Below are 144179 nucleotides of genomic sequence, written 5' to 3'. Positions count from 1 at the left end.
TGTTAACAAGCGCCCTGCGCAGCGGCAGTGTGCAGAGGACGTTATTCGATTGCAATATCTAGGATGTACTTATGCTAAAAATTTTAATAAGTAGCTGTTATTGTTATTATTTCATTGGGCAGATTTCCCCAGCAGAAGCTCCCCCAAGGCTTGGCAGCAAAAGAACAACCTGGAGCTCCCCAAGGAGTCCCTCTGCTGGACAGAACATGGGCTCCGATGCCCTTGTCCTCACCTTTCTGCCTTTGAGCCCTTGACCAAGCCTGGCAAGATAGGATGACTCATGGTGTAAAAACATGTCTTAGATTGCACAATAGGGACCCAATTCCGTGAATTCCAGTTGTGACTTTGTCACTAACTGGTCATGATCTTAGGCAGGCCTTTGCCCCTCTCAGGGACGTAAGATGGATACAGGCCAAATGGTCACTTCCATCCATAATGTTCTATGATCAGCTTGCCTGTAGAAATTCTTCCCCAGAGAATTAAGATTCTTTTTCTACCTATTCCAGGGTCCTGAAGGTGAACATCGGGTCCTACAGGGTAGAGAGTTTGAGAGTTGTGGATTTCCTGCCTTCTCTTCAGGGACATATATACTTCTGTTTTGCTAAAAAAATAAAATAAAAATAAATAAATACACGTGCCTTCCCCCTTTGCATTGTGTATTGACCAATGTCACCCCAATAAATTCAAATAAATAAATAAATAAATAAATAAATAAACATCATGTGTTTCAAGCTAAATGTGAGTGAAACAAAAGATAAATAACTAAGAAAGGAAACGTCTGTGCTCATTCCACCTTTTGCCCATCTTTAAGATGGCCCCAAACTTACCAACACTGGCCGTTGCCAAAGTCCATGGGTACAAAGAGAACTGAAATGCAAAGGGGTTATTTTGAGGGTGTCATTCAAAAGCTGAAGCTCTCCCCACCCCTGAATGGCGTACCCTGGATACACCTGTTCTTTTTCCCTTAAGTAATCCTTTCCTAATCCTTTTTCGAATTTCACCTGTCGCTGGAGCCCACTGCTGTTGTCATTTTTGAAGGACAAACCTGTTTTTCAAGTGGTAATTGCAGGGGCCATCTGTCTCCGTTAGCTGTCCCCCATCCCACCGTCTTTCTCCAAACCCCTGCATGAGTGGAATCGTAGTGCAATAAAAGACTCTGGTTTCAGCAGACGGCGTTCTGTCCATGTGTGTTTAATATCAGGACGGACCTGAGAGCAAACCAGGTAACAAAAGAAAAAGTCCTCTTTGCGTTTCCAGAAGTTTTCCTGCCACAGGGCTCAGAGCTGGAGAAACAGCCGACTGCCACCTCTGATGAAGAAACCATTTCATTAGTAGAGAGCCCCAGGAGGCTGTTGTGTTGCTTTTTTACAAGGGAACATAACCAGCTAACGCGCATGCTGACGGATATTCTGAGAACACACCTATTTTCATTAGGGCTTGAGATAAAGTCCTAACCCAAGCAGTCATGAACTCCTTCTGAAGTTGCCCAGGAAATCTCCAGGAAGCAGTTTAAAGACTATCCTTCAAAGGAAACTCCTTCTTTATTAATAATATTCAGAAATTTGTTTCTGATTTGGTTTTGGTAATTTGCTGTGCTGAGCAAAATATAATAGGAATTTAGACAGTTTTTCTGGGAATTAAGTCCAAAAGATTGGGGTAGGAGTTGCAGATAATTAATTTTGAGGGACGTTGTTAGCCGCCACTTGGAGTTTGCACATGGTACAGCAAGACCCAAGAGCTGGGCACCTTGGTGTTTTTCCGATAGCCACTCTGGGTATAAAACTGTCTTTGCCTCCCCACTTTGAACTAGCGAGATTTAACATCCTGTGATGGAGTTCATTTTACTGTGATAACAGATGTACCCAGAGATGATCCTTGCATAATTCAGGCCTCATTATCTCTCTGGAAAGGCGGGGCCCAAAATATCTCACGGAGATATTCTATTAGCAAAGAACCATGATCACTTAAAAATATTGGCGAGTTATGCTAAAAGTGGACATGATACCAAAATTCCAGTGGGTTTTGCAGGTAACAGCATGAAGGAAGCACTCTCACTTCCAGGAAGATGAAGTAGACACAGTTTTCTCTGTCCCTCCTACTAAGCACAACTAAGAACCTTGGACACCACATACAACACAAACCCACGAAGACTGTCAGAGGCGGAGAGAGGAAGACAGACCAGTTAGGGACCTCAGGACCCAGGGGACAACACAGTGGTGAGTTCTCTGGGTTTCAGGTTTGCCTCATTTATCCCAGACTTGGAGCTAGAGAAGCCAGCAACCTGAAAACGTTAAGCAGATAATAGCCACTCTGCTTCAGCCAAACACCACAGGAAAACTGTGACCCCACCCACGCTCACACCAGGCAAGGCCAAGTGGGGAGCCTTGACTTCCACCCTAGCGGGGCTGCAGCGAGGCTCCTCAGCATCCCCCACCCGAGTGGTGTCAGAGAAGGCAGAAGAGAGAGCCAGGACCTTGAACTCTGCCGGCCGGGAATGAGACACACCCGTCTGCAGTGTTGTGCAGATCACGCGGGGAATTCCCACCCTTGCACAGCTTAACAATCCTCAGGGGTCAATGGAGGCCAAGAGGGGAACCTGGATTTCTGTCCCCACCCAGCAGTAACAAGGCAGTGCTCCCCCTTTCCTGCCATAGTGGTCTCAGGGGAAGCCACATGAAACGGAAGGTTTAAAAAGGGTGCAGTCTTATAATATGAAAATGTCCATGTTTCAATAGACATTCATTCTTCATGTCAAGAACCAGGACAATCAAACTAAATGAAAAAGTACCATCAGTAGATTCCAACGCCTAGAACAAAGAACTATCCATAGAAAAATGTTTCAATGAACAATTAGAAAATATGCTTGAAAAAAATAAAAAATAGAAAAAAGTCTCAGCAAAGAAATCTAATATATAAAGAACTGAAAAGTACAATAACCAAAATAAAAGGCTCAGTGGATGGGCTCAATGGCAGAATGGAGGAGACAGAAGAAATAGTCCGTGAACTGGAAGCTGGAACAATAGAAATTACCCAGTCTGAACAACAGAGAAAATAGACTTGGGGAAAAAAAAAGTGAACCTCAGAGTCACGAGGGAAGAGAGCAAACCATCTAACATTCCTGTCGTCGAAATCCCAGAAGGAGAGGAGAGAACAAGGCTGAAAAAAGCCTTGAAGAAGTAATGATTAAAAACTACCCCAATTTTTTAAGAGATGTGAACTTCAGACTCAAGAAACTGAGTGAATCTTTTATAAATTTTGCATATTAACCTCTTATCAGATGTATCATTGGTGAATACGATCCCCCACTCACTGGGTTTCTTTTCATTTTGGTGACGGTTTCCTTTGCTGTGCAAAACTTTTTAGTTTGATGTAGTCTCATTTGTTTATCTTTTTCTTTTGTTTCCCTCACCCTAGGAGATATAGCAGAAAAAAAATATTGCTACGAGAAATGTCTAGGATTTTGCTGCCTATGGTTTCTTCTAGGATTTTTATGGTTTCAAGTCTAACATTTAAGTCTTTAATCCATCTTGAGGGTTTTTTTTTGTGTGTTTTATTTATTTTTTAAATCCTCACCTGAGGATATTTTTTTCCATTGCTTTTTTAGAGAGAGTAGAAGGGGGAGAGAGAGAGAGAGAGAGAGAGAGAAACATCGATCTGAGAGAGACACTTCAATTGGTTGCCTCCCAGGTGTGCCCCGACGGGGGCCGGGGATGGAGCCTGCAACCGAAGTAGGTGCCCATGGTCAGAGTTGAATCCAGGACCCTTCAGTCCGCAGGCCGATGCTCTAACCAATGAGCCAAACCGGCTAGGGCCATTTTGAGTTTATTCTCGTGTGTGGTTTAAGAAGGTGGTCTAGTTTCATTTATTTATTTATTTTTTGCACATATCTATCTAATTTATTTAAAACAACTTATAAAACTCAACACAAAAAAACCCCAAACAATCCAATTAAAAAATGGGCAAAGGACCTGAAAAGACACTTCTCTAAAAAGGACACACAGATGCCAATAGACACATGAAAAGATGCTCAATGTCACATGTCAGAGAAATGCAAATTAAAACGGTCAGAATGGCTATCATCAATAAATCAACAAACAACAGGTGTTGGCCAGGGTGTGGAGAAAAGGGAGCCCTCGGGCACTGCTGGTGGGAATGCAGGTTGGTGCAGCCACTGTGGAAAGTAGTGTGGAGTTTCCTCAGAAAAATAAAAATGGAACTGCCTCATGGATGACCCAGCAATCCCAGTTCTGGGGATATATCCAAAGAAACCCGAAACACTAGTTCAAAAGAGCATATGCACCTGTATGCTCATTGCAGCGTTACTTACAATAGCCAAGATTTGGGAACAGCCCAAGTGCCCATCAGTAGCTGAGTGGATTAAAAAGCTGTGGGACATTTACACAACGGGACACTATTTGGCTATAAAAAGGAAGGAAATCTTACCTTTTTGGACAGCATGGGTAGACTTGGAGAGAGTATTATGCTAAGTGAAATAAGCCCGTCACAGAAAGAGAAGTACCACATGATTTCACTTGTATGTGGAATCTAATGAACAAAATAAACTAAGAAACAAAATAGAAACAGATTCAGAGAACAGACTGACAACTGTCATAGGGGAGGGGGGTTGGGGGACTGGGTGGAAAAGGTGAGGGGATTAAGCAAAAAAAACAAAAACTTCATAGATACAGATAACAGTATGGTGATTACCAGAGGGAAAGGGGGATGGGGCAGGTAGAAGAGGGTAAGGGAGGGATGAGTGGTGATGGAAGGAGACTTGACTTGAGGTGGTAAACACACGGTACAATATTTATCATAGAACTGTACACCTGAAGCCTATATAATTTTATTAACCAATGTCACCCCAATAAATTCAATAAAAAACTTTTAAAAAAGAAATTGAGCGAATCCATTGGTGGCAACTAGGTAAAGGGTAGATAGGATCTACAATTATATAAACATAAAGCATTTAATTTTTAAAAAACAACTCAGGGGGGAAAATCAGAATTGCCCTTGGAAGTCACAACTGTGTTCCCCATTCACAAGTGTAGAGTTTAAGTAGGTCATAATTTACCTCATTCCATTTCGATATGAGTAACTTCTGGTCCTGAAAGAACTATAATTATCTTACTGTGATGTAAAACTTAAGAAAAAACTGCATTAGTGTTGCATAGAGCTTCTCTATCACAAATGTTTGGTACAATATGCTTATCACTGCTTTATGTTATATTTAAGTGATATTTTCATTAAACAATGATTGCAGCTCAACAAAACAGGCAGAAGCTCTCTCTTCTGAGTGTCAGCCCGGTCCTTGGGTGGGGGTTCTCTTTTGCCCGCCTTCTGCCTGGGGTTCCCACCCACGGCTTTCCTGCACAGCAGCAGTTTTGGTTTCGTTGGTTTTTTTGCCCTTCCCAGGCCTCACCAAAAATGAGGTGACTATGTGGCAGAGTCAGGCTAAGGAGATCCAGCGTCTGCCCAGAAACAATCTAGCACATGTCCACACGATCCACCTAAGGAGAACTGACTACAAAAAATGGCCTGGCAACTGGTGGCATGTGTCCCAGGAGCCCAGGTAAGGTCATGGGCATTGTCCCTGAGAGACTGTGGATGAAATTTCGAAGCCACTGGAGTTTGCTTTTCTCAACTCCCCTTCCCTTCCTACCTCGCTCCTAGCTCTCAGGGTCCTCCAGCCATATAGCTTGGGTTTCTTTTAGTCTTTTTAAAAATAACTTAAATTTTTTTAAATAAGTAAATAAACCATCACAGGAATACAGAGAAGACAATATAAGATAATAAACGTTATCCAAATCCCAGCTGCTACTGATAACATTTTGGTTGGTATATCCGTGGAAACGGATCTATTTTCACACTTCTGACCCTTAATTTGTACCACCCTCCCCTCTAGGGTAAAGTCAAAATATGTTAAGTGAAAAAGCTATGTCACCATAATGCAAAAGATACCGCATAAGGTCCTGTATTCCATGTGCCTGTAGCAAAGTCTTTCCTAAAAGAATGTTCTCCCTAGTTACTATATACACAGGGCTTCCCCCCAAAAGTATACACACTTTGAAGGCAATGTTCATTAAAACACATTTTATCTTCAAAATGTAATAGAATCTACAGCTATCAGCTGTTAAAGTGTGTATACATTTTTGGGGGCCACCCTGTATACACACACACACACACACACACATTTTTTTAAATAAAAATGAGAACATACCATACAGGCTGTTTTGTAACCACTTTTCCCCCACTCAATCATGAACATCTTTCCAGGTCAATAAATGTGCTTTTACAATATTATAATGGCTGCACAGTATTCCATTGTATGACTGGACCATGCCCAGTCTCCCAATGGTAGACATTTAAATTGTTTCCAAATACGTGTTGCTGCTGGAGACAATGGTACAATAAACATCCTGGAGCAAAATCTTCATGCACATTCTTACTTATTTCCTTAGGATATATTCCTGGAAGGGAATAGCTGGGTATATGTTTGCAATTTTTAAGGGTATACAAAGGTTTTGTCAAATTGTCCTGCAGTTAATTTGTTCTCATTTGTGTATGAAAATGTCTCGATCAGCCTGAAGAGGCAGGAATAGTGTCACAGAGAGAGGACACTTGAGATCAGTGTTGAAGGATGAGGGAGAATTCACAGGCAGCCCAAAGGGAAGAGAATCTGAGTCAGAGGGAACAGCCTTTGCAAGGACTCAGAGGTGTGAAGGAAGACGGTGTGTGTCTGAGGGAAGTCCTTGCGCGTGGAGGACTGCGTGGCTGGGCCAGGTGTGCGAAGGGGAGTCACTGCGGGGGGGGGGGGGGGGGGAGACTGGTGAGGTAGGTCAGGGAAAACTAGAAGGGCCCTGTTTTGGTTTCCCATTGCAGTTAGAACACATTACGACAAACTTGGTGGCTTAAAACAATGCAGATTTATTATCTTACAGATCTGAAGCTCAGACAACTAAAATGGATCTTACTAGGCTAAAATCAAGGTGCCCACAGGGCTATGTTTCTTCCGGGGGCATCTGTTTCCTTACCTCTTCCAGCTCCTAGAGGCTGCCTGCGTTCCTGGGCCAGTAGCCCCTGTCTCCGTCTTTAAAGCCAGTCCCCCTCCCCATTTTTCATATATAAGGACCCTCACGGTTATATTGGGCCCACCTGGATAATCCAGGCTACTATCATTATCTCAGGGCCCCTAACTTAATCACATCTGTGAAGTTCCTTCTGCCACGTCAGGTAACTTACAGGTTCCAGGGTTTAGGAGTGAACATTTGGGGATGGAGCCCTCATTCTGCCCAGTACTTGGTCCTGGCCAGGTGGATGGGGCCCTGTTGTGACAGGCGGTTTTGGAAAACTCATCTTGGTGATCAGCAGGGAGGGCGGGCCTGGGCCGGGGGGGTGGGGGTGGGGGGGCTGAAGATGGGAAACCCCTCAGGAGGCTGAGCCGTCAGCCCAGGGGAGAGGAGTGCATGGGCCGAACGAAGCAGGTGGTTTTGGAAACGGAACGAACATTGGGCTGGAGAGTAGATGTCCAGAGCTTTCCAGAAGTGCAGAGCAGGACAGAAAAGGAAGCTGAAGCTGGAGGAAGATGCTTATTTGCTTGCTGGTTGATTTTGTTCTATCTTTTATGAAAAAATGAGGTACTTATGTGTGACCTTTGACTGAGGGGACAAGACAATGAATGAAAAGGGAAATTGAGAGGAATTAAAGGTTGAACTAAATATACAATTTTTTAAGTCGAAACACTCATGTTTGAGGGTGTCTCTCAGCTGGACAACTTCTTTTATTTTCTTTTATTCTGCCCCAAACTTCTGACACTAAAATAAATATCCACTAGAGGGTATTTCTAAGGAACAGTCATTCAACGTCAGCCTCAGAACAGGCCAGTTTTTCCTGTATCTGGTATTTTAAGTCCTTTTGTATTGGGGGGTCTTCAAAAAATTGGAGCTAAAGGCAACTCAAGCCCTCTAGTCCCAGTGCGATTGCAACATCAGAGCCTGATGACCAGTTTCCTTTATGAAACCACCTCGGACTCACTCCCGGTCAGTGAGGAGAGCTCTGGAGTCAGAACTGAAGAGCCGGGTTCAACCTCCGCTCCTCACACACGCATGTGGCCTTGGACAGGTCACTCTTCCTCGTGGCCCTGGCTTCTTCTCTGTTAAGCGAGAATCATTAGGGCCCCTGCCTGCTCACTTCACGGTGCTGTCATGAGGGAGTCCGTTGAAATGGCCCACAAAGAGCTCTGTAGTTGCTAAAGCACCATACAATTATGGGGCACCATTATTATTTTTTTTCATGCCCAGACACTTATTCGGTTATTTTTCCTGAAGATCCTGGTCTATTCCATCTGTAAGTGGGGAAATGAACTTTGGGCAAAGCCGGGTAAGTCTCAACTGGCCAAGGGGGGGGTAGTTTTGGCAGTTGCTCTCCTTCCCCTTCCTCAGAAGCCCCACCCCAGCTCCCTGGCACCTGCAAGACTCTGCCCTCAGGGGCTCCCAGTCCAGTGGGGACAGGAGAAGTGAAGTGACAATGACCATGTGTGATGGTGAGTGTTGCAGAGGTCCCCTGAGTCTGTGGAGGGCAGATCCCTCCAGAAGAGGGAATCTGCCCGTGGGGGCTGGTGGTCAGGGCTGGCTTCTGGGGAGGGGACCAAATGATGCGTAAAAACAAACAGTTCAGCCAAGACGGGGGAAGGAAAGGGCGCTCCGAGTGGAAGGCACAGCGTGTGTCAGGCATGAGGTTTTCAGCAACATACTAGGTACCCGAGCCCTAGATGGGACAGCCAAGTCCACAGGGCTGTTGCCAGCTCACTTTCATCTTGTGGACTTTGCAAAGCCCACAGCCCATGTCAGTTTATTCTGAGCGGGCCTGGGGGTCCTGCAGGCTGCGTCCCTGTCGTGGGACCTGACTCCACACGGTTATGGTGCTTGAAGAGTTTCCCACTGAAGGCAATTTTCTTATTAGTGGGGGGGGAAGCTCCTGTCCCTCCAACTCCCTGACTTGAGTTCGTGTCATTAGTTTCTTGCTTTGGCAGTTTTATTATGGAAATGACATCCTGGAACATGAATGGGGCCGTGTACAGTATGATTACTAATACTGCATACTCATTTCCTCGTTTGTTGCTGCCGAGTCCCCATCGAGCCCTCTCGCCAGCCCCGTCCCAATCCTGCAGGCAGTTGGTTCTCGTCTCTTTTCTTCTGAGGGCCAGGCGGGACTGGGAGGGAAACACAGCCAGAGGAAGTACCTGCCTTCCCCAAGAAGAGCTATTTTTGTGACAATGCTGAGCTGTCCCGGCCTCTGAGGTCCAAGGGCTTCCCAGCTCTCCCTACACAAATAGTTCACAGACCGAGCCAGACACGGGAAGTCCCAGCCAGGGGAGCTTTCTAAAATATTAACTGCAACAAAACAAGTATTTGCAGCGGTGGTTGAGGCTGGACTATGCTGTCCTCCGGGGCCCGTTACTTGTCTTCCGTCAGCACCTTTCTCAGGAGAAGGAGGTCACGTAAGTTGGTTGACTTGACCACCTGCCAGAGCTGCACAGTCAGGCATTCAGTGCTGGGTGACCTGTCCTGTCTCCTTTGATGACCTTGGTTTCTGCCTCTCCCCTGGGGAGCTGTAAACACACGTCACTGTGAGGCAGGAATGGCTCAGAGAGTGGGCTCTGGGTTCTAATCTTGTCTCTGTCACTTAGCAGTTGTACCACTTTGGGCAAATTTGCTTAATCAATCCGTAACTCAATGTTCCCATCTATAACATAGGACTATCAGTAGTTGCCATATCAAAGAGATGCTATGAGGATTAAATGCCTTTCTGTGGATAAAGCATGTAGAACAGGACTATTGTGCTGTAGATTTATTGCACTCATAGTCTCAATTCATATCCTCTCTGTATATATCCCTTTGCAGTGTGGCTTTGCAGGAACCCCCGTCAGCAATTCAGTCTATTTCTTCACTTATTGAACCTGTGTCAGCTTGTTTCTTTGGCCAGCAGAAGTGATAGTGGGCCAGTTCTGAGCCTAGGCCACAAGAGGTCTTACTTCTGTTCTGTTGGATCCCTGGCTCTGCCATGAGAACAAGCCCAGGCTAGCCTGCTGAAATGATAACAGACTAAGTGAATCACCTTATTGTCCCAGCAGAGGCCCTAGACATGTGAGAAAGTCCAGCAATGATCAATGAACCAACCCCTAGGCAACTCACAGCTGACCACAGGAGCATGAGTGAGGCCACCCTAGACCAGAAGAACCACCTACCCAACCCGCAGCTCCAGAGATGAATACATGCTCATTATTTTAAGCCACTAAATTTTGGGGATGGTTTGTTATGCAGCAATAACTAACTGGTACATATAGTAAGCTATTAATGTACTTTTCCCCACCTCTAGTACTCACTATCTAAGTGTGTTGACCCATTGCTTATCTGCATTACAGCCCCCAGGGGCAGAGAGATAGCAAGGTATCAGGGCAAGAACATAGGCCCTGGAGTCAGACAGAGTTTAAGTCCCAGAGTTCAAATCTGATATGTACAGAGATAGGACCTTTAAAGAGTAATTCCTGTTCTATTACATGGAAATAATAACATCATACAAAGTTGTCATAGGAATTGAATAAAGTAATGGGTGGGGAAGAGTATGACACCCAAGTTCTTCTCTTTCCACAGGAAGCTCAACGTCTTGCACATAAAGTAACATTCAGTACATGGTGATTGAAATCACATTTTTCTTGACCAGGTTGAACTGATAAGCTCAATTACCTGATGCTCTAAAGAGGAGGCGTAGGCCATAGCTTCATGTGAAAGCACAAAGGATGTGTTTCTCCAACTAGCTAATGATGGTCACCCTAATCCCAATAACAACTGAGACCCATGGCATTTGCTTCGTGGTTGCGAAGCACGTTCACATAGACATTGCTGAGTTTCACAGTAACTTTGTGGAGCTCTTGAGGATCAGCACTGTCCCCACCGCACATCCTCCAAAGACACTGTTGAGGTCAGTGGTTTACCCCTTGATACACAGCTGGTAAGTGGTGGGACTGGGACTCCTGGGGCTAACGCTGCCCCCGATATAGCAGTTGCTACAGCGCTGAGGGCCCGTGCCCATGAGGAGTCCCACTAAGGGCACACGGACCTCTGCTTTTCCGTTTCTTGAATGCATAGAGCTTCAACCGAAGTGTTCTTCATCCCCTGGAAACCCGGCTCAGACCTCACCTTGGCTCAGCACTGAGGCCTTGGGCTTTTTCCACTCAGGAGCCTTTTTGTTGCGGTGGAGAACCTTTCCTTGCCCTCATCACTCCCTGCCAGGACATAAAAGGACCCCCGTCAAACTGACATGTGGGCAGCCAGCCTATGACACTGAGGGGCCTTCCTCCTGCACTCTCTGGAAGGGTGCTCCCCAACCGCCACCGGGCAACGTGTCCCCACAGCCAAATCCTTGAAGGATGAGGGCACTTGCTGAATAAAGATCATAAGCTCCCCTCTGGACTCCTTTCTAGTAGGAAGGTCAGGGCTCCCCCCTGCAGTGTCAGACACTCCCCTTGGGCGGGTTTCTGTCCTGGGTGAGTCAGGGGTTGAGAGGTGGACATGGAAGATGTGAAATGTCAATGAAACAGTCAAGTACAACTCCTGCCTTCCAGGAGCTCAAAATCCAAATTGGTCCTGGGAAATGCCCTTCTGGGGAGGCCATCTCCATCCAGGGAGTTGATCAAAAGTTAAAGAGCTATTTGTATAAACATATTTATAGCAGCATGATTCAGAGTGATGACAATCTGGAAATTGCCCAAATGCCCAACAAAAGCAGGCCGGTTAAGCAAACTTTGGTTTATCAAATTGAGGAAATATTACTTTGCCATTAAGGAGACTCATGGAGTTTAAGAAGGCCCATGGAAAAGGGCACGTGAAATGACAGAGGGCAGGTGAAGAATGCAGAGCCGTTCCCGAGCCTGGGTTACACGGTGTAGAATCTTTTTTTGTTTAGTGATAACAACAATAGGAAGACATCGCAAAGTCAACACCGCAGTTGTTTTAAGGTAACTGGGCACAATCATAATCGGAGATATGTGAGCTTCATATGCAGTTAAAAAAAATCTGGAAAGTAGCAAGAGAGACGCACGCCACCTGGCTTTCCAAACACGGAGCGAAACTCAATAGCGCAAAAGAGGAAAATAAACGCAGAGCAGGGAGGGGAATTAGAAAAAGTTGGGAGAATGAGGAAGAGGTGGCCTTGGAGTGGCTTAGTGCTGTGTGGCTGCTGAGCCGGCCCTCCTGGCGTCGGTTAGCCGGATGCAGACAAGGCGCAGCAGTAGCTGGGGTGGAGCTGCAGGCACAGGGCCGCCCGCGGGGCAGAGGTTGGAGTGTAGGGAGGTCTTCTTAAATCACATCGTAACTGGCTGCTCCCTCAGCCTGTGGAAGGCTGGTCTTCGACCTGCTTTCAAGTTTTTTGTGGGTTTGTGTGTTTTTTGTCTTCTGTTTTAATATAAATAGCACTATGCATTGATGAGAAAGAACAAAGATGAGCGGCGAGAAGGTGAGCTGTGCATCCAATTTGCTTAGAAGAAGCCAAGTTCTGTTGCCAGGATGTTTCACGTAAGATGTTTCTGGGGGTTCAAGGGAGGCCAGTGCATGCATCGCCTCTGAATTTCTTCTCCGGCCAGAAGTTAGTGTCCCAAACTAACTCTACCTGAGACTCTACCCATCTGTTCTCAGACTGAAGTCTGAGATGCACTTCGGATGCATAAATATGCAGATTCCAGGGCCTCGATGCCCGATTCTGATTCAGACAGCGAGCTCCTTGTCAACAAGGCTGCCAGAGGATGCTGAGGCATGTGGTCCTAGGACTGTGCTTTGAGAAGCATTGAGCCAAAAGACTTCCATTTATTTCAAAGTGAAAATCCTCACCCAGTCCTTACCATCCCATCTGCCTCCTTGAAGTTGCAGGGGCCATTTTCACATGGCAGTGAGGGACACAGGAGGGAGGAGAGCAGAGGGCACAGGGTGCTAAGGGAGAGAAGGCCAGTCCCTCTCCCCCAGCAGAGAGGCCAAGACCGGAAAGCCAAGGACTTTATACCCAGCTTGACTGATGTCATCTCGGCCACCATTGGCCAATGGTGCATGACATCTTCCATCTTGTTATGAATGGATTGGGGTGTGTATCCACGGGCAGTTGTGTATGAGTTTTGGGGCTCAGGCTGGAACAGGCACAAGAACAGAATGGGGGCCGTGGGTGCTTCTCTGATCCTTTAACTACCTCGAGGTATTCACAGTTAGAGACAAACAGACAGACTTAAATAAATTATTACAATACAATAATAAAGAATGCCCTGAGAGAGTAATACAAGTATTGTGGGAACCAGGGCAGAGGAGGGAGTGACTAATATCTCTGTGTGGGGGGAGGGGGAGGGCGGGGCCGGTCAAATGATTAGTTGATGACCTGTTAAGGGCCAGGTACGGTAAACAGTAATTTCACCCTCACAACAATTGCAGAAGGAGATATTATTTTGCATGGGTGAATGTGTATCTCAGAAAGATCGGTTGTGCTCCGGCATCATACAGCGGTGATCTGGGCGCACGCAGTTCTGTCTGACTCTGAACCAGGAGGTGTGATTTCCCCCTAGGACTCATCTGGCTGTGATGTTGGGTGAGTCATTTCCCTTCAGGTTTCTCATCTACAAAAGACAGGTTGGGCTCCCTGTGTGATGATAAGGTGCTCCCAGCTTAGAGCCTTTAGGAGCCTACCAAGAGCTCACGTGGGGGGTCGCTGGACCTGAAAGAAAGCCGAGATTCTGCTCTCCAAGAGGGATTCTTGCCTTCCAAAGAGAGTCATCATATGACAGGACAGCACGGCCACCTCCTCCCACCCCCACTGCCCACTCCCACCCCCCCACTAGGCGTTCAAGCCTCGGCTCCCAGACCTGGGCAGGAAGCGAGCGTGGACATTCCAAAGCCAAAAGTATTTCAACAGGTTGCAGCAAACCCACCAGGGAAACAGGATGAGAGGTTTTTTTTCTGGTTTCATATTTTGACTCCTGGTCTCCCATCTCTGTTAGAAAGTTTACTGATCCTCAATGCAGTGTGGGATAGAGGAAGTCTTCGTTGTTAGAAGTTTAAAAAAAATATTTTTGGCCACTGGTGGCCCAGCAGCCCACAGCGGCCACACAGACCGTGGGCTGAGGGAAAGGCAGCAAGGTGGGATACTCCCTGGGAAGCCCTGGGAGGACCACACATTAGGCTGTCCCTCCCCTAGCTCAATGCAAACAGAAGGAAAATCAGTCCTGGCTGTGCCAAGTCCCTGGCTCAAGGCTGTTAGGAAGAGAAAAGATTCCTTCTCTCCCCCTCCCCCAGCCTCCCAGGTCACCAGAAAACCTCTTGTGCTGCAAAACCACACCCATTCCTGCCTGACAAGCCTTCACGTGGGCCCCCAGAGTCTACTGCCACTAGCTCAGAGCAAAGAACAGGAGACCGACCATCCCTTTCCTGGGGTAGCAGCCATGAACAGAATCCAGGGTCACAAAGGTGCCCAAGGGTGGCTCCAGGAACCGCCCCAGGTGATATCAACTCAACTGCCTCACACTAGCAGCTGCTCAGGGTTGGGGACCTTGGCAAAGCCCCAACCCTTGGTCCAGAATTATTTGTCTACCCATGGACACACAGTGGCTCCAGTCTCACCAGCCAGCCCACAGGTTCTAGGGGACCCCGTGTGGTGCTTTGACACTTAAATGTTAGAGCAAATAGTTCTCAGCTGTGGAAACAGGCAGCCCAGCTGCGGCTGCTCCAACCAGGGGGAGCAAAGCTAGAGACACTTCCCATTGGTATCATTCCCCACTCAGCTCAAGGGTAGCTTTGGCTCCTACTGTTAGTAGCAGGGGCAAAGGCTTGCTAGACTTATGTGGGTTGTCTTATTGATTTCTCAGAGTAGCCAGGCAAAGTGGATACTACTTATTATTCATTTTTTACAATTTATTTTGCAGATGAACACACCGAGGCTTGGAGAGGTTAAGTGGTGGAGGGGAGATGAGCACCATGGCATCTGGCTCCAGAGCCTGGGCTCTCTCGGCCAGTACACCCCGGGGGAGGACCCTGGGTTCTCTCAGGGTTGCAAGAAATCCACAGTGGCCTCCATCCCCTGATGGCCAGTCAACAGGAAGTTTTCAGGGGCCCCTTTCCCTCCTGGGAAAGAGGAAGCAGTTACTGCAGAGATCCTGGGGCACACCAGTTAACTCCAAAGGGAGGGGCAGTGGGAGGGGATGGAGCGTGAGAGGTGGGGAGGGAGCATGTTTAGCTCCAAGAGGTCCCCTGGGATCGCTTTGGCTGGCCAGCTGCTGCAGGCCCTGGGATGCTGATTGCTGATCGCAGCACAGCCTGGGCCCCGGGGCCCTTCCCCGCAGCACCTTGCTCTCCTCCTGCAACACATTCTACAGCTAAGCTGTTCTCGTGGGCTATTGGCTGCCACTGTGTCACCTGTTCCCTCCTTTGGGTCAGAAACAGTTTTACAGGGTCCTTCTAGAAGTAACGGCGGGAAGTGTTGGGGGTTTGTGGCACCATGGGAGGTCTGAGGGGCCTTTTTCTCAAGTTGAGCCCTGGAGGTTGCCACCCAGTCTTAGGAGCCTCACAGTCAAAGGGCAAAAAAACAGCTTTGTGGGGATGAGGGAATTAAGTGGGGGCTGGCCAAGATATGGAAACAACCTAAATGCCAGCGACAGATGAGTGGATAAAGAACATGTGGTGTATTGTGTGTATGTTACATATATAAACATAATATATCATGTATATATTATGTGTGTATGTATATATATATTTTATATTTTTTTATATAGTTCATGTATAATATTATATATACCCATACACACACTAGAATATTATTCAGCCTTAGAAAAAAGGAAATCCTGTCATTTGAAACAACCTGGATAAACCTGGAGGATATTACGCTCATTGAAATAAGCCAGACACAGAAAGACAAATACCACATGATCTCACTTCTATGTGGAAACTAAAAAAGGAGTCGAACTCATAGTAACAGAGAGTAAAAGTGATGTTTAGGGTCTGTGGGTGGAGACCTAGTGGACAGCATGGTGAACAGTTAAAAATACCATATTGTTTAGTTGAAATTTTCTAACAAAGTAGCCCCTGAGTTAACTATGTGAGCCGGTGGATGTGTTAATTAGCTTGACTGTGGTAATCATTTCACAATGTACATGTATATCAAAACATGGGGTCTACACCTTAAATATATACAATTTATATTTGTCAATCATACCTCAGTAAAGCTGGAGGGTGGGGGGGATGTGGGGTGTGGCACCTGCCTGAAGGGCTGTCACAAAAAAGAGATTAGGAAGAGGGGCTTCTGGGGCAGAGTGGTGGGTACACAACCTAGGGAAGCAGATGTCAGCTTAACATAAGAAAGGCTGCCTCCTTTCTCTTGTTGGTATTGTCATTCTCACAGCTGCCACTGATTGAGGACAGTGTCAAGCATTATGCTAAGTACTTTTATCTACACTGTTTTAAGCAAACCTTCTGACCACCTGGGAAGTAGATGCCTGCGGTTAGTGTCCCCTAACATCACAGATGAGAAATTAAGCTCAGTGAAGTGAACTGGTTAAATGTGACTGAATTAGCACCTGGGGAGCTGAGGTCCCTAAGTGTGGACTCTTAACCGGTAAGTCTATCATCTCCCCCACCTTCTAGATGAGTAGTGAGTTCCCCACTCCCAGAGGTATTCAAGAGATGCTGTAACTTGCCTGATCATAGGAATCACCCCTGATGCTCTTCCACATCCAGCTCCCCAGGCCTCAGCCCAGAACCATGGCTGAATCTCTGGGGAGGGCCCCAGAGTCTGTTTTTGGCAAACGCCAAGCAAGACTGGGAAGCCTGGCTTTAGGGATCCTGCACGGAGGGGAAGCTGGACCAGTTGACTTCTCAGGGCTCCCAATTTCTGTGTGGCCTAAGATTTTGTCGTATTTTTAGGCAGGTCCTCCCTCAATCAACATGTCAGACTTTCTGGCACCTTTTGATGGCTCAGGGGCACCCGAGCTGTCTTCAGAGCCGCCCTGATGCCCCACAGATATGTGGAGCAGGGCTGGGAGGAGCCCTGGGAGCCAGGGTACAGGGGAGGGGAGGGGAGGGGAAAGGGAGTGGGGCGGCCTTTCCTGTCCAGCTCTGAGGGCGGTCCCTGATTCTCTCCACACCTGTCCTTGCTGCAAGGGCGCTCAAAGAGAACTTTTCCCTCATCAGAGAGCGTGGAGGGAGGGAAGGAAGGAAGTTTTCTCAGACCATTTTCTCAACTGCTTTGGAAGATTGGAGAAGGCTTGTGGGTAACGCGTGGAGGAGAGACAGCAGAGAGACGCGTGATGGGCGAGCTTGGGGAGCCCTCCCAAGTGCTCGCTTTGTGCGGGACACCATGCCGAACACCAGCACCCTCCCCCTCCGTGTAGTGAATCCTCATGAAAGTCTCCTAATAGCACGATGGCTCCCATTTTCCAGATGAGTTAATAGGCTGAGAGAGGTAAGGTGATGTGCCCCCAGCCCCACAGTACCGGGCAGAGCCTTTAGGTATCACCGTCCTCACCACCCCACTCCGCGCCTCAACTTCCTTTTGGGCCGTTGCTTCTGAAGATGTGCCAACAGCTGTTATTTTGTCCTAACAGCCAGTGATCAGTAATGCTGACCAAGGGCCAGGCGCTGGCTGAGGTGCCTCACATGTACTGACTCAATCCTACCAACAACCCTAAAGGGCGTTGTCACGATGCCCATTGAACAGGTGAGAAAACAGAGCCTGGGAGACGCGGAGTGCCGTGTGGGCCGTGGTAAACACACAGCCACGCTTCCAGCTCGGCGAGTTCCACCCCGAAGTCTGCACCACTGACCACCCTGCTGCTCAGGCAGGCCTTGCCCTGTTGCACGCCACTGAAGCATGCTTCACACATGTTACGAGTTTTTACAAATTGAAGGCAAGACCCCGTCCCCCCCAACAAAAAGGTATGACTCATTACGTTGTGACACTCAAGATAAATGTGGGGGTCTGGAACCACACCCACAGCATCTCCCACCTCACTCCAGAAGGGCACCCCCCAGCACACACACACAACACAGCTGTGCACTCAGTTTCAGGGGATTTAGGGCTCTCCTGAGGTCCTCTTTTGGGGTTCAGTTCTAGGTTAATGATACCTAAGAATTAATTTTAAAAAAACACACACCTGAAAACAAAGATTTGGCTTTACGCTTCCAGGAGACCATGGAGGAGGGAAGCAGAGCCTGGGGCGGGTGCCCTGGCTGCTCTGAAGCTCTCCTTTCCTCTTCACCAAGCCCAGAGGCTGGGGTCCACCCAAGGCCAGGGAAAAGGTCAGCTCTGGCCACGCCTTTCTGGTCGTTTGAAAAAAGACCATGCTGTTGGGCAGCTCCACCTCACACTTGCCCTTAAGTGACTGGGCCTCCATTTGCCTTTCTGCTGGGGTGCAGCTGGGGTCAGGTCCAGAAAGGTGAGTGGGAGTGGGCCAGGTAAAGGAAGGGCAACCGCTAGATGACAGGGGTCTTCGGTTTCAGTTTACACCTGCGTCACCCGTCCAAGAGCGCATTCCTGCGCCTCACCCCCAAGGACTCGAATGGAATCCGTCCGAGGTGTTTTCAATAAATGCCTCACCTGTTCCTAATGAGGCGGCCCGGCCCGTTCACCGAGAATCCGGCCGAGGTCAGAGTCCACACTCTGCTCCCTGCTGGCAGTGTGATCAAGGGGAGGACTCCTGGTGAATTCTGCTCTTGCCGGGGCAATGGCATAGGTGGGGGGCTGCGGTGGGGCGGGGCAGGCAGGAAAGGAGGTGGCTGTCCCTGGAACTCCCTCCTGCCTGCTGCCTTCCTGCTTCCCAACAGGTGGCCGCATGCTCAGCTGCCATCCTTCCTCCCGCACCTGCAACCCCTCGCTGGCCTTCCCCGAGCCTCCTGCTCTCTGCTCTGAGCTGTGAACGCTGCTGAGGGCCCACAAGACTGGATTTGATAGGACAAGACATAGTTCCTGGCCTCAAGGGACTCAGACTCAAGTTGAAAATGTGGACAAGTCAAGCGAGGAATGTCAGTGAAGCTGGGACGCTGAAGCAGGCACTGTGGGAGCCAGAGCCCGGCCCAGCGGGCAGGACAGCAGGACGGCAGTGTTGGGAGAGGCCGCCGCGAATGCTGGTTGGGGAATAGAGAGGAACCTGGGGAGAGGGGTGGCCAACCTACTGGGTTTCCCAGGGACGGAGGGGATCCCCCCTGATACAGGGCCTCCGGTGAAAGTCCCGGGCAGACCCTACATGGAAGGCAGGTGCGGTCACCTTCAGAAGGCCCTGAGTGCTCCCCCAAGGCACAGAAGGGCCCCTGAAATCTTATGACATTAAACTCTCCCTCCACCTGGGAGGAGCCGGAAGAAAGCTGGAAAGTCCAGAGGGTTGGGGACCTACTTCTGAATACTCCGGGCTCTTTTACAAACCTTGAAAGAGGCCTGGCCTAGATCACCTCAAGTTTTGAGTAAACAGAAGACTTACACTCCAAGCAGCAGCAGGAGTGGTGACTAAATCAGCTCTTAACTGACTCTTACCATGGGTCAGGACTGTGATAAACGTCTGGTGGAGACTGTCCCAGTTAATCCCCTTCGCTTCCCCATGAGGCCGATCAGCAGACAGATGAGAAGAGAGGCTCAGAGGGAGCAGGCCACCTGCCCGAAGTCACACAGCTCGTCAGTGGCTGAGCTGGGACTTCAACAAAACACTTTGAGGAATAAAGATCCACAGATGTTTACTCTAATTGGCCAGGATGCAACTCCCCAAAGTTCTAAACAATACTCACCTGTCACAGAATTGGCTCCAGAAGGAGGAAATGACTTAGTTCAAGGCACCACATGACAAAACCACTTCAATAGGCAGAGACACCTTAAAATGAGTCTTTGAATGGAAGTTGCATTCTGAGCATCTAAGTCGAACCGAGAAGCCGAAGCTTCCACAGACCCCGTTTCCCAGGGGAAAGGTGCTTTCTGGTCGGGGCTGAGCAGCGTTTGAGAAAAGAATGGAAGATCGGTTGCATTTCTGGAGCACGGTGATTAACAAAGGGGGCCTCTGTCGTTCTCTGGGTCCAGCAAGGTGACACTGCTAATCCTAAAATCTATCCCGCAATCACACTGCCAGGGAGAGGCCCCTGTCCCCAAAGCCCTCGCCAGACAGTCACCCAGGTTCAGGCGGCAGGTGGGGGTGACCCTTGCAGCAATTTCCCCTCTACTGGGGGAGAGGAGCAGTGTTCTTCAAACTTCCTGGCGACAAGTCACAGTAAGAAATACATTCAGTGTCGCAATCCAGCTCATACAGGCCTGTTTATGTGTCTCAGGAAAAATACCCATGTTAAATGCAGTGCACTGGTATTTTCTATTCTATCCAAATTCATTTGTCTTAAAGCTGGTTGATTTCACTCCCCACTAATGGTTTATGATCCCCAGTTTAAAAGCACCTACACTGTGAGCAGGGAAACTGAATAGGAGGTGTTCATGACAGGAATTTACATGGCAGCCATTCTCTCTACCCTCTGCTCCCATGCCTTTGAATAGTGTTTTGTGTTTACCCTACTTTCATCTAATCAGCATTTCTCAAACGTGTTCCATGGGTTACCTTTATTCCGGGACATCTGAGTAGATGTTTTCCTCCAAAATGGTTCTTTGGGAAATGATACATACTATAGCCACACCCGGCATGTCACAACGTATTGAGCATGTTCAAGGCTCTGAGAAGGTCTGCAGTGAAGGACCTGATTAACTGTTTACCCAGCCTTTCCCAGACGTTTTTTCCCCCCCACAGAGACACTTCCTCATGGGAACATTGGTGATCCCCAGAAGCCGGGGTCTGGCTGCTCCACATTTTCTATGATCCTCACGCTGTCCCCGTGAGGCCAGGGAGGCAGGTGTCAGGGGAGCACTGCTGAAACAGGTTCCCTTACTTGTCTGATCTCCCACATCAAGTCGGGGTCTGAGCTACGCCTCCTGACTTTCAATCAGATGGGGGAGCCCCTGCAGTCCCACGGCTCCTGAAGGGCCACTTTCCCAAAGGGCTGAGGAGACACCTCCACACTGAGCTGCATTCGGGGACCGGTGCTCAGTGTCCCAGGAGTTCAAAGCTCAGCCTGAAGAATCTTTAGTTCCTCAGCTTCCCTGGAGGCAAGACAGAGACGGGGGCCTTGTCTTCCTCTCCCCTCCCCTCCTGAACAGGGGTTAAGTAACTCACACAGCAATTACACCTACACAGCAGCCACCCACTCCCCTGACTTCTAGCTTCTGCTGTGGTGCAGGCCAACCTTGGCCAAGAAACCTGTGTTCAGATTTGTAAAACGGCTCTGCTGCTTTCCTGTAGGACTTTTTTTGAATACACCATTTATTTCTCTGCATACAAAAGAAACAGGAATATATAATAAAATTTCTTTTCCAAAAAAATAAGGACATTTCTTTCCTATCTCAGTTGTCAAATCACCCAGTTCCTCCCTCGGGTCAGCCAGTAGCATCAGTTTCTAGCATCTGTGCATCTACAAAAACAGATATATATTCCATACCCACCCTCCCATTCAGCATTAGACACAAATTAACATACTCTGCACACTGTTGGCACCTCACTTTTTAACTTAATGACGGGCTTTGGAGATTGTTACCTGTTCGTACACTGAGAGTCTTCTTACTCTTTCACTGCTGCATCCGTTATGGCCACCTGTGGACGCGTCATAGGGTATTTAACTAGCCTCCTTCTAGTGTTTTCTGTCGGAAGCGAGGCTGCGGTGGGCAATCGTGTGTCTGAGCTGTGTGCACCTCTGAGGGTGTGTGCAGGATAAAGTCCTGGGAGCGGACCCAGCAAAGTTGGGGGGGGGTAGGTCTGCCCTGTCTTACACCAGCCCAGCCGTGGGACCTCAGGTAAGGCACAAGCATGACTCCAGCCTTGCCTCGCCTTTGTAAAGTCAGGACGTGGGGACCCGCCGGCTCCTTCTTTCTTGTGACTTTGATATGTGCTCTCGGTGAGTCTTCCAGGGGTGGGAAGGGCAGCACTGAACTGTTCTTACTGCCCTGTCTCGTCTCCATTCTGGGACACTTCTCGTTTATGAAATCACCGGTTAGGGACAGGCCTTTGGGAGAAGCCAGCTGAGCTGTGTGATGCCTCTGTTACCTCCCTCCACAAAAGTAGGATCTCCACATGGCTGGGATTTGGTGGGTCTCACTCACTGCTGTGTCCCAGCGTGTGGAGCAGCCCCGTTTACTAAAAACATGAAGCGGTACAACAGCAAGGACGAACCATTGCACACCTACCGGAACGGCCCAGGTCTGGAGCGCAGGCCGCATGCAATGCTGGGGGACGGGAGCAGCGGGGACTCCCATTCATTGCTGGTGGCAACATCCTGCTCACGTTTAGAACAGGCCGTCCCGGGAGGGCCTTTGAGAAAGGGGAGCCTGCGGGCAGGGCCCAGTGGAGGCCTGGCGGAGTTAGGAGAGCGGGGCTCCGCCCAGCGCTGCACCCCATGTGCAGGGAGGGAGGAAAAAAATACGACTCATTGGGAGCTCACTTCGTCCGTCTAAGTCTCTACAAAGGACCCCTCACTTAATCTGCAAAGCCAGGTCCTGCGAGGAAGGCACCCTCAGCTGTATCTTTCCTACGGATGAAACGCCTGAAGCTCCCAGGGGTTGAGCGCCTGCAGCCTGGCAGCTGGGGGAGCCGGGCCTCGGCCAGCCTGTTTGCGCCATTCTGCTCTCTCCCCTCCCAGCTCGTTTCTCCACCCTGGGTGCACTCTCAGCGTCCCCGAGGTCAGACACAGCTTCAAACGCGTGGCAGCCAGAAAGGCCGGCAGAAAGGAGCGAGGTGCCTGGCGGGCAGGCGTCTGCAGTGGTTCTGGGTGAGATGTGGGCGGGGAGAGGGCAGGAGGGGCACAGGCAGAGGGAAAAGAAGTGGTTTATCGAGGAGGTGCCTTCGCACAGTTTACAAGCCCCGCTGCCGACCCAGTTCCTTCCTGCCACACGCCCGCCGGCCTTGTGTGTCCCAGAGCCTCCCCGCCCTCTCCAGAGAGCTGGGGCCCAGCAGGTTTTCCTTAGCACCTAAGCATGGGGAGTAGGTATCATTTCCCGCTGAGGAGACCAAGGCTCAGAGACGCTAATAACCTCTCAAATCACACAGCAAATCAGTCTCAAGGCTGAGGTTCCAACTACGCGTAGGACTCCCAGCCCGGTGCTTCCTCCTCTAGCACAGTGATTCTTAATCTGGGGCAGACTGTGGTCCCCTGGAGATTCTGATGGAAGCTGTCTTCCCCGTGTCGCGAGTGAACATCACACGTGAGTGTGCGTGTTGGGGGCTCACTCATGATGCTGTGATTTTAGGGTTAACATGCTCGGCTTTGCTCCTGGTTTGAGGGACCCCTCTCAGGAGCAGCAGGGGCACGAGAACCTATTAACACCCCCCAAAGAGGAAGGCAGGTTAAAAGGGTGACTCATCACAGAGATGGGTCCCTTCTTCAAAGGCCCAAGGGGGGGCCCCTGGAAACCATCAAAAGCTGAGGCTGGGAAACCCGGCTTCCTGCTTCTGGTCTCGATTCCCCACCACCATCACCACCGTGACCACTAAAAATAAGACCAAACCCAGCACACGCCCTCCCAAGTCATTCTCCTGTGATTTATCTCCCTGCTTCCTGTTGATCGCGAAGGTCGTTTTATTTCACAGCCTCCGACTTCTGTTCACAGCCCACTGGGCACCTCCCCAGCTCGAGAGGAAACGGCATTTTGACAAAGAAAAACCAAGAGAAAGTGGAAGGTGGGAAACAGGGGCTGAGGGGCAGCATCCTGCCTCTCTTCACCCACTTTGCTGGGGGGGTTGGGGACCCCCTCCCACCCAACAGGGGGGCTGCCCCAGGGAACTCTGGCCCAGACCCTGTTCAAACGCTGCCAGGACCAACCTGGCCGAATGCTCGGTTACTGGTTTTAATAAATGGGCCCCCTCTCCCACCTGTGGTTGTGGGGTATGGAAGGCGACATTGCTATCTGGAGTTTTTCACCAGCCCTGGGGGTGGCGAGCACAGGGTCACAGGACACAGGGCCTTTGGAGACAGTTGATGAGAAATGCACATTTGTCCCCTAGAAAACCAAGGGCCTTTGGCCCAGTTTTCTGGTTCTGCTCCCAAAATGCCTTCTTCCGGCTGTATTTTCAGATTCCATCCCCTCCAGGAGGTCTCCCCGGAGCACCAGTAAGACTCAGCTCCACCCTCTCCCCATCTGTTGGTCTCCTTCATAACACTTGTCTTTGTCTCCTGGATGGTGAGCCCTTGGGGGGGGGCACGGATGGCCTCTTAATCACTCTCTTTAGAAATTACACAACTGGTATATATCCACTGTGTGGAAATATCATAAAAATCAAAGAGCACCCCCTCGTCTAAAGAGAATAAAGTTTACCCACGATGCCCCAGGGGGACTGTAACGTGTTGGTGATCTTTCCGCTTTCCTGGGTGTGCACACACTCGCAGGCACCCACCCACGTTTACTCAAGAGAACGGAATCAAACACTATTTCATGGCCGTCACTCCTCTTGCGCCTGCTCAGTCATCTTAACACATTTTTGTATCAATATTTATGTCATTGAAAATCACTGTGGACTATTCTTTCGAACAGTCGCATCGCAATTGTCTCAACCAGTCTCCTGTGTTGGGCCTTTCAGTTGTATCCCGTTTTCTAACATAACAGCTTCACTGAGCTATAGTTCACGTACCATAAAGTTGACCCCAGGAGTGGAATTGCTGGATCCCAGAATAACTCTATGTTTAGCCCTCTGAAGAACTGCCAAGCTGTTGTCCAAAGCGGCCTCGCCATTTGACATCCGCACCAGCAGCTCACAGACTCATGCTTCTCCCCGCCCCTGCCAGCCCGCCCGTGCCCACCGCCTGGCGTTTGAGCCCACGCCCGTGCCCTGAACACAGCAGCCCCGAGTCCGCGCTTGCTGGGCTGAGCATGGGCTCCCCCTGGGCGGAACCCGCCAGCTTCCCTGAAACCCTCTGCACACCCCGCCCCTCAAACACTGAGCCAGGTCGGCCTCGGCCCTTGGAGCAGGGGGCTTCGGGGAGAGGAAGCATTTGAGCTGGGAAACCGTTGTAACAGAAGAGCACGAGTTTGGGAGCAGAGTCGACCACCGAGGCCTTGTCGCCTGTTCAGTGGCGGCTCATAATAGTGCCTATGTCATGCGATAATATATAAAATGCTCAGCGCAGTGCCTGGCACCCAGCGGCCCTCCCCCTTTGCCCTGGGGGGGTGGAGCGTCCCTGCAGAGGAGCTGGGGAAGGACAGCCAGGCGGGATGGAGCACCTGCAGTGACACAGTGGTGTGAGGGCAAGTGGCTGGAGGGAGCCGAGCGGAGGGAGTGTGAGAATAAAGCCAGGCAACAGCTGGGGCCAGGTCCCCAGTGAGCTCCGTGTATGTGGGGAGTTCGGGTCTCAGACACTGGGCAGGGAGCTGCGGGACCCCGATTTACACCTTTAGAGCTCCCCCTCCAGCACTGGGAGGCTGGGACTGGGAGCAGCAAGACCAGTAAGGGGCTGTTTAAATAAACTCAGGTAGAAGTGAGGAGCCTGGGCCACTGTGACAGTGGGGATAGAAAGGGGCCAAACGGGAGAGAGATTCATGAAACAGCATCGCGGGATATGGCGGCCACGTGGGCTTTGCTGTGGTTCGGTTCTCTACAGGCCTCACCTTGTCAAATCCTCACCGCAGCTCTGCAAGGCGGTACCCAGTTCCCCGCTTACAGGTTAGGAAACTAAGGCTTAAAGAAAGCAAGTGAGTTGCCCGAATTCGAAGCAGCAGGGCTATAATTCGAACCCAGTCTGCTTGCTCTGTCTTGGCGTCTCTCTGGGGAAGGACTTAGCTGCATGGCAAAGCCTGGGACAAGTGGGACAGAAAGCAGGGGCGGACACTCGCTCCCAGTGAGAGGTGACTTGGTGATGTCAGAGCTCAGGTGGGCTGAAGCGGGTGATCAGAGGCCACGACCCAGCCAGCCCGTTTGCAGTGAGAATGGTGCCCAGGTGGAGACCAGGCGGCTTCTTTCTCCTCAAAGCCCCTGGACCCTCTGGGTTCGGGCCATGCCAGGGACTCACAGGGCTGGTAGCTGAGGCCAGGCTCTGCCCAACAGCTGCCCCCAGCAGTGCTACAGAGACTCCAGCCCCTTGCAAGGAATGTGAACACGCCGTGCGGAGCGATCCCAGGCCTGCCGCACAGGAGCAGATGAGCTGAGGGCGTGTGGAGATAGCACAAGACCCTGTATGGAGTCAGGGCATGGAGGAGGGGACACCGCGAGGGAAGTGCCAAGCTGCCAGGCCTCACACAGAAGGGGGAACCCCTTGCTTCCTCTTTCCTCTGGGTTGGGGAGTGGGGGGGAACAGTCTGTAGTGTGTCCCCCCTCCCCCGCTCTAAGTGACCATGGCCATGGGCTCTTTTCAGTCAACTGTTTCTCCCAGACCATAACCAGCTCCTGGGGTAGAGGTCAGGGGTGAAGAGCCACTGGCAAGGTGCCCGTGAGTGAGGGGGTGGCTGCGTAGGTCAGAGGTATGGGGTGTGGTTGTCATGGGACACGTGTTCCCTGATTGACTTGGGGCCTGGCCTAGCTGACCTTTCTGGCTGGGGAAGTGTTCTAGGCCACCAACAGGTGTGTCCAGTGACCCCTCCCTGAGTGTCACTGGACACTCAGAGGCCTCAGTCACGAAGGCGGAAGGAGACAGGAATAGAAGGGGTGCAGTCAGGGTGGGGCCAGAGGCAGGCCCTTCAGGGACAACATCTGGATGCCTGGAGTGGGCCAGCTCCAGGGCCGGGCATTGACTCACAAGGGTTCATCCCCAACATCAATCCCATGGGGCCGACAGTCTCCTTGCCACCTTACAGCTCAGAAAACCAAGCTCAGGGAAGAAATCTGCCCCGGGCCACGCAGCTGGCCTGGGCAGAGCTCCTGCCTCCCCAGTTCCCATGCTCGCTTCCTTCTCAGCGCATCTCGGTCTCACCCTTCCCTCGCTCTGGGATAGAGCCCGTCTGTCAGCTGTGATCACAGGCCTGAGCACCCACCATCCAGCTCCTCACCTAGCTGGGCTCTGCCTTTTAAAGGGACACACACGGCCCCGTTTCAGGCCCCAGATCTGTTCTGGACAAGATCATATCACAGCAGGGACCACACGAGCAGCCCTAGCAGCTTCCCCAGGCCGGCTCGGATCCGCCCCGAGAAGCCCTGCTCAGAGGGTAGCCTGCCCCTGGACACGCCCCTCCAATCAGGGCAGACGGGTGCTGGGTTTTTCTACGTGAGCGAACAACTTGGTGGTGGCCCCCGCTGACCAGCTCTCAGTACGGTACCTCCTTCACTTAGAGGGGGCCGAGCAGGGAGAGGAGCCTGGAGGACCACGTGGGTGGGTGAGGCGGGAGCAGCCCTGGGCTCCGAACGCACAGGCCGCCCTCAGAGGGCCCTGCCGTTAACCGGATCTTCAGCTTTGGCAATAACTGATGCAAGAGGCCTCAGCGCCTTCCCTCCCCTCAAAGCTCATGGCACCCCATCCACAGGCGGTCGGAAGAGACTTCCTAAGGGGAATTCTGGAAGGTTCACGGCCTCGCCCTCTCTGTCGCCATCAGGATGGTTTTCAGTGCCCGAACGGGCTGGAGCCCTGGCCAGCAGCCCAGCTGACCGCCTCCCACTCCCGCCCTGCCTCTGACAACAGCACTGGCTCCTCAAACTTCCAACCCGAGGACATTCCCTGCGTGACAACAGGTGCCTGATGAGCTGAGGGGCCGGCGATTCTCCAGGCACGAGCTCTCAGCAGCGGGGACAGTGCTGACCAAAGAATCCACCAGAAAAGCCTGTTTCCTAAGAGGAACGGGGTGGCCAATGCTGAGAAGTGGGGGTTAGAGAGGTAGGAATTCACATGCTTTCTCCGCAGCCCCTGGCCAGTAAGCCCGGCACCCCAAAGAGCTGGTCCTGCCTGGACCAGCCCCCATATGGAAGCAGCACGGAAGCCGCCAGCCTCCCTCGGAGGCAAGTAGCCACGTGACGATAAACGGCCGGGAGGGCAGTGTTGGGAGAGATCTATCTTTGGAAGGGGATGCCGAGTGGGGTGGGTGGTTCCCTGGCCTTATCAGGCCCCCACAGTCCAGCGTGGCACGAGAGTTAAGCGGCTCTGTGAGAATTCATTCACCCTGGAGCACCGACTGCGTCTCCCCCTGGCCGCAGCACGGCGGGGGCTTGGACAGGTCCGGGCAGCAACAACGGGGACGCTCTCTGCTTCTCCTGAGGCGGGCGATGGCACACCTGTGCCTTCAGGCCAATGTGTATTTGCCAGGCCCCTCTCATACTTACTGGCTACATGACCTTGGACAAGTCACACATCTTAGGATCTCCTTTCCTCATCTGTAAAACTGAGAATAAGTGTTTCTGAAATTAAACACGGGTCCCTCCTAAAAATTTCCAGTTCTTATTGTCTTACCTTCTCATTTGACTACTGTGATATTGACTAATTCTGATTATTTATTATGCCCCTTGGTGCTTTTTCAATGACTGCAAATTCTTTGATGCTCCTCTCTTCAAAAAGTGGGAACGAACAGCCCTCTCCTTGCATAGTGGCTGGACTTGGCGACTGGCTTCTAATGAAGACCCCGTGGCAGAAGGGATGGCCTGTGACTTCCGAGGCAAGTCATAAAAGGCGCTGTGGTTTCTGCCTCGTTCCCTCTTGGATCTTTGCTCTTTGGGCCACCCTGTCATGAGGACACTCAAGTGGCCCATGGGGAGGCCCATGTGGGGAGGAACGCGTCTCTCCCACCAACAGCCGGCGCCAACGTGCCAGCCTTCTGGAAGCAGGGTCTCCAGCTGCGGTTGGGCCCTCAGATAACTGCAGCTCTGGCTGAGGTCTCAGCTGCAACCTCTTGAAAGACCCCGAGCCAGAATGTTCCTGAATTTCTGACCCAAAGGAACTCTAAGATATAATAAATGTATATTGTTGCTTCAAGTCGCTACATTTTAGAGTGACTTGTTACATAGCAATAGACAACATATATCCATTTATTCTAAAAAGGTTGGGAAACTGCATATAGGTGAAGGCACAGCTATAACTAGATGGACAGCCACAGGAACAAGGTTTGAAAGCTGAGAGTGAAGCAGTGAATGGGGTGGGTATAGCTGTTCCCTTAAACCAGAAAACCTGGTTGAAGACAAAACAGCTTTAGGCTTCTTGGAAGTCAAGGCAAACATGGAAACTCGATGGATCATATTAAAACTATTTTTTTCCTTTTGGCTCTGAATGAGGACATGGGTTTGACGTGTGGGCCTTTAGATAAATAGCACCAGGCGGTGTTGGAATCTTGCAGACATTCTACCTGGATCATGCTGAGCATATTTCAAATGGTGAACATAGATCGCTTACAATGATGCGTTTTCTGACCCTTTTCAGGGACTCCTGGCATTACAAAATTAGAAGAAGAAAAATACAAAGTGTATTTTTAAAACACTTTACATAGTTACTAGATCAAAAAACAAAGTATAAGAGGATTTGTAGCGAAAAGTCTCCCTTTCACCCCTGCCCCCCATAGGCCAGTTCCTCTTCCCATGATCAACTCTCTGTGACTGATTTCTGGTTTAATTTTCCAGAGATATTTTATACAAAGAATATGTGTTGTTTGTCCCCTTTAATGCATGAATGGCAGCATGGTATAGGCATTGTTCTGCACTACGCTTTTTATTACTCAATGTTGATATACAACTTAAAAATAACGTTTCCCCTACTATAACTTTCTATTTTTCTGAGTTTTTAATATCATCCACAATTTGGAAATATAAAAGAGAGTCACAAATATAAAAAGCACTTGTAATCCCACCACCAATGATCATCACTGTTAAATACCTGCTGTTTCGGAGTCTTCTTTCCTTTCCCCTGTGAACACGAAAATGTGTCACATGTTTACTTTTTCAAATCGTAGGGTCACCATTTACCCTCCCTATACCCTCATCTACCTGCCCCACCCTCTTGCTTAATTCTTATAACCCCCCTAAGAGGTTAGCACAATTATCGTACCCATTTTATAGAAAAGTAAAGAGCTAGAAATCAAACTCAGGTCTCTATGACTCCAGGGCATAAGCTCTTCATTACACAGTCCCTGTGTTCCCAGAGCTCATGATCTTTAGGGGAGACAGATATGTAATCAATAATGTTAACTTAAGTCCGGCTGATGTAAGTATGATCCTCAAGTGCTACTGGAGCTTCGTAAAGAAGAAAGTCGTTCGGAGGAGGGAAACACCCTCCAGCAGCGGGCCGGTGGAGGACACCCGGAGAGCCAGGCGGGCAGCCCCGAGGGGGGGCGCTCTGCGGCCCGAGGGCTAGAGGAGGGGCGGTAAGAGGCCGTCTGCCCGGCAGTAGGAACAGGAGTTCCTCGGGCAGCTGCTGGAGTGTTAGACGGAGTGATTCACACAGATGGTGGCCACAGATCGCAGCTCCTACAGGTAAGGGCCCAAGGAAGCCCGTCTCTCGGGCAGCAGGCTGAGGGGTGAACGGAGAGGTCATTGTTGGGGCAAGTGCGGTGAGACAAATCAGAGAGGCTCCTGGCTCCGGGGAAAAGCCTAGCAGCACAGCCAGAGGGTGACGGAGAATGTACCAGGGGGCACCGCTGCCCCGTCGCACCCTTACGTGGCCGTCTCCTGCCACACGGGGCTGCCCTTGTTGCAGAGGTCAGGTAAGGGCCCTTCCTGCCTGGGGCCCCCTGAGCCCTCACCTGGCTGTGGTCTCCAGCACTGGGCCCGACGAGGCAGGAGGGGCTAAGGCGGCTCCAGCTCCAGGCTCTGAAGCCACCCGTCTCCAGGCCGCTCACGACCCTGTGACTTGCTCCTGGGATTCTGAGCAGCATCACGTACCTCGGCTCTGATGACAAGCGCCCCACCTGTCATTCTCCTCACACCTGAGTTCTGGTCCTCAGGAACTACTCGCAGGCCCCCGGAGCCCCAGGCCCTCCCTCCATCTCGCCATTGCCCCACAGGAAGTGGAGGAAGCGCTGCTCTGGAAGCTGAGCGTGGGGCTGGGGCTGGGGCTGGGCTGGGGCTGGGCTGGGCTGGGCTGGGCTGGGGCTGGGCTGGGGCTGGGGCTGGGGCTGGGGCTGGGCTGGGCTGGGCTGGGGCTGGGGCTGGGCTGGGGCTGGGCTGGGCTGGGCTGGGCTGGGGCTGGGCTGGGGCTGGGCTGGGCTGGGCTGGGCTGGGGCTGGGCTGGGGCTGGGCTGGGGCTGGGGCTGGGCTGGGGCTGGGCTGGGCTGGGCTGGGGCTGGGCTGGGGCTGGGCTGGGCTGGGGCTGGGCTGGGGCTGGGCTGGGCTGGGCTGGGGCTGGGCTGGGCTGGGGCTGGGCTGGGCTGGGCTGGGGCTGGGCTGGGGCTGGGCTGGGCTGGGCTGGGCTGGGCTGGGGCTGGGCTGGGGCTGGGCTGGGCTGGGGCTGGGCTGGGGCTGGGCTGGGCTGGGGCTGGGCTGGGCTGGGGCTGGGCTGGGGCTGGGCTGGGCTGGGCTGGGGCTGGGCTGGGGCTGGGCTGGGGCTGGGCTGGGCTGGGCTGGGGCTGGGCTGGGGCTGGGCTGGGCTGGGCTGGGCTGGGGCTGGGGCTGGGCTGGGGCTGGGGCTGGGCTGGGGCTGGGCTGGGCTGGGCTGGGCTGGGCTGGGGCTGGGCTGGGGCTGGGGCTGGGGCTGGGGCTGGGGCTGGGCTGGGCTGGGGCTGGGGCTGGGGCTGGGGCTGGGGCTGGGGCTGGGGCTGGGCTGGGCTGGGGCTGGGCTGGGGCTGGGGCTGGGCTGGGGCTGGGCGGGGCTGGGGCTGGGCTGGGGCTGGGCGGGGCTGGGGCTGGGCTGGGCCGGGGCTGGGCTGGGCCGGGGCTGGGCTGGGCTGGGCTGGGCTGGGCCGGGGCCGGGGCTGGGCCGGGGCCGGGGCCGGGGCCGGGGCCGGGGCCGGGGCCGGGGCCGGGGCCGGGGCCGGGGCTGGGCTGGGCTGGGGCTGGGCTGGGGCTGGGGCTGGGGCTGGGGCTGGGGCTGGGCTGGGCTGGGGCTGGGCTGGGGCTGGGGCTTCTGCACAGGCCATCCACAGGGCTGCCTTCCTGCGCCGGTTCCCGGTGGGGACGCCACTTCCCTGACACAGACTGCTTTACCAGATTGCACTTTTGGTGCATTGCCACGTCTTCCAGATTCCATGTTCCACCTGCAGGGCTGGACTCCTATGAGCTGCTTCGGCTCCAGCTGCTCCCCGACGCCTGGCTTCGCCGGTGAGCGGGCAGAATTCCGGAGGCCGCCCCACCCAGTCTGCCTGCTCCTCTGCAGTGAGTTGAGCCACGCTCAGCTTGACTTTAGCAAGTGTCTGTGCGTGTCCTCTTGCTCAATATTAACCTAAAGGTCAAGATGGGGACACAAGACCAGACCAATACAGAATATTTCATATACGTGGCTCTAAAACATAACACTATTTAAAAGATATTTTGAAAATGAAACATCTCGCAATTACCACACAACATATTTTAAAAGGCTTAACACGCCCAAACATCCTGTGCTCGGGAGCCTCTCCCCTCCCTCTCCCCCTGTGGACCAGTAGATAATATTTCGAATGCATTTTTGGTTGTCTTAACAGCCTCAAATGACCTTTCTTTCAGCTGAAACAATTGAAGCCAAATATCCAAAATAGAAACCAGGTAGGAAGTAATGTTTAACCTTAACTTGTTAGTCAAGTAAACACCTTTGGGAGAGTCTGCCTGTGCCTGCCAGCAACTGGGCTATATCTCGGGTTCCCTCATAAAACTGTCAGGAGGTCATCTATTCCGAAGTCAAAGTCTATCAAGCCAGCCACCGCGGAAGGCCAGCTCCGAGCATTACTCAACAGGAAAGGGGTGAGCTGGAGAGCGCAACGACTTCCTCCATAGCTCCTGCTCAGTGAGAGTCATCACAAGCTGGTGCTTTCGGAAAAAGGAATTCATTTAAATCCTGCTTATGAAAGAAAATGCCCTCTGTTAAGTAAGGACAGACATTAGTCTGGCAAATCATTGAAGAGCCCAGGTCCGGGCTGGGACTGTCACTACCAACTTTTTTTTTTTTTTTTAAACCCAGAAAAGATCATTTAAGTCAAGAGTACCAGTGGGAAATCCACAGAACAGTCTCCCTCTTAACTCCTGCGTTTTATAAGCACACCACTTCCTCATTGCCAACCCCATCTACTAGGATATTACAGCTCTGGGAAATCCAAGTGTTTTCTTGGAAAATCTAGAGTCTAAACATCAACCGGCTAGGACATTGTTTGGTTGAAAACGTCCAATTAGTTAATACCCCAAATTGGTCTTTCCACAGGGCTCACATATGTACTGGCTTTGGGGGGGGGGAGGGGGGAGCCTGATATAAGTAGACAAACAATGAGGAAAAATCTTGACAAGATTCTGTACTACATATTTGTTCTTATTTGTCATTTCAAAAGCACATTCAAAATTTTTAGAATTTCTTAGAAATTTAATATTCTTCTGTGCAAATCCAAATTAGATTAATAAAATCAATACTACTGATGATAAGGTATGGAGTTTAGCAAGGAACTATTATTTTGTCTAGAGACAAGAGTTACCCGGACTGAAAACGTGGGATTTAAAAACACACACACACAACACATTATAAGGTAGGTCAAGGCTGGCCCTGGGGAAAGACAAAACCTAAAGTAGTTTATGTGGGAAAACAGAAGCTAGCGTAACAACCTTGACCACGCTTTGGTCAAGAAATTACATAGGCCTTAAAAATAATTGTGGACTGGATATATATCCTCTACTTTTCTGTTAAATAAAACATATATATATATTTTTGCTATGGACGGAACACCCTAAGGAACCAGTATGTCACCTGAGGTATAACAACAGCATTTAAAATACAGGCTGTGGCCGTAAAGAACTCGGCGCCACCGTTAACTTGAGAAAGCGCACAGAGACTTTCACAGAGCATTGAGGCGGCTTGAAATGTTAGGAAGAACAGTTCTTGCTAAATAAGAACCAGGCTTCGTCCTGCAACACGTCCCTCTGCGTTACTCCCACAATAAAGTTCTAAGCATTAGCTTGCAGAGAACTTTAGAAAAGTGTGTTGATCTATCTGTTTATCCACTGTGTTGACCAGGTCACCACCCCACGGGCTTCCAAGGGGGACCCTGCTAGAGCGGAAAAGCCGGGGTGCGGGGCGCGTCCTGGCTCAGCCCCCGAGCTGTGCGGCGAGGCACGCACTTGGCAGGACCGCAGCGCCTCCCTAAGTCAGAGCAAGAAAACGGGGCTGCGGGGAACGAAGGAGAAACGCGGTCCCCGCGACGCCCCAGCCTCGGCTGCGCCTGGGCTGAGAGCGTAACCAGAGGGAAGGCCAGGCTCAGAGCCATTCTGAAGGAAGCGCCCTCAATTCACTAAAACTAGACAGGCCCCGGGTCGCCCCCTAATGGTCACCTCGGAAACGAGCTCGATCTGAAACCACTGAATTCACCGATTATTTTCTCTACCAAAAGTTCCCAGAGGCTGGTCTCTGTTCTCAGCGCCGGCACGGCCGCGAGGTTTTTCTCCCAGAGACGATCTCCAAGTATATTCATGTAAATAACGCTGTAAGTAGATACAGTGTATTTCTCATCTTTAAAACGGCTTCTTTACACTGAACAGTCTTTCAGGTTTTTAAAGTAACACTTGCCCTAGAACGTCTCTCCCTGGCCCCAGCGTTGGGGAAAAATAAAGGGCTTCTGCCGGAGTCTCTTGGCGCCTGGGCCGTGCCGAAGGCTCGGGGCTGGTTCTCGCCGCCACCGTCACCCCCGCGCCCAGGCACCCACCCATTTCTTCCTCCTTGGGGTCATTTGTTGGGGGGGGGGGGTGTTAGTCTCCCAAATCGAAAGTTCATGTCCTGTGCCCAGCCTGTCCCCGTATCTTGTATCAAAACCCGACGCCACCACGGCTGGACTTGCAGCCCAAACTACGGAGCCGGGCTCTTCCTAGAAACTCCACAGGAGCGCACCCTGGAGCCCCGCAGGGCGGCCCCCCAGGGCACCGGGCATTTAGAAACCCGCATCCCTGCGGGCGGGATACCCGCACCTCCTTTTTATTTTCGGCAAGGCCCTGGTCTCGTTATCTGCAAAGCTGGGGTGTCTCCCACTTGGCTGGGACCTGGGGAGGCTAACGGGGTGGAGCCTGAGAAGCACGGAGCCTCGAGGGGCAGCTGTTCTCAGCACCCCCTCGCTCCAACAGGCGAGTATCTTAGAAGAGGCTTTGCGCTGCCCCTCGGGGGCGCCAGGCTCCCCAGAGGGGCACTTTCCACCGTGGCCCCTTTCTGAGGCCACCCCTCCACATTCTTCCGTGTGTTTGCGCTCCACAGACACCGGAGCCCCGCTGGCGGGGCTGGCGTTGGCGGCTGGGGACAAGACGTTGGAAGCTGTCCGCGAGGGCTGTGAGAAGCAACAAAGGGGGCGCCAGGTCCCGTCCGGGGTCTCCCAGGGTGAGCGCGTCCGTGACTGGACGGGCGGTGCCGAGACTGCGGACCCTCCGGATTGTTGGGGCTCTTGCGCCCCCTAGTGGCCGCGAACAAGACTTTTTAAAAACCCGCTTTAGCCAACGCGGCAGCTCGACGTGTTTTCTGTTTTCTGCGTCAGGAACAGTCGGTGTTGAGAGACCAGCGCGAGTTGGACGCAGCCGGTTCTATTCCCGGCCGAGTGAAGATAAAGCCCGCAGAGGACAAGGGACAGGCGGCGTCACCTCCCTGCCACTGGCTCGCGAGCGCTCAAGACAACTGCCTTTGCTGCTGTGTGGACGGGACCTTTGAGCATCTCTCTAAACAGCAATTTTTCGCCACAGGGTTATTTACAAGCCAAGGTAATAATTAAATATGCCCAAGACTATGAATCTATTCTTCTCTGCCCAAACCCTTCATTTTTATAATGGGTAATGATAGTAAAAACTTCAATTAACCAGAACCCTTAATTAGCATGATTTCCCCTCTTTCACTCCATTTTTAATACAAAGGGGGGGGGGAACGGGGGGGGGGGGACACCGAACAGGAGCTGGAAAGGAATAAAAACTTTTTCGACAATTTTTTTTTACTGTGGTGGAATTGTAACCTTTTTCTATTCTTTCTGCTTTCTTCTTTATTGTTATATTGTTACATAAAAATCAAAGAGAAGGGTAATATATAGAAACTGGGAACATATTCTGTAACAGTTTCTATTCTACATCCATAGATCTGAAGAGCAGAATTCAGACTGAGCTTCCTAAATCCGTCAAAGATCCTAGATCTCCGAGGTACAGTGGAGGTCACCATACTCTATCAAGACAAAAAACAGGTCACTTGGAGTATATTTCTTTCCATATAAGCTGAAACCAGGGTTTTATATAGTTAACTTTAAACTGATTTGAAAATAAATTTACCAGAACATTGCTTATTCAGAAGCACCAATCTTACGCAAAATCTTGCTGCAGTATAAAACGCAGCCCACAGAGTAACTCAGGCTAAGTAACCACCGTGAGTTGAAAGCTCATGACACCAAGTCCATCTATTTAAAATACTGTTTATTTGTGATTTCACATTAATTAGCATTACATCTAAGAGCAATATCAGATATCATTTATACATTTTCCACAGGACACAGAAGTTCATTGGCTCATTCTTTATGCCAAAGCAAGTAAATAGAGGCATTAGCAAAAGGTGCAAATAGTTCACTGTTGTAGTTTAAAAAATATTAATGCACACTGCATTCATTTAAGATATATATATTTTTAAAAAGTTATGGAAAAGCATAGTTCACAGGTTACTGTTTCTACATACATTGTAATACAACATAAATGATGTAGAACATAAAAAAACAAAACCCTCAAATACAGAATTAAGTTGAAAGTATCCACTAAGAGATTAAAACACTGATTCCAGTAGTTGGTGAGATCTAGAATGAAATTTTCGGCTCTGTTTCAACTTTGCATCACCATACACGTACAAACAGAACCCGCCCAGAACACACTGTGATCAATGTAACGTTTTACATGCCAGCTCACCCTCCAGAAACACTTTGGATTTTTTTTTACCCACTGACCACTTTGGATCATTGATTTTACATTGATTTGTGACATCACTTGGGTGAAGGGGGAAAAACTATATTAAGCCTAGGTTTAAATCTGTATTTACATTAGAAAGTTAACTGAAAAGATTAAAAATTTTTGTAAAAATCAAGAGGTGGTAGTTTTCTCACTGGGGGAGGGAGGTTAGACCTACCAATTTCTTCTAGTGCTGCCTTCTAAAGATACGTCAGTTAAAAGGATCTGACCCTTTACAACTGAACTATCAACCAAGAAATACAATGGTTTTGGTAGAGAAGCAGAATTTTAGAAATTTGGAACTTGTTTTGAATAAATTACACTTCAAATCCTATCGTGACTGAGTCAGTGTCAAACCAGAACTCTCTTCACGACCCCTCTGATTCCAGTAGGGAATCACTGCTCACTCTTTCCTCTGTCCTTTCATTTGGTCACCAGATGCGAGCTGCTTCATTCACCCGCGATACTGAGAAATACGCTGTAAGGTTCAAGTATGAACCTAGTTATACCTTTAAACCCTCTAACCCCGTGTGATACCAAGTCCCTGGATTCTTGAATTATATTTGAGTATACTTAGTACCAAGCAGCCTCAAATCTGCTCTGTTGTTAAATGATTGGCTAATATGCTTATGACATTTTATACTGAATGGTATACAAACATCTCAACATACAAAAATTGTTTTTTGCCAGAGTTAAACTAAATAACCCATGTTACATGTACAAAATCCCCTTTGTTGAAAAATAAGGGGCTTTCTAAACGAATAAAAAAAGGAAGTTTTCAAAAATTATATTTTACTAAAATGACCTTTTTTTGGCAAACAAAGTTACTTCAGGTGAGGAAATTTTACACTATGAATAAAATTCCAAATGAATCCTTTATTTTTTTTTTAAAAAATTATGTGCCAGTGTATACTAATGCTATAGATTCTTATCTTAGAAGCTTTTTAAAGCATTCTGTTAATGCCCATTGAAACAATGGGAACCAAAAAGGTACAGTCAATAATCAAGGATAAAAAATTAAAATCTGATTACCAAGTAAAGCAGGTGTAGAGAAATAAAAATTCTCTCCCTCGTTCACTGGTAATTTCTTTCCAACAGATACTACAGAGAAGGCCTGAAGTAATTCAGACAGATACCTGTTTGTGGTGAATTCTAACACTTCGTGAGGGTAAAGCTAATCAAAACTTGCAATTGTTTAAAACTTCAAAGCCTTTTTTTGACATATAAAATGAGAGATGAATTTGAAAGCTTTTCTCCATAATGTTTTTCTTCAGTAAAACCCATTTCCAGTTCTCAGAGTCCAGTTTGCCACATGCCCCCATCTGTCCTACCACCGTGTACTAACAATCACCTTCAATGTGGTACTTAAATGTGCAACGTCACATCGTAATAGCAACATGAAAAGGCCTCAGGCTTCGACTCTCTCCTTTTTTTTGTTCTTTTTCAGAAAAGAAGGAGTGCGGAACTTCTTCTTTTTCTTGGACGGTGATTTTGAAGGTGAGCCTTCAGGGGACAGGACTTCTTCAGTTTTCTCTGGAGACTTAATGGTGATCTCGATGTTTTCTACGGTCGTGCTCGTAGTTAACCGACTCACTCGCTTGGCCAGCTCGCCTTCTACATCGTGCATGTCACCCTGGCCGTTCACGACCATGACGGGCACTTCCATGGAGGTGAAGCTCTTGGAAAATAGCTCATGGTTTTCTACAAAAGGGGAGGGTTTGGGGTTATTTTATATAGTTAATATCTATGTTTCATTTTACAAAACTGAAATGTTTTGGCAAAATACTAAGGCATTATTTAATTCCAATAAAGATAGGTCATTGTTTTAATGGACTATAGATCTATTAGCATGAGGCAATTTTTCTTAAATAGGATAAAGGGGAAAGTTGTTAGACCAAAAAAATGAAGGCTGGGTAAGTACAGTTTGATGACTTGACAGTTTCACTGTACATCAAGTCAATATAAATGAAGAAGACAACATATATTTTTCTTTAATTTTGGGGTCATTTGGGAATCAAAATTGAAAAGATTTCATGCTTCTGATTCAAAGACATATGACAAACCAATTTTAATTTCACAAATTCTTAAGAACTATGAGTTACCAAAATCCAGATTAATATAAGTCAATATAAATGCTGAACAAAATAAAAATATAAAATAATTGGGAGCTTTAAGTAAAATCCACGGCAAACTTACTGCACTCAGGTGTTTGATTTCCTTACAGAAACACAAATGACAGAGGAACAAACTCTTTAGATTAACTCAGTGAATACTTTGGGAAATTACATTGAATACCTTCTAATTTCTCAGGGATATTTTGCGGTGACTGAGTTTGAGACTGAATTTGTGAAACAGATGAAGCGTCATCTGAGAGTAACTCCTGCTCAGCATCTGTTGGATAAGAGTTTAGTTAAAAGCCATGCAAAACAAAGCAGCATAAGATTTTAGGAGGTTAGTGCACACGTCAAATGCCTGCATACAGAGATGAGGAACCCTTCAGCAATGAGCTGCGCATGCTACGGTCACCCCGCATCTCAATAACTTGTGCATTATGGGGAAGTTAATGTGTTAGAACTTCTGGCTGCGAACAGACATATACATGCTTACTAAGGAAGCATGGCTACTGGCAGCCCAGGCAGATAATATGTACTCATTTAGCTTTTCCTAGAGTGTTAGAAAACTAAAATATATTGAGCAGCCAGAGGAAAGAATTATGAGGCCTCACCAATGATGCTACATTGATGAGGCACAATGCTTCTCTGAACTTTTGAACAATATCCAATTAGTGATTCCTGTCAGAGGATGTTAGTGAGCTAACGCAGAAGGTCATAATGAATGTGGAAGAAACTATAAAGTTGTATGTAAAAAGTGATGGTTCTAGAGTATAATATTTGTTACCTGGCATCTTTAGGCTTTCAAAAAATAAGAGATTAAAGAGGGACATTTTACAAAATACAGAAACAGAGAAAGTCCCCATCCTTATGTTAGAATAAGCAAATGCAACAGTACCACTTAGAGCATGTAGGATAATTACATTAATGAGTCAGAATGACTCTCTTTTGACAAAGACACTAACATGATGATGAAAACTGTTCCCTGGACGATCCAAGTGTCATTAGTTCTTCCTACTTGATACCTAACACGGACAAAAATTGTTCAACTACTGGTTAAAGAATTGCATTGGGTAAAAATTTTAACTGTATGTTGTGGATGCTCTAAAGCAGAGGCTCATACTCTCTTTGGGGATCACAAACTTCTTGTCCCCCAACCTTGAACCCCTTCCCAAATATCAGACACAATTAAGCATATATTTTTAAGATGGCTCATGGACTATCTGAAGTTTATACAAAGACCCAAGATTGAGAGCCCCTGCTTTAAAGAATCTCTTATTCTTTTTAAAAAATATATAACTTTATTGATTTCAGACAGAGGAAGGGAGAGGGAGAGGGACAGAGAGAAACATCAATGATGAGAGAGTCATTGATCGGCTGCCTCCTGCAAGCCCCCAACTGGGGATCGAGCCTGCACCGACTGGGAATCAAACTGCGATCTCCTGGATCCTAGGTAGATGCTCAACTGCTGAGCCACGCCCGACCAGGCAAGAATCTCTTATTCTTGAGAAAACAGGACCTCATATTCTAGCTGGGTGTTTTCATTAACAATTGTAAAATATAATCCTTAGGGTTCTGAAGTCAGGAGAACTCAAACTAGAGGGTCCATGTGCTTAAGGAAAGTCACATCAAAATTCTAGCAGTTTGCTTTATATTTTGATTTTGAAATTACAATGTTGGTACCTTGAGACACACAGGAACAACAGAAATCTTACAAAGCTTTAAAGCCACATACTTGAGAATCTATAATTATGTCAAAGTATAAAGTTTTTGAAAAGCCACAAACTCTGAAATGTTTAAATCTATTAACATATCTACATTCACTTTAGCTAGGAATTCTTTACTCATCTGGGGATTTCACATTACTTTAGAAGACCTTTTGTTACCAATCAGATTCCTTTCTGAGGAAAACAGTTTTCACCACATGTTAACATACATGGTCTGTGGCAGCTTGTTTAAGTTCAGCTTCATCTATACTCAGGGTTAGGAGAGATGACATAGAACCATCGATTGTGAAAGAAACATTTCAAGAAAACACTGACTGCCTTCTATCCTTCAACTCAGGTGCTCTGTTGTTAACAGAGTGGTTATCCTAGGCTTAATCTAAAAATGAACTCACCTTCCAGGCCTTGCTGTTTACGTTCGATTGTCTTCTTATACTCTTCAAGTTCTCCTTCTGTGAGATGGCTGAAGGGGTTGGGAGGAGCTGGTGGGGCAAGATCGTCATCTTCAAATTGCATGGTCTTGCAAAGAAAAGTATCGACCAGTTACCAAGAGCTTTACTTATATTGATTTATAATGTATATTTACATATATATATGTAAATATATATATGTAAATATATATATGTAAATATACACATATATGTATATGTATATATATGTAAATACACACACACACACACATATATATATATATATATATACACTTCAAACACACACATAAATGTCTATATGATGTTTGTGACACCTTATAACAATAAGAAATGACAGAGCAACATGCTTTGTTTAAAATATTCCTATTAGGGCTTTGTTTAAAATACTCCAGATTAGTGCTTTTAGACTACTGATCCAATGGGCTAAAACTGCCAGTGATGTTTCTGCAATAAGCCTGCATAAGTCAATTTTAATAACTCTTTCTTAAAAATATAAAACTAAGCCCAAGTTCTAATAAGTTTAACATAACTGAAAAGTATCTTTAAAAGAACTACATTTCCAAAAGCCTTTGTGAAAACGTATTAGAAAAATGAAACGGTACCCGAAGGACGTCTTTAAATGTGCTATGAAAATAAACTCGTGTTTGCTCTAGGAAAGGAGTTAATGAGATTTTACCTGGAAGACTAGACCCATGCATTTTTTTTAAAAAGATTTTTTTTACTGATTTTTAGAGAGAGAAGACGGGAGGGGAAGAGAGAGAAACATCAATGTGAGACTGAAATATCGTTCAGCTGCCTCTTGCATGCCCCCTACCATGAAATGAACTGCAACCTGGGCATGTGACCCACCCAGGAATCGAACTGGCAATGTTTCAGGGCACAGGGCGACGCTTAACCAACTGAGCCACCCGGGCCAGGGAGAAACCATGCATTAAAAAAAGTTCCCAAAACCCCACTAAAATGATAGTAAAGGAACACCATCAAACATGGCATAAACTTTTAAGGAGAAGAGAATGGGAGAGGAGACAGCAGAGGATGAGAAAGGCTGTCGCACTCCGGAGCTGGAAAGGAGGCGGGTGGAGGAGTGGGTGGCAGTGCTGAGGACATGGAACCTGAGCCCTGCAAAGAAGGACGCAGATAAGAAGCATGCTCAGTGCCCTGTAGAAAGGCTCAGAAACTAGAGGCCTCAGGTCCCACAGAAGGTGGTAGTGAAGAGAAGCGAGAAGGGAAAAGTAAGAATCTGAATAAGGAGCAGAGTCTCGGGTCTCCTTCCCTGCTGTCTACGGCCATACATTTACCCCTCCTGCCTCCGTAGGAGATCAGAGGCTTCTTCTGAGCAGCTGATTAGGGGACATAAAGTACAGCCGAGGGATCCCAGAACGCTGGTGGGAGGCTGGCAGGGGACTAGAGAATTCTCCAGATAAACTAATGGGCCCAGATAAAAGAATGACAGATATTAAGATCTGGGAATTCCCCAGAAAAACCACCTGATCCACACCCAACGTCCCTGCAGCGAAGCTCACCCATCCCCAAGCCCTGCACATGCCCAGAGGTTCTGACTGGCTCTCAGGGCGTCATCCTTACGGATAAACAGACACCACAGATCGCCAGACAGCTGAGGAAAGCTTCCAACACGGGAGAGAGGGGCCAGAATAAACAAGAAAACGGGAACTCAGAAGAAACAAAGAAAACAAAGGCAGCTGAAGAAGGTTTCAAACTGATTCCCCAGAGCAATAAGAGGAAATCATGTAACCGTAAAAGACCAGGGTGTTATTAAAAAAAAAAAAAAGAAAACATTCAGGGAATAAGAAGTTTTAAAAATTAAAAAACACACACCAAAATAGAAAATTAAATAGGAGAGTTAGAAAATAAAGTCCAAAACATTCTCCTAGGGAGTAGGATAAAAAGATAGAGAGACAGCAAGTAGGAAAACCAGAGGCTCAGTCAAAGAAGAGGAAAGAATCAGGAAGGAAAAACTATTGAAGAAATACTTAAAAAAAAAAAGTCCCAGAACTGAAGGGTATGACTCTGCAGATTGAAAAGGTTACTAAAAGACTAAACTGAAATCTACTACAAAGCATACCAGCATAAAACTTCAGAAAAGCAGTGATGTAAAAAAGATTCAAAAATGGATCATAACACTCCCCCACTTCTCCATAACATGGCGTGAGGGGACAATAGAGTGGTACTTCTCATATTTGGAGGGGAAATTATTTCTAAACTAAAACTCTATATCCATGACATGCACATTTGAAGGCAGAACACAGGATTTCAGATGGTTGCCGTTTATGTGTCCTTTTTGAGAAAGCTATGACGTGATGTGTGCGGTGATAAAGGAGCAAGAAAGCAGAAGCAGGAAACGGGACACTATGCAGGCGAGCAGCACGGGAACCCTCCCCATGAGCCTGTGCCGCTGGCCCAAAGAGCCACCCGTCCAGATCCGGACCAGAATGACAGGCTGGAGCTGAGAGGTTACCTGCTACCTCTGAACCCATGGAAAGTAATATAAAGAGGAACTCTATAATTCTGTTGAAAAGTTTGGGAAGAACTAAGCCACTGTACTCGAAATACTAAGCCAATGAGTAAAGAAGGTAATGATTAACTCCAGGGGGAGGAAAGTTGTATAAGAAAGGAAATGTGTTCATAGGATACTGTCTGAATCAGCAGTAAACATTAATAATATAAACAACAAAAGCTGATTTAACAAAAAAACTATGATATAACCTCACTGGGAGAATGAAAAAGGAAAGCATTGTATAGTTAAAATCCTCATCTTCCATAAAAGAAGTCACTACCATCTTTCATTGATTCTAAGATGCACATTTCCCCAACAATGGGATTCATCTTATAATTGATGGTTTCCTAATGTTATAATTGTGATGACTGTTTCTTTTTTAGTGATGCATAAAATAATGGTACTTCTTATAGTCAATGACATATATTTGATGAAATACAGGTGATGTCTAAAATTGACAAATTAAGAAAAAGCAGAATACAGTTGCTCTTTAGAAACATGAAAGTAGTAAATCCTAGAAGAAAGTCCTTGCCCCCTAGAAATTGGAAATCGAAGGTGTCATTTAAGTCTTATGGATTACTTGACTTTTTAACTTGTGCTTATATTAACTTTAGTGAAAATAAATATTCACATTTAAAACGCAAAGACATTAATGTGGTAGAAGAAAAACAAAGTTCATACTGCTTTGTGGACTTACAGAAGGAGGCTTATCTATAACAATTCCAGCAAGCAACTGAGATTGTGGTCCTGCTGTTTTCAGGTCATACCGGTTTTGTTCTCGAATCTGAATTGAAAAAAAAACAGCAACAAGTTCTTGGGGGCAACTATGCAGATGATCTTTACTACCTGACCACACAAAGAAAGGGCCTCTTTGCTCCCACCTCCATAAAGCCCTCCTTACCACCCTAACAAGGCACATTACTCCTCCACCCTTCCTGACGTGATTCCCTGCTGTCTTCTGTTGTTAGAGAAATACACTTTTCACTGAGACCATGGCTCTTAGCAACAGAAATAGGTTTAATACGTCTTTCCCACGTGGCCCACTCACCAGTGACTAACACAGAGCTGAAGGATTCAATACAAGCCAAAATTATACTGAATGACATTTCAAATTCTTCTGGATTCCAACCCCTGAGCTTAGTATTAATCAGATCCAATCATTGACAATTTAAACATAAAACAGCATAAAAATGTACCCCCCTGGGCACAGAAGACCATGTCTTACCTTATTTCTCTTTTCTAGCACCTCATTTGGGTTTGTGTTTAAAGGAACAAACTGATTTGGATCTTCAATTTTGATAGGTGTTCCACTGCTCACTTTAGAAGAGTCCTCTGCTTTCATCCACTAAAGAATCAAAAATTTTCTAGCATGAAGCTTTGTGTTAAGGAAATATGGTAGGTTTTATTCATTGACACAAGGAGGGGGCACATATACTTCCAATATTCTAAAGAATTTCACTAAGCTGTATTTAGCGGTCAATTAGGGTATATCTCACACTAGTTAGAAAAAGGCTCACAATCAGCATTCAATTAAAAAAACAAATACTGTTAAATATTCATATGAATACACAATTTTGCTGCTATGTAAATTTCCTCCTTTTGGCATTTTAAATATGATGATGAAAATATTTCAAGCATAGACATAGAACTTCATCTCACATTAACTCACATTCAGAGTTGTCACTTGCACTGAATTTTCAACTGATGATGGCTGAGAAATCATCCAAAAGGACTCAAGGAACCTCTTAAGATTTCGTTTTCTAGACTTCATTTTTTATTTTTGGCTGATAGAAAATGCCAAGGCCCTGACCAGCATTTTACAAAGGGGATAATTTGGTAGTAACTTACGGTATAATAGAACCACAGGGATTGAAGAGCCTTATATAGTTCTTCTCGTTTACCCCACATTATATCCCTTAAAAAGGCTAATATTCATCAAGATTAATGATGGAGGATCATCAGTCTCTGTCAATAAAGTTAATTCTGAGAAATGTATGAGTTTAATTATGTTCTTTAACTAGGAGATAAATCTTATAGACTAGGAAAAACACTTTGATGCCTAGGCATTTCCATATTAAATGTTACTGATGTGTATGATAGGATGAACTAATTTTGAGTATCTAGGGACTATTTGGTAATAAGTACTCTAAAACTAAACCAAATCTAAAGCAAAATGCTGAAAAAGATAAGAGAACCCACTTCTCTGTCTCTGAGATGTTGCATAAGGGTAGCTATGTGCAGTAACTCCTGAAACTTTGGCATGTTGGTAACTCATATAGTTCTGATTCACTGCTACAACAGACACCACAGAGTGGTCCCATGTAGTGGGTAAGAGCTGAGATCGAGTCAGACTATCTTCAAATCATTTACAAATGATTAGTTAACCTTCTGTGATGCAGTTTCCTCATCTATAAAACACGGGAGGAAAGCAGCATCCTCTCCATAGGAGAATGAAATGAGATAACTCATGTAAGGAAAGTGCCTTGGACAAAGTTAATGCCTGATAAATGACAGGGATAAAATTATTGTTAATATTACATTCTACTTTCCCAATATTTTTTATGTAGAACATTCCGTTCATGAGTAACTAGGTAAACCATTTACTAAAGGCGAACCATGTAAAACGGGGGCATACTGTGATTTTGGTCCTGGGACTGGTTTCCCCATTCCGAGACTCCTCAGGCACATTCACTTTCATGTAAGTATTTGGTGAGTTCAGCCATCTGGTTTTCTCACGCTGCTGTTTCTGTGCCATGTATTTGAGAGGAGAGAGTGGCACTGTATCGTCTTCAAAGGAAAAAGCAGTCACAGTTGCTGGGATTTCCACATCACTCTTGTGCCTAGGCTTCTCCCGAATGAGAGGATGCCTGTACGCATAGCCTGTTCTATACCCCTGAGGAGGGAAAAAACACATTTGAAGCAACCAAACCTGTACAAAACACAGCATCTGAATTCTAATTCTTTAAACAAATGATTTAAAAAGACTCCTTTGTTGAAAAACAAATAAAGGGGAAAACATCCTTCCAAACCCCACAGCACACCAGAGTTGAAATTAAGCAAATTTCAAGATCTGGTCAAAACAGATTCCAGCTGACAATGCAATTTCCACTCACACAACTGTTCCTGACAAAGGTAATTTCAAAACTGCTGACCAGAACATTTTTCTAGCTATAAACTGGTTTTCTGGAGGCCAAATCACAGTGCTCATTTAAGTCTATGTTCCAGGGTCTGAAGGCAATCTGCCTCTGATCCTTAGTAGAAGAGGGAAAAATCTAAGATGACATTAGCAGGTTTCACTGTTTGACTTTAAAAATGTGGTAATATTACATTTAAATGCCATCCCAGGGTCAAACTCAGCTCCCGGAGGAGTAAGGAGCACATTCCAAAACCAAAGCGAAATGGAAGCATCTGCTCCTGAATCTGAAGGTATGAAATCCAAGTTTATGTTCACTTTTTCACCTACCAAATTGTCCAGAGTCCTCATCAGCCCTTCAAACTCAAGTTCGCCAACCTTCCATTTTTGATGGGAACCCATATTCACGCCTCCTCCTCCAGACACTGCGACGGCGTGAGTGACAGGCTTAAACTTCTGAAGATCCAGTACAAGCAGATTGTCTACTCCGCCTGCCCCTGCTAATGCCCGCACCTATAACCAATGCAAAACACACACATGCACAGACTGTGAAGACTACAAGGAATATTTCACTTTTAAAAAGGCACAATTTGGATCCAGCAAATATCTAATTCTTGTTCAGGCTATTAACATAAAAAAAAAGGCAATACACTTATGAAATTAGGCAGCTGAAGTATCTTTTTCCATCTATCTCAAAAAGATCCCTGACAGAACTCTGACTCTCCCTGATAAATACATACCTCTTAACACATTTCAAGAAACTGAATTCTCTTGACAAATTTTAAAGTTCTTTTCTTGCAGTTTTCCCATGGCTATCCAGTTAATACTTTTGCTGAAAGTTCTAATTTTAAAGGAATATAGACACTGTATTTTGAATTTAAGGATATTTAGGCAGCTGAAGTCAGCTTATTATCTTAATTTATTTAAGTACTTCATAGCGTCATTTGAGAAGAGGAAGAGGGACCATTAAAGCAAAAAAAAAAAAAAAAAAAAGAATTGGTAAAGACAAGTTAGACTTGGTAGAAAAAGTGTTTCCCCCATTTTTTATGGTTCGTTCAATAAATTAAGATTATTACCACTTGCTTCAAGAGAACCTGCTTGACTTTCTTCAAGAGAGAAATTAGAGCCATTAAATACATCCTCTGAGGAAAAAAGTGGTTAACAAATATTCAACCTATTATTACAATAATGAGGCTGAGGCTGAGGCTGTGGAACAGTTGGAAATTGCTTGAGTTCTTAAAACTTCTGCCTCTGCTCTTACATTCTTTACAGAAGTGGCCACAACACATCTGAAATTTGATGACTGGTGGCTGCCTTTGTGTCTCAATTAGCACCATACCACTAGAGGGTGAAAACAGAGAAATGTGCAATTATACTATCTTAAAAAGTGGAATTATAAGGAAAATAATCTTTATGTGGCACTTAGATTTGTGTGTATGCGTATATGTGAATTTTAATTTTCTTTTCTCCTATTTTTAACTCAAGAGGTAACTGAGTCGACCCTTTTTACTCAAGTAAAACAGAATTTCTCTTAAAAAACAAAACAAAAGTCACCAACCAATAAGACTTCGGAAATAAGTAAACATGAAACCCAACTCAGCAAGCAAATCAACAAAGCAAAAAAATAAAGGGGAGGGGGTTGAATAATTATTCCTACCTGAATCTCACAGGCTATCTGGAGACTAAAAATATAATGAAAGGCCTCCTCAACTGTTTCTCCAAGTACCACCACACCATGATTTCTGAGCACCAGCACCTAAAATAGAATTCCAGAGCAATCACTTCAAATAACTGGCATAGTGCACACTGCTTTCAACAGCAACAGCAACAAAAATAGCTCCTTAGATAGAAACTCTACTACACACCTTACAACTTGGCCCCAGAACTTTCTGCAGTTGAATTCTCTCCTCCTGTTCATCAAGTGACCCTTGGTAGTCATAATAGGCAACATCTCCCAGGATCAGGGACTCCTGGGAAATGGGAAGGATTCCGCACTTCATGGAGGATACCTAGAAGATTGGGTCCAAGGCCAGATAACACATTCAGTCACGAACACACTTTCATAGGAACCTGATTCAGTGTGTTCACCGTTCTACCCTACCTCCCACTTCAGTTTTTCGTTTCTCCCAGAAAAAAAATGGACTTAGGGGATACAACACAATTTAAATGCTCTGCCAAATACTATGCAAGAAGCTTTGCTGCAAAGAACTCAATGACCCAATTATTAAGCTTAATAGTTCAAAAATGTAAATGGTCTCTCTCTAGTTGTTTCCTAGAATGGTAGCATTTAGACCAAAGGGGCCTTTTGCTTTCTGGGTATGCAGAGGGTCAATATTTCAAATATAATTTTAAATGGTGGAGTCTGAAAGAATGCAGATAATAGAGTACCATGCAAGGAAAGCTATGAAAATAATACACTTCCCAGAGCCCTTGTTGGTTTTGGCCCTTCAGTGACTTACAGCGGCTGTTGCAAGGGTATGGATGTGAATCACACACTTAACGTCAGGACGTGTTGAATAGATTGCAGCATGGGGACTGAATCCTGCGTGGTCAATTTTCAAATTAGTACTTCCCTGATCAACCACTTCTCCTATTATATTGACTTTCACCTGGAAAAATCAGAAAGTAGCTGAATTGGTACACATGTATCAAAGTTTGCCTGTGCTCCACAAGTTAAACCATGGAGGCGGCAAACTATTTTGTCAAAGGTCAGATAGTAAATATTTTAGACTTTGTGAGCCTATGTTACGACTCTGCCTCGATAGTACAAAAGCAGCCATGAATAGCGATAAAAGGATGGGTGTGGCTTTCTTCCCATGAAACTTTACAGAACAGGTAGTGTGCATCAAAACTTAGTATTTAGCAAGAGGCAGAATTCCTAAGAAACTGAATAACTTAAGCTCTTCACCAAAGGTCTGCACAAGTCTGGCATTCACTGAACTGGCTGGAAAATTTCCATCTGTTAGCACTGCAGCATCTACAACCAATGTGGTTCCTGTTGCTCTAGAGGCTGAAGGCAGCAGCTAGAACAATCATGGAAAACTCGGAAACGCGAGGTCAGACCCTGTTCTCACACCAACTGAACTTTGTTTAAATCTATCTATGAAATACAAATTGACTGGGTGTATGTGTATTTTTTAAAACAAAATACGCATTGTGCACAGAGTGGACAAAAACTGAAAAGATTCCCTTCAAAACATGGACAGATTGGCCGATGGGACCAATTCATTCTTAGACCCCTCCACTACCCTGCTGTTGCTTTTTGAACCCTAATGCTTTTCTCAAGTCAATGTAACTTCCCAGACTTTTCTCTGTTCCCTAGCAAATGTTTTTTACACCCATACCTTCTATTGTTCCATCCTGTATTAAAAGCTAAAAAACTGTCAGAAAAGAACAAGGCAGTAGAGAAAGAATAACAGAAGAATGAAACTTATACCAAATTGGAGGCTGTGGCTTCAGAAAAAGACAGGCCTCTGGGGATTAGTATGACGTGGTCCCGCTCCTTACTTACTCGTACCTGGGAGGAAGCAGAAGGGGGGTTACTGTGAGGTGTTCACATTTGCAGTATAAACATGACTAGCAGTAAGTGTAAGCGGTCTGGGGGAGAAAAAAAAATAAAGCAGAGATTAAAGATGTGCAACATGAAACTTTCTCTGAAAGGTTTTCTTTCCTCAAACCTCAAGTACTTGCTAAAAAAGTCTGGCATTAGTTTCTCATCTACTGAATTCACCTAAAGTGTTACTTTGGGGGTTCTAAGGTTGCTTAGGGTCAGCTACATTCATGCAAAACAAGTACCAATATTATTCACTGAAGGTGGTAATGACTAAACTCTCAATTTACAACGTGGAATTAAAGTAAAATGGGCAAAGGAAAGAGAATAGAGTCTCTTCCTAGGAAGGAATTAAGGTGGAGATGGAAAGGGCAACAGAAATGGCTGGGAGAAAGGGAGTTGTAGGAAGACTGCACGTCGCATCTGTGCTATTTCCATCATGCAATATTTTCACATTTTTTTGCTTCCAAATATTGTCTTGCTACCAACTGTGACAACATGAAAACAAGATAATCATGAATGGGAAAAATATATTTAAAAAATAAAGACCAGGGAGGACACTTCCCTGATCACCTCTATTTTCCCTGCCCCAAATACTTTAATGTAACTGATGCTCAGATATAATTAACATGGAGAGAGAAAATTTGGCCAGAAGGATTCCTTCCTGTATAGACTCTACAACTGCTCGGAATTAAAAGATCTCCCCAGACAGTAAATGGAGAGGCTGGGGTTACTGCAGCCTCTCAGAGGTAAGGTTTAAATCGCGGTCAGGCTGTGATCCAGCATGCTGGGTTTAGAGAATAAGGTCTGAAAACTGGACTTCTGAGTACAGGTGAGAAAAGTATAGTTGCCTTCAAGTTAGGATTAAAAAAAAAAAAAAAAAGGAATCGAAAGCCCAGGAACTCACTGAGATGTATGTGTTTGCCAGGTGTGCCCATCCAAACAAGTCGGCAAGTCTGTACAGGCTGGCAAGTTTACAACGAGTAAGTTTCTCTCCCTTCACGTAGGAGGATGTATCTGCCCCAGGAAGGTCATTGATAGGTGTGACCATGCCGAGACCTAGGAGAGGAAAGGTTGTGGAGAGAGATTCAGGTCAAGTAATCCCTTACCTGGGAGTCAGTTGCCAGGAAGCAGCCTGAGTCTCAGAGTGTCCGGCCTTGTGCATAATGATCTGAAACTTCTCAGCCCACACAATGTTTCATTAGCTTATCTTCCTTCAGAGAAATTCACTGAGAGTAAACACATGCACTAGCTATCTTTGCTGTTTCATCAAGCACATGTTGGGGAGTGACTGGTTGGGGAGTTAGGCTCACACTACCGGGGAAAAATGGTCTCATGACCCCACTGGTGAAAGTGTTGTTAGTACTGAGGTTATTGCTAATTTTATGATGAGAAGATCAAAACGGAAAGCTACTTTTAAAATATCTCCTTTCACTTTTATTCAACCAAAAAATATGTAAGATGGAAAAGAATACATTTAAACAGTTGTCTGGCTCCTGTCCTCACCAAACAAAAACTAGTTTTGGTCTCTAATGACTTGGTTGCTAGGCTCAGCTTCTGCCCAGGCCCCACTCCCTTCCGGATCTTCGCCACGCCTGCACGCTCCCGTCTGGAGTCCGTTCTGTTCTCGCGCCTTCGCCTGCTTCTTCGGTCTGTCAGCAAGTTCTCTTCCCTTCCCCAACCCGCCCCAACTATGGCTCGTCTCCCAAAGCTCTGTCCTCCATCGTGTTCCTTTCCTGTTTCCCTTCTCCCCATGAAAACGTTACATACTTTTAAGCTTCTGTGTGGGTGACACTGATTTTCACCTCTGCCCAGGCCCTCCCGCCCCTTCCATCAGCCTCCCGCTTCCAACTGCCTGCAACAGAACAGCACGGAACTTAAAAGGGATTAGAGTGATTTTATTTCCTCTGGTTTGTATCTTCTCTCCTCTCTTCCCTTCTCTTTTGATATGATGGTATTACAATTCCTGCAGGCTCAAACACTGAGGAACCCGTACCTCTTACCCTCCAAGCACCACAGGCCACTTCCCACCGCATCCCGTCCCTCTCATTCACACGGCCCCTCACCTCCAGACTGGAGCTCAGGCCTGGCGCGCACGGAACCCTCGACGTGGCTCTCTTCTCCTTGTCCTCGCCATGACCCCTCTCTTTGCAAACCCATCTGCATCAAGCCACCAGACTGAATTTCCCAAAGCACAGCCTTTAACCTCACTATTCTCCTGTTCAAAGTCCTGCAGGACCCCCAAACTTGAAGGCCTACAGGGGCCAGGAAATCCGCGTAAGTGCATAAACTGGGCCTGGTGCAGCCTGTAGGCTACGAGAACACATGCCTGCTTGAAGGGGCAGCTACAACTCACCAGGCAGGTGCTACCCTGGAAGAATCTGAGTCCAGGGCTATCAGAACGTTTAAAGGGAAGCTCCAAGTCAACACTCTAATGTGAGATATTCTTATTCTGAAATGTTATGAACTAATTCAAAGAAAGTGTAAGCCACACTAAACAGTATAATTTCTCACAAAATTTCAAAGTCAGCCATTAACCTATTTACTACTCACCCTGTCTTTCCAACTTTAACTTCCACTTTTCACAGCACAACATACATATCCCAGCCAAAGTGGTTGACGTCTACTCCATGACCTATGCACACTGGGACACAGCTTTCCTGCCGGCCAGCACCCTTTCCTGCCGTATCTAGGACACTCACAGGACTGCATTTCCAGCCGCTGCAGTCTTGGCAACTCTCGAGGCAACCTGACATGCCTAAAGTTGAACTTCCTCCTTTCCCCCAAGCCAAACTAGATCCCCAACTTTGGACATTCCCATTTTTGTCTAATAACATTGTGGAACCTCCCAGTTAATTCTTTATACAGAATCTAGTGGTCTTTCTACATTACCCTCCTGCTCAAGATGGCTTTCCAAAGTTGGAATAAAATCCAAACTTCCAACCCTGGCTGTGAAGCCCTGTAAAATTTAGCCTCTCCCTGTGTTTCTGACCTCATTTTGATCTACTTGTCCCCTCAAAGATAAGCTCTAGACCACAATTTTTATTTTTGTTCCCTCAAAAGGTGGCCAAACTCATTCTCACATTCTCATCTGACACTTGTACTTTGTTCCTTCTACCTGGAAGGGTTTGTCTCCATCTTGGTATGGACTACTCCTTCTTGCACTTCAGATTTCAGTTTAAACGTCACCTCAGGGAGGTTCTCTCTGATCACCCAATCTAAAGAAGTCACCTAGTTACTCCTACAAATCACCATATGTTAATTCTCTGCATAGCACTTCCCATTATCTGACCCTTTTCTTTATTTACTTAGGCACTTTCCTGTCTCCACAAGCACAAGAATCTTGTTTGTCTTGTTTCTCACTGTATCCTCTATCCCTAAGAGGGTGCTTGACATAGAACAGGTACTCAATATTACAGAAAGAACAAACCAAACCAGCCCAACCGTAGGATTTTTCAGTTTCTTCTGGCAGAATGTCTCCCTGAGCTAGAAGAGCAGGTGAATTTGGAAGTCATTATTTTTCCCAGGACCCGTCCCACCACGTCAAACCTGCTGCTGAGTCTTCTACTCGCCCCTGGTGATGCCTTTCTCACTGATCCCTTCCTTTTTGTACCACAATCACTACTTTAGTTCAAGCACTTACACCTCACACTGGGACTCTTTATAAAGTCTTTAACCAGTAGGCTTGTGCCAACATACTTGTCCACTGGAGTTCCACAAGCATACCCACACCTTGCATGTTTCCGCCCTCATGGCTCCCTTTATGCCACTCCTCTATGTGGAAAGTACCCCAAATCACTGAACTCCTACTTATAAATCTTTAATGAAAAAGAAAAAAAGGAAGGAAAAACAAAGAAAGAGAAGAATTTTTTTTTTAAAAAAAAGGAAAGAAAAAGAGGAAAAGAAAATCCCTGGGCTCTGAAATGAAGGCTCGGCTCACCCACTGACACTGATGTGAAGCCGTCCCTGACAGTCCCTCTGGCACTCTGTGCAGCTGCCTTGGTGCAGTGAGTTCCACACACATCTCCCTGAGATGTAAAGTGCTCGAACTTAATGCCTTATGATTCTTGATATCCTGAACAGTGTTCAGCTCATCAACGTGGTGCTCTCACTGAGAGCTGTTAATAACACAGTGTCCTAACCCCTCTGACACCAAGTTCTAACCACTCCACCGGAGTAGTTTGGGCCTCTCTTCTTCCCTAAAGTTTTCTCATTCCACTTCAGCCAATAATCAATTTCAGCTCTGAGTTCATAGCATGATGGTTTGTTAAGGGTCACTGGACAACTGCTTATGAACTGCTTTGTAACTTTTCCTCTATAGTTATCTTGCCGTTTTAATCGTCTGTGCATTCACAGTATGTGTCCTCAACTAAAACATATATTTATCTAGGGCAGAGACCACATCTTGTAACTATTTTGTAAGCCTCATAAAGTCTAGTGAATGCCTGGTTGATATGAAAAAGTGAGAGATTCTAACACTATGTTACTCTAAGTATTAGGTGTTTAAGCTTAAGGACTGAACCAGAGCAGAATATGCTGCTAGAGATGCACAGTGTTCAAAGTAGAGATAAAATTATCGTTTTTTTAAACTTTCCAAAACTGACATACTGAGGGGAGGTGAAGTAAAGCCGGAAAAAGAACTGGCCATGATGTAATCTGCAATCTGCTGTAATGCTAGTAATCCAGTTGGGTTGTGGCCTTTCTTCATCTGTTCTTGAATAAGGCATTCCAGGTCTTCCCGAAAGGCCTGTAACACACAAAAATAACCACTGAGCACACACATCTCTCTTGGAGCAGAACAACCCAAACATAACTTGCTGTGATATAATCAACCTTTTCTCCCCTCTTTTGAATGGGCTTCATCTACACTCTTTTATAACAAATATAAAATACAAAATAAGTATGGAAGAAGCAAGAAGCTTGCTTTCAGGGGAGAAAAAAATCATTAGGCATTCTTAACCTCAAAGAAAATTAGCTACTATAACATCTACAATAGACAAGTATAGGTATAGTAAAAGGAACTCTGTTAATAACTTGCAACGAGAGCTCCAAGTATGGACTGATAACTAAGAGACGGGTTCCTTGCCAGCAGCCTCATTATCCAGGGTAGAATAGAATCGCTATTTGAATGGGGCACGACTCTTGACTACAGAGGTCTCACATAGCAAGTCTTTGCTAAGTCGCTGTCACACTAAGCCATGAACTCTGAAAGCAAACTGATAAGAGTTGAGAGCTGATTACTCCCCTTCCGTAACACTGGTAAAGAAATAATTTTTCCCCCAACTTTGGGTACTGGATGTTCCGTTCTGGATTCTGCTGTATCTTTTCTTTCCTTTTTTTTTTGTGGGGGGGCGGGTTACAGGGAGAGGTGTCTGTGGCAGATTTTTATAAATAAAAATCCTGAACATTAAGAGCAAACCTCTATTCTAGTAACCCTCGAGTTGCTAATATGACTGATCATTTGAAACTTCTCCCAATCTTTCAATTAGTCAAAATGGCTGGTTTCGTTATTTCTATCACAACCCCAAAACCACTTATTTTATTAAATTTATCATTTGTTCTCTTGCTCATGTCTACTTTCATTCATTTTAAACATGAAGGCTCTTGCAATATAAATCATCTAAACCATGCTCTTCCATTTGAGATTGGTTACATGTGTAGCAGAATGCCCTGCCAGAAACTGAATTCAATCCCTGCCCCTTCCCCGCTCCCTCCCCCTCCACAATTCACCTAAGAGGGAGAAGCAGACAATTGCTTTGGAATCACTACTTCTGAGAGGGGTAGATATGAAGACCCTGGAGATCACTGGGGAAATATTCCTTAGAAGGGTCAATCTCCTCTGAGTCAATGATAGTAGCCTTCCTCATTGAGCTGGGAATCAGATCCTCTGGAGTCCCTACTTAGATGTAGCCTTGCTTAGAGTATGGCCTAATAACTTAGAAGTTTTCAGAAAGAATGACTTTCCTCCCTCCCTCCCTCCCTTCCCCTCCCTCCCTTCCTTTAAATAATGGCATAAGAGCCCGTAGTGGGAAGGGAAAATGTTCTGAGGCTATGAGGTGGTAGAAATTAGGGCCAGTCCTGAAGCAATGCTTGTGTTGATTTTTGAACAGCTGAGAGGCATCTGTGACATCAACTGAAAAAGAGTGTGCTAATAGCTGTAATCTTGGGAACACAATCATGGGCATCCTGGAACACCCTAACTGAGCTTAGTACAGCAGAGGGACAGGGAGGTCATCCTTCCCTGATGCACCATGGTGGCCTGCACAGGCATCTGGGTCAACAGTGAACCTGCATCTTCTGTTGGACGGGTAAGGCTAGTTTTCAACACCACCACCACGTGGCAGGGAGGGGCAGCGGCGGACTCAACAGATTCTAGTGTGACTCGCATTTGCAGACAGATGTGCATGCCACATCTTGGATATGGAGGCCACCGATGAACCCTTTTGGACTATGTAAGCCACTGAAGTTCTTGGGACAATTTAGGGGAAAATAGAAATTCCAAGAGGAAGATGCTGTACTTTCCACTAATACGGCAGGTGGATGCTTGAGTGATTAATCTAAAAAATACTAGCTGTGGCCATATTTGAATTCTGACTTCATGAAGCAGTGTACACCAGTTAAATATGGTTTTTCTTTACAAATTCAGGGCTTGTCAGATGAAAATCATTAACACAATTATAAAAATTCTAAACATCTAATTCCATTGTCTGTACATAGTTCATTTAAATACATAATTTAAACCAAAGAAACTGTCCTATAAAATCTCTTCCACAAAAACACATTACATTTATCGGAAAACTCCACTAAAACATTTCTATGACCTTATGAACACAAAGCAGTTGTGAGCTATATATAAGATGGATGTCTTCATACAGATGAGTAACATGAGTATTTTACCATGTTTAAGGCTGAAAAGAATCTTCTAGATACACTCATTTATCTTTATATAAACCACAGAAAACTCTGGACACCTGGCAATAGGCCAATCTGTTCTTCTGAAACTTTATCTTCTCCTTAAAACCAAATTCTATTTAAACTTTTCTCTGTTCAAAGCAGCTATAACCAATGTTCTTTGATTCAGTAAGAAAAAAAAAATTAAGGATACCTACTATATCACTCACTATGCACATTACAATAGCTCTGAGAAATAGGCATTATTTATTTTATTGAATGTTGTTCCAGGAAGAACAGAAGGCAGATTCCATAGATGAAAGTGATACAAAAATAAATTAAATGTATGTTAGAAAAGTCAAGCTAATGAGAAATAAGTATAAGGAGGCGAAACAGAGCCAGGAATGAGGTTAAGCTACAAAGCGCATGCTATAAAATTGTATGCATGAGCTAGAGATGAGTCAAATTTTATCTAAACTCTCTAGCAGTCAACATGAATCAAGACAATCTGCTCCGTGTGCTGATTTACAATGGCTTTAAAGTTAAAATTAACCAGTTGCTCAAGAGAATCACAACTATTTGTGAAACTGATGAGAAATTTCTGCTGGGTCAGATGAGAAAGCTAAATAAGAAAGGTTGAAAAATTTGTCCAAGGTCACACAGCTGTCAAGTGCCAGAGGAACGACTCAGGTCAAATGGATTTCTCATAAGTGAAAATGCTTTTTTCACTACTATATATCGCACAGTATAGTGAGCACCATCCTATAGCTTTATGATCCATGGTGTCATACAGGGGAATGGATAAGCCCTTCTGTAATCAATTAAGAGAAAAATATGATCTCCTCTTTAAGGCTAGTGAATAGCTTCTATAAAGCTTAAGAAAAGGAAAATTTCCAAGTAAATAAAATTTCCTCAGCCTTTTTATATAGTTGACAATGCTTCGACAGAGAAGAATTCTTCTATTCCAAACAATTTAATATTTCGTCATAACGTTCATAATTCAGTTTAAATGTTTCAGATATTTTTGAAATATTATTCAGATAATTATCTAAGTCAAAAAAGTTAGTGTAAAAATTACTAATGATATAAAACTGTTTCAGCTGTTTTTCAAAACTTATCAATAAAATTATTAAACTTTCATTGAAACATTAAAAAATAAAAATTTTACTTATCTTTATGATGGATAATTAATCATATTCCTACTAAAATCCAATGTTAACAAAATAATCCTTTATAGTGATTCATTTGAATCTCACAACAAAGTCCTGAGACAGACAATGATTTTGCTCAAGGTCGCACAGCTAGTACATAATGAAACAAAGATTCCAATCTGGACTCTAGTTGGGCAGCACATGATTTTTTCCTAATTTTATCAGAGATTGGTTGTATCACTGAAACCAAAAACAACTCATAAGGCATCAGGTATGTTATGATCAGAAATACTGAGTGGTTTACTTAGGCTAGATTAGAACATTAGGTTGAAATGACAGAGCAAAAAACTACATGGCAGCAGATGATGATGACCCTGGAGTACTTGCCCTCTTCAACTAGGATTCTCCCATGAAAGCAGAATGAGAAACTAACTTAGAGCAGGGCAGCAAGGTTGCATGCTGGGCTTCTGAAGTCAGGGTAAAAGATCAAACAACACATACACAAAACCACAGCACAGACTGTGGCTTTTCCGTCTCAGATACAGAAGAGCAGAGAGGAGAAAACAGTGGGGGCTGTTACACCTTGAATCCACAGATACATGAATGCGAATACCCCAGAGTGCCATCACGGTGAGAGACTCTTTGAGACCTTCAAAAACCAAAATGCAGTTTAAGGAATTATGATTATTATCTTCAAATTGTTGCCAAAACAATCACTGTATGCATATATGTATGTATAAAAAAAATTATATGAACAGATTAAAACTGGAAATGAAGAGAAAATGGGCTGACCCCTAATTTAGACTAAAATAGTCTGGTATTACTCCAGGACCTCTATAACCTGTTCCGTAATTTTTTGTCTTATCTACCTTGTGCTCTGGTCTAGCCTATGAGGTTCGCTCAAGCATTGTCTAATCACAACTTGTAATTTTCTGCCCCTGCTCACTATATTCCACCAAATGAAAATGCTGGTTTCTACTGTTCCTCTACCTAATGAACTACCCTTCATTCAAATTCATCTTAAATGCCACTTTCTTCTTGAAGTCTTTCCTTTAACCACCCGTCAGGAAATATCCCCATATCTCTTCTTTCCATCCCATTCCAAATTCTTTTAACATTTGCCTATACTACACTTAGGGTACCTACCATATGATTTATTCTGCCTACTCTACTATACCACAATATCTGATGGCTGGGACTTCCATATTCCTAGAGACTCCCCGAGTGTCTAGTTCAGCGCTCAATTAATAAAATAGTAAGTTAGAGTTTTCTTCTTATTTTTTTAGATATAAGAAAGAAAAAAAAGAATCGGATCTCCATCTTGACTGACTTAATGATAGCAAAGATCCATTCCATAGGTTATTAGAACCAGAAACCGAAGCTCTAGAAAGCAATTTCATCAGTTTATCGCTTGAATGAGAAATTCTTCCTGTGTAATTAAGCCAGTCCATGATCTGATGGGAGAAAGTCATCTTTTTTTTTTTTTTTTTAAGAAATTAATCTTCACTGAATGTTATAAATTTTTAAGAAGTCATTTAATTCTGCAACTCAAATAAAATCATACTTGAAAACTGGTTTGTCCCTAGAGTATTATAGTGTGAGCAGCTCCCTCATCAAACAGATGTCTAAAAAAGTATGATAAAAAAAATCACTAGGGGAAAAACAAAATGTTTAAGTTAGATAGAGGGTGCCTTAAAAGCCTAATCTGAATCTCATAACTTTTTATTTTATACATCTTCTGTCAATGTTGAGGGAGTGATCCTATAAACTTTGAATTGAAAAGGTATGTATAAAAATAATGTATAAAAATATGAAAGATTCAGAGATTTGAAATTCATGTAGGGTAAGAGTATACTCTGAAGTACATACATATTCATTTTTACTATAAACCAAAAGTAGAATTAACTTGAAATGTCAGAGCTGAAGGATTCTGCATATAAGATCAGAACTTTCAGGAGAAAGTAGCAATACATGAAAGATTTTTTTAAATCACAAAAAAGAGGACCACTTTGACAAAAGAAACTGACCTGATACAATTATTTCCGTTAAAGCTGAAAAAAAATCATATAGACTAATTTATACATAATATCGAACAATACTGATAAATATCAGGAGATGGATTTAAAATAGCCACATGTGGATGTTCTACCTCATAATAATTACTAGAAAGAAAACTTGGAGCAAAAAGAAAAAAAGATTACAGACTTGCTGCTCCCAAGGCACCCTGCAATTATGTTATTAGATCTCTCCTAAAGAGGGATTAGGAGCATAACAAACTTACTTAGAAATTCTCCATTAAGAAATGTATTCATTTGGAAATAGATTATCACTGGTCCTGTTGAAAGGAGAAAAAACAAATAAACCAAGTTTTCTTCTGGATGGTCCTTCTCCTGTAGCTAAGTCTTAATTAATTAATATGAAGCTAAATGTTAGAATAATCTCTTTTCTTGAAGTTGGTATATAATAAAAATGCAAAGTTAATAAAGATTACTTGCATCTGAAACTTCAGAAGTGCCAAGATAAATCATGGTGATTTCAACCAACTATTTTAATTAAGGTGCTATTAAATTTTAGGCCTTAATTATTACAGCGGTATTCTAAATGCATATGACTTTGAAGTTTCTCCATTCTTCTAATAAGCTTATAGCATCATACATCGCCCTGTGATAAGAAATGCTAGTGTGTCATGTGCCTGAACTCTCACCACCTACACTCCTGTTGTGTGCTGTCTTTCGGAATAACATTGCTGTCAACCAGTCTAAATTGCTTCCTGTAAGTGGTGAGGTATAAGAACTTCCATTCCCTTTCTGAAACCCACCAATTGTTTTCCATATTAAGCAACCAAGTTCTGTAGGAGCTTGTTGGAGAACATTCAAGTGTTTAATGACTCAAAGCGCACTCAGCTATTCATATATCCATTTATCATTGTATTCAGAATTTACTAAATATCTACTATGCACAAAGTGCTGTTAGTTTTTCAACTTACACACTTCTTTAACTTTGATGAGGTACCATTTAATTCCAGTGGTTTGCCATGAACACATCATTCTGAGACAAGGGAGTAAATGACAATCTAGGGTCTCCATAGACATATAAATGAGAAGTATATTGGTCAAAGAAAACTTGTGGCTGCTCTCTACTGTGTTAACAAAATCTCTAGCTTAACCAGTTTACTCACCAGCATTTAATTTCTAAGGCAAATACTTTCTTAAATTAAAAAAAAATTATGACACAAGGCCATGAAATTCCTAGAAAGAAGTAGTACTTGGAGTCTGGATGAGAGAAATTCTATGCTCTTCTCTTATTTTCTCAGCTCAAGACAACAATGTGCTACATTTGTCATTCAAATTTACAGACACCAAAATGTCTTCTGACTGGAAACTCTTCTTGAGTTGGGTGAAATTAAGTTGAGCAAGAAAATTTGAAGATGAGTGAAACAATATATGGGTGAAATTATTTCAATGTTATTGAATGCTTTAAATGGTACAGCTTAGTGGTCAAGGCTGTAAACTTTGGAGTTTAAATTCAGACCCCATCTTTAAACTGGTAAAAACTTCAGCAAGTCATTTAATGTCTCTATGTTTCGGTTTATTCATCTGTAAACTAGGGATATTAATACTTCTTTGACTGAGTTTTTGAGGATTAAACAGGATTTGATACATAATAGGTGCCTGGCACATAGTAGTGCTCAATAAAAAAAAGTAGTATTATACTTCACGTTCATTCATTTCTCTCCTGATTTCTTTTCTTCCCAAATGTACTCACCATTTTAAATAGAAGGCTTACAAATTTGTTTCTTACAAACACAAATTAGAAATATCTTTGATTTTTATCTTATTGGTGATGAGTTTTGTCTAACAGGAACCCCAATATTTATACGAGACCCACAAATTTTAAGAGAGTTCTGTTGGCAGAAACAATGCAAGCTTGGGCTTAAAGGAACAGACAGTACAAAAAGAAAAGGAGTCTTTGAACACCAAAACCTCTACAAGAAAGAAGCAGGTTGAGAAAACACAGTTGCAAACACAGGCTACCTTTCAAGGAAAAGGGATGATGCTTCAGAGGAAGGACCCAGAGTCCAGAAGGCTGAGTCAAGACCTAAGGAGACTCACCTCTGTTAAGCAGAAGGACTGAGTCCTCATCAGGGAAACTTCCAAACATTTGCCCAGATGGATTTCAGAATGGTTATGGGTGAATTATGCCTCTGTAACCCAACTTTTCCCTTTTTTGAACAGGAGGAATGTTATGGTGGTTATCTTTGCCTGCCCCACCACTTGTCTCTTTAGTTCTTAGGTCAACAGATTGAGAGGAGGAGCTATACTTAAGGAATTATACCTGAGGACCAGAATTATATAAATGGACCAGATTTAGATGAGATTCTGAGTTCAGGCTAATATGGTACTGGAATGAGACTTTTGTAGGGGCGTTAGGTAAAGGTGAGTGTATTTTGCAGGGGGGAGGAAGGTAAATAGACTGTGGCAAACCGTAGTGTTTTAAAATTGTGATCAGAGCCCGACCGGACGTGGCTCAGCAGTTGAGCATCAACCTGGAATCCAGGTGATCGGGGTTCGATTCCTGGTCAGGGCACATGCCTGGGTTGCGGGTTCGATCCCCAATTGGGAGCATGCAGGAGGCAGCCAATCAATGACTCTCTCATCATTGATGTTCCTCTCTCTCTCTCTCTCCCCGCCCCTCCTTTCCTCTCTCTGAAATCAATAAAGATATATTTAAAAATAAAATAAAATATAATTGTGATCAGAGAGTCAACAATCCTCTCCTCAAAAGGTGGAGCTTAATCCTCTCCTCTTGAGTATGAGCTGACTTGGTGACTCACTTTTAACTAATAAATATGGTAAAAATGATAGTATTTAAATGTCATAAAAGGCACTGGAGGCTCCTCTTTGCTCTCTCTCAGATACTTAGTCTGGCAGAGGACACTCAAACAGCCTCAGGTAAAGGTCATGTGGCAAGGTACTATGGCTTCTTGTCAATACCCATGTAAGTGACCCTCTGGACCATTCAAGCCCTCAGGTGACAGCAGCCCTGGCTGATGTCTTGACTGCAACTTCACGACAGACCTTTAGCCAGAACCACTCATCTAAGCTGCCCTAAATTCCTGACCCGCAGAAACGATGAGATAATTAAAGCTTGTTGTTTTAAGATGCTAAGTTTTGGGGTAATTAGTTATTTAGCAATAGGTAACTAATACAGGCCACTATGTATAATTTCCTTTGGTGAAAAGTTTATTGTGTTAAACATGGCAGGAAGACAAAATTTTACACTTTCACAACAAGACTTTCAATTCACTAGCAAAAATCTAGGGGGAAAAATGATCACTCCACAATTCTTTTAAACCTTCTTTGTTACTCTCTGGGTTGAAGATTATCACTCTTGCTACATGAATATGAAAATAACAATCTATATATCTGCTCTTTCTCATTATTTTATTAAGTTCCCCTAGGCATAAGTAAAATTGATACTTTAAAGCCAAGTTACAAATGAAAATACATAAGATTTAAAAATTAGATAATCTATTCAAAGTTATGCTGTTTTTAGTTTAATGAGGAAATTATAAAACAAAAAACCTCACATGGAAATGTAGTTTAGTCTTTCTTCCTTATAAACTTTACAGTTAGAATTCAATGGTCCTCTTTCAATCACTTCCCAAAGAAACCTCACTATCTACAAACACTGAACAAAATCTGAACTTCATCTCGTCCTTTCAGTTACTTTATACAATATGTTATATAATTATTTAGCTAATAAGTTAGATCTTAAAATTGGGGTTCCTTTAGAAGACGAAATATATTTATTTTTGATCCAAAAAATTAACATGCCCTTCAAGTATTTCTAAACACAGAAACTCAGGTTTGCATAAAGGAAGGCACATAACATTTATTCCCTCATGATGAAGCCTGGTTAATCTCCTTTCCACTGGGAAAGGGTTCCTTTAAGGGTTTATTTAAAGGATAGCTTTAAATTTAAGCTATACTTAAATTCCTCAAAGCTTGCACTGCTTTTATAACTTGTACTTGCTTTTATCTAGGCCACTGGTATAGGAGAATTACTCAGAGTGGAATTCCCCTTTGGCTTTGGACTAACCTCTGTGATTAAATTCACAAGGGCACAACAAAAATGATTTACCAGGGCCACCCCAGGCAGTTCTATGCCTTGGTGCTTATTTTAGTACTTCAGTTGGAAACCTAATATAACCCTAACCTGGGCATCATGAGTCTATGTGTGCTGAACTCTGTCCGCCTTAAGGGGACCATGACCTTCATTATGCATAAAGTTATGAGTTAATTTTGCATCTTAAATTAAACTGTTCTCTCATTTTCTATCACTTATATGCGACCTTTGCAATTCCATTAAGGGTAAGAAAACTAACAAATCACCTGAATATAATTTGCAAAGTCTGGATACTACTGTGAAGATAGAATTTTCATCTTGAGTTTATATTATAATCCACTTTTAATCTAGTTAGTTTGGTGTGTATGCATATATGAGTGCCTACATTAGGGGTCTGTAACATGCGGCTACCAAATCACAGACCTCAAAACCTTAGGTCTTCCTATGCTGATCTGTCAAGTGACCCAAGGGAAGAAGAAAACATGCGTATGAGATGTACCTAACTTCTTTCTTGGTTTTTAACACTTCCGTCCTGCCTTCCATTTCTTCACAGATATTCGGTCTGAAATGGGTGTCCTTGAGCTCAGAAGCATCTTTTTTCCTCCTTAATGAAGCATTACATTCAGAAATAACCCAAAGAGAACTGACACCACCAAGACAATACCAGTTTGCTATTAAAGCTCTGTAAGTTAAATGTATAGATTAGGTGTGCATTTTGCCTCTGCAAGATTGGGAGCAACTAGTCACTGTTCTTCACCCCTCTTCTAAGCTGAGGGTTACGATACCTCCTACCTCATTATATCAAGGTTTCCAAAGAAGAAGAAAAAGTACAGCCTTTGAACTATTTCAACTCACAGGACTTTGCAAGATCTGAGTAACTCGTTTTCTCTGTTCCATCATATTGAAGTCTTGCCGTAGATCAGGAGACATGTTCCTCTCCCTGATGTATTCTGGGTCATTTTCATTGATGCGGTCAAAATACCTCTCCTTGTGAGGCATACTGGGAGGAGGAGGAGTAGTGATCACGCCTTGGCTGGCATCTGAACTCATGCTTCAAGCCTGCCGATTCCCCTTATCTGTATTAATAAACACAAAGGAGGGCATTAATGGTAAATTCATTATAAAATTAAAAATCTTACATGGGTCAAGAAGAACTCCCCTACCCCCAGAGTAAGTGGGTAGCTCTCTTTAAAAAGCAGCTTTTCAAAAAATATTAGAACAATTTTTTTATTAAGGTAAAAATGTCTTAGATTATAACGCTAAATTGGAAATTGATATTTTCAGAGCTAATGGAAACTCGTGGTTCAATTATAATAATGTCACCAAATGCGATTAAATTTTTAAAGGAAGCAATGATCAATTACACAAACCATATCTAAGATGGCAAGTTTCCCAATTAGTGAGTACTGTCAGTAGAGCTCTTTTCTCTCTTACTCATGATTTTATATTAGACCAAATTTCGGCCAGATTTAAGAGCCACTACATTTTGTAGTGAAGATAATTTACTAACATGAGAGAAACACAGCTTTAAGATTTTTAAATGATTCAACAACTTCCCAGGGAGAATGTAGGAATTGCTAAGGTTGCTAGACTACAAAACTTCAGCAAGACAGTACTTCAAAACCAAGTAAGAAACAATGAAAAGCTATTCAGGAAACACATGAACAGCTAATTCACTTAATTATCATGATTATCACTGATACTTAGGGTTATCCTTGATTTTATGCTAGGGAAACAAATTCATTTGGGCTTTGCTACAACTGAGCACCTAACCAACTATAGCTAGATCAACAGGACAGTCATTTAATATTCCTCCCTCAGCTCCGCCTGGAATATCTGTGTTAGAAATTGAAATCATCTAGCTCGGTGCCTTTCAAGTTGTCTATGGTCACCTTTTCCAATTTGCTGTGTGCCAATATTTTTGTAAAGTACAAAATTAGGCATTCAGATGTCTTGGCAATTTCAAACTGCAAGAAATTTCTAACCACATACTATCAGAGTCTGTACTTGTCACAGACAGCCCAGTCTGCAGACTGGCACTAGATCCCGAGTCACTCTTAGAGGAGTAATGAATGGCCTAGCAGAGAGTAAGTCACTGCCAATTGCAGGAATGCTTCCTTCAACTTTTAGAAGTGATATGGCAGTAAGCCTAAATCAAGAGAAAGGGAGACCAGTGATGGCATATTCCTTTCCCTAGTGTTCTTTTGAACTAAGTATAAAAAAATAAAAAAATGTGCACCAAGGTAGAAGAAAAAAAAAAACACAAAAAAAGAAATTGTAAAAATGGTTTTGCTTAACATAATTTTCTCTATAGGTGGTGACTTCCATTCATGCAACCTGTTCAAAATAAATGACTGGGTAACAGAAAAACCATTCTGTCTAATTACAAAGTGGTATTTTTTAAGTGATTATTTGTCTGGTGGGAAGAATCACTTCATAATAAAGGGAATTAAATGTAAAACATCCAAGAATTCTTTTTCCATTTAAGTTGAAAACTAACGGGAGAGAAGTTTCTGTGGACCCTTAACTCTGTAAATTCTTCACAACTTTGAAGTCCCAGAAGAACACTTTTCTAGATAGATGCAGAAGAGGGAAGGCAAAAGGGTCACACTCATCTTGGGGATTGAATCCCTGATAAAGACCAGAGACATCTGGTCTCACCTTTTAAACACAGTAACAACCAATTTGTCTCTAACAATAGTCTGCTGTGATAGACTTCATCTCTAAAGCTGCCTTGACCCAACTTAGCCCACATGAACTTATGATATTAAAAATTCTTGCATTAATTCTGGTCCTAGAAGTGTAAACTCATTCTGTTAAAAATATTTTTTGCAAAACACATTAAAACTGTTTCCTTCTTCTTGCCAATGTTAATTTCATATGCAACATTCTGTACGTTATCTAAGTTACTTTAGTGTACTACACAAAAAATTCAGGAAATATGGCTTAAAACATTTTATATCATACTGCTTTAATGAAATTCTGACTTTGTGACTAGAAAGCAACTAATCAGTGAAAACAATGAGCTTTTACATAATTGAACCTTCCACATCCTAAGTCATTATTCTAAAAATTGAAAGAAAACACAACTAAAGAATGAGTGTTTGATGATTAAATGTGTTCTTCACAGGTTGTTTTGTCCCCCCCCCCCCCTTTTTATACAACATTCACTACTAATGGAATGACTCTGGCCATATTATATTCTTTAAAAGTTTGGTTTTTCTGTACTGTTATTAGTTTGGCTTACCAACCTATGGTCTTTACCATTATCTTGCTATATCCAAAAATGTGGTACACAGAGCACCAACTTTAAAAAACTTCCCTGTTTTCATACCCAGCTGGGTTATCAGAATTCTAGAGGCCTAACCAATCTTTGGAAACGTATCATCTTAGAAGCTCTTTATAACGTCATGCTAACTTTTAAATGGCCAAGTAGAGACTATGCGAGTACTCAATAACTGGGATATCACTTAACAAAGATCAATTCTATTTTAGTTTGCCACAGTAGGCCACTGGCTTAAGCCATTTTTAAAAAGACAGTCCGCAAATATTGCTTTCAGTTGGATTCTACCTATTCCTCAATTCCAAAAGCACTACTTAGTTTAACGGAGAAGAGAGTCAGGTAACAAGCTTGTGTCTAACTTAATTTCTGATGTTTATAAAATAATTTTATGAAAACTCAGCAAAAAATAAAGAACTGTAGTAGTAGATTCATTTTATTGTCTCAGCATTGGTTTAAGAAGCTGATCAGTGAAACATTGATAAGTAAAATCTTACAGTTTGAAGAACTCTTGATGATGAACACAGTTTTCAATGACTAAGGTAAAGAGAAAGATACATCTAACCACCTATTTTAATAATAAAAGAACATGCTATATGTGTATAATGCTTTGCAGTGTATACCATCTCTTATACCTTTCTATCTGATTTTAACCTTGCAGCTATAAATGCAGGTTGATACTTAAGAGGTTCATGGGTTTAACATCCTGCTCCAATTCATACTGCTTACGTCTTAGGCAATATTCCAAGTCACAGTTTTCTGTCTCCTAGTTCACTTTACAATGACACATACTATTTCACATATCATAAAACATAAGAGGACTACAAAATTTTGAAATGTTTAGTTTACATTCTGTCCTGAATATTTGATAATTGGAGCTTATGGAATTTGTCAAAAAATGAGGAAATGACACCAAAAAAGGGAAATAAGATTAGAAATAATTCAAAACACTGTGACCTTTTTAAAACTTCAAAAGCTCATTATTTAATGGCTTTTTAATAGAAGTTTCATAGTTTTATGTACAAGGAATAAGAATTGGGAATTTATATAAAGGATACAGAATAAAGAATAAAAATGGTAACTTCTCATTTAAGTGTTCTTTTATACATAAGAACTTTTACATAGATTTTAAGTCAATCGTAAGCACAACTTATTATCTGCAATCTTGTACACTAAGTACCACAGAATGAACTATATTTTAAGCCTTGAAAAAATTTAGGATCCATAAGATTATCTGAACATAAACAACTCAGGAAAATATGGGAGAAGCTTGCGGCATTATTTACAATAGCCAAGATAATGGAAAAACCTAAGTGTTGATGAATGAGCGGATTTTTAAAAATGTGGTATATATACACAAGGAATATTATTCATCCATAAAGAGAAGGAAATCCTGCCACTTTCAACAACACAGATAGACCTCAAGGGCATTATGTTGTGAGGTAAGTCAAACAGAAAAGACCTGGTACATGACCTGTTCATAGCTGCACTATTCACAATAGCCAAAAGGTGGAACCAATGCAGATCCCACCAACTGACAAATGGATAAACAACCAATGCAGTATTAGCCACATAATGGAATATTATTCAGGGAAGGAGGGTGGGGGGGGCTGCTTAATGGGCACGAGATTTCTGTGTGGGGTGATGAGAAAGTTCTCAATCTAGAGAGTATGATGGCTGCACAGCACTGTGAATATACTTAATGCCACTAAACTGTACATTTTAAAAATGGTTAAAATAGTAAGTTTTATGTTATATGTATTTTACCACAATAAAAAATGAACTCAAAATGAATCACAGACATAAGTGTAAAACTATAAAACTTTTAGAAAAAAAATAAGCAAGAACTGGTATGTATGATACACAACAAACTCTCGAAACTCACCAGTTAAAAAAAACACTACTCAGTTAGGAGATGGAAAAAATCATTCATAGACAAGGTAAATAAACACACAAAAAGATGTTTAACATCATTAGTCATCAGGGAAATGCAAATTAAAACCACAAGATACCACTAAACAAGTAGCAGAATGACTAAAAAAATGACAACCCCAAATGCTGGAGAAGATGAAGAGAAACTGGATTCCTTATACACTGCTAGTGGGAAAGTAAAATGATATAGCAACTCTGGAAAACAGCTCTGCATTTTCTTAAAAAATTAAACATGCAACTAGCATATCACCCGGCAATTACTCTCCTGGTCATTTAACCCAGAAAAAGGAAAACATATGTTTTCATATCAAAACACAAAAATCTATACTGATACACAATAGCAGCCTGAATAAATCTCCAGTGAATTATACTGAGTAAAAAAAAAAAAAAGGCCAATCACAAAATGTTACATAGACCATGATTCTATTTATATAATACAGCAGGTTCCAAATAATGTTTTGTTATAATGCTGATGAGATGCTGTAGGAACTTAACTCTTGTTTATATAAATTACCTTATGGTAAAATTGGTTTTGTGATACATCATTTTGCTTAAAGTTGCAGAACCTATTGACGATGACATTAAGTGAGGACTTTCTGTGTTCTTCAAATGAGAAAATTACAAAAATGGGGAACAGATTAATGGTTACTAGGAATCAAAGAGGAATATGCCCAAGAGGAGGAGAGGTGTATTCAGGAGGGAGGGAGGTGGGTGAAGTGATAAAAGGGCAACAAAATGAAATACTGTAAAAAAGGCATTTAATGGATACTGCTGAGATTTCAGTATTAGTCTTTACAAGCCAGGAGACACGGCAAGTGGAAATATTCACTCAACTGTTGGACTCAAGTCTTTGCATTTCCACCGTTTTGTGACATAAGAATAGCCACGGAATATTCATTCAACAAGTGTCTGAGCATCTACTATGTGCCAAGGTCCTGCTATATGGGGACACAATGGCAAATAAGACACAGTTCTTCCTGTAAAGCAGGCAATTACATCATACGGGTGCTGTGGTCAACAGTGAAACAGGACTGTCTCAAAAGGCCCTTCAGGCTTCCTGAGTTCCTACACCCGGTAACTCTGCTGGTGTCCTCTGACCTATCCCCACAGAGACAGAGAAAACCCTTGGTATGGGTTAGTATTCGTAACAGCTAGTGATTTTCTAACAAAAACTAGGTACTTCTTACTTTAGTGATGGGTTATCACAGCATTTAAGAACAATAGTTATTGGGCCCTTACTATGTGCTAGCCACAGGGCTTTCCACACATTAGCTCATTTACTCCTTAAAATCCTACCATGTAGGTGCTACTATCTCCATTCTACAGGAGGAAATAAAGTCACTGAGAAGTAACTTGTCTCAGGTCAAAGAACTGCTAAGCGGTGGAGCAGGGATTTAAATCTAGTCTGTAGACCTCTAAAGCCCATGATCTTTTTTTTTTAACCCTCACCCAAGGATAGTGTTTCTGTTGCTTTTTCAGAGAGAGTGGAAGGAAGCGAGAGAGAAACCTCATGTGACAGAGACACATCGACTGGCTGCTTCCCACATGTGCCCCACCTGGCTGACTGGCCAGGGATCTAGCCTGCAACGGAAAGGGAATCAAACCTGGGACCCCTCAGTCTGCAGGCCAACGCTCTAACCATTGAGCAAAACGGGCCAGGGCTAAAGCCCCTGATCTTCATCACAATCCAGACCCAGGGGTAGCTAGTAATTTCTTTTCAAATGCCAATTCCAGCTATAGTAATTCTTAGTGGTTTACCCAGGCTCAGGTGCGGGTGGTGGGGGTGGGGGTGAGGGGTGGGGGGAGGAGTAACAGAATTGCCAAGGCTTGGAAGGGAGTCATACATCTTCACTTAACTGCCTTACAGGAAGGACGTTTTAAGTGAAGTAAATAGTAGATTCTAGTTCCTCATAATCCTGAACAACAAAACCTAACATAAATATTTCTGTTTCCAGGTGACAGGTGAAACAATTCAGTTCACGGCTGCTTCTCTTTAAAATTAACTTACCCTATTTTTAATACCACACTACTACGATACACAGTCAGGCTTTCTAGAACTTCAGAGCAATATAAACCAGTGCAAACCAGCATGAACTCCACTAAAGGGGAAAAAAATTAGTCTTTTAACAGTGTTCTTTGAATTGAAAATGAGGTGGGAAACGGATTTTTTTTTTTAAAGTGATGTTATAAAACTTGTCAGCACTATGGGTTTTCCTCTAGCCATGCAGATTAGAAATAAGATAGCAAACATAAACAAAATCCTGGTTTTAAAAATCCTATCCAAATATTTATGCAGTAACTATTCAACATGTGTTTAAAGAACATTAGGTTCAAGACACAAATAGATGAAACACGCTGGAATGGTAGCTTTCAAACTTTTTAAAAACGGCAATCAACAATAAGACATATACTTTATGTTATAATCATACAAATACATGAGATATATAACTGAAATAAATTCATGACATGATACTTTCCCTTGCTATGTGGTATACTCTAATATTTTCATTTAAAAAAAAATTTGGGTCAAATTGATTCACAATCTACTAATGAGTTATCACCCACAGTTTGAAAAACACTATCCTAGAAATTCAAGTGATGGCCAGATGGGAAACAGAAAAAGGAAAAGAGGTGTGTGTGTGTGTGGGGGGATGAGTACGTGCTAGAGAGACAGAAGAAAATAAGAAATGATTCATTGACATATATATTTGAAATGTTTATGGCAGGTTATAGAAATAAGGTCTTAGTGATTGGTGGGATAATTAATTTATCCTCCACTTGGGCACTTAGAAAGTGCCATCTATATAACTTAATGTCAGATTTTTGTTTTCATTTTTTCTGACTCTTATCTACTTCTAGTTCAATTAATCGTCCTGATCTCTTTGCTCATGTTTGCAGTCCCCATAATGGCAGAGTGCTCCATAAATGGTGGCTGAATTGAATTATTTTACTATATCACAGCTCCTTCTAAATAAAACTGGTTTATATTATTCCTAGGCTGGGAATGGTAAAAACAATTATATGAAAAGTTACTACTTATAAAAAGTCTTTCCAAATTTAAAATTCTTGGCAGTTTTAGCAGCTTTCTCTAGAATATAATTAATGAGATGGCTCTACTTTCAAGTACCAGGCCTAAAGTTCCATATTTAAAACAATAATCAAAGATATGCCAAGACTTCAAAGCAGGACATTTGGTAACAATAACAACAGCTTGTTTACTGAGAATTTTTCTTGATGAAAGTTACTATAAAATTGTGAAGGTATTTAAAATTCTAGAAAACAAATTGGACTCAGCACAAACTATGACAAGTCACATCCTCATATTGACCAGTGAAATTTTATTGACTTTAAATTCTAAAAGAAATGAACTATTTTCAACTGCTAGCCAAATTTTTATATAAAACTGACAGAAAATCAATAGATTTGACAAAGTGGATTAAAGAAAGTCAAGGAAAATGAAAAACCAAACAAACTGGCATTGAGTAGAACCGAGCAATACAGATGACACTTTCTAAGTGCCCAATGGAAGAAGATTTAATCATTCCATGAAGCACTTATTGCTATAATAGCTATTGATTCTATGACAGCTGTCTTGGAATATTTCAGACTAGATTCAAGGATCACATTTTACAGATGAGAGGAAACTATACTCAGAGATGTTGAGTGATTTTTCTAAAGCTACAATGCTCAAGTATCAGATGACTACTATGTCTTAATTAGAGGTTATCAAAATGACATTGATTGTGCTCTGGGTAACAATAAATGATGTTCATGTTTACACTTTTACCACTCAAGTTAATTTGGCATCATTCTGAAATAGCTGAGGGCCTTTAACTATTTATAATGAAACAAATCAACCCTCAGAAAAAGATTATGTTGTCAGTATCCCCACTTCATAAATTAAAAAATGAGGTTTAATAATTTGCCTCAGATAACCAAATGTTCTTCAAATAAGGAATTATTCACGGTTACAGATATTAATAGGTGTGGAAGAGTGGACCAAAAAAGATGGGATGGCTCAAAGGATGTCATTTCCCAATGGTATACATAGCTATTACAACCTTGATTGTGGCCTTTATTGTGGTGCCTGGAAATATAGGATCACAATATTCAGCACAAAAACAGAAATGGTAAATGTCCTCAAAGTAGTAAAATTAAAAGCCTTGTAGGGCTATAAAATAGGCATAAAGTGAAACTTAACTAAGGCCTACTGCCAGAATCTTAAGATTGATCCAAATCATTCTTAAATTTCTGAATCCTTTTTTGTTGTTGTTTTGAAATGACTTCTGTTAAGTATATGTTTAAAATAAAAGTATACATTCTAAACTTTAAAAGTCTAGGAAACAATGAATCTACAGTTGATTAGTAAAAGATACTATTAATCTGAGCCTTTGTTAAAAATCCAATTTAAAGGAAAAAAATTACCAACAATAACAAAATAAACGAGTAACAGTAGCAACAACCCATTACATTACTAAGTGCCCTATACTTAACGGAAGTTGACAGATGGATTAAAAAAACAGAGAAGCCCGGCTGGTGTGGCTCAGTTGGTTGAGCATCATCCCATGAACCAGGAAGTTGCAGTTCCTGGTCAGGGCACATGCCCAGGTTTCCAGCTTGATCCCCAGTAGAGGGCATGCAGGAGGCAGCTGATCAATGTTGCTATCTCTCACTCTCCCTTCCTCTCTCTGAAATCAATAAGAAAAAAAAAAATTAAAAAACAAACAAACAGAGTAAAGAAAACTCAATTGGAGGGCACATCTATGAGAGTATTTTGGTTTGGTTTTGGTTCTTTGTTTTATAAATAAAAATAACACTGCTAATTAAGATAAACTTTTTTAGCAAACATGAAAAATACATCCTGTACCTGTATAGCTGGAAAATATAGTAGTTACATGCAATCATAATATACATTGTTCAAAATGTAAGCACAGAGCAAAACGTTCCAGTAGATGCTTGCTAGGTCAACATTCGGTAGGGTAATCCAAAGACCACAGGGCATTCACTGCTGCACAAAGCAGAGGATGAATCTAACCTCTTTCTCACTAAAGTACCAATGATTAATGAAGAATAGTTTATTCGTCAGCATAACCTGTTGCAAAGGACAGTGAGCTGGACTTCTGTATTTGAAGAGTAGGGGTTGGGGAGAAGAGAGGCAGTTACTTGCTCAGACATTGGTAGGAGTGGAAATAACATTCACTGAATTTGAAAAAAAATATTTTGTTACAAATTTACCAATGATAGTGGTCATGCAAAGGACAGAGTTATAAACTCAAAACAGTGTACAAAAAGTTCAGAGGAAATGTATTTTCTAAAGTCGAGGTTCAATCATTATCCAGACTTAGCTCAAATTGTTCCTAACATGAATCATTTGAAAAAGCAAATATGAAACTGATCTTTCAATAAACTAACATATAGTCTTGTAAAACAATGAGTAAAACAATTAACCATAGAGAGGCAATCCTTCACATATCTGGCGGAATCCAGAAACATATGCGCCTCGATTCCTTTACCCTCCTTTCTTCAAAATATGATGAAGGCCTTGTATATATCCTCAGTCATCATTTGTCTATAACATGGAGTTTTTGGAAATGGTTGGGGGGGAAAAAAACAAAAGAAGAATTTTTTCCCCCCCGAGAGAAGTTGACAAAGACAAGTGGATTGATGACTGAAATGTGCCTCTCAGACATTTAGTTTCTATTACTAAGTCCCCTGGTATCAGTGAAATTTTAAAAATTGAGATCCAGGAAACTATCCAGAACTCAACAGCTCATGATAAATGAGAAGTTTCAAAAATGGAATCACTGGAGATTATGATTTTTAAAGAAAGATTCATTGGGCTCAATTTCTGGAGATACCTTAAGTCTTTGGTTCTTTACTATTTGGTACGTAGTCCTTCTGGGCAAAAAGCTTTTTCTTTTTTTTAAAGAAACATCAACCTTCACATATTTCATGAACTAAAGTCTACTTAATTATTTGTCCAGCACTGAACCTGAAAATTTAAAGCCTTTGTTTTTGACATTTTCTTGAGAATAATGTTTGAGGTGAAATTCACTCTTACCCATTACTGCATATCTACTCTAGAAACCTGGGAAACTTTCCAAAGTGAGTATCAGAATACAAGTAATATAGAAAACTTAACTCCCTGAAATTCGGATCTTATATCTACCTATTTTCCAAGGATTTTTGAACTCAAGAAATTCTGGTCACTAAGTTTGAAGAAATGCAAACAATCTTTCAAAGCTCATTATTAAAAATGAGATGAGTTTTGCAAAATCAAACATTCACCCAAAAGGCTAACCTAGAAAATTGATTTGTTACTGTGTACAATACTTCTAATAAGTCCATCCCTAATGTGGGCATTGTGACCAGTGAGTGACAGGAGGGAGGCTGGAAGGGCACAAAAAATATGAAGCAAAGTTCCTTATTTTAAAAACTATACAAATATATACCAATAAAATGTTAAAGAACACAGGGTATGAGTAAGTCCCAAGAGTTCATCTTGATCTCCTATTTCAGGTATTCCAGCTAAAGATTTTTGGCTTTTATGGCTGTAACTTATAAAATACAGCTATAAAAGTCAATCTAAAAGCTGTAGGTAACTCAATACATCATTACTGCAAAGAAGTCTGATGTAAAGGGCTTCCTACCTTCAGATTTTGACTAGTAGGGAGGATTTCAAGATCACCACAACCTCATCTGTGCCTCCTCCCACCCCCCGCATCTCCCCATGGAAAGTCTAATATTGAGCCACGAAAATGCAACTTATTAAACACAGATAATAGTGCTTGGAAATCACTTTAAAAAATACTTGGTCATAATATGTCATTTTAGAAATCTGATAACAGTTTTAAGTGGAAGTCCATGAAAAGAGATATTTATTAACCTTGGAAATCTGTTTTTGTAAAAGCAAGCAAATAAACCATTTGTGTGCAATTAGATTTTTCAAATGAATCATCTTTAGATCTGAAGTTCAACATTACATACTGTACTGAGTTTAATAGTATCCCTTAAAATTTATGTCATTATCTCAGAATGTGATCTTTTTGAAAATAGTCTTAATTTGTCATCAAATTAAGATGAGGTCATACTGGATTAGGACACAATGACTAGTGTCTTTATAAGAGAAAAATGAGAAAGATGTGATACAGAGACACAGAGGAGACACAGAGGGAGAAGAGCTGTGTGATGATGGATGCAGAGACTGAACTGATGCATCTGTAAGCCTAGGTACACCAAGGATTGCTGGCAGCTACCAGAAGCTAGGAGAGAGGCAGAGAACAACTTTTCCCTCAGAGACCCCAGAAGAAACCAACCCTGCTGACACCCTGAATTTTTACTTCTGGCCTCAAGAACTGTAAGAGAGTAAGTTTCTGTTGTTTTCAGCCACTCACTTTGTGGTACTTTGCTATGATAGCCCTAGGGAACTAATATACATACTGTGCCAATGGAATTTCCATCCTAATAATACCTATTTTAGGAGGCATTTTACCATCATAACAATGTGGACAGATAACGCACCTATGCGGAATCAAAATCAGCTCTTCAGAAATAAATACTGCCTTCCCTAATATTACCTAATTAGCACCAAAAGAGAAATAGCACCTTTAGAATTTAAAGGTGTTGGAGAATAATAGGATAGAAGATATTATTACATCCAGTCCTAATCCCTTGTTTCTCCAAATGAAGAAACAGGTTCCAAAAGAAAATGTGACTTGCCTAAGGCCCTCAATTTATCTTACTCGGGGCTTTTCCCATTACCTAGAGTGCATGTAATACATAGAATGTAGATCGTATGATCTGTCATTGTAAAAGAAGATTTAAAACATACACTGCATTAAAAAATTCCTTTAACGGTTTTGGCAGTAAACTAACTTCAGAAGCTACAGTACATTAAATAAAATGTTAACTTTTATGAGAAAGAAAGGCACCTAATGACTCAAGCTCCAATTTCTTGATTTTAAGGGATTTGTAGGTATGCATTCAAGGTTAACAAGAAACAAAACAGATTTTTAAAAAAATGTGTTTCCATAAGAATTTAGGTCCATTTGTACCATTTTTAAATAATGAGAATGCTTCTCTTCCAAGCTTTCGTGGTAATTCACTAGAGAGTAAACTATATGACTCAGCTTTTTGTGCCCACTCACACATGCCTGAAGGGTCCACTTAAAATTGCTTGCTATATTTTAAACTCAAGCTTGCACGAGGAGTCCTGTTTTTCTGAGGCTCACAAAGACTAGACTCATAGCTTAGTTCTACAGTGCTTATTTAGCTGGACTTAAAGCCCACATCAAGCACTTTATTGTCAAATAAAAAGCAGTCTTCTGGAGCTTCGTAACTGATGTAGCTCTCCAGAGTTTGGTAAATATTTTGTGTCTACTTTTGATCTCTATTGTCAGGAAAAGGTGCTACAGAGTTGTAAAGTGGTGGAAAGTGTTATTTCAAAAGTCTAAAATGTAGTATGGATACGAAAAGCCTTGAGGTTCAATGGTTACAACTGAGAAGCATAAAGCTACCTACTGTACTTTACCACAATATCATTTTCTTAGTTCCTCCCTCATGGGAAAAAGAAAAAGCATCCTAGAGTCCCATCTTTACAAAAATACTTAGGAATCAGCCTGACAGTTTCTAAAATTCAGGCTCTAGAAACAGGATGAAAAAGCCATTTCTCCAATTGAGGCTTTGCTCACCTCATTTCTCACACAGTTGAACTGTTTTCCCCTCTCATCTTCATCCATCCAAATCTTAACCCACGTTTGGAGGCCTTAATTCAAAAGCATGCCCTTCCATTATGGCTTCCCCAATCTCCTCCATCAGAATTAGCCTTTGTCTCCCCTTGGTGTTCCCAAAGCACTTTGCCATAGTTTGTGTTGCTTTTAAATTATTTGAGTATGTCTGTCTGCTCCAGTATCATCTTTTCCCTTTATTTACTGTCCACTTAAAGTTACTCAATAAAGGTTTATTAAATTGACTCATAATACCCCATTCTCTACTTGTCCTCGAATAAACTAGAGCAGACCTTGAAAACTGGGCTAATCATGGTTTGATCAGAATGACCAGGTATCCAAGATGGTTGAGTATATTGTGATCTGCATATAAAATGTCTTAAGCTAACTGAAAAGAAATTTTTTAAAAAGTATAAAGAGCAATTTAAAAAAATCTATATTTACTGCTGTGTTTTGAGACCAGATACAAATAATGCTACAAAAATGTCATCTTAAAATAACCCCAAAATACTACTGATTCAAACACCAAACAGCAAACGTGAAGGGTATAAAGAAATATATGGCACAGGTCTAGGCCCTGCCCTTAAAGACTTTCCAGTTTAATCAAAGAGAGAACTAAAACATGACCACATGGAAAGATAACTGACAGTAAAACCAGTTTATAACAACTACCAAAAAAGATAAATATGAGATTTCTAAGAGCTGCTGATAATAAACAGAATCTTAGATTAAGATAGTAAAGGAAGATTTCAATGGACAGGTAAGGTCTGCAGTTCTTCATGTAGGAAGTGAGGTGGTTTGACCCAATGACCTCTAGGTTTACCTTCCAGCTCTGAAATTTTATTGTACTTTTTAAAATATATATATATTTTTTATTGATTTCAAGAGAGGAAGGGAGAAGGAGACAGAAACATCAGTGATGAGAGAGTCATTGATCGGCTGCCTCCTGCACGCCCCCTACTGCAGATAGAGCCCAAAGCTCGGGCATGTGCCCTGACCGGGAATAGAACCTCGATCTCCTGGATCCTAGGTCAATGCTCAACCGCTGAGCCATGCCGGCCGGGCTGTACTCTTATCACATAATTATAGTAGTGACTTCATATTAACTGACTACCCCTTAAATGGAGTTTTCTTCCTAATCATTATGAAAATTAACAGCTTTTAAAAAGCTGTCAGTCCCCAAATAAGCAGTAGTATCAAATTATTTTTAGTATAAATATCCAAAACTGAATGAGATATATCCCATAAGAGGGTTTGCAATTTCATAAGAAAAAAACTTGAGTTGGAGGCTTTTTTTCTTTATGCCAGTTTCTTGCTGTGGCTTCCAAAGCTCAAAACAGACTTTTAAATGGACATTCTTCATATCTAACGGATGTATTTGAAATTATTAAATTTATACTTGTCTCTCTGTGGACAGGAAGAGTGTAGAGTAAGCTTGCAAAAGTTCATCACTATTATTAAAGCTCTTTTTCTTCTTTGTTCTTTTTAACGGTCATGGCTTTTATGTCCAGCAGTCACTGATGGTCAAGGGTACAAAATATATTCTGAAGCCCAGCCAAAGTTTTTTGTTGTTTTTTTACATGTAACACTCAAAACAAAGCAAATATTGGCTGTTATGACACTTGTTGTTCTAATACATTAATAGCCTATTGTTCACTGTCGTTGTCTCAACAAGATAATACATTGAAAAACAGCGTTTCCTGACAGGAAGTGAGCTCCCACTGTGTGTCACGGGGGACCCTAGCCAAGAGCTGGGTGGGCTCCATCAGTCCCTTCTGGGATTGCATAACAGACCAGAGTAACGATTGAAGTTTTTCTTCTCTCTCTCTCCCTCTCCCTCTCCCTCCCCCCCGTTTAAAATGGCTTTCTGCTTCAACTCAAACTACAATCTATTTGACTAATTTTGCTATCATAGGACTGTTTTTCTAAAATGATTTAAAATGTTTTAGACAGTTTGTTCAACATCCTGTAGACAGCAGTATCCTGTATATTTCTAACTACAGTGAATTTCCTTAGTCATAAATATCACAATGGATGGGGTAACTTGACAAAGAAGGTATCAGGATGTGTCATCAAGACATAGTGTGACCACTTTCAAGGTTAATTTCATACAAGCAATTGTTTAAGTCATTAGACTATCTGAGGCACAATAACTGCAACAGGTTTTTATAACTCAGATACATTTTAGTAGGCTAAAATTGAGGCTCAATTAGTCCAAGCATCACAACTTTATTTCATTTCAAATTTAATTAGTGAGAAACTGATTTACCAGTAGACTCACATACTGAAGAATGTGCCTGCACAGTAACTGACAGTGCCCTAGCAAGACACAAAGACCCTCTTTTTAAAAACTGCAAATATGCTTTGTTTTCATCTATTTTCACAGACTCAGATTTGAAGAACTTTTTCTGTCCAGTTCCACTTACCAGTGGACATTAGAAAACTCCATCAATGAAAGAAATAGGAACAATTGTCACTTCAGTAGACTCCAGTGAGATTGTGTCTGTCATCTCGGTAGTCCCACCATTTAATGCAGTGCTTGGGTCCTAGAAGGTCCTCAATACATTTTGATAAAGTGAACCACTTATCAAATAATTTATATGAAAATTAACATGGAATACCAGTAGTATAATTATATAACATTACTTGGATAATAAATAATATCTCATGTTTTAGAAAAGTATATTTATTCAAAGTATGCCAAGCCTCCTGCCAAGAAGCTAGGGTAACCAGCATCAAATACACACAGATCCCCTACCTCCAGGCCAAGAAAATGCCTTTTTTATGTTCCTGTTGTAATTACACAAATCAAACATTGAAGTTCTTATACCATTTTGCTTTCAGGACAGCTGTCATTTGACAGAATTACAAGAATCAAATTGTGAAACAGGCAATGCTAAATAACCCATGTGTGATGCAGCAAAGATTCCCGCTTCTGTCACTTTATAACTTCGCTGTGTAACTTGATAACTTTGCTGGCAAGGACGACGGTACACAGTTCACCTCTAAGGCTGCTTCCTCAGCACCAAATCAGAAAACTTTATGTCAAGCAATATCAATTTTAGCATTTAGTGAAACAAGGAGATGGATTAGAGGGCTAGAGTGTGAAAACAATTTAAACAAGGGGGCTGAAGCCAAGTTTCAAAGGCCTTAGGATTAGCTTTGAATGGTTAGATTCACTGAAAATTACAAGGGTCCATTTTAAAAACAAACATCACCTCACTCGGAATCTTCTCAAGTATTCAAGCTTGATAAAAGGATTTGCTTTTACTTCTGGAATGGGTTTTATGCTTTGAAAATTGACATTTTACAAAGGAGAGTTTATATAAAATATAGTATAGTATTCAACTTCCCTTTTTTTACACCCTTAAATTTTCCAATGGCTTAGGTCATATAGCAAGTCAAATAAATTACAGACCACACAATATATACAAAAGATGTTTTCAATTAAATAATAGAAGCTTCATATAATTTAGGTTATATAGCTTAAATCGATATTCCAACAAAAATACTAGGTAAATATTAACAGTTGGAAGGGACACTAGAACTCATCTATCCCAGCCTCTCATTTTATAGATGGTAAACAAGGAGGTTAGGTCATCTGCCCATAATCTCACACTCAAGTCACTGAGCTCTGAACCCAACATTACCTATTACTCTGCTGAAAAAGGACTCCAAGGGCAGTGCTTACCTATGTGTGAATGGCTGGGACAGTGGGGCCTACCTTTGGCGTTCTAGCCAGAGGAGGGGAAGTTGGTGAGGGGTTTCTCCACTTCCACACAGTACTATCACCCCTTTCCTGTAGCACCTGGGTTCTGGGTTCTGTCCCAAAATGGAAGTGGGAGAGAAGACTAACAGCATAAAGATACCTGATAGGGGAGAAAGGCAAAAACTTGGAAATAATCCAGGTATCAAAATATGTATGAATTATAGTATATCCAGCCATACACTGAAGTACTACACAGCCATTAAAAAGGATAAGGCAGATACATGATGGTATGCATAGTATAACTCTATTTGGATTAAAAAAAAGATGTCCACTCACATTCATAGGGATTTTCTGGGAAAATAAAGAAACTGCTCCCCAGACCCTGGAAGTATGGCTCAGGAATTAGGGTAGGGAAGAGACATTTTGTCATATGCCTTTTGTATTGTTTCACCTTTTTACCATGCGCATTTTGTAAGTTATAAATTAATAGTCTTTCGAAGGCTATTAAAGCAGAGAAGGGAACTTGTGAGAGCCCTGGAGAAACTCTGGTGAGGCGGGTAAAGGTGGGGACTGTTGGGGAGTCTGAAACTCGATACCTACCCTACATGACACATTGTATCTAACTCTCTAGGAAAGACTTCCCAGCTCCTTTCATGTAGTGGAATGTGTCTTAGTTTTCACTCACACAGTCTGCATAAATAGGACGAAATGTGGACAGCATACTAGGAGGGGACTTAGGAGCAGCTCTACAGGGCTTGGAGAGTAAAATTCACTCCATTTTCTTTATATTAAACAATTATTATAAGGAAAATATGAGAGTATTAGTGGGGATATTAACTGTTGACTTTCTTCAAAAGTTACAAAAAAATCTTTTAGGAAATCTTCTAATTTCAATATTTAACAGCACACTGGTTGGTAAACTTTGCTCCGGAGCAGCTTCAAAAGTCTAAGAGTAACTGTATTCTCCTAGAGTTCAAAGGGCCAGTAAAAATCTAGCTCAGTAGATGGAAACCAACATTTTAAAAAAGGAAATAGAGCAGAAAATAGCAGTGTTTTCTGTGCTGTAAGAGAAATTTATTCCAGAGATTAAGTGGTGTGTATGTATTGGGTCATCATGCAAAACACATTTAAAGAAAAGTTTTAAAGCCTCTTATCCAAGGTGAAACAACCAATAATTGTACACGGAGTACAGACAATGTTTAATGAAATGTCTACACACACTTGTGACATGAGGTTCACCTAGTTTCAACTTGAAAATTATTTTCTTGTTGGGGAAATGATTTATATAGCTAATTTTATTGCTCTGGTATTAAAAGGTAAATTTCCAAATTTTCTGATACGTGTATATACACAATTTACTTAAAGCAAAGCTTTGGTTTTCATGTCACTTATAAGAATGATTCTGGGTTAGTATCTAAACATTTCTTCTCAATTCTAATACATTCCTTTTAGTATTTCTGGAATAGGAATGTGTCTTTACAAAGAATATTAGGGTATTCTAAGCTGGAAAAGATCTTAGAGAGCTAACCCAAATTCCTAATATTACAAGGTAAAGAAACTAGTGTCCAAAGAAATAGCCTCTTGATTCCCAAGTTAGTGCTTTTTTCTGTGATATGATGATTTTACTTTATTTTCACATCCTTATGATGTTAGAAAACTGCTAAACACAATTACTACCAAGTTACACAGAGGAAACTGAAGCAAGGAAATGCTAAGAAGTCCAAGTCCAAGAAGGATGACACAATCTCACCCCTGCAAGCTTTACTGAAATCTACTAATTTCAACATTCGGCTCTGATTTTATCTGGGGCAAGTGGTTCAACTTGCTCATACGGAATGGGTGTGTCTAGCCCACAAGGGTACACAATGAACAGGCACAGGAGGAAGAAAACAGTCAGTTTAGACACTGTGAAGCACATCCTCTCCCAACATGTCCCCTTTGGTCAGTGCATAATTAAATACCCCGCAGGCATTTAAAAACCAGCCAGAAAGAGAACCCCTATACCTGAGGGGGGGAAAGTCAGATTCCCCATTTGAAAAGAAAAAAATGCTGAACGTGAACCTCGCTGAATAACAATAATTCTCCTGTAGTTCAACTTACCGTTCACGTCACAAACTCTAGAAAGAACACAGAGGCACAGACAAGGCATGGAACAGAACTTTGGGCTGCAGCCTTCCCCAACTCTTCTGACAAATACCCAACAGCAACAGGACAAAGCATCATTATGACAGAAATAAAGGCTCTTTAGATGCTGCTTTTTTTTAATTCAATAAACCCCTCTTACACACAAAGTTCATGCCATGATGTCTCAAAATACAGTGCTGACAGATTGTGCTAATGCATCCAATAAATTCAGTGCAAAACACTACTTCATGTATTTTTATGTTAAATAATTAGCACATTTAGGAGACTACTAGTATTTTCCTTAAATAGTCAGAGTCATTCCAAAACAAACACAATTCAGTAAATTGCTTAAGAAAAACAGAGCAGGCAAGTGAATAGGAAAAAATTTAGTTGAGCGATAAAGCTACAGGCTCCTCCCCAAGAAGAATATTGCACTTTACTAACAGCTGGCACAGAATTAACCAACTATATTATCTATGCTTCCCTCTAAGCTGTGCGAGATCAGTATTACAATAGACAATCCATTACTTACAAAAAAAATTGAAGCTGCTGCTCATTTCTTCAGCTGGTTTTTGTGTGGCAATTCTGATGCAATGCTGCCCTAAAAATGAACTTTGTTTTAAACAGCGAGATATCCACACTTGGTGTGGTTAGAGCAGGGTGGAGCCCACTCTGGGGGAAACAACACACCCAGGCAGACTTCAGTGAGAGCAAACTGCACGTTAATATTGCCGTAACATTTTTCAGGGCCTCAGAGTCAAAATTAATTGGTTAATTCTCCTCAAAGAAACAGAGGCAAAGTTCATGTTTGTAGATCAGCTTTCCTGCTATGAAATGAAATACAGACTCATTTCTTTTTCTTGAAGAAAGTAAAGATAAAATGCAAGGTAGATCACACAGCTCAACCAACAAAACAGAATGTTAGGTGGAAGTGAATTACTACAAAGGAAGTCCAACCATGCCAACTTCTAAGTTTAGCAACAGCAGCTTCAACAGATCTCAAGGTGTCAGCAACACTGCTCACTCTAGAACTGTACTTTGGCCCATTTGGCCAAAACAGGGGACTTGAACATGAACATAAGCATTACTTACCCTTCTCTACCAATACCCTACCTCTCCTGGCAATTGGAAACAAAAACATTTTCTTATCAACTAACTAGTAAGTACTGCCTTAAAAAATAAGGGATCTGATTTATTGACTTCCTTTGGTAGAATACTAAAATGAACACCAAAGTTATTTTGATGAAAAACACTAATATGCATGCTATACTCTGAAAAATTTTGTAATCACCCACTTTTAAAATTAATTTCATGAGTTTTGATTTAAAATTTTATTTATTTATTTCCAAATAAGATATTCAGTAGGATATATATGTCTAAAAATCTTTAATGGTGTCTAAAATAATTTATCAGTTATTGAAACTGTCAAACGTCTATTATTATTCAAAGTGATTTTAATCAATACTACTTTCTGAATATGCACATTCAGAAAACACAACCAACATTTAATTTGAACTGAACTCTGTAACTCATGAAATAAAAAATGTTTCTCGGTGAAATACCCAAGCATGTAAAAAATATGATATATAATAATTACATAGAATTTAAAACAAACAATAGAAAAGGCTTTGGGGGAAAAACCAGGAAAATGTTATTTTTAATGATATATGTCACATTACCCTCACCAACAGCTACTCCCTGACATTAGAACGATACATCAGTTTGGAGTATTGACCATTTCAATATTTTGAGAGATGGCCTAGAACACCCTCTTTTAGGATCCTAGAGAGGGGGTGCTGACTGATCTAGCCTTTTGAATTATGACATCACTCTTACCATAAGATAAATTGGCCCATTCCAAAGTACTCCTTTCATAGTTTGAATGCCTGATTTAATTACTTTTTCAACCATACTACGTAATTATAAATCATGTTTGTCTTCCCCAAACCCAGCAACTCAAAGGCAGCAGAGTTAGATATTACATCTGAAGAACCCCGTCTTGATACTTTTTGGATCTGCACTGCTGGAAATGTCTGTTTTCAAGTCAAACTTCACTTTCGCAGCTGCAAAGGAAATGACAAGAGAAGAAAAACACAGCCAATATATATCAGCAATTAATTCCATCCACAACTGCCCAGCTGTTTGTGCACGGAAGAATCGGTCTGTTTCCTTTTGGGTCTTTCACCACTGAAAACTGATACTGCACATTCAGAGACACAGGCTGTTTGTAACATGTCAGGAATGTGCACAAGATCACACAGAGTTGAGGAGACAAAATGAAATCCAGATCTAGTTTTCTTGGGACTTGCCAGTAATATTTCATAGCTTAAAAAAGAAAAAAAAGTACATAAAAACACCCCAATCACAGAAAGAGCAAAATACATGAAAAAATACTCTCCCTTCTGAGTATCACCCATCTAATAAAGAGGAAAAACTGCCAATGATATCAGATTTAGTATTAAGAATAGACACTCTGATTTATTGGCATAGACAAGGTGCGACATTCTTAGGAATCCACATGCCCCCAGTACGGTAAGTCCAGCCAATACTTTTTGCACTACATAGTGGCTTGCCCAATATGTAGTTAGTCCCTTAAAACAATCCTTGTAAATGTGAAAGTTGTTGGTTACCAATGCTTTCACCACAGTCATGCAGAAAAGCAAGTTTTTCTTGGTTAGTTCTGACATTATTTGGCACTCACATACACCTGCCTTTTTCAGGGATTCATGTAAATTTACAGATCCAATCTTTTAGGGTAACTCTCAAGCAATCAAAATTCTCCTCCTCTCTCCCCATCAGTTTTGTGGATTTTAAATAAAAATATGCCTTTCCTGAGTGCTAGAGGCTTAACATAAATAATAGCATGGCTCATGTGCAACTCAAGAAGTATACTATTCCCCTCTTCCTGCCCTCCGAGTCCAATTTTATTTCAAATACTTATTTAAATCTTGTAAAATGCCATTTTGTTGTTGTATTTTGAAACATACAATATGTAACTTGTTTTCAGTATGTAAAATGACTTGTGATTAATTATTGTGAAAATTAGAGAAAAATGACATTTTTAGAACAAAATAATTCAAAACATTTTAGCTATGTTACTGTGGTTTTTTTATATACAACTAAGTATCCCCATGGTTGAATTCATCATTCTAACGTAATTCACTGCTCTCCCGTTTTGCCATACAAGGTTTCACGCACTCGTAATGGTCTTACAGTCTCAAACTCAAGTTGGATGAGACTCATTCTGGGTACCACTAGGGGCTGGGGCTTAACCAATGAAGGAAAGGAAAACTGTTTGCTCCAAGTACAAGAGTGGCGTTCCACAAGCTTCAGAATGAAGCTGCTCTCAAGTACCAGAACTCAAACCAGCACAATGAGAAGTTGTCTGCAACTAAAGTGCTGTGAAAGCATCAAGTGTGGTTTGTTAAAGAAATACAAGGCATCTCAAACATGTGACAGACTAAAAACAAAGCACAAAACAAAAAAAAAAGGGGCTATTTCCTTAACATCATCTGATCAAGGGAGAGCAGAGGAAAAGTTTAATCTTTGGCTGATGGTGACACTAACTTCTAGAAACATAACTATCAATGACTCTAACAGCCACAGGAATGAGCTTTGCTTGGCAAGCTTCAGCTCTGAGGGACATTCAAACTAGCTTGAAATGTCTAAGGGAAGGAACCTCTCAACCTACAGGTTGGCTAAAGAAAGAAAAGATCTCTCTGAGCTGTTTAAATTAGGTCACTTACACTCATGATAGTCTAACTAGAGCCTGTGGTAGCATTAACAAAGACCTTTCAAGGAAGAGAAGGCTGCTGATATGAAATTGTCGATTCAGTTGAAAAGTGATTTTCTCTCCAACAATTTATTATAATAATATTTAAAATTTTATATATGTATTTATGTTATTACAAATTTCAAATATACCACAAATTTGAAAGAATTTTACAGTGAGAACCATTACGCACTACCTAGATGCTACCATTAACCTAGTACAATGTTAATGTACTATGCATATTTTATCACATATCTCTTCATCTAGCCATCCCTCTATCCATCCATTAATCTATCTTATTTTTAGTGAATTTAAAAATAAATTACAAACACCAGTATACTTCCCCCCCAAATACTTCAGCATGCATATTATTATCTAGAGTTCAATATTTGTTTATGGCTTTTTTCTTTAGATGTAAAATTTAAATACAATGCAGAAATGTAAGTGTACATTTATATAACCCAAACTCCTATCAAGATATAGAACATCACCTTCACCCCAGAAAGTTCCCTCTTGCCTTCTCCCAGGCAACCTGTTCTCCCACTTCCCCAGAGGCAATCACTATTTTGATTTAAAAGTGATTTAAAACACCTCCAAATAGTCATGTTTTTGCAACCTGTGCATTAGAACATTCTCCACTACATCACATAACTTATACTTGGTTGCACAAAATAGATGAGGGAGCCTAAGAAAAAAATAAAGTTAAAAGGAAGTGTAGCCTCATCTGCTCCAATTACTCCACTTCTTAGGTGAAGAAAATACAACTTAGAAAGTTTGGCTGCCTGTTCCAGTCATCCAACAGGTCAGTGATTTATCGGCTAGGCCTAGTCTAAGGCTCTTAGGCAGCAGCTCTGCAGTTCATTTTAGGATAAAAAGAACTGAAGCTTTGGAGATAATGCTGGCTCCAAGGAAGAGCTCTCCCACTTACAGGCTATGCATCTTAAACAAGTCTTTTTTTGTTTTGGTTTTTAAAACGCCTTTGACTCTTGGTGTTCTCATCTGGAAAAAAAAAAAAGGAAAATCTTAACTCAGAAAGCTGTGTGGATTAAAAGAGATAACCACTGCAAAGTGCCTGGCATGTAGAAAGTGATCAAAGGAAAGAAACACAGGAAGTGGAGGAAAAACTGATAGTACGAGGCCCAGTTCAAGAACATGTGCACTCACATGTTGCTTCTAAGCTCCTGTGCTAGCCTCACTCACTTTGTACACGTGAAGAGAGTAACAGCAAAAGCAAATGAAGCTGAACTCTTTATTCACTGAGACAAGCAGTCTTTTACATTGAAAAAAAGGGCTACTATGCCTTCCACTATGACAGAACTGGGGTGGTAGGGGAGGAAAGCAGAGACTAGACTTTGAAGACTACCTAAACCGTATATAGTTTGTATTTATACCTGTCTTTTCATAAACAAGGGAGAAAAGCACAGACTTTTGACTTCATAGAGACTACTTATACTTTATACTTGTATCTTCACCTGTCTCTTTATAAACAGCTCCTGTTGCCTAGCAAGATCTTCCTTTTATCCACCAAGTAAGAATTCAACGACCAGTTAAAAATCTAACCTACTTTTCTGATCTACTTCGAAAAAAGTTAAAGCTCCTTTCATCTGTGTCTCCATAATGCTTTCAACAATAGCATTCTGGAACCCCTCATACCAGCTGGTTGTTTCCATGGGTTCGCCTACTTGAATGGGAGCACCTCTGTATCCGAGGCCTAGTATACTGAAACCACCCACGTCTGCTGAATGGACATGCCTGGGTAATGGGTATTCAGTTACAATCAAAGTAGCAAAAACCCCTATGGCTGAACACTCACCAGAAAGGGAAGCAAAGAGCCAGAAAAACGGGGCAGGGAGATGATCACAGGGCATATTAAAAGGCATAAAATTAAGAAAAGATTAAAAGCCAACTGTGTGAAGACTTTTGTGTTTCAGAGAAGGGACTGCTGCTAAGCAGTTGAGGTGTCACTGGAATAAGGCAGACCTCTGTGTGTTTTATATACTTATCCCCTGTACCGCCCATGACAACTCTCTCTCGCAGCACTGTTACGCTCCTTTCACAGATGAGAATGCTGACTCATCTATGAGCAGATAGGTCACACGATTCATACCAATAGAGAAAAAGGCAGAGAAGTGATTTTCATATAGGCTAATTTTACACCGTTGGAGAGGCTCTGGGTTAAAGAAAAACCAGATAGTAGTGGGACAACCAAACAGTACAAAAGATGCAGCTGAGGGAGCAACTCCCAAGAGGAGAAAAAAGGCCTGGACCAAAAACAAACCAAAGCTGAGGTGATAAGAGGTGAGTGTGAGTTCTACGAAGGAGTAATCTTCACGGAACAGCCTGCCATCCTGGAGTTAAAAAACCTCAGTCAGAGATGGCCCCAAAAGCTTTGGAGAGCTAAAGAGCAGCTCTTATTCTTTCATAGCTTTCCCCCCACCAAAATTATTGCTCTTGGAAGTGATAATACAACATGGATAACTCCATGATAAAAATGCTGCCTGCGGTGTTCATGCTTCAGATGAGAGCCTCGTCAAGCTGGTGAAATGAAACTTGTCTGCGGGCATCTCTGGCTACATTCTGTAATTTCCCATTTAGGAGCACCTTGGTTTTGCCTCCCTTGCAAAGATGGATTTGTGAAGGAAAGCCTCCACCTTGAAGTTTAAAGCCTCAAATCCCACAGCCCTCTGGCTTACCTCCAACAGAGCACTCAGGACACACTGACTCACGATCGCCTGTTCTGGTATAGCTCTTACACGTGCTGTGAGCAACTGGAGGACAGGGCCCCTCAGGACCTAGTACAGGGCAAGTTCAAAAAATATTATGGATGGTAAATGAATACTGTCCTTTGCCTAGTTAATATTTGATAGGTGGTTATTTGTTAAAAGAGGTAATCCAGGACTTAAAGAGGGAGCAATTATAGAAAAGCTTGCAAGGCTGGGGATAAGTGAAATATGGTTAGTGTTTAATAGGTTTTCTTTTGGACTAAAAAAAAGTAAAAAAACATAACCTACAATGATTGACAAATTAAGCCCAATAAAGCTGAGGTCGAAAATTCAGTAAATCATTAGGTCTGAAGATTAGGCATGATCCCCATTTAAAACAAAAATTAACCAAACTAGTGAGCTTGTATTGTATCTGAAAGTTGCCAAACTTGAAGTGAAAAAACAATATGTGGCTTTGACCCTACCATGGCATAATACTTCCCAAAACAACCTGTTTTATTAACTACCTGTTTTAAAGACTACATGAAAAAACAAAATAAGACAAAACAAAAAACAATTGAAAATGAAGAATAATATATATCTGCTATTAAAAAAACCTGGATTCAGCCTGGTAGGCGTGGCTCAGCGGTTGAGACTGGACCTAGGATCCAGGAGATCGAAGTTCGATTCCTGGTCAGGGCACATGCCCGGGTTGCGGGCTCGATCCCCAATAGGGGGCATGCAGGAGGCAGCTGATCAGTGACTCTCATCATTGATTTTTCTCTCTCTCTCCCCCTCCCCCCCTTCCTCTCTCTGAAATCAACAAAAATATATATTTAAAACAAACAAACAAACAAAACCTGGATTCATAAATAATTTCTGCTTTGAGGAGAAATCCAAAAACAGAACAGAAAACAAGTAAAAATAAAATGTAATATGAATATACAACATGAAAATATTCATGACAGATTTGCAATCTTTTGTTAAAAATACTACTTTTGTGATCTTGTCCGTCAAGATGGCTGCATACGTAAATGTAGTATAGGAATCCTCCCACAACCACATCAAAATTACAACTAAACTACAAAACAATCATTATTCAGAACACCTGAAATCTAGCTGAACAGAATTCCTAAAACTAAAGATATAAAGAAGAACCTACATGGAGACTGGTAGGAGGGGCAAAGGCAAGAAGCAGGCTGATTAAGATTGGGAGGAATATATTGGCTTTAGATGTCCCCCTAAGGACCAAGAAGTCCCAGTCTTACACCAGACCCCCCCGCCCAGGGTTCCAGTGCCAGGAAGAGAAGTATTCATAACTCCTGGCTGCAAAAACCAGCAGGGTATAGGACTATGCATGCATTTTTAAATTGTTGCTTTTTCTAAACATGAGACAAAAGCTCTTTAGTTCAAAAAATATGTTTCACATTTCAAATAATTTACCCAGTAAAAAAAAGCCATAACAAAATTTTTTAAATCTTGGAAAATTTAAGTATTCTCATCCAAAAAATTCAAGTACGTAGATTCAAACACTGCTATAAAATAGGTAGGTGCCAAGCTGAAACATCAAGCTCTAGAACATGGGCTGCCCCTGCATGACAAGAACCACATTCCATCCTGTAAAATTAAAGCCCTGAGTCCCCAAGCACTCTCCTAAGCTCTTTGCAAGGTGGGGCACAGACAGGTTTAGAAATTTTCTCCCCATCTTCACTTCTGTTCCTCAACACTTCCAGTTCTACCTGTCCTCAGTGCAATTAGTTTTGGATAGTTTGTATCATCCTGAGGCATGATACGAGGTTTAATTAAAATGAAAACAAAAAACAGAACTGGCCTACAAACACATCTCTTCTTTGCATTTAGGGGCAGTTCAGTTTACTGTATCACACTTTCTGCCCCAAGTATTAGTCAAGTTGGAGAATAGCTTGTTCTGTGCCAGATCTATGGCTGTACTAATTTTAATCTACTCTGATTTTAGATTTTAAAATTTTATCTTTAAATCTAAGTTGGTAAGTCAATTCATCAACAAATCTTTCTACTATCTGCTTAAATTCATTTATTCTTTTAGCAACAATTCAATACGTATTATGTGCTACAACTGAGGGAGCAGTATAATGGAGAATGCAAAAAATGAATGAGACATTATCCCTGATCCTAAGCTAACAGCAACTTAGTCGGTTGGGGGAGAAGGGAGAGACAGCTTCTTAAACAATTATATAGCACACACAGTGTTCCTGTGTTATAACAGATGTATTACAGACTCAGAGAAAGGAGCCAATTTGAAAGGTTCCAGGGAAGTTATAATTAGAACTTGGTATTTGTTCTAATTTGGGGGAGAGGGTGGTATGTACAACCCTGGCAGAAAGATATGCAAAGACAACATACTTCTTAATAAACTGGTACTATGACACATGGCTTTACTTTAAATGAAAGGATCACACACTGCAACTAACACAAAAGGGAAACTGAGATTGTCACTAGTTAATAGCTTATAGTGGTTTGTATAATTTAAGCTATAGGAACCTATAATCTACTAGCAAACCATACAGTTTGGTGTCATGTGCTTTTGTTTTCACTCTAATTTTTTGACTTGTATTCTAAGAAAAGAAACTCAAAAGCCATTTATTTCCTTTTCGGAACAATGCTTGTTTGCACTGCAGTTACCAATGACTTAGAAATAATTAAGACCAATTATCTTGAAGCCATTCAAACTGTAATCTGCCACCACATCATCATGGAAGGAATATAAGAACATTCTAGGTTAATACCAAGGTCAAAAAACAAAGACACGGTCAACCTTTAACACTGGTACCATACCCTATGGACTCAAATCCTTAAAAGTCTGATCATGGTAGGTTTAATGGAAGGGGCTGGAAAGAAAAACAACACACACAACTAGTCACCAAGCACTGTGTTTGAAAGATACCTAAATTCTCAAGCTCACTGGCCCAGGAAGATGCCGACACATAGAAAAGTTACTTTTGTGGACTGGAAAACAGGGCTAATCTGTTGGAAGGTGAAAAGGATGCCATGTTAAATTGCTGAGAACAGATAACCCATTTTGATTAAGTTACTATTGATGTGAAAATGCCAGAGGTTAACATTTAAGGTGTGTTTTCACATCCAAGTACACATAAATAGCAAATTCTCTGTCATAGAGTATGTTATGAAAACCATCATCTACAACAACCTATGTAACAACCTGAACAGAAAAAAAACTTCTAAAACAGAGAAAGTATGGTAGTATTATTTATATTGTGAATTTTTACTCTAAAGATTCCTTGCCAAGTTCTTTCAAATGTAATCTCCCCCACATTTAATATAAGATACTGTCAACTTTTTAGAGCACATATTTATACAAAGGAAGGGCCATCTGTACTATATATTCATGAATTCATGACTATAATGCCTAATCTCTGACAAAAAAGAAAGAGAAAAAAACCCTGTAAAATGTTCAAATTGAGGGGGTTAATCCTCACGTAAGAATTCCTGTGAAACATGTCAATCTTCAGACAGTGTCTCAGTCTCTTCCTCAGAATATTTAAAGAAAAGGAAGAGAGAAAAACAGCTCCTCAGCACTGCTCCTGATCCTCTGAGAAGGGAGGAGGAGACTGGGGCAGTAGAAAGCTGGAGGGAAGAGAGAAAAGGTGGGGCTGAGAAAGCAGAAGAAGAGACAACTACGGAGCCCAGCGTGGCTGAGATAAGGGGGATCGAGTAACTGGGCAGCAGCCTGAGGCCGGACACACCCATGGGGAGCTATGTGGCTTATTTCAAGGGGGTGGAAACTGGGAGCAAGTGAACAGTTTTGGTTTTGTTAACTGAAAGGCTGTGCAATCCTACGAATGGGAGAAGGAAACAGAAAGGATGTTTTTATTAATGTAGGAAAAGTTAGGATGTAATAAATGGTTATCAATTTAAAAATATTAAAACAAAAAAAAGTAAATATTTTATGTATGAAAATGAAAAATTGAGAACTTTGAGGAAAATCACTATAAAGTCCATGTAAACCCCAAGCAGCTTTATTTACTGATTGTCATGAAAAGCTTTTTATCCTGTGGACTCTACAATCCTCCAAACAACAAGATCCCCATAAAGCATAATGGCAAGAATATGGGGGGGGTGTGGATCAGTGTGAAGTTTTTCTTCACTCCAACTTTCAATTTGGCAGCTTACAGAAACAATTCTCAATGGCTAAGTTTTTAAAACTTACTTCCAGATAAGCAGGACTGTGACTCCAGTAGGCTATTTCCAAGTTGCCAAGACATTAATCTAAAACAGCTCTCAATCTCTTTAAACTGATCCCTGCTGGTCCAATATAATAAATGATATGATGTTTTAAATAAAAAGAGGACTGGGAGGAGAGAAAGAAGGCCCAAACTAGTACCTTTGGAGTTGCTATTAAGTTAGAAAACAAAACAAAACTGGAAGTGAGAAGCAATAAGATAATACACATTTTTCAATCGTGTGGCTAAAAATTATAGAAAGCATTTTGGAAAGGCCTTCTGCCAGAAGCAAATTATTTTCTTCAATTTCAAGTTTAACAGCTCTTTATTACCTTTGCTAAACCCCCAGAAATGAAAGCAGGAAAAAAAATATTTCAATCTTTTTGCAGATGATTTATTACATTAATCAAATCTGTTCATTCTTCTAAGCATTCATTAGTACCTTCCCACAAAACTGGAAAAAGGACACTGAACATTCAACAAGTGCTGGCCTTTGCCATGAGACAAATGTCAAGATGTACCTGATAAACCAGTAAGCAATCAGTGCCTCTAGACCAGTGTTTTTAGAAATCAGAACAGTGCAACCAGCAGCAGCACTACGATTCTCACTCATCAGTTTGAAAACAAAATTTGTAGCTAGGGCTCAAAAGAGAAATCTAAACATGCAAACCTCTCTCAATATAAAGTCATTATATAGAATGTATCATTAAAAGATACTCAAAAAATACTCTTTTACTTGAGTAATTTCAAAAAAGGCCCCGCCTGGCTGGGCGTGGCTCAGTGGTTGAGCATCAACCTAGAATCCAGGAGATAGCAGTTGGATTCCAGGTCTGGGCACATACTCAGGGTTGCGGGCTTGGTCCCCAGCTGGGGGCATGCAGCAGGCGGCCGATCAGTAACTCTCTCATCACTGATGTTTCTGTCTCTCTCCCTCTCCCTTCCTCTCTCTGAAGTCAATAGAGATATATATATATATTTTTTAAAAAAAGCCCCTGAAAACCCTAGACATTTAATTGCATCACAAAGAATATATAAACAGCTTAAAACTTATGAAAGAAAGAATCATAGTCAATTTACCAGAGTGAGTAGGATCAGAGGTAAAAAATGAAAGTTGCCTGGTCTTCTGATGAGCTCAATGTTATGAAAAAAAAAACAACAAAACTGCTACAACAGAACAGGTTTTCTTCAAGACACCAGTTATAGGGGTATATAGAAAGAGTTCTTTCTATAAGATAGGGAGTTGTTATAGACCCCCAACACACACAGTTGGAGTCCTGGAAAGGTAATACTCTCAGTTAAAAGGCAGACAAAAAGAAAGAAATAAATCCGTCCGCTAACAGATGAAATTTTTTTTAAAAAAGAACAAACCATAAAACCTTTTATATCTTTTCCAAAACGCTGAGTGGGAAAAGAGAGTGTCCCTGGAGAATTTGTAACAACAGGCCAACCCTCCCAAGAATTTTGAATTTGAATTTACACACCAGCATGGTCCAGCAAACTCCAAGTTGAGAGAATAAAGTGGTCTTAGGTTGGTAGCACCCCCCCCACCTGACACCTGGCAAAAAGGAAACATAAATTCTGTCTCGATAAAGGTGCTCTCAAAACAGGCCACCTAAGGATTCCCACAGATAAATCCTGCCAACTTCAAAATTCAGAATTACAAAGCACGAGTAAACAAACCACATTAAACAAAAGTCAGTAGAAACAACAGAGAACAGAATCTGACACCTTCCCCCCCTTGTCTCCCAGAACTGCAGATAACAGAATATTGACACACAGAATACAAAATAAGTATTTTTACAATGTTCAAAATCCTTAAAGATAGAACTGGAAGCATGAAAAAGAAACAAGATGTTATAAAGGAAGGCCAGTAAATTTGAATAACTACTGACTATAATAATTGAAAAATGAATAGATTAAACAGGAGACTAACCCCTGGAAAGTGGAAAGAGAATAAATTGGAATATAGATTTGAAAAAATTAGCCAGACTGAAGCAGAGAGAAAAAGAAAAAAAGAGAAAAGAAATATATAAAAAAGAGAGGCTAAGAGACAGAGTAAAGAAGGTTCAACATACCTGAGGTTCCTAAAAGAGAGATAATGGGGGAAAGGTCATATTTGAGGAGATCATGGCTAGGAATTTTCTAGACCTTTCAGAGATGAATCACCTATAAAGGATTGACAATTAAATTTGCAGTAGACTTCCTAAGGGAAAATAAAAATAATATTTTCAAAGTACTGTTAGCCTAGAATTGTATATCAAACAAAACTCTTTCGAAAGTAAAATAAAACATTTCCTCACTAAAGAGTTCTATAAGCACATTAAAGGAACTTTCAAAGGATGAATTTCAGAAAGCAATTGAAAGGAAGAACTGAGATGGAAGAGTGAGCAAAGATACTGGTAAATGAGTAGTTTTTAAAATATTACATAAAACTTTAATAGCAATAATAAATATAGGGAGTAAAAAGGTGGAACTAAGATCCTGGTCTGCAGTATCATATAAGGTGGGAATACAGAATAAGAGTTAAAGTGTTCTAAAGACCCTTGTATTGTTCAAAAGGGGAGAGAGAGCTATTAACTTTAAACTGTTAAAACTTTAATCTGACAAAAGATTATCCAGAATATATTGTAAAAACCACTAAAATAAATAATTAAAACAAGACAACCTAATTTTGCCTATCAGTAAAGATCTGAACAGGCACATTGTAAAAGAGAACATCCAAACAACCAACAGATACATGAAGTGCCCATCATCAGTTATTAGGGAAATACAAATTAAAACCACATTTGCCCTAGCCAGTTTTGCTCAGCAGTTAGAGTGTCAGCCCTCGGACTGAAGGGCCTCTGGTTCGACTCTGGCCAACAGCACATATCCCGGTTATAGGCTCCATCCCCAGCCCCAGCTGGGTGCAAGCAGGAGGCACCCAATCAATGCATCTCTCTCACATTAATGTCTCTCTCTCCCTCCCTTCCGGTCTCTCTGAAAAGCAACGGAAAAAATATCCTTGGGTGAGAGTTAAAAAAAAAAATAAATTAAAACCACACTGAGATACTGCTATCTACCCAGCAAAATGAAAACAAAAATAAAAAATTTAATACCAAGTATTGGCAAGGATGCAGAGCATCTGGAACTCTTAAAACACTGCAAATCCTTGTGTCAATTAGTACAAATACTTTGGAAAACTGTTTGACATTATCTACAAACACCAGACATACCCATGCCCTGTAATGTGGCGGCTCCTCTCCCAGGAATACATCCAACAGGAATGCATATATGTGAACACCAAAAAAATAAACCAATGTTCATGGTAGAATTACTTTTAATACACTAAAACTGGAAACAATCTGAATGCCCATCAATCTGAATGTTCATAAAATGGATTACACACAATAATGAAAAGAACTATTGTTACATGCAACAACACAGATGCATTTCATGGATAAAAGAGCAAAGGAAGCCAGATACAAAAGAGTGGATATTGGGTGATTACTTTTATATAAAACTCAGAAGGCCACACCAACCTATGTCAGGATTATGGCTACCTGGCTGGAAGGTGTAATGCCTGAGAGGATACATCAGGCTGTTTCCGGTGTTCACTTCTTGATCTAGGGGAGACACAGGGCGCTCACTTTATATGTATTTATCAAACTGTACTTCATGATTTCTGCACTTTTCTATATGTATGTTAAACTCACATTTAAAGGTTTATCCAAAAAAATTAAATTAAGATTAATTTAAAAGAGAAAAAAGCCTCCCTCTTTCTGTGGTAAGAGCTTTTAACTTGATGCCATCTTTTCCGTTGCTAGTTTACCTCTCCAGAAACACTGTAAATCCTTTCTCACAAAATCAAAGCATTTTCCTAATCTAAACTCCTGTAAGAAAAAATGTACACTCTCTACATATTAAATTATGTATTTCCTATAAAAACAAGAGTAAAGCATGTAACAGTTTTAACTACTCAGCATGGAGGCATAATAAATTAAGAGATTCTCAAACAGAGAATTTAGGTCTCAAATCAGCATCCTACATTCTCCCTATCAATAATACAATGAATGGACTGAATTGTACAGTGTAACTTAAGTGATCACAATGTTCAATCACTGTGGCCAACAGCAATATTAAAATATTAATATGTTCCATTGTCTCAATGTATTCAACAGCTTCTTCCCTCTTCAGATCCTAATATCATTTCTCAATGATTAGAAACATTCCCAACATGTTCACGAAACATTTAAAGATAAATTAGACCTCATAGTCATTAAAAAATTAAGACATTTTTGAAACTAAGTAATTTATAAAACATATAAAATGAAAACAAAAAACTGCATGTAATCACTAACGCACAGCAAATAATAAGGGATTCTCCTTTTCCCTTTATCACATTCTCTGATGAATTGTGACCAAAATTTCTGTTCAAAACCAACATAGATCAGTGTTACACAATCTTACCCTGTCATAAGAGAATGTTCTGGATTCTCACTGTACAGAAACTTTACATCCATGTTATCCTACTTTTGCCGAACACTGTTTTATATCACAGTCCAAGCATCTGCTAGAGAATGTAATATGAACATATATCTATTGGCAGAATGCTACTTTCAGAGGTTGTTAAAGAGCAAAGGCGGGGGGAGGGTTCCTAGGGGGAGAAAAGGCAAGTTTAGTCTCATTCACTAACTTACTAAAATTGCTTACCATTTTGGAAATTTTTGTGAGTTAACTTCATACTTTCAAGGTTTTATTCTCAATAGTAAAAATCTAGGAGTAACCAGAATTGGGTTCTAGTTCCAATTCTAACTCATAGCATGATTTTGGCCAAGTCACTACTCTCTTTCAGCTTCAATTTCTCAACTGCAAATGAGGCGAAAGAAGTAGACTCCCTCAAAGATTTCATACAATGCTGAGTATACTGAAGAATGTATGACAGACTAGAAATTTACATGGATTATGCTACCCAGATAAAAATAACACAGCAACACAAAATAAAAAGAAATAGTTAATCCTTCTTCAGCCAGTGCATTTGTTATGGTAATTCTCCATGCAAATGGATATTTGTTATTCCTCTATAAGCACCTAGATTTTTTAAAATATTTTTTTATTGATTTTTAGAGAGAGAGAGTAAAGGAGAAGGAGAGAGAAACACGGATGTGGGAGTGAAACATGGCTCAGCTGCCTCCTATATGTCCCATACCAGGGATCGAGCCCACAACTGGGCATGTGCCCAGACCCAAAATTGAATTGGCAACCTTTCAGTGCATGGGAAAACACCCAGTCAACTGAGCCACACTGGCCAGGGCTATAAGCACCTAGATTTCATCTACGTATTTCAGCTTTTATGTGCACTGTAGGAAGAGCTTACCCTTTGTGAAATACAGCGCCAATTTGCTTTACTCCTTGCAGAAGTACTTAAAGATGCTCTCACTGTGTGTTCCCAAAAGAAGGCATGACTACAATCAATCCTCTTAGGCTTCCCTAAGACCAAGTAGCTGTAAGGGGAAAAAAATCCTTTTCTAGGCTGTGCTGTACCAATAAAAGTGAGTGCCATTGAATAAATCAATCCATAAGCTCCAGTCCACTACCTACACTGTCAGGCCATCAGTGTTACTTGTGCTACTTCTGCTGTAGTCTGTGTCCTGCTGTGTGAGCCTCACCATTTGGAACACTGAGGCTTCATCCTTCTAAATCAAACAGTTCAAACCTTCTTTCCACTGTTCATATTATATAGTGGGTTTGGGAGTAGCTGACACTAATATAATGAGACAACTGCGTTTTGTCCAAGCAGAGAGCTCAGGCTCCGTGAATGTCAAATACAGCTGAAAGGACCTTAAAGGTCATGTAGTCCAATTTCTTCATTTGTGAGAATTCAGAGGTACCTAAGGCTGTTACCTAAGGTCATACAGAAAACTTATCTCTTGATTTCAGGCCAATACTTTTTCCACTCTATCAAAGTTAAACTTGCAACTCAGGAAAGAATGCTAAAATTGTAATGCCCTCCCCTATGGAATATTAATTGTCATTCCTCTGTATTATCAATGAAACATCCCACATCAACTGGGATAATGAAAAACATCTCCAAGCTATCTCTTCAATGTCAAGAAATGAACATGCGCTGATGTGAGCAACCTACTATTTTGTATTACTCTTAAAGAGACATCTGAGTATAAAACGGGGAGGGGAGGAGGAGGGGGAGAGAAAGGGAGGGGAAAGGAGAGGAGGGGGAGAGAAAGGGAGGGGAAAGGAGAGGAGGGGGAGAGAAAGGGAGGGGAAAGGAGGGGGGGAGAGAAAGGGAGGGGAAAGGAAGGGGAGGGGAGGGGGAGAGGAAGGGAGGGGAGGGAGGAAGGAATGAATTCTGGGTAATTAATACTGTTCCAGCAGCAATCAAAGATGTTTAGGATAAGATGGTACACATTAGAAATAACATCCTAAGTTTGTTCTAAATCTTCGAGAGAAAATAAAATGGTGGAATCCAGAGCAAGTGTGTGGTTCTTTGTAAAGGAATTGTGTGGCTTATAGAAGAAACAGAACTGTTTCAATTATAGCACTAGTCTAAAACATCCAAATGCTCCTCTTGGGACCTTCTTTTAAAAATTTATTTGGAAGGGGTTTCTCCTTGTCATTCAGTTTTTACAGCACACATACCCCATATTTAATTCTCTCTGCCTATACCCTAGTATTTAACCATTGTTCATATCCTCACCTGGGCATATATCCAACCTCTTGCTCCATGAAACACTGGAATAAACTCTTATTAGGAAATTAGAAAAAGTAAATGAACAGGAGGGAAAGCAAATACATTTTCACACAAAGTACAGGATACAGCTGTGATCTGTCAAGCTTTCAGGACTATCTCCTTAGCTATCAGGACTCCCTTTTGCTGAACAGGAAGTAGCAATTTAAAAAAATACAACTGTTCCCAAGCCCCAGTTCTATTCCCTTCACATTTCCAGCACACACTCACCCTTTAACCAGGTCTGTGTAATATACCCAATCAAACAGCCTTCATGAAGTGATGAACTTGATGGATGACAAGCTCACAGAATAACCTTTAATTATGATGTCCCCAAATTTAAAAAAAACTGTGTTGGCTGTACTCTTCTAAAGAAACTGGTTGTAGCCAAAATGACAAAACCAGCCTTGGCTCTTAAGGAATTCATATTTGTCTAGATGGTCTTCAGTTTCTCATTCTGAAAGTTGTTTCCATAGCACCAACATATAACTAAAAAAACATAATTTTCTTTTATATCCCTTGCAAGATACCATGTGAGCTAACAAACAAGGCACCTAACTCAGGCCAAGGCAAAGAAGGTGAGAGGGAGCATTTCATAATAGAGCTAACAAGTGATTTATAAGTGATTTATAAATTACACATATAGATGTACACATTTGTGATTTATAAACTATAATTTAAAAGGATAGAGTTAGCTAAGCAAAGCAGCAGCAAGAGTGTGTTATAGGCACTAGGAGCAGCATGAACAAAAGCAATGACATATTTGGGGCCAATAATTAACAGTAGTATGTCAGATCCTTAATGAGTTTCTAATACTGAAAAGAGTCAGTTAGCTGGATACTTAGATGCTGAGTAGAGGTGCTCAGGTAAATCAACAGGAGATCATATTCCAAATGGTAGTTCTACACACATAAATAAGAGAGGCTCAAAACAAAGGAAAGAGTGATCCCCTCAAATAGGTGTGTGTTTAGAGAAGAGAGGAAGTGGTAAGCATTTTAACCAAAAAAACACTATAGAATTACTTTCAAAATAACACCCCTTTCAATCTCTTGACTTCCTCAGCTTACTTCTTAAATCAAACAGAGAGAACACCAGTGTTGCCACAGTCCTCACAAAGTACTATCACCGTGGGTGTGATACACAAAAACAGAGCTAACTTTCAAAGGGGAAGTCACCATCTTGTCAATTAGATGGTACACATTAGAAATGAAGAGATCAGCTCAATGAAAAAAGCAATGAAAGAACCCGTGGAATAGAGAGAAGGAACTCTTTCTGAAATCTTCCGCTCTCCCACAGCAGGCTCCATAATATATAAACAGCTGGGAAACTTCTTTTTCATGGGAAAAGGATGACTTCTTCATTCACATTAAAGTGGAAATGACAAAAACTGCCTCACACAGTAAAAAAGGTGTTTCCTGAAGGAAGGAGACAGAGCACTGCCTTTATTTAAACAAACACACAGACACACACACATGAAGCAAAATACATACAACAAGCAGAAATCTTTTTGAAGAGATACAGGAGAAAATAACTAAATCAAGGAAATGTTTCATGGTAGAAGTTAGTGATTTCGGACTCATCATTTTGTCCCAGTGGGCTATCTCAAGTGCTAATCTGCTTAAAGGGAATGGTAAGAACATATATGCACTTTTTTTTTTCATGCAGGGATTTTTATCTGTGCATATTTTTTTTAAATATTTTTTTTATTGATTTCACAGAGAGGAAAGGAGAGGGAGAGCGAGAGAGAGAGAAACATCAATGAGAGAAACATCAATGATGAGAGAGTCATTGATCGGCTGTAGCCCACAATGTGGGCATGTGCCCGGACTGGGAATCGAACCCCGACTGCCTGGATCCTAGGTCGACGCTCAACCGCTGAGCCACGTCCAGCCGGGCTGTGCATATTTTTAATAAGTATCTAGTTTCAGCTTTTCTTCCACACATACACAGAAAGGATCCATGTTTCTTAACTAACTTATCACTAATTCTTATAGTTCAGATTATTATAAAGAACTGATGTTTGAACGGTTTATTCTTTAAATAAATTCATACTGATTTCTAACAAGCATATTTGATCATTCAATAAAAAGTATTCTTTGAGTGTCTCCTATGCACTAAACACCAGTTCACATGTTGGGGACACAACAGAGAACAAGCTTCCTGCCCTCAAGGAGCTTACATCATTCACAATTGTGAAGAATATATTTAAAAATCCCTTTGCCTAAGTCACTACCCTCATACTCCACCTCTTATGAAGAAAGACATCAAAAGATTTTGCAACCAAAGGAACTCTTAAGGAAATCATTGGAAACTGTTAATAACCTAGTGTTTCCTTACACCACTGACCACAGGAATCCAAACGAGTTTCTAATAAAGATATGGATCTAGAAAGAACCAAAAGTAATCTAATTATAATTCCACCTTCCCACTAGCATAGCCACTGTCCAACAGTCCCTTTGGAGATTGAAGACCAATCCAAACAGATTTCTTCATTTGCTCTAGATACAAGGTGAGGGTACTTCTGAGGAAGGTGGGCTATAATATAACATCGCCAAGTTTCACTCAGTAGGAGTTGAGGACAGGGGTTTTGGATTTTAAATTTACACCAGTGGTTTCAAATTCAATATTTTTATGAATCTACTCAGTGTTGACTAGACGAAAAATCTGATTTGTTCATTTCTCATTTCCTTCTGTTAATTCTTGGTCAGAGCAAATTTAAACTCTAAACTCAAAGTTAATTTTTCACTTTCTACTCCAAATCCTTGAATTATTTTGCAAAAAGTCCCACTTTTCCCCTGATCATAAGGAAAGGTATTCTGCTTCTAAACATTATGTCTAATATTGTTTTTGATGAAGGGAAAACCGTCAACTTCAGCTGGGTAGTCATATTCAAAGTAATTTTAGTTCCCAATATAAAAGAAGGTCAAGACTAACTTTTTAATCCTTGCAAGTTCCCCCTTGCACTTTCCTGCTTTTTATAAATATTACTCTTCATCCCTGAAATTGATCATTAAAGGAACCAACTGATTAGAGAACATACCATTCAGCCCAGGAACAGAAAGTCTGCAAATGCAAAATGGAAGTAACTCTGGTATGCAATTTATTCATAGAACTAAATATATAAATGTGAGGTTTATCAGAACCCTTTTTGAATTATGTTAACTCAAAAGGCTTCTAGTCCAAGCCTAAACCCTGGAACTGAGGGAGAATGACAGTTATGCAGCTAGTTGTCTCATTAAGAACACTTGGAATTGCAATGTGATTCCGGATTAATGTTTTTGCTGACTTATAAAAATCTGTTTGCAATTCAGCAGTCCTCAGGTCATAAGCTCATATATGCTACCACAGGCACTATATTAGTCTGCATGTTTAGCTAGGCCAAAAGATTTCATAGTGGTTAGCATGGATTTACAATAAGTGTTCCATTTTACCATTACTGTCTCATTCCATTAAGAAAATTGTCATGATGGGCTTTTATGTCATCTAATAAAACATACTGTGCAAATAAAGTCTAAATTAGAAAAAGATTACATAGCTCCTTCTATATGCATAGTGCCTTCTAGTTTACAATACACTTTCATATCTGATTAATTTTATGCTCAAATCAACTCTGTAAAATTATACCACCATTACAGGCTAAAACCCAGTAAGGGCAGTGTTAGAAAAGGGGAAAATTAGGACTGGAGTCCAAGTCTTCTGACACCTGTCTCTTTATTCTCGGGCAGGTGAGCTCTCATACTTCAGTCACTTGAAGTTTTAGCTTATCAGTAAAATATGCACTTTTCTTAGACTTACAGTATGAATAAAATCAAGGAAAAGTAAGTTATTCACATTGTAAATATTTACAGACTTTGAACCTTAGGTAATGCCATTAGCCCAATAACTTACATTGTGTAATTTGGTAACCCACTTATTTTTCAATTTTGCTTTATTGTGATAAAATATTGAAGAGGATCCATTTTCCATATCATCCAAACACATGTTTGAGAGCAATACAATATGGCTTGATACAGGATATATTTAATATCATACTTAGGTAACTATCTTTTAAATGTTTGTAAATATCATACTTAGGTAAATCTTTTTGTAATATGTTTGTTTCAAATGGCTGGTGATTTTCATTAGTTGAGTGTGATTTTAAAACATACTCATTTTTACTTTAGGACCCCAAGATACTCCTCAGATGTTCTTTGATTGGAGATACACATGAAACTATTTTTTTGGTGAGGAAATGCTGGGATTTAACTTGCTCTTTATACTTGCTTCTAAGACACTCACTTTTTGTTCTGCAACTGAGTCTTTTTCCTATGGTTTCGTTTCTTATTTTCTTAAAACACCTATGATAAGTAGCATGACAAGTGTTTCTCTACAGTAGCCCCAAAAGAGTCATTTAATATTCAAGGAAGAATAAATATTGTAAGATAGGATTTGCACAAATTTTCATTTGTAAAACGGTTCTTAAGCATCTGTATAAAAATTATATAGGCCTAAACCTAAAAAGATTCTGATTTAGAGGACCTGGAATGGACCCAGACATATATACTTGTAAAATGCTAGCATCTGATTCTAATGCATCTCCCTGTTCAAGAACCACTAGAACTCATATGACCATTATGACATTTCTATATAACAGTTCTGTGTTGCAGTGTATATTTACAGATGAGCAACATGAGGCTGAGTTAGCCAAGTGACTTGCCCAAGGTCATGTAACAGAATCCAAGTCCTCCAACTATAAATACATTACACAGAACTGCCTAAGCACAAAATTACCCAATATTATGGTTGCTAAAAGTGTGTTAATTTGTATGTATCAACAAAAAAAATTTTGTTGAAATTATTAAAAAATGATTATAACCAATTTATTTAAACCAAAAATAAAAATAAAAACAGTACCTTACATAGTAAGTTATTTACATGAGTGTTAAACATATGGATGATGTACCAATAGGAAGACTCTTATAGAGGCCCTACAGGTAAATATTAAAGAATAATGAATAACATACAATTAGTTACTTTGAACTAACTATCCTTGTTATTGAGGCACACTAGGAAAGCATGACCCTTAAAACATATATTATCAAGTGACCTGGGGAAAACTCCATTCCACTGTTTCTAGGATGGCAAGTACTTCATCTCAAAATAGCCAGCATTTGTGACCTATGAGCAAACCTCAATGGCGTACAGTAGACATCACTTTAGAGTCACACTGGATCTTAGCAGTACATGAATACAAACTCCATAAAACAAAGCAAAAAAAGGGACAAACTATCCTGAATTATGACAGTATTTCAGGTTTTACCTTTTTTTTTTAATCCTCTCCCAAGGATGTTCTTTTTATTGATTTTAGAGAGGAAGGGAGTAGGGAGCGAGGAGGGGGGGAGGGAGGGAGGGTGGGGAGACAGAGAGGCAGGCATTGATTGGTTGTTTCCCATTCCTGCCCCAACCAGGGATGGAATCCGAAGCCTAGGTATGTGCCCTGACCAGGAATCAAACCCACAACCTTATATAAAACATTTTAACATACACACAAACCTTCAAAAAGAGGCCATCGAAACAATGTGCTTTTAAAGAGCAGCTAAAGTAGAGAAGCTGTCCTTCACAAATGTTTAAAAACAATATGGTTAATAATGAGACAGTCTGTAAGGGCTTCATAACATTCCAATAACACTTCATGATTAGGGGCAAATAAGTAAATGTTTTAATAAAATAAGATACAAAATTATGTTTAGACTGCTGTCCCAGGTTTGAGTGCTAGTTCTTAAAAATTACAATGGGTTCCTTCATGGTCTCTCTCTTTCCTCACTTACTAGCTGGCTACAAAAGATCCAAGATCCAGTGCAGGAATTAAAGGCCTGGGGAATGAAGCCACTGGATGACTAAGCCTGGGTATGAGAACAAACCCTCTCCTACCCCTTCACTCCCACTCTATACTGAACTGCACATAGTGAAAAGTAAACCACTGCATTAAATCACTGAATTTTGGAGGTGTTTATAAGCACAGATAACCTATCCTAATATAATAGGATATAGCTGGGTGGTTTGTTCCTGGTTTTTATTTGCTAACTTGTATCTGTATTTTCCAAACATTTTACAATGAGCTTGTGTTATCTTTACAGTCAGAAACAAACAATAAATAGTGAATACACACATGCACATGGTATATATGGCAGTGATTTCTTTGAATTTATATACATTTTAAATCATTAAAACCATTATTTAAAAACTAAATATTATATGCTACTAATTTCTTAAGAAGCTGAACTATGCCCTGCCGGGTGTGGCTCAGCGGTTGAGCGTCGACCTAGGATCCAGGCGATTGGGGTTCAATTCCCAGTCAGGGCATGTGCCCGGGTTGTAAGCTCGATCTCCAGTCAGGGGTGTGCAGGAGGCGGCTGATCAATGACTCTCTCATCACTGATGTTTCTATCTCTCTCTCTCCCTCTCCTTTCCTCTCTCTGAAATCAATAAAGATATAAAAAAAAAAAAAAAAAAAAAGCTGAACTATGTGGCTAGTTACCACCAGAGTGTGTCACAAAATTTCCCTTCATGCCAGTGTCAAAGAGCAGCAGAAGCCTTGAGGCAAGATGGAAACAGTGGTCCAGTGATCTGTGATTAACTGGCTGTATGACCTTGGGCAAGTCCAGGATATGTTCCATTTCTTACTGTGTAAAATTAGAAAGCAACTATACAACCTCTAAGGCCTATGAACAGTTTTTCCAACATTCTTCTTCTTTTTTATGATGTACCCGGTACTCCTATAACTCTCTGTCCCCCAGAAAACCCTTCTGCTTATATTCAGAACTCAGTACCTGGTTACCTCTGATTAATCATGACCCAGGTAGGAAGTCAGATTACAAAAGAGGCTATACTGTTTGTAGCTAAAGCAATATTCACATGAAGAGGGACAGTCTGTTTTTCCTCACCTAACTTCTAACTCCAGCAGACTGGTCATGACACTACTTTTTATTGCCGGGCAATGATCGGCACACTCCTTAAGGAACACTTTCATATCTTAAAAAGCCACTATGGATTTATAAGATCACATATATGGCATTACCCCACAAAGCGGGAAGCATCTAAAGGCATACTTCATTTTACTGTTTCACTTTATCGTGCATCACAAATGAAAGGCAAGACCCTCCACCAGCAAAAAAGATTACAACTTGCTTTATTGCAGTGGTCTGGAACCAACCTGTAATATGTCTGAAGTATGCCTGTATTTAAAATTTAAATGTGACAACTTTAGAAATTAAAATGTTCACATGAGAAATATCAAAACTTAGAGAAAGTATAAAGAATTCCAAACCTGATAGAAATACTGTTCAGTTATTATAACTATTGTACTGTATTATAAGTACTGTACAATACTGCCTCACTGTAGATGGTTAAAAAAAATAAAGGAACTGATGAAGAAAAAGCTCATAAGGAAAGAGGGCTTCTGGGATAGTTCATAGCAGAACTTTCTGTTAAGGGTTTTGATGGGGCTACCGAAGCATGAGGAAGGAAAAGAGCAGAAAGGAAAGGGAAGATTCAAAGAGACTTTCTAGTCTTAAAAAACAGTGGTTCTCAAAATTGGTCTTAGGCCAGCAGCAGCAGCACCACCTGGAAACTGGTTAGAAATGCACATTATTGGGCCTTACTCCAGACCTGCATCAGAAAGTGTGGGGGTGCGGCCCAGCATGCGTCGAATGCATGCTAAGTCTAAGAATCACGGGTCTAAAAGGACTCATGCTATCCCTGGTGGTAGAAAGGAGAGCAGATCCCACTACAGGTAGCAGACAACTCCACAAGTGCACTTTCTATATAATCAGCTAGTCTAGCTTGGCCTTAGGGCTTTTGGTCCCACTTCTGCTGCTAAGCAGTTCCTTCCTAGAAGTTAGTTATCACTGATCTTTAGGCTTCCAAGTTATTTATCACTCTAATCTTTAGGCTTCCTCATCAAGCAATATCCTTTAAAATATGAACTGCTCTTCTAGTGAGTCTACTCCCTACTACCTGTAATTCCTTTAAAACATGGGATGCTGATGGGGTGGGGTGGGGTTGGGGAATGGAAGTGAAAGGGACTATCAATGAAGAAGAGTTATTAGTAGCCAAGGGAAGCAGAGTGGATGGACCCCCTGAAGAAAGGAAACCATATGGATGATCACATGTTCCATAAGATGATGCTATGTTCCATAAAAGAGTAAGATTAAGATCTTATACTGTCTAATATAACACTAAGGGGAAAATGTTAATTTTATATTTCAGTATGAAAGAATCCCTGCCTCAATTCCAATTGGGATTTGATGGCCTAGTCATAAGTACTACTTAGCATTAAACATGCCATTTTTAGTTATTCAGTAAATGGCAAGCCAAAGCTAACAGATACATGGTTTTCCAAATACAACTGAAAATAAAATATTATCTCATGGTTTGGTTTGGTGGTTAATGGTAAGAGAACTATTTCCAGCAGGAGGTTACATTTATGTATTACATGTCCCCAAACCTGAAACATGGCCGGTTAAACTTTCTTTGGTTTAATTTATGCTCTGGCTCAAACTAGAAACTTGAGTATACTTAGTACTTTCTATTACTCACAATATGACACAACTTTCCAGTTTTCCAACCTAGGGATGATTCAAGATCCACATTTAGCTGTAACATTTTTTAAACCATTTTGAGATGTCATTTTTAAGGAATTCATGGAAAGCAAAGAAATCTTTAAAACCCTTAATGTACTTTCAAGTTAGAGAATATAAACAGTAGGCTTTGTTTGGTATAGGTAAGTAATTTGTTTATGCTTAGAGTGTCACTGTCTAAGTTGACAGTCTCAAAATAGAATTAATTACATGGCAGTATCTTGGGTTATTGAAATCTTTGGTTTTTCTTCCAGTTGAAATGATCAATCAAAGATTAGCTTAACTGCTACTAAAACGTCTCTTTACCTAATAGCTGAATTTAAAACAATTATATTTATATTTTATTTTATTCTTGAAAAATTTATAAATTTGAAAATAGCTTGTTAAAAAAGTTATCTGGCCTATCAAAAGTAAATAAAAAATTTTAAATATAAGAAAAATTACCTTTACAAAAACATCAAAATGCCTCCAAAAAATAGTAACAATTTAAAGACATATCCCATAGAAATCACTATTTCTATGTAAAACTGACTTATAATACAGATTTTAAAACAAAATTTTTAAACACAAGGCATTATATCCCCCAGGCTGAGATACCTATAACTGCCAAATATAATTTTAATTGATTTTTTTTTTTAAAGTAATCACAAAATAAACACTGAAATCTGCTAACACATTACTTAAAGGCATTGTTTCCCACAAGTGTGTTCTAAAAAATAACAGTTCCATGGGCTATTAATACATTTTACTAGAGATTCATTTCCTTGGTCCATGTGACTTAGTTGAAATACACCCAGTTGGTTTGTTTTGTTTTTTAAGGTAAATCCACTATTTAGCACTTCTCAGTCTTTGCTACACTAATGTGCATTGTAAAGCTTTAAAAAAGAGTGCAGAAAGTAGTTTCCCAAACATATTTGGAACTACTTTTCCTGGGAACTCTTAGAACTAATGATCTATAATACCTACTGTGGGAAATGCTACTCCAGGGCATGAGGTTTCTAATGTGAAAATGACAATGCATTGCACTTATATAGGGTGAATCCTCAGGTTAAAAAGGATCCACATTAGCTCTTCAGGTCTAATCCCATCTATGAAGTTTGAATACCTTTTCAAATGTGCCAAGTGGTCTCTGACGAGGCCCATCTATCTGTTTATATTAAACAGAGCATTTGCTTAGTTTATTCTTCCCAGAAAGGTAACTGCCCGTTATTAGGATTAACCCATCTGCACCTCAGTATCTTTCTGGTTCACAGAGATTAAGCAAGTTGTGATCCCAGGAACTCAAAATAGAAATGAAAAACAAATGAGCACAATAACTGTGACTGCTATTGATTATTTACAAAAATGCATGGAGTATTTGTACTATATATATTACAATGCTTATGCTATAGACATTTTAATAAAGCACGAGAATTTTAAATTAAAAGTTAATGTATAGTTACTTTAAAAATAAGCTAAGAACACTGCTCCTGCTAAGAAATCCATTCCCCAGAAATGAGCTCATCTGAATAGTACAACTGATCTGCCAGCTGGATGGATCTCAAGTAAATTTCAAACTGGCACTTGGCAAAATATCCCTGTGTCCATTTAACATGGAACACAAATTAAAGATGCACTGTGGGACTGCCCTGAGAACTAAATGAATATATGGTAACACGAATATATTCAACTTGCCCGCCTTATGTTAAATCTGCTAGATGAACAGTTTAAATAATACTTCAAATTCTGTGCTTGAATTCTGTTTACATCTATTCTGTATTAGTCTGTTGGCATCTAACTCTGGATTAGGAAAGAATGACATCTGGTAGTTATAGCAACCCTTTACTAGGTCAGAAGCTGAAGACCACGAGCCTCAAAGAAATGCAAACCAGGTTTATTACTATGAACATATCAAAATCTTTTTCTAAAATAGCCATTCAATAGGGCTTTTCATGTAAAAGAGAAGCACCATGTGTGTGCTTTCGTGCTCATGCATTATATAATTGACCTACAAAAGTCAAGTTTTAAAAGGGGTTAAAGGGATGAATGATTAAATTAAATAAGTACTGAGGCCTGCATTCCCTTCTCCCACAAGGCTGCCACTGTCCCTTTTGTAAAGCCGGAATGAGAGCCAAATTAGTCTATTTAAGTTGGCCATTTAATTTAGCTCTCACTTCCCTTAATCATAATGTGGGTATTCTTAAGGATATGTACATTTTTCCTTCTCAAAGAAGTTTCACGTAGGCAATACTTTAGGTAAGGAGTAAATACTTAATGGTATAAAACAGTAACAATGTGTATAGGAACACACATAGTTTTTAAAATTCGTCCCAATCTTATTAAATTATGAAAAAAAGCCAGATATGTAGAAAGACGATTATAATCTCAGATTCTATAATTTCCTAAAGTTACCCCGTTAGGGTAATGGAGCTGGGAAAATGGAATTCAGACCACCTAGTTAGAAATTTTATTTTCTTTCTAGTACATCACAGTTTCTTTTCTTAAATAATAGTATTTTACAGTTTACACAGCTTTTAGTATTATAAATATAATGTGCATATATAGGTATAAAGGGCTTTGCAGCTGGAACTTGCTCAAACCTCCCTCCAGCCCACCTCCAGTCTGGTTTTACTCTTTGAACATCTTTGTCCTGCTTTTTCTCTCCTTATCTTTCCAAAGTCACCACCGCTTACTTAGGCCTAAATGAAGGCAGCAGTGAGTAAATGCAGCATCTGGCCTTTCAGAGCACTCATGAGTTGTGATTATATCTACTCTAATTTACAGACTAGCATGCCAACACATGGACTATTTATTTCCCTTTGCTCTCATTCTTAATGCAACAATGTCAAGGACACAGCCATTAAGAGATGACCTAGGATTATACAAGATTTATCCAGCTCAATAAGCTTATTCTATCCCATTATTTTACTTCAACCCTCTGTCTATAAAATGCCCTTTCCTTCTATGGCCAGGCTCTGAAGTCTAAGATTTGATATTCCTGGCATTTAGAGAGGAGACTCTTCTTGTATCTCTCCCTGAAGGCATCTGAAACATACTCTGTTGATTGACTTTCAAGGTGGGAAAGATGCTCTTTCACAAGAGGCTTTTAGGTTATCTATCCTGCTCAATGGGCTGTCAAAAAGTTTCCTCAATAATGTCTGGACCACTCACTAGGTACCAGACATGGGAGGAAGGTGACCTGAAGTGAGGGGCACTGAAGTTATTCACCAAGACAAAGGAAAACAACTCAAGGATCAGTCAACACCATTTGGCAAGAGACCCCTTTACATATAGTACTTTGCTTCAAGCTAAAGGACAGTTAATGGAAAACACAAGGAGAGCATAATATAGCAGAAAGAACAATGGCTCTAGAACCAGGCAGGCTTGGGTTGGAATCCTGATTCTGCTACTTACTGGTGAGCCACGGCAAAGTCACAATATATCTGAATCTCTTTATCTTAAATATCAATCTTGCAGAACTGATGTAAGGATTCAATATTTTATGTAAAGTACCTGGCACAGTATCTGATACATGGCCAGGTGCTCAAGAAATAGTAGCTATACATTTAATTTTTTTAATCACCTGTCTTCAAGAAGCTGGACAGAAGTTAGAAACCATTAGAGGTGGTGGTAAATTTATTTTAAATACCTCATGAATTGCAAGAGTTAGGGAAAGAAGAGAGGTAATGGCTGCTTGTAGGCAAGAGCCCTCAAAACAGCCCTGTAATACAAAGAGGCCCAGCCAAGTCAGCTGAAATAACTGTAGCCAAGGCATCTTTGGGGAGCATTTCCCCGAACCTCTCCAAGCTCCCACCAGTAAGACCACAAAATAAACTCTCTTGTTTTTATAGCAGCATTGTCCAATAGAAATAGAACGTGAGCCACAAATGCTTTTAAATTTCCTAGTAGCCACATTTAAAAAGTAAAAAAAAAAGGTGAAGTTAATTTTATTTTATTTAACCCAAAATGCCATCATTTCAACCTGTAATAAATATAAAACACTGAGTTATTTTACATTTTTCCCAGTATTAAGTCTTAGAAATCTAGTATGTATTTTATATTTAGAACATCTCAATTAAGTCTAGCTACAGTTCAAGTGGCCAATAGCCACAGAGAGTTAATGGCTACCTTACTAGACAGTGGGACTCTATAATCCTGGCACCAAATCTGGACCAAGTCCAAGGAATCTACCCTAATTCTTGTTATTCAACAATCTTACGAGGGACCTTAAAAGCCTTGTTATTAAAAGATCTCACTTTTAAAATGTAAACATCTCTGGAAAAGCAGTAAACTAATCAGCTAACATTTCAACAAGGATTATCTGAGACAGGTTAGCCACCTGGGGAGTCAAGAGGTGGAGGGGAGAGCAAAGGAGAGCTAAAAAGGGGGTGTTGAGAAAGGAATCTTAAGATAACCAAAGAGTTATTTACCTAGTTGACAGGTTAGCCTAGATCTATGCCACTTAAAATCATCTCACACATCTTCCAGGTCGCCAAGCCCTAGAACACTGTAATCATAAGACACCTGTATATCAAAAGCTCACGGTCAGCTGTGACAAACATATAGACAAGTATATAACCAGTAACAGCTGTGGGGAGCTGTAGGAAATTGGTAGAGGAATACCAATAAGATCAATCAACACTATTTCTTGATTGCGCATTAGTAGAGCGTATTACAATCAGGTCAGCGCTTTCGAAATTCCACAAACCTGAAAGAATGTTTAATAAATAAGACCTTTGTAAGGGGTGAATAGAATAATGTAAAAGTCTGGACAATTTTTAAAAGCTGATAAATATAGGAATCTTTTATCTCTGAGGTGTTGTGATAATTCATGCACTTGGACAATTTTGTCTTTGGTTATGTTAAGTTTGTTAAAGTTCAACTACAACTGTAAACAACTTTCAATCAGGTAAGGAAAGCCTGTGTCATATGGTTTCCTTTTTTGCAATTCAAGAAGTACTTTCAAAGTATGTAATGTAAAGTGCAACCAGATGCTGTTGGCAAAAACTAGATTTTTAAATGTGACTGACTTCCAAGAACATTACCATAGATGTGACCTACACACTGAGTGAGTATAAAGTTTTGAAAAGCTCATATCTAATCTAATAATCTATTCAGAGCTCTCCAGGCCTTCCCACACATTTCAATGATGTCTCAAATTTTCAAATAAAGTAAATTTCTCAAAATGCGTAGCAAATAAAAAATATACAGTGTTGGGCAAAAACTGGTTTACACAAGAGTTTATTCCTGTATTATTACTTATTAATTATTGTATTACTTTTCCATACGAACTGTAAACCTTTTACCCCACCCTGTATGTATGATTGAAAACTCCCTCTTCCTAGACTCAGATCACATCATACAGCTAATGTAATTCTATCTAAAAATACAAATTGATGTTAACGCCTGAACAAGAACAAAGGGTCACTTGCATTGTAACATAAAGTTCAGTCACAAAGTGGCTGTTTTCTTCCATTTAGAAAAGTTTTCCTTAGTTCCAGCTACTACACAAGTTTACAGTCATTAGTATACTATTACTTGGTAGGCCATCCTTCCATAGTAGATGCAAAACATACTTAAATTCCAAATTGCAACAACCCTGTGATAAAAGTTAAAGAAATGGAAAACAATGCATTTGTATTCTATTTAGGAAAAGACAAAAAGAAGTATCTTTAATAAATGAATTTTTTCTCTTAATTGAAACAAATTTAGAAATACAGATGCTATTTTTACTGATTAATAGAAAAAGCATACTGAAATAAAATTAATTGGCAAAATTCATTTCTCATTACTTAAACAATGTAGAGTGTAATCTATTTCACATCATCACCTTTCAGATAATGGTACTGAGTTAAAAATCTCAATTAATCACAATGCTTAGGGACTAGTTCATTCTAGACAAACACTGAATCCTAGTCAATTACAGTACATGGGCTAAGTTTCTTTACTATATCCCAACATTCATTTTAGGCATGTCTCCTTCCTCTTCCTTTCTCATAAGCAGAGATTGGGAGTAGGAGATATAAGAAAGGAATAATCACTTCTTAATTTAATATAAATTTTCTGAGCACCGCATAAGTACCAAATATATAGGACACACTTTACATATGTAATATTATCTAATCTTCATAGCAACTTAAGAGTTAGGTAGTTTTATGCCAATTCTACATATGAACAAAGTAAAGAGGTTCAGAGAAGTTAAGGAACTTGCTCAAGGCCAACAGGATTCTAAGATCTGTCTCATAGCAAACCCTGTTCTATTTGGACTATCCAGTACTAACTCTTCCTTCTCTCTAGCCCACCTCTCCTCACTTAAGCACAACCAACTGAACTTGCCCTCTGAATTTCTCATTCAATAACATTCACATTTCTTCAGAAGTACTCATTTTTTATCATCACATTATAAAGGCAAAAAATGACCAAAAATAGTTTGTTTTTCTCTCTAAAGCGTTTCATTTTCCAATCAATTGTAGAATAGTATATATAGAGACTGCAAGACCTTAAACCCCCTAATAAACTTCTAGTAGAAGACACTGATGTGGGACAAAAGATAAAAATGTTCTAAGGCTGTGCTGTCCAATTTGTTAGCCACTAGTCGTATGTGACTACTGAGTACTTGAAATGTGCCTAGTCTGAATTGGTATGTGCTATACTGTAAAATGCACACAGGATTTCAAAGACTTGGCATATAGAAAAGACCAAAATAATCTCATTAATTTTTAATTGACTCAATAGTTCAATGAATGAGTATTTCATTAATATTGATTATATGTTGAGATTTTAAAATTGTGTTAAACATATTATTAAAATTAATGTTTCTTTTTTAAAAATGTGGTTACCATAACATTTAAAATTACATATATATTTTTGGGGAGGGGACAGTAGTAGTCTAGGGCCTTCTTATGAGACTTTAAGCTGTGCAGGTAATTTTTTCTAAAGCCATCCCATGCCTTTGTAAAAACAGTCATGCCTGAAGAGAAGGCTCAAACCCTTATGCTTAAAACTTTTTTTTTTTTTTTTAAATATATCTTTATTGATCTCAGAGAGAGGAAAGGAGAGGGGGAGAGAGAGAGAGAAACGTCAATGATGAGAGAGTCACTGATCGAGCCCGCAACCCGGGCATGTGCCCTGACCGGGAATCGAACCCTGATCGCCTGGATCCCAGGTCGATGCTCAACCGCTGAGCCATGCACTGCCAGGCTGATTAAAACTCTTAAAAAAAAAAAAAAAGTAGTGGGTAATTAAAAGAAAAACACTTTAGGGAGACCCATATAATTATTCTGATCAGAAACAGCAAATAAATGTCAATTCTTATAGTAATAAGCCAAATAAATGTAGCCTTCTCTTCCATGTTCCCCCAAAATCTTAAAAGCTATCATTCCAACTTCCAGTTTCATATACTTTCATGAACATACTATCTTTACTGCTTAACACTTGTGCAAGATATTTTAGTCTTATTGGGGTGATCACTTATAAGGTATATACATGTCTAATCACTATGTGGGTACACCTGAAACTAACATAATATTGTTATGTCAACTATAATTAAAATAAAATTTAAAAAAAGATAGCAGGGTATTCATTCTGAATACTGATTCTAAGAATAGTAGACGATGAAGATACTGGGATTGATGTATACTGGCTTTAGGATACACCTAGAAGTTACTGATTCTAATACATCCCTGAAACCCATTTGTATTTTTAATCATTTGGTCTTCCTCTCATTAGAGGACACAAGGAATTTCAGGCAATTAAAGTTTCTATTTAATTGATATTTTGTTCTCTATAAACCAAAATCTCAGGAAAAAAGCACTAGTAGAAACTTAAATATATTAATAAGTTAAAAGAAATATTACATGGTTTTCATAAAAATTGAACTACAAGATTTTAAATACAAATACTGTGACCATAAAACACAGATAGTCCCCAAGCAGTTTAAATCAACTTTATAAAATACTGAACTCAAAGCTGTCCAGTAAATACCTTGACCCTGGACCTATTCCTATTAAAACTGATTTAAAAATAGATCAAAAGACATCTTTCATACTCATAGTAAGATCAAAAGCAATTATATTTTATTTAGACTCCCCCCACCATAATAATGAATCATTTCAGTTGCTCAGAAGGATGTATTATAGAAGGTTTTATTTTAAAAAGACAAGGCTATCTTGAAAATTGCCTTCTGAAATTGTTGTCATGAACCAAATGCTATAGCCAAACATTAAAAAAATAAAAACAAATCTGATAGATTCCATTCAAAGCCCTTGGTATGATGCAACATAGATAAAATGCATTCTTGATGGCTAAAATATTATTTTTAATAAGTGAGTTTCATTATAAAATTAGATTAAAACACTAACATTTCTAATATGACCAATTTCTTTCTTGACTGTGCCTTATGTCATGGCCCGCTTACTTAAAATAACAGAAAACTGGGACCGTAAGTTCTATAATCTGTTTTACTGAAACAAATGACCTAAAACTTTTTCTTTTCATTGGAGGGTGAAACTGTTTCTCATTTAAATATGTTCTCTTCCAAAAGAAAATGTCAAAGGAGACAAATACATCTAGTTTGAATTTTCAACGTAATGTTCCTAAACATGTCAGAAACATTTACCACGTACATGACCTGCAGCAGTGAAAAGCATACAAAAACTGGAATACACAGATCAGCATAGCTCTCTGTCAAGAAAACAAGAAAGTTCATGACATTCCAGACTTTTTAAAGAACTTCTTCACAAAACTTTCCTGAATTCAATGAAAGATTTAAAGCAGGGGTGGGGAACGTCCTGCCGGAAGGCCGTATAAGACCCATGAAATCATTTGTTCTGGCCTCACCAAAGAGAAGCGGTTCCAGCCATCACATTCGGGGCGAGTTAATTAAATGCTTGACTAAATATAGCAGGCTAATTTTTAAGTTGATAATTTTGTATGGCCCATGAATGATGTTATAAAATATCCAAATGGTCCTTGGCAGAAAAAAGGTTCCCCACTCCTGATTTAAAGAAACAAAAACAAAGACAGGTACCAGCTATTTCTTGAAAAGCAGCTTCAAATCCCTAAAAGATTGCAGTCTCTAATCCTGTCTAAACCTTGCTCTAGGGAAGGTCAAATGGAATTCAGGGGAACACCCTCACTCCAGAACTGCCTGAATGGGTTAAGATGGCTGGTGATGTGGTCAAGTCAAAAAGCACTGGACCAGGGCCCTGGCCAGTGTGGCTCAGTTGGTTGGAGCATTGTCCCCTGCACAGAAGGTCTTGGGTTCCATTCCTGATCAGGGCACATATTTAGGTTGCAGGATCAATCCCATGTATCTCTCTCACATCAGTGTTTCTCTTTCTCTCTCTCTCTTCCTTCTTGTCTTAAATAAAAAAGAGCACTGGACTGAGAGTCAGAAACCAGAGTTGTGAGTCTAGAATATGTCACTTCACTGAACCAGACGAGGTCCTTCCCTTCATACATAAAATGAGGTGGGAGTTTCCAAAATTCTAGGAGTCTAGAGGTCATTCCCCTATTTGACTCTCCAAATGTTAAAGTTTACAGAAAATGCCCACTTCTATTCATAATAAAAAGCCTGGATGCTATAGCTAAACATTAAAAAATAAAAACAAATCTGATAGATTCCATTCACACAAAGGAAGAATTTTAGCATTTATAACCTATGAATTTATTTAATACCACTGACTGTACACTTAAAAATGGTAAGATGGTAAATTTAATGCTATGTATATTTTACCAGAGTAAAAAATACTGGAAGACAGCCGACACCCAGGACTCCAAAATGTCATCTGCTGTACCAGTGAAGGAGAAGAAACTCATGGATATTAAAACAAGGGAGTGCCAAGCTGGATAGTGTGCAGGATTTTGCCCCTGAAGGCACTGTTGGAGTATTTCAAATAGGTTACTACCAGTATTACAAGAACCATGTCAGCAAAGGAAACATGCTGGGGTTTCTATGGTGCTGGCAGCTCACCTGCGTTTCAACTACTCCCTTTCTTACAAGGAACTCAAACATTAGTGGCTATGCAAGTAACAATGAAGAGGGCCCAGTATGGAGGGCAGGCACACGCTGCACTGCTGACCTTTACCTTCTTTGCACCTCTCCGAGAGGAACTCAAGAAACTTGATCACTGCTGATCCTTTCATACCCTAATTGAGAACAATGTCCAATAAAAGATGACTGGTACAAAAATAAAAATATATTGGAAATTTAAAAAACGGGACTCCCTACCCCACCCCCCAAAATATAAGACTATTATTTATAGTTCTGCACAGTAATTTCATTATATTAAATACCATAAATAATAGATAAAAGACCAAGTCTAGTAACTAAGTTTAAGTCAGGTAATTCCAAAGTTGGGGAGAAAAATCTTATGATTTGGTGGGTGGCAAAAGGTGGAGTCAACAAAATAATGTCAAGTACTAAAAAGTACAAGTTTTAGAAGAGGTCTATTTCTAGCTGACATAACAGGGTAGAAACACAAAGAAGGAAAAGGCTGACCATTCCTGACCTCTTCTTTGCCTTCCTAACTAGAAAATGTTTTTCTATGGGAGCATTCCTCAGCTGGAATTTGCTTTGTGAGCATGTATCATTTCATGAAAGTTATTTGTCATTGCCTAGGGTAAGATATGAGTGAAAGATGATTACAATTACCACCTACCACTTTCCGTAGCTCTGCTGTAAGTGGAGGGGAAGCTGGAGAAACACACTCTAATAAAAAGACACAGTGGATCTGGAAACCATACTTAAGAGAATAGGGCTGGCTATTTCCCCAGGTTGTTCTGGGCCTAAAGCTATATTTCTAATGCAACAATTCACCACCAGCTGTAGGCAGCCTAAGTCTTGATTCAGGAATTTAAAAATAAACAATGAAAAATATCTCTGGAATAACATATACAAAAGAAAGAAAGCTGAGTGTTGAGGGATGGGGGTGACAATTTACTTTTCACTGTATAATCTTTTGTGCCTTTTGGATTTTTGTTCCCTGTCCATATATTTTGTACTCAAAAACTAATTTCAAATATTTAAAAATAAAATGGATTTTATAAAAATGTGACTCAAATAGTAAGTTTACCTTAGAAACCAAGTTAAGAAAATCATTCTTGCTTTTTAAAAACTCAGTGAGTATGCTCTTTACATGTCTAATGCTTAAACTTTTAATTGTATTTTATGTCCATAAAGTAGTTTTAATTTTATTAAATTACTTTTGAATAAGTAAGTTATTTTAAACAAAATGCTCAAAAATTTTAAGCACAAAAGCAAATTTTTCACTGCAACACTTTACAATTTACATAGGAAAAAACAAATGATTTTACATGTGCTACTTTTGACATTTCTAATTGTTTCTTATACACACTTACTACATGTTCTTAAGGGGAAACTTTAAGATGGCACAATGACTTCCTGTAATGACAGCATGCAATATTTAATCTTGCAATGCTCAATGTCTTCAATTCTTTTTTTTATTCCACTACACAAAAGTTTAAAATGAAACAAAAACACAGCATAGGGAGGCAGTTTCATTTGAAAACAAGAAGACTATTCTTTAGCCAAATGTTGACTATTCAACCATTTCCAAATGCACATATGAAAACAAATCCAAAGATGAGACAATTGGGTAATAGATGACAAGCAATAAAAATTAAAGAAAATTAAGAAATAGTCAAGTATCTAAAGTTTTTTATGTATGTTAAGGAAAAGATACCTTCAAGACTTGCTTTATCTACTATCTAGTTGTACAGGTGTATCTTCCCTCTGTCACAAATCTGAGTATTGGGAATGGAGTAAAATGCATTATTTAAATTGCCATCCCATGATCAAATGATCCTTCAACCCCTGCATTGTTCAGTGAGATGTATGGATTTCTGCTTCAAAAATATCCCATTCCTCCCTTAATTCTTTTGCTTATCTCTAAGTACCTCCTAACTTGTCTCTTTGCCAACACTGTCACAACATTCTTCACACCACCAAATCTCAGGCATATCTGATTATGCCTTTCTCGTCAGCTAAAAAAATCTAAATTTCTTGAAATAGTACCCAGAGCCTTCATGATCTGGGTCTCACAACCTTACCTTTCCCCTCATTCTCCCACCACATATACCCACTGACAGACCTACCTGCCTTTGCATGTTCTATTATCTTGGTCTGTACCTCACCCTCCTCTTCAACATCTGAGATCCTCTAAAGATCAACTCAAATGTCATTCTCCTCCATGACCTGTGTCTCCCCAGAGAGATAAACATTTTCCTTCTCTGTGCCCACCTGCACTTCCTTTAAATCACTGTACAGGTAACTCTCAGGCTAGTGCTGGCATCAGTTACATAAGTACCTCTCTTCCCTACTAAAGTTCTTGTCTGGTTCACATATGCTTCCCTTAAAATGCTGAAAACATATAAAACCATTCAAATAATATGAACCTCTATTCTCTAGATGTTTTCATTCTAATGAAGGAATATATAAATATCTATATATTCACAATAAAATTAGGGGGTAAAATTTATGGTATATGAATTATATCTTAATTAAAAAATAACATTAGGGTAAGTGGTACAAGAAAGTTAAAGATAATCCTTTCATATACTTCCTTCAACAGGCAACTCTTTAACAGGTAATAATGTTGTTTTTAAGAAGGTAAATATCATCTTGGGTTGGCTAAAAAAATCACTGGGGATTGAATTCTCCTTACTTTAAAATTCTAGGTTTGGAGAAAAAAAAAAATCAAACCATTTCTGTTGACTTAAGACCTTATAAACTGGTTCCTGCTGTCTGAAACCTATAGAAATGATCATTGTATCTAGGTCATCTCTATAAAACTGGGTATTTAAAAAAAATTTAGACTCACTCATGACTTGCCAAGGATAAGATTGGAAACTGCCTCCTGACTGCTACCTGAATGATCAAAGTATCTTAACTGCCTTTTTAAGCAAAGCAAGTTAAACCAGGTTTAGTGCAACAATTCTTGCTTCCTCAACTTCCTACTGCAAAAGCAGGTCTATTTTAGAAATAAGGTCCACATAAGTTGTTTTAGTTGTTCTCATGTACATGGGTGCATACACACACTTTTTTCCCCGATATCTTTTCTAAAAGTTGAGATAAAATTCACTCTTTTAAACTGTACAAGTTCTAGAACTTTTTCATCACACCCCTAAGGAAAACCCAGTACCTATTAAACAGTCACTCCCTATTTTCCCAACCCCCAGCCCTTGGCAACCACTAATCCGCTTTTAGTCTCTTTGGATATGCCTATTCTGCACATTTCATATAAATGGAAACATACAATATTGGCCTTTTGCATCTGGCTTCTTTCACTTAGCATAGTGCTTTCAAGGTTCATTCATGCTGTAAAATATATCCATACTTCACTCCTTTTTATGACTGAACAATATTCCATTGCATGGATATACCACAGGCATTTATCCATTAATCAGTTGATAGACAGCGACAACACTATTTTTATTTTCACATTTTCATTGAAAGCAAATTGTTCTATCTGTAGAGAAAAAGATTTTCTTTGGGACAAAGGGTGCTTAGAAGTTAAAATAAATTCAAGGCTTTACAAGACAGACTAGATGTCTCCAAAGCATAAAGATGTAAAGCAATACATCAAACCCTTATCACAGCAAAGTTTATTCTAGTCACCAAAGGAATTAAATATGCAAATATTTTAAAATGAAAGAGGAAAAGGACAACTTTCCAGTGTATACAGTCAGCCGATAACTACACACTGATCTCCACTCGCAACTTCCTCCTCAAAATCTCCAAATATATGTCTAGTAGACATTTCAAACTTAAAATTCCTTAAACTGAACTCCTATTCTCTCCCACACCCCAAACTTGTTCCTTCTGCAACTTTTGCGTAGGTTCCAAACCTTGTTGTCAAGTCTGACTTCTTCCTCTCACGTCTACCCCCATATCCCAGTTAGTAAATACTGTTGCCTCTATAATTAAATATACCTGGAATTCAATCTATCTCACCATTTCTACTAGATACATTATCTCTCACCACAATTAATGCTCTAGTATCAAAAGAATTGTTTTAAAACCTATGTCAGATCATGTTCTACTACTGTTCAAAGTCATCTAGTGGCTTCCCAACACCCATCCCTCAAGCTCTTTCATCCATGCTGCATACACTTAGGCCTCAGGGCCTTTGGGCTTGCTGTTCCCTGTCCCCATGATCTTCTCCTTGATATCACATACATTCTCAAGTCTTTGCTCATATGTCACCGTCTCAGTGAGGACTTCACCTCATCACTAGATTTAAATTTGCCATTACCCCCCAAACACTCCCTTTATCTTCCTTCCTTGTTCTATATTTCTCCATAACATTTACACCCACACAATATACACTCTACTTGTTTGTTTCTATTTACCTCCAAGAATATAAATTCCATTAGGGCAGGAGGGTTTGTCTGTTTTGCTTACTGCTGAATTTTCAGCACTTAGAACAGGGTCGGCCACATAATAAATGCTCAGTAAGTATTTGTTGAATGATTAAGTGAACAAATGAAAGGAAACATAAAGCTGCTTAGAAAAGACAAGATCTAATCAGAGGTCAGATAAATATTTATGGGGAACTAATACACTAAACAAAAAGTTGGGATGAGAATAGAAAGCAGCATTTCTAGAAAAATATGTCACAATGTTTCTACAGTTCGCTTTAGGAAAAACTGCTATCCTTGCTCATTTCATTGTTTTTGAAAAGGATCTGTCCATAGTCCATTGCCAAGAACCCTTAGCTTCTGAAATAAACTCTGGGAGTTGACAAGTTCCTGGGGTAATAATGTCCTTTTCTCAATTGCCACATATATGTAGAGCCAAGGACTTTCATGGCCTTGGCTTTTATTGGGCCCACTCACAGTACCTTCACACAGTACAATCACAGACTTCTAGGCCACCTTCCAACTAAAACCACTAATTGTTGAATTCACCTCCCTTGGAAGTACAATCACAGCATCTTCAAACTGTGGAAATGAATCTAAAGACAATCTATCCCATCCCCTCACGTATTTACATATAAAAAAACTAAACTAAAAAAAAGGAAAGAAAAGTGACTTGCTCCAAAATATCTTGAATAGTTACACCAAGTATTTTCAAATAGTAAGTGATAAACATTAATAAGTCTAAGAGTATTCAGACACTTTGGAACAAATTGTATAAAATCCAAAACCAAACACCGTTATTTACAAAAATTAAGTAGAAATGATTATATCTCGTAATATCAATAACTCTATCCACATATTAGATTTAAGAGTTTTAACATGGCTGTCAACAGAACTATACTCTAGCATTCAGCAAAGTAAACAATGGACAATTTTAGATTTTTTAAAAATGTAAACCTCTTCTTAAAAGGAGACTTTCTTTGTCCAGTGGTGGGAACGATGAGGATTTCTCAAGTCTTTTTTCAAATACCAATTTTCCTAAGCATTACTAGCTTCAAAATAGGAGTGTAAGGATGTTTCTATGAACTAGTCATTTTCATGTGGCGTTCAGAGGGAACACTGTTAAAATCTACATGATGATCTTCACCACCACCATCACCTTCTCCCACCCACCCCCACCCCCTGTAATATTCTAATATACCTCCTAGGGAGGTATGTCCTTGGCACTGTCAGTGATAGGAGTACGTATGTTCTAGCCTTCAGGTGCCTTACAGTGGAAAGGGATTGTGAACCACTGTTACAAACTATCTCCCATCATGCTACAGAAGAATAATTATTATTTTCATGGACAGTAATTTCTCGCCAAAATCCTTTCTATAGCCTGCACCTAGTGAAATCCTACCCTGTCTTTCAAGGCCCACCCCTGTTCCTCTTTCCTGGGGATCTTTTTCTGACCGCTCCATCTATGGTGCTCTCTTCTTAACTGGATGACCTGTGACATTTGTTATCTGTACCTGTCATTTAGCATACATCACACACAGTCAAGTAACATCTTTTGTACTGTCATCTCAGTTGTTGCCAACTTTTTCTACGTTTGACTGGAAAGTCTTGGTGTGCACAAGAAGTTGAAGTTCCCCCAAGCCCTCAGACTGGAACATGGTTTAATTTTACTGTTCTGTGGATATGAGATATTACTGCCATACCAAAAAGTGCTGCTACCTAAAAATACTTAGGAGCCAGCAAAATATAGAAAGACAACTAACAAACCCCACCCGACCCCAACCCCTGAAAGCCCAGCATCAAACCCTTCAGTAACTCAACCCCTCTTCCCATGAAGTAGCATATGTTAAGCAATGTGAAGCAACTCACGTCAAGGTTTCAACAATAAACTTTCCTTGTGGTTTAAATTAATAAATAACATAGCAAAAGGAACAAAGAAATGAACATTATAGACAAAACCAATTAGCCAATATTTGAAGGTCTATCTCATATATATAATTCCTGATTCTAGTGAAATATCCTATTTACCCATTTCATCACCCTCTTAAGCAAACAAACAAAAAATCACCAATGTTTTCCAGCAGAGGCAGAAATATCATTCTAATCTTGGTTCATGTCTTTTGTGCAGTCACCAACAAGAATGTGCTTAAATGAATTAGCAGTAAAGCACAGTGTTTAAAGGAAATTGGCCCTGGGCTCAAATCTTGGCTCGGCCACTTATTAACTGTATGATCTTGGGCAAGTTACTTAATTTCAGATAATTTATGTCAAGTACTTAACATGATCCTTGGAAGGTTTTAAGGGATGGGAAAAAAAAGGTTACTAATTAAGTAATTATATATAATAGATATATAACAACAAAGATATTCTTCTTATCATAACAATTTCAAAGCTTCCTTTCAATTCAAGTTGTCAAAGTTCCTTCTTATCTGGCCTAGATAGGCCTATTCCAAGTGTCCTAAACCTCCACTGACCTATACTGGTTCTGCTACCTTCAGTTCTACCCACAGCTATTACCATACACATTTTCTGAAAATTTGGAAAAACTTGACCAAAAAAAGAAAGAAAGAAAAACAAGAGGCCACTTGAGGAAACCAAAACAACAACAAAATCCACTCTGAAAAAAATAAATTCACTCAAGTAGGAATCACTGCCTTAGAAACTGAGACAAAGTAAAAATGTAAGAGAAAAAAAATAATCACATCTCTTGAAACCCTTACCTCCAGTTAAACAGATGATCTGTTTGATGATTTTAAGCCCAAATAAATTTAAACATCATCATTACTGTCTGCAAAAGCCATCAATAACCAGAGCTACTAATAACGCATGCCTCATTGAAATAATTTTCTTTACCGCTTTTAATAATGATTTCACCATTGCTACACTACTTTTAAAGTCTCAACTTCTTAGTTTCTCCCTTCCCATGCATTTCAACAAGTGGTGAATTAGTTCTTCATCATGTGTCTAGACCTCCTGCTGGGAAGCATAATTAAAATTAAGCAAGCAACAATTCCACTCGGTAAAAGTTCTGCCAAATCCTTCAATGAAGCTGAGCCTGGTTTCTCAAAGCCAGATGAAAAAGTTGGGGCTGCTCAACTTGATGCTGGCCATTCAACAGATGGCACTCTTCCCTTTCAGCCCAAATTAAACAAGCTCGAAGAAACATGTTTTTTGACATTCAGGTGTGATACAATGCAGAGATTCTCTCTTCAAAGTACTTAACTGATAATCACAATCCCTCCAGAAAAAAATTCATCAAAAGTTGATGGTCCAGCCGGACACTTTTAAAGAGCACAGGCAAGTTCAGATTATAAAACATCAAACACAACATAAAATAACCTAACTTAAGTGATTACCAAGTGACCAGCTTCTCAGAGACTTCACTCTGTCAAGCAGATACACTCTTCTTATTTAGGCATGAAATGTTCCTTCCCTATTACATTCGGCTATAGAAGTGACAGTCTTTCAGTGGTCAGTAATCAGATCCTTGTCTATCCATCAAAAATTTCATTAGCGTTTTTAATGATAACAAAGTGTTTAGAGAACTATGACTTCTGTCATTATCAACATTCACTAAGACCAATAAAAGATGCATTACTTTCATATTACTTTCAACATTTTTGGTTGCAAATAATTTGATACCCACTTAAAAAGAATCAAACATCCTAGTACAAAATTATTATAGATAGAGTTTTCCAAAAAAGAGTGTATAAAGCAATATGGATTTCCAATTCATTAATAATATGTATTTTACTTTAATACATAATGGATCCCAACTATTACATGATGAGTAAGCTTTCTCACACTTTTGTTTTGATATCTTATTTGTAATTTAAAAAGCTGACAGCTGTGGAGATGGAAGGAAATTCCATTTAGTATAACCTCCAGTTGAAAGCCAAACTTTTCAGCAATATGATACAGAATCACCTTAAAAATTCCACCTCTCTGGGAGAGATAAAACTCAGTCCTGGCAATAACAGTCATAGCAGGAAGGTAAGAGGAAAACTGTTTTTAACTTAAAAAACAAAACAACAGAAAGCCAGGACTGAGGATAAGGAGTGGAACCAATGCATCAACTTCAGAGCCAGGCCCCTTCCCCTTTCCACCTCCCACCCTGTGCACTCACGCCCATTCACAGCCCCGCCTGAGCTCTGACCATCACCCTTCCCCAACCACTTCCTTCGATACTAAAAGGCTGACCTTGCAGAATCTTTTTCTTATATATTAATAAGACAAATGAGATGAAAAGTGACAATGCAGTTAACAGTTGCTGGCTCTAATTTCTGAAGGATTAAAAATAGAGTGCTCTTAAAGAGTCCCTGGGGAGGCCATGATGCCAAAATACACTCTTTTAGACGTACCAAATAAGCCTGATTATGTTTCCTACGAGGATATTGAGTAAACCCATCTTTCTGCTATGGCATTTAGTCGTTCCCGAAGATCAAAAGATGACAGGATGAGAATATCGTATGGAAAAGGAAGAAGGAAATTCCTTGAAAAGGATGAGCTGAGCCATTGTGGAAGAACTTCACGCAAATACTGCTGATGGTGACAAATTAAAGGCATACGTCAAGTCCCCAAGATGCTGAAAAACTCAGCATTTCTCCAGCCTGATGGCTTTCTACATCGTTATAATTCCAGCTCCCCTATAAGGCAGCCAACAATGGCCATGGGAGCTGAATAAAGCAGGCTCTGAACTCACACCTGCACTGTCCCTCCCCGCCACCATCCAAGGAAGCAAGCACTTCCTATGTGGGAGATGGGAAAGTAAAAAATTACACGAATTTATTTAAAGGGGTACGAGAGTTACCAAAAGAATAATTTCATGTATGTTACTTAGGTTTTCATCTTGTTTCATCCATTGCTTACCTTAATGTTGACTTGCCTGAGTGCACATTGTAAGCATTAAAATTTTTTATTAATATATACAATATACTACTTGAGACACTTATTTTAAGAACATTATATCGTTATGCCCTTAAGTTTCTAAGAAGTGTTTTTACCCCCTGGCTGGCTGGTTGTGGGAAATTTGTATCCTATGGAAATCATGTATGCCTACTGCAGAAAAAATGACATTTATAACCTGAGGTTCAAACTGTAGCCTTGTCTGAGGAGGTAGCAATCTTAAATGCTAGTTAATGTACTACCTATATATACATTAATATCCTCAGGCCTAGGTTCAGGCAATTTGAAACAAAGAGGTTTCAAAGTTCATCTAACATCAGGGAATCTTACCATTCACAATTAAGCTTTACTTAGAGCCAACTTTTTTTAAAAAAAGTAAATGTAAAGTATATGGTGGTGCTGCACATCAGACTGACATCAGGTAAAAGCTTAATTCAGGTCTAAACTCACTCTAAAGATATAATTATATGTGAAAGACTATACATCTTTTATAGTAACAGTACAGCTTGTTCACATAGTTAAAAACTAGTCTATACTATTTTCCTAAGAAGGAAATTTACTAGAATGGTAAGCCTTTCAACATCAAAGATGTGTTCCATCTACTTTATACCTTTTGGTGATCAGGCTATTACTTTTTGGGTTATGCTAGACAGCACTGACAGCCACATTCATTCTTTAAGGTTTCTAAGATACTCTTCATTAAATCGTTCTTTCAGTGTAGTAAGTAATGTCCTAGAAATGCAAAAGAGTTTATTAATGAAGCTTTTTAAAGATACCCAACAAAAAATAGTTTAAGGAAGCAAGAGACTCTGATTTTCATCTATGCTATCATCTAAGGCTTTAGGGTAAGTTACACAGTACTTTCCGAACATTCAAATATGTTTTCAACTGTGTAAATAACTTTGAATTTTAATTTGAAACTTGTCCAGATATTTAAAAATCAGCATCAAAATACACATGAAATAAAGGAAATTTCCAGGAACCTTTTTTCTCCAACACTTTTGGTTAATTTTCAGTTATAGTTCTTGTTCTATGCATACTGTTGGTGCTGGTATTCAAATATTGCATGAATGCCAGGTGAACTTTACCTGAAAGGAAGAGTATCCCTCAAGAAGCATGGTTACACGCATGTGTGTCCATAATTAGCTACTACTGGAAGAAATAATTAAATTCGTCTAATTATTATGCAAAAGGGATAACAAATTTTTTTTTCTTTCAAGCCACTGTTAGTGAGACTTCTAACCTGTGTGATTTAGAGAGGATTCTTAATATGTACAAGCCATTACAGTAAAAATCTGAGATTGCCTTGGCTTTTGGCCAAGAGAACTTAGTCTCTGGCAGAACCTGAAAGGCCTCATAACAATCTCATCTATAAATGCTCTGGAATGGACCCCAAGATCAAATGATAAAGCATTAACAGAGAAGACATGAAATAAAGTATTACGTCACTCATTTTGACACGACACAGCCTATGGCTGCTCAATTAATTTCAAACAGGGTGTCTATGTTTAAAAGGAAGACTAGTACTATGGAGTAGACATTTTTTTCTATTCAAACTCTATAAACTTAATTTTTCCAAAGAAATCAGAAATAGCACTCAATATTAATTGGAGCCAAAAATTAGTGTTTATTTAATGTGAGAAACAGATTAGTTAGTAACCTGTGACTTTGATACAACTTCAGCTTTTTAAATTCAATGTATGCTTATTTTTAAATATTTTCCCCTTATATTACATCTCACTACAACAAATGACTTATCAGCTCTCTACAACAATAATTCTATACATTACTTAAAATGACTCCTAATTTAAGTTCTAACTAATTTTGCTTCACCTATCAACTACACTGATGAAGCAACAGCACAGTTCCATGAGGAATGTGAGTGAAGCCACAAGTTATCTCTTTTCACTTAAGGCTAATTTTAGGAGGCAATTCAGGTGGAATTTAGAACAAAAAGTTAAAAATCCATCTCAGGTGGATATGGTGCTGGTAATCAGAAGATCAGGGCCACTGATCTAGCGTAGAACCTGAATCTCTCGTAGATGCACCAGTGCCTGCTGGACCAGTTGGAGCCCTATATTACCTGGCAAGCAAAAAAAAGGCTTTAATGCCATGAGTAATTAAAAAGATAACAGTATAGCAGTCTAGCTAAACATATGCTGTGTGAGAATCCTCTTCCAAAGTCAAAAGGTGATTCTACTTAATGCAAATTAATCACCACCCTTCAAATTTAAATCTGTTGGTGGTATTAATATTGGAAGGTGTGGCTAAGCAAGACAGTGCACACTTGGGGATACTGTGAAGTATCATTGATTTGCAACTGTTTCCAGGGATGTGATGGAGTTTAAGGGCTCACTTGTGCCAGACCCTGGATTCAGAACTAGCGTGTGGCACCTGGTAGTTGTATATCTTGGGTAAAATACTTAACCTCTCTGCGTCACTGTGTAGTCACTGGGTTGTCATGAGGATTAAGTTAAATCATATAAAACTAAGCCTAGCACAGAGGTAGAGCAAATAAATATTGACTGTTAAAAATATTTGCTGAGTCTTCACTTGGTGGGTAGCATGATATAACCATCTTCAAAATAAGTGTCATTTTATATACTGATGATAAACACATAAGGCACTTACTCAGCACCAGACTACATTCTAAGCACTTTACATATAACAACTGGTTAAGCCAAGGTTCTTATACTATTGTTCCACAACATTCTATAAACTCAGTTTGTTCAGAGTTGGGTTTCTATGATTTTATGTGATTTCTTCCCTCAGTAGAAATGCTTCTTATACCCTGATGACATGCATAAGTTTTGCCCAAATCTGGTACCAAACTGCTTTGAGATAGGTGGCATTAAACAGCTAATAACTGTGTAGGCTTAGGTAAGATAAAAACACACACAATAGGCCTGCTTCCGGAAGCCTTACAACCTTAGATGTTGAGTCCCACCCTGTCGCTAGGTTTTAGGACTGTGTGTGGGAGGTGGACTGATGCTCTGTCCTCTTAGTCTCAAAAGACATTCTGGTTTTACAAAGACCAAATCCATACTTGAAACATCATTGAGCAGAACTCACATTCATTCCAGAATAACACTGAAAAAAGGGGTAGAAATAACAGAGTGTACAATATAATTTTCTTGTTCTTTTTCAGAACATAAAATTCATATTCTGAAAATACAATCCTTCCATCACGTAAAATATTTCCCAGGTAGGTAATCACCTAGGTCATTTGTCAAGTGTTTACCAAACATTTCCTGATATCACACATGTAAAAAGCTACAAAATGCTGAATGCCTCATCCTCAACTACTTCAAGGAGTATCAAATTAGGTTTAACATGCAAAATAGACACACCACGTTTCTTTCTTCAAAAGCAACTACTACCAACATGCCAGCACTTGAGGTCAATATTAAGATTTAGCACAGACTGAATTCCTTAAAAAGATGAAAAGTTAAATGTAGCCAAGTAGCCATTTTTATTTATTTACTTTTTTCTGGTCCTCCCTCTGCAGAGTTAATGTGCTTAATTTAAGCAAAGAGAGCGAGTTACAGGGCAAGTACAACGCTACTGAGACTCAGGCATAAAACTATCCACATGCCCCAAAAGTAACTCAACACATCTAATTACACAAAAACTTCAACAGTTAAGCATCTTAATTTTCAAACGACAAATTACGCTGTACTCTCTTTAACAACATCCTCATTAGAAGTCTCCTAAAGCCAAAATTAAGATGCGCTGGGCACGACGCAGAAGCCCTGGATTCCAAGAAAAGTAACCATTTCCTACTGCTCCAGTCTAAAGTGTCTCCTGCGACGCAATCGTGCCCTTTAATGCGTAGCTGGTTCCCGTCTCCAGAACCGTGTCCGCGGCTTCACCGGACTCGCGTGGAATCGCCACGCAGGGCCTCGGGGCTGAGCTGAGTTCCACCTCTCTCCACGCCGTCCCAGCAGGTCAGCTGCAACTGCACGTGTGCCAGAGAAATTAGTGGTTTGCCTCGCGCTCCCCTGTTAAACGGGCACCTACTCGCAATTAAATCTCTGCAACAAAAAAGTTCACCTGAGGCCATTCCTGGCATCCCAGCAGAGGCCTAGCTTCTCTACCTGCCGCCGCCGTCCCGCCTGGGCTATCACAGCAGACCTCCAAAGGCGCTGGACGCGTCCCAGCGCCGCGCGCCGACCTGCGGCCAGCTCCGCCTGTCACCCCGGTAGGAAGCTCAACCGAGGGGGCGTGTGTGTGTTTCTAGGGGTGCTGGGGGGGGGGTCGGGGGGTGCGCGCGCGCTGGGGGGATGGGGGCGCGGATTACAAGAGAAAGGTGGTAGAACACTTTCTACTTGGAACAAAAACTTTTTTAAGTAAGAAAAGCAACCCAAACCAGCGCTCCCTCCCGCGGCGCCTCCACCTTTTCCAAGCGCGGGAACCTCCCCGCCCCCCCCCCCGGCCGCGCACCTTCCGAGTGGAAGGTCCCCGGGTCACCGGAGCTTCGGCGAGCTCTGGATTTTTACAACGCCCCGCCTCCCGCGGGAAACCGGAGGGCGCCCGGGAGAGTCGGGCCCACCCCGCGGCGCCCCGAGACCCGCCGCGCAGACCCCCTCCCCTCGGGCCAGCCGAAGCTCCCACGCCGGCCCCTCGGTGAGGAGAGGGGGTCACCTGAGGCCGCGGGGGCAGCCAAGAGGAAGTCCCGTCGGCTCCCGGGCCGCCGCGCTCTCTACCCCGCGCGAGCCCCCTGAGGGTCGCCGCACCCCAGCCCGCGCGGGCGACCGCCGTCCCCGCCGGAGGAGGGACCGAGCCGCAGCGCCTTCTCCCCTCAGGATTACCTCCAAGCGCGCAGCCGGCTTTGTGCTTCCCTCCCTCTTCCTCCGCGGCCGCCGCGGCCGCCCGATCCGCCGCCGCCGCTTCCTCAGCACCGCACGGTCGGCTCCGCACCGCTCCCGAGGAGAGGGCAGAAGAAGGGGAGGGGGCGTGAGGAGGGTGGGACTAGGCGCAGAGCCCTGCGGAGCAGGAAGCGGCGGCACCTGAGTCGCCGAAACCTCTCGCTCTCGTTCTCAAAAATATAATTTCAACCCCACTCCCTTCCCCTCCGCCCCTCGTCCTGGCGACCGTTACGGGAGGGCCGCTCGCACTCTGGCGGGACTAGCCCCGCGCCTCTCGAGCGCCCGTGGCCCCGCCCCAGGGCCCCCAGCGTGCCTGGCCCCGCCCCCTACAGGCCCGCCTCTCGCAGCCCCCGAGCGCCCCTAGCCCCGCCCCCGGGCCCCAGCGCGCTTTAGCCCCGCCCTTCGGAATCGCCGGACGTCCCTGGCTCCGCCTCCTCGAGGCCACGCCCCCTCGCGCCCCTCCGGAGCCTCGGCCCCGCCCCTTGCGGCCCCCTCCGAGCGCGCGGGCACCCAGTCTCTGAACCCGCGGCCCGGGGGGCCCCCTCGAGGGCTCGGCGCGGGGCGGCTGCCTGGCACCGCCTCCTCGGGCGAAGCAGCTCGGATCCGCGGCGTCCCCTGAGTGTCCGGGTGTGGGGAAAACGACCCAGACGGAAACCCGGTGGCGAGGGGAGGGGAGCGCCTCGGCCGAGTCGCCCGCCCCAGCCCGAGCGAGACCCCGGTTCCCGAGGCCGAGCCGCCTCTGTGGGAGCCCACGCTGCCTGCTGGTTTGAGCGTCAGGTCGCTGCTGCGGTTCAAGCTCCGCGCGCCCCCCATTGGAGGGGCCTGGGTTTTTCTCCGGAGCACAGTTGCCAGTGGGGGCGCCTCCCCCCCCCTTACAACGCAGAGGGGCAGGGCGGGGGCTCTCTCAACCCTGCTGCACTTCGCCCCGGGCGGGGGCGGGTCTTCACCCCCACCTCGGCCCCTGGCCTGGTGGCATTATCAGAGCTGACCTCTTGGAGGCGAGAAGTCGAGGCACCGCCAGCCTTGGAAATGAACGCGGGGGCCTGGGAAACTTTGCAGGGCGCAATTACAGGGAGGGGGGGGTCACCTACAGGTGACACTGGGCCGCCCACGCTCGTCTCTCGCCGCAGCCCGGTCCCCAAATAGGCCTCCGAGCAACTCGCACCTTTCTCCGCCACTCGCGGCTCGCACACCCTGCGGCACCCACGTCGCCCCCGGCGCGCGCACTGCCCAGCTCGCCCGGCTGAGCGCCATTCCGGCCACTCACGGTCCCTCGGGTCAACCCCACCCTCAGGCACACAACTAACTTCAATCCCCACCCTGGGGCCCTTCGTTTCCGAGGCACTGGCCGCAGTCCATTTCCTTTCCTTCCCCCTTAAATGCCATCCCATCATCTTCACCTCCTCCCTCTTCCCCCAAAACACGCTAATTAAAATGTAGTTTCCTCTCCCCAACATACGAAGTGTGGAAAATGAACCTCGTCTTGGCACAAACTGTGACTCATTTACCCTCGTTTTCTGTCTTCACTGGACTGAGGCTATAGACATTTTAGACTACCACCATCTCCCATCTGCTCAAAATCTAGCCATGCTTTAAGGCTTTTAAATACCCCTAAGGGATCGTGGGGAAGGCTTCCTGGCTTTGGGGAGAACACACTTGAAAAATGCCCAGCCTGTCATTTTAATTTGGCATTTAAAAATATCTGCAGTATTTGAGAGAGATATTGGGAGTGGCTGGATGTGGTGTGTTTTTTGTGTTTTGTTTTTTGGGGTTTTTTTTGCATTTAAAAAGCAAAAAATGAAAAGCCTTGCATGCATCAAGGTTAGCCTTTTTATGAATAGCCAAAAAAAAAAAAAAAAGTATGTTGAGGGCACCTATCAGACAATAGTCTCCACTATACAGGGCATTTGCCAGTCACACATCTAGGACCCCCCCCCCCCAATCAAAGGAAGGCAAATTAACACAGCCCATTCTAAGCATGTCTGATGAGCGATTTTTTCCATGATCCTTCCCTTTCGCACTGTTTCTGGGCAAAATGGAGAAAAGATCTTGCTTACCTGCTGAGGATCCAAGGCTCCCCTGCGCGCAGGGCAGTAGACGCGAGGCTTCTAGGTGTGGAGTCTGCAGTGCTGCACAGAAACCCCTGCAGCCTCGGCCCCGCGGCGGAGCGGCAGCCGCCAGCAGCAGCAGCCAGCAGCCAGCAGCAGCAGCAGCAGCAGCTTCTCCCAAGGCTGAGTAGTAAAGTGTGTGACTTCGTGGAGACTCCACAATTAGCATGCGGCGCTTGCTTATAAGAGGGGAGGCGGAATCCTTCTTAAAGGACTGGGTTTGGTTTTTCCTCCCTGCTATTGCTTCATACGAAGCAGAAAGGGTGGAAGCAGGGAGTTTTTGGGGGCTGAGTAAAGCAGTACAGCTGTGGGAGTTCAAGGTTAAAATTAACTGGGTGATGGAGGGACCGATTTAGTGTGAGTCAATGAAATAAATGCCGGAGGCACTGGTTTTAAACAGCCCTGATAACTTCAAGCATTGGCGTCCATGCAAAAATAAAGCCGTGTGCCTTGAAACCGATTCGTATTTTGTGCTGATATTTAATCTTCAATCATTGCGCCAAAACGGACGTTATAATAAAGGGGAGTTATGTAGTTTTTAATACAAGAATGTGAAAAGAATAATAAAACTCATTTATGTGACTGGGAGCAATGGAGTCAGGTCCTACTAATACAAGCATACCTGGGATTTCAGTGAGTATCAGTATTAGGAAATATATTATTGACAGAGGCTAATCTGTTCGGATGTTATAAAAATCACAATGTTATTTATAGAAAAACCAAAAATATATAACATCTAAAATAATTTTAGAGAATAATAGCAGAGTACTATGCTATTTCAGTGACAATCCAGAAGTCAGCAAAATTTAACTCATAAGCAGATTAACTTTAAATGCAAGCAAATATTCTACTTAAACTGTTAAAATGTAATATGTCCACACATGAGGAACTCAAGAGACTACATTATAACTTTAAATGTTATTTTTAATAGTATTCCTTGATTTAAGCACTGGTCGGTGATTTTTTTTCTTCCTAGGTAAATGAAGAGGTGTGGTCTTAATATGAATAGAGAAAAATACAGAAAATGTTCTGCAGTTGGTTTTCTTTGCACAGCCTTTTTAACCTTTTTAACCACTTGTGTGACCCTAAACAAGGAAAGCTTTTTTTGTTCCATAGTTTCCTATTTTGTAAAATGAGGACAATGGATTGAAATTTTCCTTTAGCATTCCAAAATACTATGCTTTTATGACATTTATATGTTTATATTTTTGTTATTTAATGCATGTAGGCCTCACTCTAAATTACTTTTTCTGAAAAGTTGGATTAAAAATAAATATTCTAAATGTATAACCAGGTTTGTTATTTATCATTATTCAGGAATAAACTTAATTTTATTTGACTTATAAATTTTCCTGAAGCAGTATCCTACTATATCGCTTAGGACATTGATCTACTGGAATACATAATGTATGTTTAATAGCAACAAAAACATTTAAAAACTGGAGCATCATCAGATGATATGGTCAAAATAGAGTTTAGAGTTCACTGACTCTAACCTGTAATATCACAAGTGGAAAAATTGTACACACAGAGAAGCAAAATGGGGACAGAGTAGAGACAGAGGTGAGGTTAACTCTGAGTCTTCACTTTTCACAGGCACACACAAGGTAAATAAACAACAAGACATACCCACATTGGGAACTGAGCAAGACCTGTCACAGCAACAACAAAAAAAGTGGTTTCAGTCAATGACACTATTTGTGTATATATAGCATAAACTAAAGAAATACATCAAGCAAGTACTTATAATGTGTGTAAATATTAGCATACATTTTGCCTTCTGGTTTGGAGGTATTTATGCTAGGAAGCAAAGAAATTTGTCCAGGGAAGTGTTTCTTTTTTTTCCTTCTTTTTTCCTTTTTAAGTGACCTCCAAGGAATCTTACGACACACACTAGCAAACTCTTGCTTAGGTTCCACGGAATGACAGGGCCTTCAACTTTTGTCAGTTTTCTTATGCCTGTTGTTGCCCCTGATCCCTTTTGTCTACATCCTTCAGCATGCCTGCCAAGAGGGAAAGTTCATTTTGGAGTCCAGCAGGGAAAAGGATTGTAGAGTAACTTTTTGGAAGTTACTTTTTGGACTAGATGCTAGCATTTTTCTCTTAAATCCTGATCTGGCATCCCTGATAAGGAACCTGGCACTAACCTAAGACCACTCTCTCTAGTTTCAAGGAGGTGTTACGGTTAAAGTCTGTGTTATATTAGATGACACAGCAAATTTTGTGTTTTGTGTACCTCGCAGGACAATTTTATCACCTTGATTTAAAAAAAAAAGAAGCCTCCTATAGGAAGAAAATTGAAGGAAATTAATCACCCAGTTTCTTCATTTGTTTTTGATTGTCTTGCTCTTCTGCAAGGGAGGCATTTTATTTCCTCTACCAGGTCGTAATGGCCAATGGCTATAATGGCAATTATCTGTATAATTCAAAGCAAACCCCCCAAATTAAATGCATTCCTTTGTACCTTCCCAAAAGTGCTAAGCACAGTCTCTTATATAAAGACACTTAATAGATACTTTAAAAGTAAATACACAAATTAATGAATGAATAGCCCCCCAAATATCTAGAAACTGATTACAAAGTGTTTTTGTTTGTTTGTAATTTGCATTGTCTAAAACAACTGACTGCATTCTCTCCCCCGCTTTTCTAACACAGGCCTGGTCTAAGAGAAACAATCTCCTTTCTGTAGAGCTCTTTGGGCATGCCTGATTGGTATTCTCCAGCTATATTGTAGCCACAAATCTCCACATGAACTCTGGGTAGATCAAACAGTACCCGAGACACTTTCTGCCAAGAAAACACAGGCTTAGGTTTCAAAATTCCTGCGCTCTAGTTCTTCTAGCTGTGACACCAACCGATTTTGTGACCTCACACAAGTTTCTTGACATGCTTGTGACTCAGTTTAGCCACCTTTTAAGCGGTGGTGGCGGCGGCTATAATACCTGCTGTACGTACTTATAGGTCTGTCGTGCAGTTCAAATGAAATAATAAAGGTGAAAATGCTTTGAAATTTTCAAGGCACTGTGTAATACAAGGTATTATTATAGGCAGATGTACTTAAATATCTAGTTCAAGGGACTTTACCCTAAACAACCTGTTTTGCTACTTATTATTTCAGAAAGCAAACAGGGTTATCTTTCTCCCTGTGTGCTTGCACACACACACATACAACCCGCACACCCTGCTGCTCCCAGTTTAACTCTCAGTTCTAAAGCTTCCCCCTGGTCTGGGAAATATGCATCTGCAGTTGAATATGAAAAGCTAAGAATTTACAGACAGAGCCCTCCCCCATTCCTTCCCCCAACTTTCCTTCTTTAAAGCTCTCAGATAGAAAAGTAAAGTCAATGAAGCACAACAGCCTTTTCATGCTGCGTAATGTCATGTATTTAATCAGTGGGGTTAGATGAGCCATTCATTTAAAACTTGGCCTGCTACATACATTTCGATCACCCTTTTATGCCAAGCCCATCTGGAAAGTACTTGGGGAACAGAGCAGGAAGGACTGACAGGGAACTCATGCTAATGAGTTCTCCATTCCCCAAGGAGACGTAATCAGGGCAATACGCAGGGATTCATCAACATATTTTATTAGCACTATGTGACCTATATGGTTTATTTGAAAGGAATTACCTCAGCTAAATAGCTGACAGGTCCTTATACAACTGTTTAAGTAATCAGGCCTGATAAGGTCTGTAACATTAATGAACTATCATCCTCGGGGTTCTCCTGCTTTTTTTTTTTTTTTTTAAGGTATTTATCCTTATTTGTTCATTTTCCATTTGGTGAGCCTTTTAAAGTCATCATAGCTAAATAAATAACTTGTGGTAAAAAAACAAATAGTAAATAAACAACTGCTCTAAATAAGATACTCCAAATGAGAGACCCACCGACAGGTAGCATATAAAAACTCGTATGAAATCAATTTAAGTTATCAGTTTCTGTGTAGAGAAACTGCAAAGTGAACACAAAACATACAGTTGCTATGTAATCCTAAAATGAGTCAGTTTACCTATGTACCTTTTCATCATATGATCACATGCCTTAAGATTTCAACTATTCTTTATATGTCTGAGTTACGTGATTTTAGATCTGGGTGTTCTAATCCTTGTGGAACTATTTTGAGAATGTGATTGGGAACTATCTGCAACAGAAATACTTGTAATTTACATTGTCTAAAACAATGAACTACATTCTCTGTCTTCCTTTTCTAACACATTCATGATTTAGGAATTTCCTAAAATGCTGATCCCTGGGCCCTATCCTTGAATTACAATCATTTAGGGTGGGCCCCTCAAGTGAGTTTTTGTTTAAAGCACCCCAATTAAAGCACCCCAAGTGATTCTCTTGTACAGCAAAATTTGGACACAGGTATCCTTTAGAAACAATGCAATGTGTGTAGGATCTCAGAGACATGATGAGTGAAATGTAGGTGGGTCCTTTTACATTTTTGTGACAGGGATTCAGAGAAGATTAACTCTGGCTCCACCATGTCTCTGGGGTAAATTTGGGCATGATACCTCTCTGAGTCCTGCCAGCCTCACTGTAAAATAGTATGTGTTTGACTGTGTTGTGAGAATTAAATGACATATGGAGAGCTTCTACTCTAATGCCTGAAACATAATGGAACTTAAGTATAAGTTCAACTCCTCTCTCCTTGTTCAAAAATGAGTTTCCAGGTGCTTTCTTTTTGTCTAGTGTCCTTAGTATGCTCGGTAGAGGAATTTGAACTCGAAATTTAATGATAGCTAATATTTTTGGTTTCTTATAGTATGCCAGTACTGAATGCTTTATATGCATTATTTTATTTCATACCTACAATAATCTTTAAAGGTAGGTACTATTATTTTCATTTTAGAGATGAAGGAGCTGAGGCTTAGAAAGGATAAGTAACTTGCCAGGATCTTAGAGCAAAGAATTAATAGAGCTGGGATTCAACCCAGGCTTTCTGACTCCAGAGCCTAAAGTGTTCATTATGCCGTATATTTTGTATATTCTGTAAGTGCTCACATTCCAACATATGAGCCAGTCCCTTGGAAGGACTAAATAACTGCAAAAATGGAGTTTATAAACATGCCGGATATACAGACAAATGAATGCCTTCATTTCCTTATTTGAAGCCTTTGTTAGTTGCCTAAAACCAAATGTGGCATGTAGTAGGTGTTCAGAAGTATTTAATGAATGAATGGAAGGCAGAGCTTTCACCAGCATGCTGTTTAAGCAGCTGATATATCTAAACCCAAGTTCTAAATTATAAACCAAATTGATCTGATTTTTCAGACCAGTTTATAATCTGACATAATGCAAGTCACTAAATTTCAGAGCTACAGTTCATTGTATTGTTTGCAACAAATAGTTCTTGAGCACTTGCTCTAAATTATGAACTAGTCTGGCACTGGGAAGATTACTTAAAAAGAAACCTTACGACATAACCTATGCCCCAAACACCTAGTTGGGAAATAAACACAAATGTATGAAGCAACTGGATTGCAAAATCACCATGTATGAGATAATACATGTGAAACTCCTAGCAAATGGTAAATGTTCAATAAATATCTGCCTTACCATCAATATTATTTTCTATTTTAATAATTATTAAGATGTAATTCTTATAGTTTTTATTAACAATGAGAAGAAATAATAATTGTTATAGCTACCATTTAATGCGTGGTTATATGTCAAGCATTATTCTTGGCATTTTATTTAAAATATGTTATATTTAATAATCTTATCAATCATGTTAAATCAGGGTCATTAATACTATTTTTAAATGAAAAAACTAAGGCTCAGAGAGGTTAAATAACTTGCCCAAGGCATGCATTTAACAAGTATATAGTTTTAAATTATATTTTAAAAGGCTCTCAGAAAAAAAAAAAAAAGTACAAGTATAGCAGCAACAGGCTAAATAGTATATATAGAGAGTTTTAAAGAAGTTGGGTGAGAGAGGTCAATTCCCGCTAGAGAAAACAGGGGCGACGTCTCTGAGTAGGAAGAGCAGAATTGTGATGGGGGAAGAGAGAGGAGAAAGGCCTCTGACGATGGCGGTGGCAGGAACAAAATACGTATGTACTTTCTAAGACAGGTTCCCCAGCACTTCGCTGAGGGCTGTGCTCGTGGTGAATGCACCACCTAGGCCTCTTCACTGGAAAGTACAAGGTGTGTTGGTAGCACAGCAAGTAAACCTGTTTGCCTGGAATGAAGAGTCTGTGTAGGGCAAAGTTAGAATTTATGCGATCCCCAAACCCATAACCCCGAGAACACAGCCTTAGTTTTCTGATCGCCTGTTTAGGTAGCCCCATCTCCAGTTGCTTTGCATTAATTCACTCACTTATTTTCATTTTCATTCATTGAGAAGACAGTATTTATTGAACTGCTACTATGTGCCAGCCACTGTTCTGGGTTCTAGGGACAGCCCGGCGAATAAAGGAGACACAATTCCTTGCACTCATGAAGCTTTTATTGTCCTGGGAAAACACAGATGTTAGCATATAAACAAATTGATATGTGAGGTTATTTCTGATGCTAAGGGCTCTGAAGAAAATAAAACAGGCCATTGAAAATGACTCCGGTGGGGGTAGAGTGCTGCTCTAGTTAGGGTGGATGACGAGGGCCTCTTTGAGGAGGTGACATTTGAGCTGAGACCCCAATGATCCCAAGTTGTCGGCCAGAGAGAAAAGCAAGGTCAAAGGTCATGAGACAGGCACAAGCTTGGTGTTGGAACACTGCGAGCAAGGGACAGAGGGGCCCCCGATTTGGCCAGAGAGCTGGGCAGGGACTAGATCATATAGATCTGATAGATCCGGGTGAGAGCTGACTTTTGGGAGCTTTTAAGCAAGGGCGGGACAGGGTTTTGTTTACATTTTTGAAATTTCACTCTCACTGCTGTGTGGAAAATGGACTCTTTAGAGGTGCGATTAGAGGCAGGGAAGCCGGTTAAGAAGCCATTAAAGTCATTCATACAAGAGGAAATGGAATCTAGTCGTAGGAGTGGCTGTGGAGATGAGAAATGATTGGACTTGGGTATATTTTGGAGGTAGAGCTGATAGAGTGCATGGGGGGAGGGGGTAAGGAAAGGAAAGAAAGAGAAGAATCGATCCAGAATGATCTGCAGGCGGGGACACAGTGGTCTGAGACAGAGAAGACGTGAGAAAAAAGAGTATGGCAGGCAAAAGTGAACACTGCTGTCTGGCTGTGTTAAGCTGGAGATCTCCCTCTTTCCTCTTCAGAGTACTTACTGCACTCTCTAATTCGCTTGCTAGTTTTTTGGTACTTCTTCATCGTTATTTTCCTCCCCATAAGAACCTTCAAAAGAACAAGAAATTGGTTTATAGTGTTCATGGTTGTATCTCTAGGGTCTAGGACACTGACTGGTACAGGGTATATGCTCCATTAATATTAGGATTTGTTGAGACTGGTTCAGTGGTTCTCAAACTTAAGTGCACATTAAAACCACCTGGGCAGC

The 144179-nt window shown here is 41.2% G+C and overlaps 1 protein-coding gene across 10 annotated transcripts; it reads right to left on the bottom strand.

Annotated features, from left to right (window-relative positions):
• Window positions 1–36500: 36500 nt before the first annotated feature.
• On the bottom strand, window positions 36501–137057 carry ADD3 (adducin 3). Of its 10 annotated transcripts, XM_081158004.1 has the most exons (16): window positions 136670–137057; window positions 90908–91006; window positions 65527–65747; window positions 55109–55247; window positions 51408–51559; window positions 50387–50467; window positions 49410–49559; window positions 48816–48959; window positions 48608–48706; window positions 47281–47463; window positions 46453–46710; window positions 45043–45162; window positions 44515–44601; window positions 41267–41390; window positions 39332–39427; window positions 36501–38737 (listed from the first exon to the last, which is right to left on the bottom strand). In XM_081158004.1, the coding sequence occupies exons 3-16, from the start codon at window positions 65719–65721 to the stop codon at window positions 38445–38447; spliced, it is 2121 nt and encodes a 706-aa protein (XP_081014130.1). In that variant the 5' UTR covers window positions 65722–65747; window positions 90908–91006; window positions 136670–137057; the 3' UTR covers window positions 36501–38444. The 10 variants fall into 10 exon arrangements, with proteins under 10 accessions (XP_081014130.1, XP_081014137.1, XP_081014131.1 ...); XM_081158011.1 differs by lacking the exon at window positions 39332–39427 and having other exon boundaries at window positions 136670–136971; XM_081158005.1 differs by lacking the exon at window positions 90908–91006 and having other exon boundaries at window positions 136670–136878.
• Between the last annotated feature and the right edge of the window lie 7122 nt (window positions 137058–144179).

This window comes from Miniopterus schreibersii (assembly GCF_964146895.1).
Source record: "Miniopterus schreibersii genome assembly, chromosome: 14".
Lineage (NCBI taxonomy): Eukaryota > Metazoa > Chordata > Mammalia > Chiroptera > Miniopteridae > Miniopterus > Miniopterus schreibersii.
The sequence above is the reverse complement of the archived record's forward strand: the minus strand, read 5'-3'. Positions and strand labels throughout refer to the sequence as shown.

What these genes read in the sequence shown, in the direction of transcription:
- ADD3 (XM_081158004.1), bottom strand. Translation starts at nt 65,721, where the DNA reads ATGAGTTCAGATGCCAGCCAAGGCGTGATCACTACTCCTCCTCCTCCC. An exon ending in CTCAGATCTTGCAAAGTCCT is followed by an intron (nt 55,248 to 65,526) that starts GTGAGTTGAAAT and finishes TGTGTGTTACAG; the next exon opens with GCCTTTCGGGAAGACCTGGA. An exon ending in TATCCCTGAGAAATTAGAAG is followed by an intron (nt 38,738 to 39,331) that starts GTATTCAATGTA and finishes CCCCTTTTGTAG; the next exon opens with AAAACCATGAGCTATTTTCC.